This window comes from Oncorhynchus nerka, linkage group LG24, assembly GCF_034236695.1.
Source record: "Oncorhynchus nerka isolate Pitt River linkage group LG24, Oner_Uvic_2.0, whole genome shotgun sequence".
Lineage (NCBI taxonomy): Eukaryota > Metazoa > Chordata > Actinopteri > Salmoniformes > Salmonidae > Oncorhynchus > Oncorhynchus nerka.
In genome coordinates, this window is record NC_088419.1 from 37,823,119 (window position 1) to 37,967,297 (window position 144,179).

Genomic DNA, 144,179 nt, shown 5'->3' on the forward strand with positions numbered 1-144,179 from the left:
GGGAGGAATATGGCTTTTGAAGAAGAGGTGGGATGAAGCTATTAAGGATGACATCCTGCCTCTCCACATTGCCTAACTTGTCAGTATATGATTACAACTTTTCTTGTTTTGAAAGCCACCTATTTTGACTGAGTGTGTCCTGCTGGCTGCTTGCTTGGGTTGTCTAAGTAAACTCAGTTTATTTATTTATTTAATCATCAGGAATAGTTAGAAAGTGAAGAGAAGATATATATATATATATATTATTAAATTCAACAATTTTTTTGTTAAGGTTCAGAGGCTTGTTTGACGTTTTTAATTTATATCAAATGAATAAAGGTGCAAATACTGTTCAAGGTCGGCTCCTGGGTTGCTGGGAAGGTTAGAAGATGAAAAATAATTATTTATCAATTTTATTTGCGAGGAACTAAAATGCCCAAAGTCATCGTCACTGGTTATCCCATCTTCTATAAGGAACATTTAACCCCGCAACTCTGTTAGAGCCTGAATGGGCTGCTTTTGAAATATATCCCCAAGAGCCCACTGGTCAAAAAGTGGTTGCATCAACATTGTTTCCATGTCATTTCAACAACAAAAAATCTATGAGATGACATTGAAACAACATGGAAAACTGATTGGATTTGCAAAAAAGTCATATCAAAGTAAGGGGATTTTGTCATTTTTTTCAACCAAAGTTTAACATAAATCCAATGACATGGTGAAATGTTTTGTTGATTTCACGTTGAATTCCCATTAGTTGACTTCTCAACCAAATGTAAATAAAAAATAGACCTTGAAATGACATCTGTGCCAAGTGGGAAGCATTGAGGACTAATATCTCCCTCTAGGCCAAATATTACTTTTTCCTTAAGCTGAAATAAAGAGGGCAAGGTTCAGCGGTTATTTTTTCTCAGCAGTGGCTCAGCCACCATGTCCTTTGAAGTAGGAGAGAAAAATATAAAAATATATAAATATATTTGACATTTCTCACATTTCTCTCTCCATTATATACCCTTACAGTACAAAACTGAACATAACACAGTTTTCATTCCATCAATGTTTTATTCATCAAGTCGCTCCTGTCACACAGTATTGATCAAAACATCCCCCGCTCTGACAATAGACACACATGTTTGATCTTTTCCTCTGTATATAAGGTAAGAAAAGGTCAAATCTTACTCTGACTCAGAGTTAGCAAGCTATGAGCCTGTAGGCATCTATATGATCTAAGGTTCTGATCTCATGCTCTAAGATATAGACAGAGCTTGATATAGGTGTGAAATTGTGTTTGATAGGTTCACCTTTGTCTATATTCTCTGACTAAATCAAAAAGTTAGAAAATGCAAGATCTAGGGTCTGACTTGTAAAATAGATTTTTATATTCCAGTAAGAACTAACCTGGTACAACAACGGTCAAATAAAACAGCCCGCAGAATCAAGAAAGTGTTATTTGATTTGTTTGGACTGTGAGTGTTTTCCTACGTACAGAAAGATATTCTAAAGTCTGTTCTTCTAAAGACATTCAGGGAAGTGAACGAGGCTAACAAAGGCAAAAAAGGATGCATTTAATTCCACACAATATGGTCGCTGTGGTAAACATCTCTCTATTTCAATCCTGCTCCAATTTATAACTACGAGTAATTCCACACAGGATATGACATTTATCCCTATTAAACCATTAAGAAAGGTCCTTCATACTTACAGCAACAGACAGCCCTTCTTTGACAATCTGGGACATGCCTGTGAGATGGGGAGAGAGAGGGAGAAGAAGGGAGAGAGAGGGAGAATAAGGGAGAGAGGTGGATGTAGAGAAAGAGAGATGGATAGAGAGAGACAGACAAAGACAGACGGACGGACGGAGAGAGCGAGAGGAAGAGAGAGAGAGAGAGAGAGACAGAGAGGGAGCGGAAGATGGAGAGATAGATAGGTAGAGAGAGAGAGAGATAATCTCCTCATGACCGGACAGTATCAGTAGGCTCATCTCTGTGGTGAGAGTGAGATCCTCTTTACGACCTTCACACAATTCTTATCTCTGTTTCTTTTTGTGGGCGGCTAAAGCCTACAGTGTAGTATGTGCACGTTCACCTTGCCCTCTGTGCCGTCCTGTTAGCATCCTATTTATTTCTCTGCTAGCTAGCTCACCTCACACCTTCAGAGGCACATTTTTGTTAAAATGAGGAGGGGAGAGGCAAGATATCCGTCCTGAGATGTAAAGAGATGGATTCTGCTGTGACATTGACTCGATTGATCCATTTAGAAGGTCTTTAATGAAGGACATAATAGAAATACACACAGCCCAAATACTCTCTTTCTCCATCTCCTATGCATGGCAACAGTATTCAAGAGCTCTTAGAATGAGGAGAGACATATTAACATGCAAGCCCTGAAACTGATTAAATCGATTTGGCTTTATTAAATAATGATGAGCCAAATTGCATGCAGGCAATGAAACCTGCATTTAAAAAAAGCAATACTTGACAAATACTTGAATTGGTTGGGTTATCAGCAAGTGAAATTTGAAATGCCAAATAAGAACAATACCTTACTAAGAGCATTCTATTTTTGGAGAGCTCTTGCACATCAGCCACATCATCAACATCATATGTTGTGTCAGTCTCAGTATCTCTAAAATAACGCTAAAATATGATATCATAGGAAAACACCACCCTGACACGTTTTTTTTTGCTAAAAGTTAAGACTCAAACAGTTGATATTTATGCGAATTGGCCATGTTCCCAGCAGGCTTTGCGGTGCCAATGGGAAAAGATGAGCGTCATCAAATTAGGACAAGAAACGTGTCACATGGTTGATCCTTATGTCAATACATTACATTCAATGGCAGAAGATGAGTGTCACAGGGTTGACACTTACTTACATCAATACATTTTCAAGTTTGGGAAAAGATGAGCTTCACAGAGTTTATGCTTATGTCAATGCATTTGCAGTCAATGGGAGATGATGAGTGTCCAAAAATGTATCCTTATGTCAATTAATTCAAGTCATGGGGAAAAGATGAGTGTCAGTAGGTTGGTATTTATGTGAATATATTTGTAGTCAATGGGAAAAGGTGATTGTCAACCAATCTATGATTATGTCAATAACTTCCATGTAAAGGGAAAAGATGAGGGTCACAGAGCTAAAGCTCATGTCAATACATTGCATTCAATTGGAAAATATGAGATTCACCCAAATTATGATTGTCAATACTTTCCAGTCTATAGGAAAATATTATTATTACACATTGCATTCAATGCAAAAAGAAAAGTCTCATGGTTGAAGCTCATGTCAATCAATTTCAATCAATGTGAAAAGATGTACTTCACCTAATGATGCTCATGTCAATACATTTGCTTTTAATCAAATCAAATTTTATTGGTCACATACACGTGGTTAGCATGTTTTTGCAGGTATAGCGAAATGCTTGTGTTTCTAGCTCCGATAGTGCAGTAATATCTAACAAGTAATATCTAAAAAATACACAACATATTCCCAATACACACAAATCCAAGTTGGAATGAATTATATACACATGAATGAGTTATGTCAGAGCGGAACGGACTAAGATACAGTAGAATAGTATAGAAAAACAGTATATACATACGAAATGAGTAATGCAAGATATATAAGAATTGAGATATCGTAGAATAGTATAGAAAACAGTATATACTTATGAGATGAGTAATGCCAGAAGTAAACATTAAGTGACTAAGATACCGTAGAATAGTATAGAATACAATATATGAGATGAGTAATTCCAGATATGTAAACATTATTAAGTGACTAGTGTTCAATTCCTTAAAGTGGCCAGTAATTCCTAGTCTATGCCTATATGCAGCAGCCTCTAATGTGCTAGTGATGGCTGTTTAACAGTCTGATGGCCTTGAGATTGAAGCTGTTTTTCAGTCTCTCGGGCCCAGCTTTGATGCACCTGTACTGACCTCGCCTTCTGGATGATAGCGGGGTGAACAGTGGCTCGGGTGGTTGATGTCCTTGAGAATCTTTTTGGCCTTCCTGTGACATCGGGTGCTGTAGGTGTCCTGGAGGGCAGGTAGTTTGCCCTCAGTGATGCGTAATGTGTAGAGTAATGCTACAGACTTTGCGGTGCAACAGAAAGATCAGTTAGGTTTACCCCAAATCTAGCAGTAAGTTTCAATTGTGCATCTGTGGAGTTGAGTGGAGGTGATGTTTCCTACCTTCACCACCTGGGGGCGGCCCGTCAGGAAGTCAAGATTCCAGTTGAAAAGGGCGGGGTTCCGACCCAGGGCCTCGAACTTAATGATGAGCTTGAAGGGTACTATGGTGTTGAATGCTGAGCTATAGTTAATAAACAGAATTCTTACATAGGTTTCCTCTTGTCCAGATTGGATAGGGCAGTGTGTAGAGTGGTGGCAATTGCATCATCTGTGGATCTATTGGGGCAGAAAGGAAATTCATTTTAAATTTTCCCCCCACAAGTGACTCGTCTAAAGGTAACCCATACAAACAAAAGGAAGTATGGAGGTACTGTAGATTTGTGACTCAAATAATATGGGGTTAAACATGTATAACAAAAAGGTTAAAATATTTCCAGAGCTTTTATCTCCTAGATATAGGACACACACTTTAAAACCGTATTCCTTATGATACATGTTTTTACTGTCATTTTTTAAACCATTTAATAATGTGTTATTAAATATGTTTCTATTGGCTATAGTAGTAAAGGCCAAATTCAATATTCTATCAAAAAATGATTTACATTTTGGGGGGATACCTAAAGGGGTCCTGAAATTCAAAACCAAATAGCTAAATGATCCATGGTTAGATTTTTTGAGGTTAAGCTTTGTTAGTGTTAGGGTGGAGCCGGAAGTGGACGTGAAGGTGGGTTACGGTTAAGGTTAGGAATGTGGAATAGGGTTAGGGTCTCAACTTTAGACATAACCCTAACCTTAATCCAATTAAGAATGAATGAATCTGCCCCTCCCCCCACTACATGGTAGAAGGTACGCCTCACTTGAAGCCTGACCTAGAGTTAATGTGTTAATCTTCAGAACGGTTGAGGCTGGAAGCAAAATTCACATGTGATCATTCAACAGACGCTCCCGATGAACGCAAGCCTACAGCTGAACTCCTGAACACCTGAAGCCTACACCTCAACTTTTCACAGTAAAAACTTGGTCCCACAGAGAACAAGGTTTTTCTTTCATAAAAAAAAAACATTATCTGCAGCCCTCACATAACCATGACTCCCCCATGGACTGCAATTGAGCTAGCTAACCGTCCTTCCACACAACCCATCGTGATCTTGTAGGGATGCCCTGTGTTGAGGTTCAGCTTCCTGTGGCAACAGGAAGTGGCTTAATTCATTCTCAACAGGTATTTTATTCTCTCCCTGCAGTTACACAAAAACACTGTCTTCCATCCTCTGCAGAATGGTCAATTCCTAATGTAAAAACTTAACTCGGGGCATTGTTAAAGAGTGTCCCCAGGAAGCAATACATTTCAGCTTCCTGCAACTACAGAACGTGGCTTAATTGGAGGTCATAGGGGAGGTTTCCAAAGGGTTACAAAGGTTGAATCTTTCAAAATTGTACATATTTGACCCTGCATATGACATTTGAAGTCAATCAACCCAAAATAATTGTTGACCTCCATTGGACACAATGGTCTTGCAGTTCTAGAAACTAAGAGCCTTGTTAGAATTAATTCTGAAGAGGATATTGGTCAACAAAACAAAAATGTTTGATTTGAAACTTGTAACTGTCTGCCTGTCTGTCTGTGTGTCTGCCTGCCTGCATGTCTGCCTGTCTTTCTGTAAAATCATTTTTTATCATAATTGTAACATCAGTCAAAACACCTCAAAACAAGACATGGTATCAAGAACAGGATATAACTAGCTGAAACGAGCCACCTACGATTCCCCACATGACAGCTTCTTGATATTGTTGCTAGCTATCTGGTCATATATCACATAACACACTGCCTTCTGCCCTATTGAAGCGTGTGCATTGTTTTTGTGACGTTGTCAGCTAACCCCTCTATGTGTCATAGAGGAGGGAGAGGCAAAGAGAGAGAGATGAGAAGATAGGAAGGGAGTAGGGGGAGAGAGAGAAGGGAGAGAGAGTGAAGGTGGGAGGGGGAGAGATAGGAGAGAGTCAGACAGAGATGATAGAGAGGATGGAGAGAGAGATGTAAGGAGAAGGGAGAGAGAAGTAGAGAGTGAGGGAAGGAGGGGGATAGAGGAGAGAGATAAAGGGAGAGAGTGGGAAGAAAGAGGAGGGAGAAAGAGAGATAGGTGAGGGAGGGAGAGATGGAAGCAGAGCAAGAGAGAGAAGAGAAGGGGAGGGGATAAAGAGGAGGTAGAGAGAGAGAGATGTATGTCTGTCTGTGAGTTTATATGTCTGTTTGCCTGTTTGCCTGTCTGTCTGTCCGTCCGTCCGTCCGTCTGTCGGTCTGTCTGTTCCATGGCGGGAGACGCAAGCTATGAAGGAAGGACAGCGACAACATTTTTTGGGGGCAGCACATGGGGTGGGCGGCGGAGCTGAGGAGTGAGTCAGAGAACGTTGAGGAGTTATTGGATAAATTTGAGGAGAGTGAACGGAGGGGAGAGTTAGAGACCTTCGAGGAGTTGTTGGATAAATTGGAGGAGAGTGAAGTGAGAGAGCTGTTGGTTTGGAGTAGTATGCACGGCATTCGCCCTGAGGAGCGTGTTAGCCGTCCGATGCCACCTGAGTCAGCTCCCAGTACTCATCCTGAGAAGTGTGTTAAAGATCCGGTACAATTGATGCCGTTTCCAGTGCGCCTTCACAGCCCAGTACGTCCTGTGACAGCTCCTCGTACTTGTCGTGCGAAGTGTGTTAAAGTTCGGGTACAATTAATGCCGGCTATACGCACCAGGTCGCCAGTGTGCCTTCACAGCCCAGTATGTCCTGTGCCAGCTCCTCGCACTTACCAGGCGAGGTGTGTTAATCGAACTGGTACCATTAATGCCGGCTATATGCACCAGGTCTCCAGTCCGTCTCCACAGCCCGGTACATACTGTGCCTTCTCCTTTCACTCTCCCTGAAGTGCGTGTCCCCAGTCCACTACGTCCTGTGCCTGCTTCTCTCACTCTCCCTCAAGTGCCTGTTCGCAGTCAGGTACGTCCTGTGCCTGCTACTCGCACTCTCCCTGAAGTGCGTGTCCCCAGTCAGGTACGTCCTGTGCCTGCTCCCCGCACTCGCCCTGAAGTACGTGTCCCCAGTCCACTACGTCCTGTGCCTGCTACTCGCACTCTCCCTGAAGTACGTGTCCCCAGTCAGGTACGTCCTGTGCCTGCTCCCCGCACTCTCCCTGAAGTGCGTGTCCCCAGTCCACTACGTCCTGTGCCTGCTACTCGCACTCTCCCTGAAGTGCGTGTCCTCAGTCAGGTACGTCCTGTGCCTGCTACTCGCACTCTCCCTCAAGTGCGTGTTCGCAGTCAGGTACGTCCTGTGCCAACTCCCCGCACTCGCCCTGAAGTACGTGTCACTAGTCAGGTACGTCCTGTGCCAGCTCCCCGCACTCGCCCTGAAGTACGTGTCACTAGTCAGGTACGTCCGGTGCCAGCTCCCCGCACTCGCCCTGAAGTACGTGTCACTAGTCCGGTGCCACCTGTACCGGCCCCACGCATCAGAACTCCAGTGCGCCTCCCCAGTCCAGTACGTCCTGTGCCTCCTCCCTGCACTCGCCCTGAAGTGCATGTCACCAGCCCGGTACCACCAGTGCCGGCCCCACGCACCAGGCTTCCTGCGACGATCCCCAGTCCAGAGCTTCCGGCGATGGTTCCCAGTCCTGAGCTTCCGGCGACGGTTCCCAGTCCAGAGCTTCCGGCAACAGTTCCCAGTCCAGAGCTTCCGGCGACAGTTCCCAGTCCAGAGCTTCCGGCAACAGTTCCCAGTCCAGAGCTTCCGGCGACGTTTCACAGTCCGAAACCTCCAACGACGGTCCACAGTCCGGAACCGCCAACGACGGTCCACAGTTCGGAACCTCCTGAGATGGTCCACAGTCCGGGAACCTCCTGAGATGGTCCACAGTCCGGATCCTCCTGAGATGGTCCACAGTCCGGAACCTCCTGATACGGTCCACGGTCCGGAACCTCCTAAGACGGTCAACGGTTCGAAACCTCCAGCTCCATGGCTGGAGCATTCCCCTGCGCCGATGCCCAGTCTAAGCATGGCGTCCAGTCCAACTCTAAGGCCAGAGTCATCTTCTGCGTTGGTGCCCAGTCCAGGCACAGCGTCCAGGCACAGCGTCCAGTCCCGCTCCATGGCGGAAGCCTTCCCCTGCACCGGTGCCCAGTCCAGACAAAGTGTTCAGCCTGGGTCCATGGCTGGATCCGCAGGATGAGCGGGTACTTCGTCCCGCACTAGAGCCACCCCCGATGCTGGTGGATGAGCGGGTACTTCGTCCCGCACTAGAGCCACCCCCGATGCTGGTGGATGAGCGGGTACTTTGTCCCGCACTAGAGCCACCCCCGATGCTGGTGGATGAGCGGGTACTTTGTCCCGCACTAGAGCCACCCCTGATGCTGGTGGATGAGCGGGTACTTCGTCCCGCACTAGAGCCACCACCAATGCTGGTGGATGAGCGGGTACTTCGTCCCGCACTAGAGCCGCCCCCGATGCTGGTGGATGAGCGGGTACTTCGCCCCGCACTAGAGCCACCCCCGATGCTGGTGGATGAGCGGGTACTTCGTCCCGCACTAGAGCCGCCCCCGATGCTGGTGGATGAGCGGGTACTTCGTCCCGCACTAGAGCCGCCCCCGATGCTGGTGGATGAGCGGGTACTTCGTCCCACACTAGAGCCGCCACCGACACTAGACACCCCCCCTAACCCTCCCTTTTTTGTTCCAGGTTTTGCGGTCGGAGTCCACACCTTTAGGGGTGGGGGTACTGTCACGTCCTGACCATAGAAAGCCTGTATTTTCAATGGTAGAGTAGGTCAGGGCGTGACTAGGGGTGTTTAGTCTAGTTTATTATTTCTATGTGGGGTTCTAGGTTTATTTTTCTATGTTGGTGTTTGTGTATGATTCCCAATTAGAGGCAGCTGGTTATCGTTGTCTCTAATTGGGGATCATACTTAAGTTGCATTTTCCACCTGTGGGTTATGGGATATTGTTTATGTTTAGTTGCCTGATCGCACTGCATTGTCGTCATGGTTAGTTTATTCTTTTTTTATTTTTTTATTTACTTAAGTTTCACTTTATTCATTAAAAGTATGTGGAACTCAAAGAACGCTGCGCCTTGGTCCGACCATCATTATTACGAACGTTGTGACATATTAAATGCAGTGAATTGACAAAATCGAATGCTGTGACACATTTATTTCCCATTGTATGCAATGTATTGACGTAAGCATCAAGTGTTTGAAGCTCTTCTTTTCCTATTTGACTGCAATATATTGACATAATCATTCATTTGTTGACACTCATCTTTTCTCAATGAATGCAATTTATTGACATAAGAATCAATTCGTTGACTCATCCTCTCCCATTAACTTTAAATGTTTTGCCATAAGAGTCAATTGTTTAACACTCATATTTTCCCATTGAATGCAATGTATTGACATCAGACTGAACCCTGGGACACATTTCTTTTCCCATCGTATGCAATGTATTGACCTAAGCATCTATTTGTTGACGCTCATCTTCTCCCTTTGACTTGAACTGTTTCGGCACTCATCTTCTAATGATTGCAATGTGTTGTCCGAAGCAGCAATTTGTTGATTCTCACCTTTCCCTATTGTCCCCTCAAAGCCTGATGGGAGCATGACCAAATTGGCATAGGCTTCAACCCATTGAAGCTTATCTCTTAACTCATAAACATGACAGGATGAGGTTTCGAGGCTGATAATGGTCTCGACACTCAGGATTTTCCTCACTCATTTCAATGACAGCAATCGATCAGGCTAGATTGTTCCATGTCATATAAAACAAGCCATGAGAGTGCATTGGTAAAGTACTATTGAGTGGATATACTATTGAGTGCATGTCGGCTGCCAGTTCGGAAGTTTTTATAAAGGCTTATACAAGAGCATGTGAAAAATGTCACATTGAAACTGGTACTGACCTTGCATATAGCGTATATTCTCGTGTGCTCTTTATGGATGTTCTATTTCTTTACCTTTGATAGTGAATACTGCATTGTTAAGGAAATGCTTGCAAGTAAGTCTTTCACTGTACTGATTACATCCCGTGCACATGACAAATTCACTTGGATTTGGTTTATGAGCAGCTATTAACACCTATGTTGTGCGTTATAATTCCACTATACATAGCTCATGAGGTTTATATACAGCATGTGCTTATAATGCATTATGAAGAGGGTAGTCATCAATAAGTGTTACCGTAGTAACCGGTGGGTTTAGGAGTCATGTGAGGACAACCTGTATAGGTCTGTATGAAGGGGGGTGGACACAGGTTGTCGTGTGACTTCTGTGATTGTAATGAAGGTGGGAGTGCTTGAAATGATAGCTCTGTGTACTGGAGAGAGACAGAGCAGCTGTGAAAAGAGGGAACAGATTGAAAAGTGAGGGTTCTGCAGCCCCACTGCTTAGTTACAGAGGGGAAAGAAAGAAAGAATAGAAAAAAAATCCCATTTGCTTTTTCTATTGGGAAGCAAGCACAGCCGCCTTTGTTTCATGCACCTGCAGAGGCTGATTAATTTGAACCTTGAAATTCAAACAAGCCTAAACAACATAAAAACAAACAAGGCTCTTATAAAAGTACAGAGCAGATTTATTGGCCCAACAAAAAATTAATTGTGTTTGCTATATTGTTACAATTTAATTTGACAAACAATTTGCCCGGGGTTCCAATTTGGCAGCGCCAGACTAGGCAGGCGACATCATCATATTTTCCTTTCCATGACGTTGGAAGTCTGGCTTGAGCCCTTCTATACATGCATTTTAAAAAGGCTAGAGAGACAATTGTCAATAAGATTTCTTGAGGACAGTATTTTGGGAAGGAAAATGGTTGGCATTGTTTCTGTGTTGCCTATCAACCAGTTCATCACTTGTGGAATTGCATATTGCAAATGTATTTTGAATGAATAAAGAGAGTGAGAGAGACAATAGATATGTGTTGTCGATTCAGAACACTATACTACTTGTTGACAATGTGCAAATGTGGTGTGCCACATTCTGATCATGTCTTTTATCCCTCTTGCATTCTGTTTAACATATCTAACTTAATAGTACTGTATATAAGCATATGAATATGTATATATGAATAGTGTGTCAATAGTATTTTTGTTGTCTCTTGGTGTATTTCCAATATATAACTCTTATTTTATGTAATTTTTTGTATTTTGAACTTAATGGCATATCTTGTTTTCTTGTCTATAACTGTTCTGTACATTTTATGTGAACCTCAGGAAGAGTAGCTGCTGCATGTGCAGTAGCTAATGTGGATCCTATTAAAGTAAACTAAACTGTTATGGATTTAAGGATGTGTTCAGAACCAGCGCTGGAAAAAGTACTAAATTATTATACTTGAATTAAAGTAAAAATTTAAGTAAAAAGTCAAAGTAAAGATACCTTAAAAAAGTGCAAATGTTAGCTTAGTAAAACCCCTAGGTGGTTAAATGTAACAACAAAAAGCCATTTATATGGTTTTTGAACATTATAATTTGTTACATGCATGATTGCTGTACTTTTAGTTTATGGTTGACGCAGCTTGTTGGCCATTACACAATCAGTGTTTCTCAATGAGTTTAAAGCATTTGAATGCGTCCAACAGAGAGCCACATTAATTCACATAAATACTCATTATAAATGTTGATGGAAATTCAAGTGTTCTGCATGGAACTTTAGATACACTTCTCCTTAATGCAACCGCTGTGTTTCAAAAGACTTTACGGAAAAAGCATAATCTGAGAACAGCGCTCAGAGCCCAAACCAGCTAGAGAAATATCCGCCATGTTGGGTAGTCAACATTAGTCAGAAATAGCATTATAATTATTCCCTTACCTTTGATGATCTTCATCAGAATGCACTCCCAGGAATCACTGTTCCACAATAAATGCTTGTTTTGTTCGATTATGTCCAAATAGCTTCTTTTGTTAGGGCGTTTGGTAAACAAATCCAAAAGCGCGTTCAGGTCCAGTCGGACGAAAAGTTCAAAAAGTTATATTACAGGTCGAGGAAACTTGTCAAACTAAGTACAGAATCAATCTTTAGGATGCTTTTATCGTAAATATTCAGTAATGTTCCAACCAGAGAATTCCATTGCCTGTAGAAAAGCAATGGAACGAGAGATACCTCTCATGTGAAATGCACGTGACTAAGAACGAGGCTGCTGGCAGACCCCATAGTCAAACAGCTCCCATCCGGACCCCCTTCACACGAGCAGCCTGAAACAATGTTCTAAAGATGGTTGACATCTAGTGGAAGTGCATAAATAACCCATATCCCACTGTGAATTCGATAGGGGCTGAGTTCAAAAACTACAAACCTCAGATTTCCCACTTCCTGTTTGGATTTTTTCTCAGGTTTTTGCCTGCCATATGAGTTCTGTTATACTCACAGATATCATTCAAACAGTTTTCTATCCAATACTAATAATAATATTAATATATTAGTATCTGGGACTGAGTAGGAGGCAGTTCACTCTGGGCACGCTATTCATCCAAAAGTGAAAATGCTGCCCCCTATCCTAAAGAAGTTAACTGCCTTGTTCAGGGGCAAGATGACAGATTTTGACCTTGTCAGCTTGGATATTTGATCTTGCAACCTTTCGGTTACTAGTCCAACGCTCTAACCACTAGGCTAACTGCTGCCCCAAGTGAGCTGGACATGCTGAGAGATAAGTTTGGATTGGTCTACCATATAGCACACGTTTGTCTATTGGAGCTGGTCAGTATGTTAAGGTAATCGTGTCAAACACGGCAATTATTTAAATATTGTGTAGTAAAACTGCATAAACCTAATGTCAAGCTAAAGTGTAGCTAACGTTATGTGTATGCTCTCCACTTTCTGGAGGACCAAGTTTTGAAATCAGTGGAATTCAAGTATGATAGCTAAGGAGAACACCAGTCTGCATTACATCGTCAAACTAAGGAAACCATGCATGGCATCAGACAGGAGATGCATCCAACCATTAAGTATACAGTTAAGATCTTCAGATATTGCACATTTTTAATTTTGACAGATAGTGGTTTAATTTCAAGTGTGCTGTTAGCTAGCTAATGTTAGCTGGCTGAGTTGCTAGCTAACGTTATGTGTATGATCATATTCTTTGTATCTCAGACACATTTGCTTGACTAGTTATAGCCCGCACCTGCCCGCCGGTCCAGCCTCACTACTCTGGACGTTTCTGACTTAGAATATGTGGACAACTACAAATACCTAGGTGTATTAAACATCTCATTTCCAAAATTAAATCTAGAATTGGCTTCCTCTTTCGCAACAAAGCATCCTTCACTCATGCTGCCAAACATACCCTTGTAAAACTGACCACCCTTCCGATCCTCGACTTCGGCGATATCATTTACAAAATAGCCTCCACCACTCTACTCAACAAATTAGATGCAGTATATCACAGTGCCATCCGTTTTGTCACCAAAGCCCCATACACTACCCACCACTGCGACCTGTATGCTCTCGTAGGCTGGCCCGGGCTTCATACTCGTCGCCAAACACACCGGCTCCAGGTCATCTACAAGTCTCTGCTAGGTAAAGCCCCGCCTTATCTCAGCTCACTGGTCACCATAGCAGCACCCACCCATAGTACGTGCTCCAGCAGGTCTATCTCACTGGTCACCCCCAAAGCCAATTCTTCTTTTAGCCGACTCTTCCAGTTCTCTGCTGCCAATGACTGGAACGAACTGCAAAAATCTCTGAAGCTGGAGACTCTTACCTCCCCCACTAGCTTTAAGCACCAGCTGTCAGAGCAGCTCACAGATCACTGCACCTGTACATAGCTCATCTGTAAATAGCCCATCCAGTCTACCTCCTCATTTAAACGTGTTAACCCTCGCAAGGCTGCAGGCCCAGATGGCATCCCCAGCCACGTCCTCAGGGCATGCGCAGACCAGCTGGCTGGTGTATTTACGGACATATTCAATCAATCCTTATCCCAGTCTGCTGTTCCCACATGCTTCAACAGGGCCACCATTGTTCCTGTTCCCAAGAAAGCTAAGGTAACTGAGTTTTGAGAGACTAGTCAAGGACAATATCACCTGACACCCTAGACCCACTCCACTTTGCTTACCGACCCAAGAGGTCCACAGACGACGCAATCGCAACCACACTGCACACTGCCCTAACCCATCTGGACAAGAGGAATACATACGTGAGAATGCTGTTCATCGACAACAGCTCAGCATTTAACACCATAGTACCCTCCAAACTCATCATCAAGCTCGAGACCCTGGGTCTTAACCCTGGGTCTCGAACCCGCCCTGTGCAACTGGATATTGGACTTTCTGACGGGCCGCCCCCAGGTGGTAATGGTAGGTAACAACATCTCCATCCTGCTGATCCTCAACACTGGGTCCCACAAGGGTACGTTCTGAGCCCTCTCCTGTTCTCCCTGTTTACCCACAACTGCTTGGCCATGCACGTCTCCAACTCAATCATCAAGTTTGCAGACGACACAACAGTGGTAGGCTTGATTACCAACAATGACGAGACAGCCTACAGGGAGGAGGTGAGGGCCCTCGGAGTGTGGTGTCAAGAAAATAACCTCACATTCAACGTCAACAAAACAAAGGAGATGATCGTGAACTTCAGGAAACAGCAGAGGGAGCACCCCCCTATCCACATCGATGGGACAGTAGTGGAGAGGGTAGTGTGCTTTAAGTTCCTCGGCGTACACATCGCGGCCAAACTGAATTGGTCCACCCACACAGACAGCGTGATGAAGAAGGCGCAGCAGCGCCTCTTCAACCTCAGGAGGCTGAAGAAATTTGGCTTGTCACCAAAAGCACTCAAAAAACTTTTATAGATGCACAATCAAGAGCATCCTGACGGGCTGTATCACCGCCTGGTACAGCAACTGCTCCGCCCACAACTGTAAGGCTCTCCAGAGGGTAGTGAGGTCTGCACAATGCATCACCGGGGGCAAACTACCTGCCCTCCAGGACACCTACACCACCCGATGTCACAGGAAGGCCATAAAGATCATCAAGGACAACAACCGCCACTGCCTGTTCACCCCGCTATCATCCAGAAGGCGAGGTCGGTACAGGTGCATCAAAGCAGGGACCAAGAGACTGAAAAACAGCTTCTATCTCAAGGCCATCAGACTGTTAAACAGCCACCACTAACATTGAGTGGCTGCTGCCAACATACTGACTCAATTGGAAAAATGCATGTAAAAAATGTACATACCCTACATTACTCATCTCATATGCATACTGACTCAACTCCAACCACTTTAACCTGTTGCGACGAGCAATCCCGTACCCGGGATCCTATTTATAGCCTCAAGCTCATTACCATAACGCAACGTTAACTATTCATGAAAATCGCAAATGAAATGAAATAAATATATTAGCTCTCAAGCTTACCCTTTTGTTAACAACACTGTCATCTCAGAGTTTCAAAATATGCTTTTGAACCATAGCTAAACAAGCATTTGTGTAAGAGTATTGATAGCCTAGCATAATATTAAGCCTAGCATTCAGCATGCAACATTTTCACAAAAACAAGAAAAGCATTCAAATAAAATCATTTACCTTTGAAGAACTTCAGATGTTTTCAATGAGGAGACTCTCAATTAGATAGCAAATGTTCAGTTTTTCCAAAAAGATTATTTGTGTAGGACAAATCGCTCCGTTTTGTTCATCACGTTTGGGTAAGAAAAACCCCGAAAATTAAGTCATTACAACGCAAACTTTTTTCCAAATTAACTCCATAATATCGACAGAAACATGGCAAACGTTGTTTAGAATCAAGCCTCAAGGTGTTTTTCACATATCTATCGATGATAAATCATTCGTGGCAGTTTGGTTTCTCCTCTGAAGAAAATGGAACGCGCATGGACCTGGAGATTACGCAATAATTTCGACGGAGGACACCGGGCGGACACCTGGTAAATGTAGTCTCTTATGGTCAATCTTCCAATGATATGCCTACAAATACGTCACAATGCTGCAGACACCTTGGGGAAACGACAGAAAGTGCAGGCTCATTCCTGGCCCATTCACAGCCATATAAGGAGACATTGGAACACAGGGCATTCAAAATCTGGACCATTTCCTGTATGAAATTTCATCTTGGTTTCGCCTGTAGCATTAGTTCTGGGGCACTCACAGATAATATCTTTGCAGTTTTGGAAACGTCAGAGTTTTTTCTTTCCAAAGCTGTCAATTACATGCATAGTCGAGCATCTTTTTGTGACAAAATATCTTGTTTAAAACGGGAACGTTTTTTATCCAAAAATTAAAAGAGCGCCCCCTATCTCGAAGTTAATATTGGAAAAATTGATGTAAAAAATGTACATACCCTACATTACTCATCTCATATGTATATATATTGTACTCTGTTCCATCTACTGCATCTTGCCATCTTTATGTAATACATGTATCACTAGCCACTTTAAACAATGCCATTTTTATATGTTTACATACCCTACATTACTCATCTCATATGTATATACTGTACTCGATACCATCTACTGCATCTTGCCTATGTCGTTCTGTACCATCACTCATTCATGTATCTTTATGTACATATTCTTCCTCCCTTTACACTTGCGTGTATAACTTTTTATGGCTGCAGTGGCAGTATTGAGTAGCTTGGATGTAAATGGCCAGCTCCTCAGTCTTAGTTGCTAATATATGCATATTATTATTAGTATTGGATAGAAAACACTCTGAGGTTTCTAAAACTGCTTGAATTATGTCTGTGAGTATAACAGAACTCATATTGCAGGCAAAAACCTGAGAAATTCCACTTCCTGTTTGTACTTTTTCTGGGGGTGGCAGATTTTCAACCAAGCTCTCATTGAAATTACAGCGAGATATGGATGAGTTTTCACTTCCTACGCCTTCCACTAGATGTCAACAGTCAATAGAACTTTGTCTGATGACTCTAATGTGAAGGGGGGTCGAATGAGACAGGAAATAGTCACCACTGCCACAAGTTGACTATGCTTTCACCATGTGCGTTCACAGGGAAGGACCTGCTTTCCACCAGTCATCTGAAGTCATTCTAATTCTCCGGTTGGAATGTTATTCAAGATATATGTAAACAACATTCTAAAGATTGATTCAGTACATCGTTTGACATGTTTCTACTGACTGTTACAGAACTTTTGGACATTTCGTCACATTATAGTGGACGCGTTTTGTGACTTTGGAATTGTTTACCAAACGCGCTAACCAAAGTAGCTAATTGGACATAAATAACGGACATTTTCGAACAAATCAAGCATTTATTGTGGGACCTGGGATTCCTAGGACTGCATTCTGATGAAGTTCATCAAAGGTAAGGAAACATTTATCATGTATTTTCTGGTTTCTGTTGACTCAAACATGGCTGCTAATTTGGCTATTGTTCTGAGCTCCGTCTCAGATTATTGCATGGGTTGCTTTTTCCGTAAACCTTTTTTGAAATCTGACACAGCGGTTGCATTAAGGAGAGGTATATATATAATTCCATGTGTATCATCTACATTTATGATGAGTATTTCTGTTGAAACGATGTGGCTATGCAAAATCACTTGATGGTTTTGGAACTAGTGAATCTAATACGCCAATGTAAACTCAGATTTTTGTATATAAATTTGAACTTTATCAAACAAAACATGCATGTATTGTGTAACATGAAGTCCTATGAGTGTCATCTGATGAAGGGGCGATGCACAATTGGCCTAGCGTCGTCCGGGTTAGGGAGGGCTTGGCCGGTAGGGATATCCTTGTCTCATCGCGCACCAGCGACTCCTGTGGCGGGCCGGGCGCAGTGCGCCCTAACCAAGGTTGCCAGGTGCACGGTGTTTCCTCCGACACATTGGTGCAGCTGGCTTCTGGGTTGGATGCGCGCTGTGTTAAGAAGCAGTGCGGCTTGGTTGGGTTGTGTATCGGAGGACGCATGACTTTCAACCTTCGTCTCTCCCGAGCCCGTACGGGAGTTGTAAAGATGAGACAAATAGTAGCTACTAAGAACAATTGGATACCACGAAATTGGGGAGAAAAAGGGGTATAAAAAAAATGATATAAGACACATGTACAGTGGGACAAAAAGTATTTAGTCAGCCACCAATTGTGCAAGTTCTCCCACTTAAGAAGATGAGAGAGGCCTGTAATTTTCATCATAGGTACACTTCAACTATGACAGACAAAATGAGAAATAAATCCAGAAAATCACATTGTAGGATTTTTTATGAATTTATTTGCAAATTATGGTGGAAAATAAGTATTTTGTCACCTACAAACAAGCAAGACTTCTGGCTCACACAGACCTGTAACTGCTTCTTTAAGAGGCTCCTCTGTCCTCCACTCGTTACCTGTATTAATGGCACCTGTTTGAATTTGTTATCAGTATAAAAGACACCTGTCCACAACCTCAAACAGTCACACTCCAAAGTCCACTATGGCCAAGACCAAAGAGCTGTCAAAGGACACCAGAAACAAAATTGTAGACAGTATTGATAGCCTAGCATAGGATTATGCCTCTCTTTCACCATGCAACATTTTCCACAAAAACCAGAAAAGCATTCAAATTAAATCATTTACCTTTGAAGAACTTCGGATGTTTTCAATGAGGAGACTCTCAGATAGCAAATGTTCAGTTTTTCCTGAAAGATTATTTGTTTAGGACAAATCGCTCCGTTTTCTGCGCCACGTTTAGCTACGAAAAAAAAACTGTATCCAGGATTGTGTAAATCTATCCGCAAGCTCATTAGCATAACACAACGTTAACTATTCATGAAAATCGCAAAGGAAATGAAATTAATCTATTTGCTCTCAAGCTTAGCCTTTTGTTAACAACACTGTCATCTCAGATTTTCAAAATATGCTTTTGAACCATAGCTAAACAAGCATTTGTGTAACAGTATTGATATCCTAGCATAGGATTATGACTCTCTTTCACCATGCAACATTTTCCACAAAAAACAGAAAATAATTCAAATAAAATAATTTACCTTTGAAGAACTTCAGATGTTTTCAATGAGGAGACTCTGTTAGATAGCAAATGTTCCGTTTTTACAAAAAATATTATTTGTGTCGACTAATCGCTCCATTTTGTTCATCACGTTTGGGTAAGGAAAAAAAATATATACATATTAAGTCATTAAAACGCAAACTTTTTTCCAAATTAACTCCATAATATCGACAGAAACATGGCAAACCGATGTTTAGAATCAATCCTCAAGGTGTTTTTCACATATCTATCGACGATAAAATCCATCGTGGCAGTTTACTTTCTCTTCTGAAGAAATGGAATGCGCAGGGACCTACAGATTACGCAATAATTTCGACACAGGACACCGGGCGGGACACCAGGTAAATGTAGTCTCTTTATGGTCAATCTTCCAATGATATGCCTACAAACACGTCACAATGCTGCAGACACCTCGGGGAAACGACAGAAAGTGCAGGCTCATTCCTGGCGCATTCACAGCCATATAAGGAGACATTGGAACACAGTGCCTTCAGAATCTAGGGCATTTCCTGTATGAAACTTCATCTTGGTTTCGCCTGTAGCATTAGTTCTGGGGCACTCACAGATAATATCTTTGCAGTTTTGGAAACGTCAGAGTTTTGTCTTTCCAAGGCTGTCAATTCCATGCATAGTCGAGCATCTTTTCGTGACAAAATATTGCGCTTAAAACGGGCACATCTTTTTATCCAATAATGAAATAGCGCTCCCATAGGTTCAAGAGGTTAAAGTGTACCTATGATGAAAATTACAGGCCTCTCTCATCTTTTTAAGGGGGAGAACTTGCACAATTGGTGGCTGACTAAATACTTTTTTGCCCCACTGTATGTTTTAGGAATTGTAATTATGAGATTTCTGTGGTTTGAATTTGGCACCCTCTATTTTCACTGGTAGTTGTCATTTTGATCCTGTTAGCGGGATTGCAGCCAATACAGGAGAAGGTAGTTGTTGTGAAATTGTTAGGTTAGATTACTCGTTGGTTATTATTGCATTGTCGAAACTAGAAGCACAAGCATTTCGCTCCAGTGTGCTCTCTGAATGTGAAACCGGAGATAGAGTGATAGGGTGGGTAATGTTCAGTGAGCTGTTTTCTCTCTCTTAGATGTCTGGAAGTAGCTGGCAAGTTAGTACAGAACGGTTGGATCAACCCTTAAAGAGATGGGTGGGGCTAAGACTTAAGAGGGTGTGAACAATGCTGAATGGGTGTAGACGAAGAAGGGCTCTCCAATAGTAGTACCAAACCATTGAAAGACGTTTTTCTCAAAAGTGAGTTTACAAGTTGATCAACATTCAAAGCAGAATTACTTTCCCATTGTTTCCACAAACGCAGTGTGTGATTTTGTAGCTCTGATGCTCTACTTTTAGCCAATGTAAAAAACTGAAATGCAAATGTTGCTACATAAGACCAAATCCAGGTGGTGTCACATATTTAAGACTTTACAACTGGTAATCACCAACTTCCCAGTTGGTTATGAATGCAGTATAAGTCACCTATGTAGGAAAGTCCATTATATAAATTATGCCCAGTATGAGGGGAATCTCTTACACCTACAAAACCTCCGCTTGAGTGTAAAATGTACCAGCAAATTGTATAATAATATATAGCTAGATGACTCCTAACATAATTTTTGTCTTTATCTGTTGTTGTCTTGTACTGTATTTTTTTTCTAGTTTAAGTGATGCCTGTCCTACCAGTAGCCTTCATGGTGTGTGAACTGCTGACTGCTTTTAACGTGCAGATGATCGTTGTCACATCAACCAGGATTATGGTGCAGGGCAATTTGTGGCTGTTGTTGTTTTGGTAATCAGTGGCTATATTGGAGGGGGAGTGGTTTCTCCTCTCCTAGGCAATCAGCAATTAGTAACGGGAGGTGTGCTCTTCACCTTTGCAAGGCAATTAGCAATTAGTATTAGTACTACAGTCTCCCCTTTTCTCTCAGTGGCAGCTGTAAGTGGTGGTCTTGCCGCAGAACTAAGACCATAGCTGAAACAAAGACGATTCTGCAGAGTTGTTCTGCCGAGTTAAGAGAGGAAGGCTCCACACCACACTCTCACTTTAGTATTTTCCCTAATTATTTTCAGATGATCTCATATTGCTCTTTTGTAGGTTTGGCTACTACGGTATGTGTGTTTTCTATATCAGTTCGCTCCTCTCCCTGTAGGCTTTACAGACGATCCCCAACCCTTGGCTACAACCTTTCTAATTTAGCACACTCTGCGCGTACAACCCATGTGGAATTCCTGGTCTCTGGCAGTGTTTCGAAATGCAGATCTGCGTCAAGAATGCAGAGTTCATCTCAACCAATTCTGCCCTTCAGTCTATTGACTTTTTCGCCCTGATGGAGACATAGATCACCCCAGAGAACAATGCCGCTCTCTTCATCTAACTGTTTTCTCTCATAGTCCGAGAGCATCTGGTTGTCACGGTGGTGGCACATGGCTACTCGTTTCTTCTAATTGAATATTTTTTCTCACCTGTCCATCTCCTCATTTGAATTCCATTCGGTCACTTGTCCACTCAAGCTTAACATTGTTGTTATCTATCACCCACCAGGTGTCCTTCCTTAGAGGGTTCCTCTATGAGCTTGACACCTTGATAAGCTCATTTTCTGAACATGGCTCAACTCTCTTTGTAGTTGGCGACTTCAACTAATTTCTTTCCAACTCTCTCTTTCCCCTCCTTACCTCTTTTGACCTTTTCCCAGTCCCCTCCCACTCACAAGGCAGGCAACGCACTTTACCTTTACATTTACTAGAGGCTGTTGGCCTACTAACATCACTGCAACCTATGTCTCTCAACCCAAGTTTTCTGTGTCCCTTTACTCCCACCCTACAGCAACTCAATCCCTACCCAGATGTTAATGCACCAGCGCAATCTTCACTCTAACTCCCACAACTCTCTCCTATCATCTCTTCATTCTGCTAAATCCTTCTCCCCCCTGTATCCTGATTCTGCCTCTTCCACCTTACTCTCCTACCTTTCCGCATTCTATGTCCTCTTTCCTCCCGGCCGGCTCAGCCCTCCCCTCCTGCTCCGAGGCTGAGTGACTCATTGCGACCTGACAGAATAGGGCTGCAGGCATCTGAGATTGACGACATCCGCTCCTCATTCACTCAGCTTATTGAGTCAACTGGTCCCACTCACACATAACTACTATGCGCCTTTACCTCTTTCCCCCTCTCTCTCTACTGAAGATGAAATCCAGCTACTAGTGAGGTCCGGCCACCTGACAACCTGCCTGCTCAACCCCATCCCCTTCTCCTATCTCCAGACCATCTCTGGAGACCTTCTCCCATTCCTTACTTCCCTCATCCCTGACCACTGGCTCTGACTTCAAAATGGCTCTACTCAAGAAAGCAACATTCGTCTCCTCTGATGTCAAAAATTACAGACTTTTTTCTATTTTCTTTGCAAAACACTTGAGCGTGCGGTCTCTGACCCACTATCTCTCTCAGAACGATCTTCTTGACCCTAACCAGTCAAGCTTCAAGACCGGTCACTCAACCGAGACTGCTCTTCTCTGTCACGGAGACTCTCCGCACTGCCAAATCTGACTCTCTCTTCTGCTCTCATCCTCCTAGATCTATCCACTGCCTTTGAACCATCAGCTCCTCCTCTCCACCCTTTCAGGGCTGGGTGACTCAGACTCTGCTGCCTTGAATTGAATTGCATCCTACCTGGCAGGCTGCTCCTACCAGGTGTGGTGGAGAGGATCTGTGTCTGCACCAGATACTTTCACTACTGGTGTCCCCCAGGGGTTGGTTGAAGCTAGGACAGCAGAGTCTCTGCCCATCTTCCGAAAACATCTGAAACCCTACCTTTTTAAGAAGTATCGTAAATAATCCCACAGCACCCCTCCATGCGCCACCTCACACGACCAAAGGATACTTTCCTATACTAACTCACACTTGACTTTATTTTCCACCTTACTAGTTCTGACCTTGCTGATAGCTACTTTGAGGAAAAAAATGACTTACTGTGATAGTCGCTCTCGAGAAGTGTCTGCTAAATGACACAAATGTAAAAGATTGGGAGTAGGCTGACAAGATGGAAAGACTGACTCTCAGCCCTAGCCCACACACTTCCTACAGGTTCCATTCTAACTCGAGATGAACGCATCATCGGTGTCCATTTTTGTTACACCATTTTCTCAAGTTCCTCAATACTTGTGTTCCCTGATCCAGACCATACTGACATAGTTGTTCGCATTTCCTGTTTGGGATGTGTTTGCACAGGAGGATGGGAGAGACAGGAAAGACAAGACAAAGGAGGAGAGAGACAGCAGAGGTTCAGGATGCTCTGGAGGCTGTCACTTTTAAGCAGCTGATATGTAATTAAAGTGCTAGATCCGTTTCTTACGCATGGCGGCAGCAGAAGCGCTCAGCGGCGGTATATGCAACGTCGTAATTACAGTTTCCTGTCACCACACTCAACGGCATGGCCCGTTGGTCAGAGGGAGAAATTGAAAAAGCAATCATCCCTGTGTTTACGGTGTTACTGAGAGCTGCATCTTCAGACTGATGATTTAACAATTAACTTGAAGCCATGAGAGTGTTGTGTGTGTGAGTGTTTGTCACACCTTCACAGCCACTTCCACTTGGGTAACCTCTACAATTATCAGACACGTATGGGTTTGGTGTTGTCATCATTTTGCAGGTATGAACAACGTCAGTGTGAATACTGTTAGTTTATCCTTGTTTCTCTGTTTGGCTATTCCATATTTGTGAATCAATAGGGTAATTAGACAGAAATCTCCCTGATCTCACCATGCACAGTTCAATATTATACCACATTCATTTTCACATTCATGTATCAGCCCAATTCCATCCTCTTTCATAACCTTTTCGGAAAATTCCAAATGCAGGAACCGGGAGGGGAGTGGGGGGGGGGGGAGTATTGAATGTTCCAATTGGAAGTTGGAGAGGGGATGGGAGCATTTGCATTCCATTACATCACAATTAACATGGAGTCAGTTAATAATATTCTCTTTCATCTCTGAGTGGCCAGGCACCAGGATGTAGGGTTGAGCCTGGAGGAGAGGAAGACTGTCTCCTGTCTCCCCTGTGAGGATAAATGAAAGAGAGGTCTCCTGTCTGTTGTGTCACCGGCCATATGTGTCACACACAGGCATGCGCATGCACACACAGACGCCTGCACACACGAATACACACACACACACACACACACACACACACACACACACACACACACACACACACACACACATTTGTCACCTGGCTGTCACTGTGTCCTGCTGGGATGGCCATCTGCCAGTCTCTGTCCTGGGAGGTGAGAGAGACAGATGTTCTTCACTGAGTTTGCATTCCAAATAGAGACCTATTGCCTTGGTCGACATCCATGCACTATATAAGGAATAGGGTGACATTTTGGACACATACATACAGTATTAGATATACAGTAGCCTATATCCATGCACACCAATATATTTAAATTACATTCAAAGACATTTCGAAGTAGGTATATTTGGATATATTTTCTTTGAAAATACAAGTAGTTGAATATTGGAATGTATTTCAATGCACTCATACACCTGTGCAGTGCATACAGTACATATGCTATCTGTTAGTCTTCGTCTCTGACACACACACACACACACACACACACACACACACACACACACACACACACACACACACACACACACACACACACACTGTCAATGGCAAATAGAGACAATCCATATTTCATTTCCTGTTGGGTCTTGGAGGGCACATCCCCTGTGGTTTCAGCCTTGTCAAACTGTCACATCTCCAGCCCTCACAGGCACAATGAAAACCGGTGATGTTCACCAACCATTCTCTTTCTGCAAGACATCTTCTTTCTCGCCTTTCAGACTTCACTTGGTTGAAAGTGGTGAAATTGTCTGGACATTTCCACTGTTTTGGCAAAAAAGCAGGAGAGCCAAACTGACCGCTCATTTTTTTTTTCTCATTGTGAATTTGTTGTGAACAATGACGATGATTTTGATTGGCACATGTAGCAAACACTTTGGTATTCTCCATATAAACTGTAAATCACTTTAATTAGTTGGCAATGGCTTCATATCTTATTCATAAGGGTCTGATTGCAACTTTTATATTCTCTAAATATTCACATGTGAAAATGTCTGTTCTTATCTAATATATCTATTTGCATAACATTTCCTATGATCTATGAACCGCCTGCGAAGCACCGTAATGCATTATGAATTTAGTTCATTACACATAGTTTATTATACATAGCTTATCTCAACATACAGTAACTCCATGTGGAATCGATTAACGCTGAAATCTCACTATATACAGTATATATGTAGGTAATTTAACCTGAAATATATATGAACACAATGGACTGTGAAAAGGTCCACTGCAGCAATTAATTGGGGACTTGGGTCGGATAGCAATGTGAAAGGTCTGTGTGTGGGGTATGAAAGATGGATGACTGGAGCTGGAGATTGGAGGTCAGTGGGGAAACACAGTAATTAAGTTCTAACTGCTACGAAGAGAGAAGGGAGAGAGGTGAGAGAATGTGTGGGACAGGGAGAAAGAGACGGAGCTGTCTGTTTGGCAGGATAGAGCGGAGCCCCTCCAGGCATCAGATACGCATACACCATTTATGACATCACACAGTCAATTACATCACATGTCAATCCGTTTTTTTACAACAGCAAGGCCTTTTTGAATAATTTGAATTATAAATCAAGTAAGTCCAGACATTTTGTTTCAGGTCTAAGGGTAGACGTCTACTCACAGAGATTATAAAGAGAGTGGTTGATTGAGTTGCATACCCCTGTGTAGCATACACGGAAAACTAAATGAAACTTTGCCCCTGAAATGATTGAAATAACGAAACTATAAAAATAATGTGTAAATATGTTCACTTGGCTTGTTAAAACTTCTTATGGCTGGGGGCAGTATTGAGTAGCTTGGATGAATAAGGTGCCCAGAGTAAACTACCTGCTACTCAGTCCCAGAAGCTAAGATATTCTTTTACCTTTATTTTACTAGGCAAGTCAGTTAAGAACAAATTATTATTTTCAATGACGGCCTAGGAACAGTGGGTTAACTGCCTGTTCAGGGGCAGAAAGACAGATTTGGACCTTGTCAGCTCGGGGATTTGAACTTGCAACCTTTCGGTTACTAGTCCAATGCTCTAACCACTAGGCTACCCTTGGTATATTTGGATAGAAAACAATCATCTGAAGTTTCTAAAACTGTTTGTATGATGTCTGTGAGTATAACAGAACTCATATGGCAGGCAAAAACCTGAGAAAAAAATCCAACCAGGAAGTGGGAAATCTGAGGTTTGTTTTCAACTCTTGGCCTATTGAATACACAGTGGGATATTGCATTTACATTTACATTTAAGTCATTTAGCAGACGCTCTTATCCAGAGCGACTTACAAATTGGTGCATTCACCTTATGACATCCAGTGGAGCAGCCACTTTACAATAGTGCATCTAAATCTTTTAAGGGGGGGGTGAGAAGGATTACTTTATCCTATCCTAGGTATTCCTTAAAGAGGTGGGGTTTCAGGTGTCTCAGGAAGGTGGTGATTGACTCCGCTGTCCTGGCGTCGTGAGGGAGTTTGTTCCACCATTGGGGGGCCAGAGCAGCGAACAGTTTTGACTGGGCTGAGCGGGAACTGTACTTCCTCAGTGGTAGGGAGGCGAGCAGGCCAGAGGTGGATGAACGCAGTGCCCTTGTTTGGGTGTAGGGCCTGATCAGAGCCTGGAGGTACTGAGGTGCCGTTCCCCTCACAGCTCCGTAGGCAAGCACCATGGTCTTGTAGCGGATGCGAGCTTCAACTGGAAGCCAGTGGAGAGAGCGGAGGAGCAGGGTGACGTGAGAGAACTTGGGAAGGTTGAACACCAGACGGGCTGCGGCGTTCTGGATGAGTTGTAGGGTTTAATGGCACAGGCAGGGAGCCCAGCCAACAGCGAGTTGCAGTAATCCAGACGGGAGATGACAAGTGCCTGGATTAGGACCTGCGCCGCTTCCTGTGTGAGGCAGGGTCGTACTCTGTGGATGTTGTAGAGCATGAACCTACAGGAACGGGCCACCGCCTTGATGTTAGTTGAGAACGACAGGGTGTTGTCCAGGATCACGCCAAGGTTCTTAGCGCTCTGGGAGGAGGACACAGTGGAGTTGTCAACCGTGATGGCGAGATCATGGAACGGGCAGTCCTTCCCGGGAGGAAGAGCAGCTCCGTCTTGCCGAGGTTCAGCTTGAGGTGGTGATCCGTCATCCACACTGATATGTCTGCCAGACATGCAGAGATGCGATTCGCCACCTGGTCATCAGAAGGGGGAAAGGAGAAGATTAATTGTGTGTCGTCTGCATAGCAATGATAGGAGAGACCATGTGAGGTTATGACAGAGCCAAGTGACTTGGTGTATAGCGAGAATAGGAGAGGGCCTAGAACAGAGCCCTGGGGGACACCAGTGGTGAGAGCACGTGGTGAGGAGACGGATTCTCGCCACGCCACCTGGTAGGAGCGACCTGTCAGGTAGGACGCAATCCAAGCGTGGGCCGCGCCGGAGATGCCCAACTCGGAGAGGGTGGAGAGGAGGATCTGATGGTTCACAGTATCGAAGGCAGCCGATAGGTCTAGAAGGATGAGAGCAGAGGAGAGAGAGTTAGCTTTAGCAGTGCGGAGCGCCTCCGTGATACAGAGAAGAGCAGTCTCAGTTGAATGACTAGTCTTGAAACCTGACTGATTTGGATCAAGAAGGTCATTCTGAGAGAGATAGCGGGAGAGCTGGCCAAGGACGGCACGTTCAAGAGTTTTGGAGAGAAAAGAAAGAAGGGATACTGGTCTGTAGTTGTTGACATCGGAGGGATCGAGTGTAGGTTTTTTCAGAAGGGGTGCAACTCTCGCTCTCTTGAAGACGGAAGGGACGTAGCCAGCGGTCAGGGATGAGTTGATGAGCGAGGTGAGGTAAGGAGAAGGTCTCCGGAAATGGTCTGGAGAAGAGAGGAGGGGATAGGGTCAAGCGGGCAGGTTGTTGGGCGGCCGGCCGTCACAAGACGCGATATTTCATCTGGAGAGAGAGGGGAGAAAGAGGTCAGAGCACAGGGTAGGGCAGTGTGAGCAGAACCAGCGGTGTCGTTTGACTTAGCAAACGAGGATCGGATGTCGTCGACCTTCTTTTCAAAATGGTTGACGAAGTCATCTGCAGAGAGGGAGGAGGGGGGGGGAGGGGGAGGAGGATTCAGGAGGGAGGAGAAGGTGGCAAAGAGCTTCCTAGGGTTAGAGGCAGATGCTTGGAATTTAGAGTGGTAGAAAGTGGCTTTAGCAGCAGCGACAGAAGAGGAAAATGTAGAGAGGAGGGAGTGAAAGGATGCCAGGTCCGCAGGGAGGCGAGTTTTCCTCCATTTCCGCTCGGCTGCCCGGAGCCCATTGTACTTCCTAAGGCTTCCAATAGATGTCATCAGTCTTTAGAACCTTGTTTGATGTTTCTACTGTGAAGTGGGGACTCATAAGGGCTGTTTGAGCCAGGTGTCTGGCAGAGTGCCATGAGCTGACCACACTCGTTCACGTGAGAGCGAGCTCTGTTCCATTGCATTTCTACAGACAATGGAATTCTCCGGTTGGAACATTATTGAAGATTTATGTTAAAAACATCCTAAAGATTGATTCTATACTTCGTTTTACATGTTTCTACAAACTGTAATATAACTAGAATTAGGCTGCAGGCCCATTGCAGGCCCATTTTTTGCTAAAAAGATGGATTTCAGAGGGGTATCCTTCAAAGCAGGTTTGAGGAGTTAGCGAAGTAACTTTGGTGAACTCGGAGTTCAACTTCAGAACTAACAGCTATCTCCACTTACCCTGTGTCACGCCCTGACCTTAAAGAGCCTTTTTTATGTCTCTTTTTGGTTTGGTCAGGGTGTGATTTGGGTGGGCATTCTATGTCCTTTATTTCTATGATTTGTGTTTCTATGTGTTGGCTGGGTATGGTTCTCAATCAGGGACAGCTGTCTATCGTTGTCTCTGAGGGAAACATTAGGTAGCCCTTTTTCCCTCCTTTCAGTGTGGGTAGTTTTGTTTGTTGGTGGCACTTAGCCCTGTAAGCTTCACGGTTGTTTCTTTTGGCAACATTTTAAATAAAATGTAGGCTCACCACGCTGCACTTTGGTCAACTTCCAACGACGCCCGTGACACCCTGAATAAAATTACTGATCCGCAAGTTGGGGACCAAGGAAAACAGATTCCCATTACCATCCCCTTTATTTGACGAAGACGTCTTATTCAATATTTTCTTTGCGTAAAAAAATTGTAATGTTAAAATATACACTTAGTACAAAACATTAAGAATACCTGCTCTCTCCATGACATAGACTGACCAGATGAATCCAGGTGGAACTCTTTGTAGAGTACACGCCCCGACGAATTGAGGCTGTTCTGAGGGCAAAAGAGGGTGCAACTTAACTTATTAGGAAGGTGTTTTGTACACTCAGTGTATCACATTCTATGTTTAGTAATGACAGAATGCATTTTAAACTTCACGTAATGTAACACTTTTCTATGACTTAATAGATAACAAAATGTCGATAGGAGTGTGGAAAAAGGTGCTTGTGCATTCATAAGCACACCAAAGATGGCATTAATGATAATTAATCAAATAAAGACTGCACTTCTTAAAACCAATTTCCTGCTGAATTTGCAAGGTATCTATTCTTTCATTTTGATTTCAGCACAAATTAAAATGTGGGGACTGACTCGCCCATGGGTTGATGTTTCAGCATTGTCTAAATGAAGAGTTTGGCCATCGACTAGCCATGTGCGACATGCACACACTGTTACAAGCCTGCTAGAGCTAGCAGCAGGTGGATGAGCAATATCCACCGTCATAGTACGGATGAAGTCTGAGTTGGAATGTGAGGCTAATTGAAGCTGGTTAGCTTTCGAAAACCCTGGGTAGATCTAGCTGGCTTCGTGAGGCATCTTTTCTCCCAGATTCCACAACATTGATTAGTTCAGAGCCATTTTTCTATTTTATCTTTTGCATTTCTGTTTGTTTGACTTTTTTGTATGCTTTATTATCTGTTTCCTTGAAATTAGACCCCCATAGAATGGATTTGCTATTTGGACTGTTGGTTCTGACAACAGTTTCTGTTAAGTTTGTGGTTTATGCAAGTTTATTTCACCTGGTACATCTGGCTTCTAATGTACTTTTGGCAGGTAGCGTATAGCCTCCCTGTGCGACATAATACTACACCCTCTGCCAAGAGGTTTGGGCCTTTATTGCACAGGTGGTAGTGTAATCACCCTGAAACAGCAGGGTCGCTGCTCCTCCTTAGTCACTACACTAGTACAGTCATCTCATGCCAGAGATGGTAGTCACTATTATCCCTGGCCAAGTCCTGGGCTGCCACTATTGTCTGTACCCTGAGCCTTTGAATGTACACACACACTCCCATAGAATCCTCCCCTCATGCCCCTTTGCTCTGTATTCTTTTACTACATGGAACCAATTAAGCAGGAACAGAGGCTTCTCTTGCTGTGTGTGATTGTTTTTAATAACAGCACAGTCAAAAACAGAACCTCTCATTGCTCCTCACTCACATTCCCAATAAATATTAAATAATATTGAGGGCACGTAGTAGTAAATACCATATGTGCTACTTGTGTTTGTCCATATGGTTTCAACGGCCCCTGATGGTCTGCATTGTTTGTCGGCATAATTATTATTATCAAAAAATCATATGTATACCTAGTCACAGTCATGCAACCCGATATTCAGAATCATAAATCTCAAGTGTTCCTTGAAAGGACACTAGGATGCATCTGTGGCATTTGTGCCACGGCGGTCTAAATTAATGGGAGAGCTACAGTTTCTACTGAGTACGAAGTAATTACTGTCATTTTAGAAATGTTACCCTTCAACAATTAATTGAAGACCGCATTAACAGTGAGGGAGACAGGACAAGTGAATTAAAATGTGCATGCTAATAATTGCCAAACCGTCACATTTGAAAATGAATGCCGCCGTGTCTTCAGAGTTCAGAGTTCCATAAGAGTAATAAACATGTCGTCCCCCCACAAATTCTGCAGTGCCTCCCCCTCGGGCCAAGTAGGGCCAATTATTCAAACTTATGTTCAAGTCCAATGTTATTTGCCACATGCTTCGTAAACAACAGGTGTGGACCAACAGCAAAGTGCTTACTAACGGGCCCTTCTCAACAATTGAGAGAGAAAAATAGAAAAATAATAGAAAGATAATAATAAAATGTTCTTGGGATTAATGAGAGAGAGAGAAACAAACGATCAATTATATTTTCCCTTGCTGTTACTATAGCGACCCCTTGAAGTTTTGTTAATGCCGGATGTTGATGAAAAGAGATCATTCATCCAAGCTTCGTCAAACGCGGGCCAGTGGTGTCTGAAATATCGCTTGTGGCGTACGTACTCACATACAGTACGTCATCATGGGGAACAATGAAACGTTTCCTTGTTTTGCTGTGGCCTGATGCCAGGCACCCAGTCACGGTCCATGATACTGAAGATGTAATGTAAACACATCATGTGTAGGGGGAGAGGAGCAGTCTGCAGATGGAGTACACAGCTGTGTCAGGATACACAACTGTGTGTTATCCAACATTGCTGTATGTGCTTTGTGAATCATGAAGTTAGGCCATGTTTCAAAGCAGTTAATATATAGCATCTGCAAAGTATACTGGGTGTACAAAACATCATGAACATCTGCTTTTTCCATGACATGACCAGATGAAAGCTATGGTCCTTTACTGATGTCACTTATTAAATCCATTTCAATCTGTGTAGATGAAGGGGAGGAGACAGGTTAAAGAAGGATTTGTAACCCTTGATACAATTGAGAAATGGATTATGTATGTGTGCCATTCAGAGGGAGAACAGGCAAGACAAACGATTGAAGTGCTTTTGAACGGGGTGTGGTAGTAGGTGCAGGCGCATTTGTTTTGTGTCAGGAACTGCAATGCTGCTGTTTTTCTTCACTCTCAACAGTTTCTCGTGAGTATCAAGAATGGTCCACCAGCCAAAGGACATTCAGCCAACTTGATACAACTGTGGAAAGCATTGGAGTCAAAATGGGCCAGGGGGTGGGGGGGATGCAAGTCAATATTATGTACATTCAGTGTATGTCAAGATGACATGGTCAAGAAAGACTCCCAGCCCTATAAGCTTGGGTACTGTACTTGGTAATGCTTTGACTTTGTAACTTCTAGATAACACTTGCTTACTTCACGCAGCCACACTAAAGGTCCTTTCTCACCGAGTTCGGACAAAAATAAAGAAATACGAGAACATTGCTTGTGTACGGGAAAATAGTCTGTTGACCATTACAAAGTGTTCTCTGGGACACGTGTTCTACCACTGACAGGCCAGCCACACACGGGCCACAAGGTTCGTTTATTAAATTAATGAATTAATTAGTTTCTCTCTGTTTTGTATATTTGCAATGCAATCATGTGTACAAAACAACAAAATCTGACCGTGTTACATATAACTAACTACAAGGTGCTACTTCAATCAGAGCCACATGTAATAAATACCAGGGTTAATAAATAAGCTATGAACTGCTAACAGCAATTGTAACATGGCACCACCTGTCATTTTCATTTTTAAAATTTCTATATTCCGACCTGGCTCGAAGGCTATACCCAAATCATGTGTAATGTAAGACCAATGTAGTTCCATATTGTAATTATCATGTACCTACCCAGGAGCAAGCAATATAACATAAACTTAAAGGCACTTGGTTTGAATGTTTTTCTGGCGTCAAAATCGGAATCGATATTTTTCAGGAATTCAGACGATAAAAATGCAACGCTGTTTGTGAGAAAAGGTTTTAAATCTATCAAAAACTGGTTGATTCTAGAGATCAACTTTCTATCTCGCTGTGTAAACTTGCCTGTGCATTTTGGTTTATATTCAATCAACTGGTTAAGCATTCTAAGACAATATGGCGAAAAAACTGACATGCTAGAATTAAATAACAGAAGAGATATCCAGAGGCAGATTGGAGATGGCATTTTTTTTATCAGGGAGGCAGCAGCATATTCATTAAGAAGCCTTTGAGCCACGAGACACAATACCGCTGTCACCCGGCAGCTTGTAACAGGAAGACCGAAACGTAATCCGATTGCAAGTTTACACAAACATATTTTTAACCCCATCATTCTAGTTGAAACACTAGAAGGCTTGTCACGGAGACGGTCCCTGACAAGGCTAGTGACCAACCCAAAAGGGCTTTTGTGTTTGAGATACCCCTACCCGAGGCATAACAAAGCACAAACTTGTTTTTACATATTTTTAAGGTCTCCCATATATGAAATGGATGGTTGTCTAAAAATATTTTACTGCAAAAGTGGATAGATATTGTGACACACCCTCTTAACTCAAAAAGTGCTGAATAATGCCTGGCTGGAGGGGGTGGGCCACATTCTTTCATGTAACCCAAAATTGCAAGCTCTGATAATGCTAAAACATGTAATACAAGCAGTCAGTTCTCTGTCCTACATACATGAACAGCATTAGGATATCTTAAAGCATTTTGAGAATATAGACCTGTAAACAGACAGATACAATAGGCGGAAATACAAATATTTATGATTAGTAAACATATATTTTGGTAGCTGTTTAATAGACAACTTTCTAAGTCAAAATCGCTCTCACTCTGTGCTGTATGGTCCTGCCTGACAAAAATGCATACAGTTACATGTGTTTTGATGGCTATTTTAACTGGCTCGAAGGTAAGTGGTTTCAGACACTGAAACTGTCACTTTTTCTCAGTTTCCACTGTGGATTTGACATGTTAAGCACCAACTCTTACATTAGAGGGTCCCTCTAGACTTGACTCCGCATCCAATATGTCGTCCAATATCCAATATGGCTGCCACAATACCATTAAATGGTGATTTAATCACTTGCACATGTGCACGTTTGATATTTTGTTGTGTACCTGTACTGTATGGCCTGTACTCAACTTGTTTGTGTATTTCAACTATGTTAGGAATTCAATATGCCCACCATATACACACAAACACCTTTGTCTGGATATATATGAGGGGAACGGCACCTCAGTACCTCCAGGCTCTGATCAGGCCCTACACCCAAACAAGGGCACTGCGTTCATCCACCTCTGGCCTGCTCGCCTCCCTACCACTGAGGAAGTACAGTTCCCGCGCAGCCCAGTCAAAACTGTTCGCTGCTCTGGCCCCCCAATGGTGGAACAAACTCCCTCACGACGCCAGGACAGCGGAGTCAATCACCACCTTCCGGAGACACCTGAAACCCCACCTCTTTCAGGAATACCTAGGATAGGATAAAGTAATCCTTCTCACCCCCCTTAAAATATTTAGATGCACTATTGTAAAGTGGCTGTTCCACTGGATGTCATAAGGTGAACGCACCAATTTGTAAGTCGCTCTGGATAAGAGCGTCTGCTAAATGACTTAAATGTAAATGTATATAAAAAGGCAGCAGACTGCTTGGAATGGCAACACCAAGCATTTGAGCCTCGGAGGACCAATGAGACAACAACGAAAGGAAAGAATCCAACTCTGGACTCTCACACCCTCTCCCAAGCTCTACAACTTGCCCCCACTGTGGTATAACTTGCACCTCTGGGATTGGGCTCTTAAATCACATCATTTAGTCCAATACGTCTGCCTGAATCCAATATGACCTTCTGGTGACTCAGTGCATTTGTTATGTTCCGGTGCACTCTTATCCTGTTAGGATCTCCTCGTCAATGACAACAAACACTTCATGTTCCCACTCTTTCTAGGAGTAGTACTGTTGACCAATCAATGACAAACCATACATAAACTCTAGCTACCGAACTTCGGCATGACTCAAGAGAAAATGTGCACGATCAGCCGAAAACCCCCTGCCGAATACCAAAACTAAGAAAAACATCACAATTTATGCTTGAACTGTTTTGACTGGGAAGCATACAATAAGTTTTACTCATAGTTTATGACCTAACTAACCACTGCACAAGGTTGCGTAGTAACAGATGACATGTAATCCATTACATGTAAGGGATTACAAAAAACGGTAGCTGTAATCTGTGACATTACCAACTAAAATATTGTAATCAGATTACAGATACTTTCGAAAAACTTGAGGATTACCTTAAAATTCAGAAAGGATGTTTGCGAAAAAGAAAATCTTTGACACTTCTCTGAAAAAAGGTGTAAGTTCCACCTAAGCGAGTCTGACCACAAGTCAGAGACCACTATGATGACACACCAAATGTGTTTGATGGATCGTGGGAAGAGAGCAGGAACAGGATTTTGTAGGCTACAGCCAATGGAGCGACAGCTGTCAGCATCCAAAGATTATCCAATTTGAATAAACACTTGGAGGTAAGGATGACAGCAGTGGTGTAGTCTGCGGCGATAGGGATATCACTTATTATTGATATCTACATAGCAAATTGATGTGAATCACACTGCTGCTCTCTCGTTTAGCTGTTTGCGGCTTACGGATTGTGGTTGTTGTGGATGGCTGTTCACAAATCTAAATGTGTATTTCAACCCAATATTGGTTGAATTCAAGAAGTTTAAGCTGCCTATCAATCATTGTTTTTGGAACCAGTGGACAGCCAGTGAAAAATGTGCTCTTGCAACAGCTGCATTGTCACGCCCTGACCTCAGAGTTCCTTATTATTTTCTATGTTTGGTTAGGTCAGGGTGTGACTTGGGTGGGAAAGTCTATGCTTTCTATTTCTTTCTTTTTGGCTGTGTGTGTTTCCCATTCAGAGGCAGCTGTCTATCATTGTCTCTGATTGGGGATCATACATATGTTGTAATTTTCCTTTTGGGTTTTGTGGGATCTTGTTTTCTGCCTGACAGAACTGTGCGCTTTCACGTTTGTTATTTTGTTTGAGTGTTTTTGAAATAAAATAATCATGAACACTTTCCACACTGCGCTTTGGTCCACTCTTCCTTCTACCAACGAGAGTCGTAACATGAATAGTGCGGATCCAAGCCTATGGAATAAAAGTGGGGCTTTTATTGCTCATTCTAATTCATGCTGATAAAAAAAATCCATAGGCCTAATGGACACACGTTCACTTTTCAGTAGAGCTTAAAGCATGCCTTTCCATGAGCGCAGCATTTATTTTTCAACTCGAATCAATGAGCCCAATTAGTCCTCCATGACCACAAAATCATAAACAACGGAGTAGGGCCTAATAAGTCCTTATTTTCGGGGTCATGCTCAGGTTATACAATTTGGCTAATCTATACTTCAATATCAAGGGGTATAATATTTATTGGAATGACTGGAATTCTGACAGACTTTGGTTTTTAATGTAACAGTATAATTTAATCATATTATTATATGTAGTAGAAAGTGATGGGTTAGAAGAAGCCTACATAACCAACCCATAAAGTAAAACTGAACATCCATATATGGCCAGCTATGTAAACTTTAACATTGATTTATCCTGCAATAGATGTTGTTCAATTGTTGACATACATTTTTGTCTTCTTCTAATGGCTCTTAAGGGGAAAGTCATCTAAAAGTAACTGATTACAATTTTGTACAGGAAACTAGTAAATGTAACAGATTACATTTAGAAAGTAATGTACCCAACCCTGCGACCCTGAGGTCATCCTCACAGGCTCTGTCACTCTCCACATCTCCTGCTTGGGTGCTCCAGTATGTAATCAATACCAACCACCAGTTAATATCATCAAATTATCACCCTACCCGACTTCCAAAGGAATATAAAGAATATGTAGCCGCACAGCTAAATATCCCCATCCTTTGAAGTTTAAAATTAATTTGCACCAAACATTTAGTTTCCAAACAAATAATGACTCAACACATGGCTTTCATTTCAAATATCAAAGACTGTATATTCATTCTAAGTTGAGTGTACACTCAGATTTACATTTGTAGCGTCATTTTAATCTAACCATTGTTTATATGTTTTACCCTTTTTGCAGCTCTTTTCTGGTGCCTTGTCTGCAGGATGTTGGCCAGGCATGCTTGTTAGAGGGCTTGCTGCTGATTGGCACATCTTATTATCTTGAAATCGAGTGGCTTGGAGGGTGGTACCACCTCCATTCTGCTTTGTAGACCTCAGTTATACATTTATCTATGTTTGCATGAATTTACAGACCTTTAAGTACTCTTTTAAATGCACCTTGGATTTTGATTTCCTTTACTTTGTAAAAAAAAAATAAACCCCCTAATATTTGCACCCGTACTCAGTCTTCTCTCGTTGCCTGCTTGGTCATCCCTTACAATGACAGCGGGACTTTTTTCCACATCCGACACAAAAAACTCACAGGCCAATTAGGCTTCGGAAAGATCTAAAGGCAAGTCTGTTTGTGACAGCCCTTTCACAGATTTCCCTTCACAACCAGACAAGCAACCATTCCACTAATGGAGTATCCCCAGTATCATTCAGGCTGGGATAACCTTCCAGTTGGTCAATGGGTCTCATTGGACCTCTGAATGCTTGGCTATAAAAAGCCAACTGACATTTACTCCTGAGGTGTTGACCTGTTGTACCCTTTACAACCACTGTGATTATTATTTGAACCTGCTAGTCATCTATGAACGTTTGAACATCTTGAAGAACAATCTGGCCTTAATGGCACGCACATACTTTTATAATCTCCACATGGCACAGCCATCAGAGGACTGGCCACCCCTCAGAACCTGGTTCCTCTCTAGGGTTCTTCCCAGGTTCCTGCCTTTCTAGGGAGTTTTTCCTGGCCACCATGCTCCTACATCTGCATTGTTTGCTGTTTGGTGTTTTAGGCTGGGTTTCTGTATATCACTTTGTGACATCTGCTGATGTAAAAAGAGCTTGATAAATACATTTGATTGATTGATTTTCCATGCAAGCTGCATCTGCTGAATGCCAATACCAAACTATATAAATTGAAACTGATCACACCACAGGACACAGCCCCAATATCCCGCAGGGTCATACACATTACAAATGCCCATAATGTTCAGTTAGCTGTGCAAGCTGGTCAGGCCCCAGAACTACAACCACCACTGGCTACTTTGTCTCCTCACCCAGTTAGGGCACACTGATGTCCTGGTCACCTCAAAAACATTGAATCAACATTCCATACTTAGTTTTAGTGGGGAAAAGAGGGCTGTACATATACACTATTAGAGTAGCTGACCATATTATTACGGTTGCTTTCCTGTTACTTGGTTATGCTACTGTGTGCTTGTGTCGTGAAAGGCTTGTTTATTTTGTGGAATTGCCCATTGTTGATATGCTGTAAGTGTGAATGAGATTAAAACATAAACACACATTGAAAAACTAGTAGGCTATTCAAACACAACAGAGTCAAGGCAGTGCCGCTCAAAGTCGTAGCTATACCAAGAGCCTTATGAAACCCTTTTAAGAATAACATAATACAACATGAACAATGGCTACTTAGGTGGTGTTTGAGTGTAATCATGTTGGCCATATCTGATTCATAAAAAATAGATTTACACTAATAGTCTTTATAGTGTGTTGTACACAACTCTGAAAAATGCCTCTCATTTACAAAATTAATATTTACAGGTGATTTAACCTCCATGAAATGTTATTATGCCGCCATATTGGATTTTTGGACGCCAGCAAATTTGACTTGAACAGTTGTCTATTGATCAGCTATCAAAAAGTGAAGTTAACATTCATCATAAATATTCCTTTGTATCTGTTTGATAGCGGGTCTATATTTCCAGGATGCATGATGATATCTTAATGCTGTTGTGTTTGTGTATGTAGGGAAGACAACTGATTACTGAGCAGTACCAGAGCATACAATAGTGGGTTACATGTTGTTATGTGGCCCACCATCCTCCATAGAGCAGGTATCGATAGATGTGTTAGCTGACAACATCACAAAAATGATGAGTGCGATTCAATGGGGCAGAAGTCTGTGTGTTGTTGTGATTCCGGATGGCGAGAAACTGTAGCTAGCAGCAATGATAAGAACCTACCGTGTGGGGAATCATCAGTTTGATCTTATTCTTGATACCATGAGGTGTCTTGACTGATGTCATGTCTTTGCTAATACACTGCAAATTCTCGCAGTATCTCGCTGGAATTTGGGACTTCAGTCATTTTCTCATGCTGAAACCTGATTAGATAAATAAATGCCAAAATTGTATTTGTAATGTCTCTAAACAAAAAACAGCCACTACAATGTCAAAACTTGATTTTGTCATGAATTCATTACTATTTGCTTGATTTTACGGACACACGACTATGGTGTATCATCATTAGCTAGCCAACATTAGCATGCTAGTGACGGTAGCGTTAGCTATGAAGAAAATCTGTGCAAGCTAGGAATAAAATATGTTCAAGCTAGTTAGCCAGCGTTAGCTACCTAGCTAGCCTAGCAAGCTCTAGTCCAATCGAAACTGATTCAAGCCTGCTGGGGAATGTGGCTAGCTATATGACCAGTGGTGACAGTGAGGTCCCTATATCATGAGATCCAAGGCACTAATAAGTGCCATTGTGGAGAAATTGCAAAGAAAAAACAGTTAGCAATGTAAACCAGCTATCAAAGAGTATGCAAGCTAGCTTCGCATGCTTGGCAGGACCAGTGACAGTGTTGTCAAAGATGCCATTAGACCATCTCTGTTGTTGAGTCAACATTACAACCAGGAAGGATTTTCCTATGGGACGCAAAAACGCAGACACATATGCAGGTCTCATGCAATGATCTTTAGTTAATAACAATACACATTCATTCACATAGCTATGAGTGAGCATGTTGTCAATGGTAAAGTATCTAGATAGCTAGCTACTAACGTTAGCTAGATGTGTATCATCTTCATTCGCTATACATCTTGCTATCGCATGGAAAATGCAAAAGAAAAAATATCTCTCAATGCATTGCATATTAGTCCACAATATCTCTGACATTTGGCTCATAGTTCTTGCAGAGGAAAGAAGTGGAGACAGTTTTCAGGGACCAGATCACAACAAACAGTAAACAGCGAAGGGGAGATAAAAATCTGATGCATATTTGGACATCAACCATACCCACAGACCAGTACTTGATAGAGTCCACTAGCTTGCTGCACCGGTATAAAATGCCACTATTGCATATGATTTGTATATTAACATATCTTGGACATTTTGGATGTGTTAGACACATACATCAATTTATTTTCTCCGTATTTTCTCTTCACATTGCTGGGGTGAGGTGGGGCTTACTAAATGCGAAATGGCAATCCAGGACAAATGGATATACAGCATACTTTGTGTTATCAAATTCCTTCTTACACTTTAAGATGGGGGATGCAACCAAGCTCACATGAAATCATCAATGAAGACAAATGATCTGAAGTACGTTGCCCTTACCTGCTGAATATTAAAAAAGAAAGATAATTGTAGATACCCCAAAATAGATTTAATTAATGGGCTTGTCATTCACAATGTACTAATGAAAATTTGAATGCATTTCATCTAAATACCGGTTCATCCTCAGTCACTGGCTATCATAAATGTGTATGCCCACTACACAAGCCTGATGTTGGTTAAGTCCGCTTTCCAATGCAAAAAAACACAACCAGAGATTTTATACACTAGCCTGAAATGCAATGTTATATATTTTATGCAGGTATTTACTTTGCAACATGTATTGTCATTTAATAAAACAAAAGATGCATCTGTGTACCGGCTTTTTTTTTTACCCCTCTACTAACTAGCTAGATGGGTAAGTCCAGTCCCAGAGAGGCAGTCCGTTCTGTATCTCTTCTTGATTTCGATACGATGTGTCGTGATGCATTTGTGCATGCAAATTGGTAACTCATAGCTATCTAGCTAACTCATCAACCAGTATTTTATTAGCTATTTCTGCAAAAGTGGCATTCAGAGAATTGTCCCCGAAGCCACTTCTGCATTGTCTTGGCTGTGTGCTTAGGGTTGTTGTCCTATTGGAAGGTGAACTTACGTCCCAGTCTGAGGTTCTGAGCTCTCTGGAGCAGGTTTTCATCAAGGATATCTCTGTGCTTTTCTCTGTTCATCTTTCCCTCGATCCTGACTAGTCTTCCAGTCTGCCACTGAAAAACATCCCCACAGCATGATGCTGGCACCACCACTCTCCACCATGGTACCAGGTTTCTTCCAGACTTGACACTTGGCATTCAGGCCAAAGAGTTGAATCCTGGTTTCATTAAACCAGAGAATATTGTTTCTCATTCTGGAAAGTCTTTTTGGCAAACTCCAAGTAGGTTGTCATGTGACTTTAACTGAGGCGTGGCTTCTGTTTGGCCACTCTACCATAAAGGCCTGATTGGTAGAGTACTGAAGAGATGGTTGTCCTTCATAAAGGTTCTCCCATCTCCACAGAGTAACTCTGGAGCTCTGTCAGAGTGACCATCGGGTTCCTGGCCACCTCTGTGATCAAGGCCCTTCTCCCATGATTGCTCAGTTTGGCCTGGCGGCCAGCTCTAGGAAGAGTCTTGGTGGTTTCAAACTTCTTCCATTTAATAATGATTGGGTCCACTTTGTTCTTGGGGACCTTCAATGCTACAAAACATGTTTTGGTACCCTTCCCCAGATATGTGCCTCGACATAATCCTGTCTTGGAGCTCTACGGACCATTCCTTCGACCTCATGGTTTGGTTTTTGAGCTATACTCAGCCTTGTCTTAGGGTAGCAAGTTGGTGTTCTGTTGATATCCCTCTAGGTGTTTGGCAAAGTGTGTGGGGGTTATTTTCCTTCCGGGAAATAGTCTATGTGCAGGGGGGCTAGGGTCAGTCGGTCATATCTGGTAAATTCTCTTTTCTTATCTAGTGTCCTGTATGAACTTAAGTATGCTCCCTCTAATTCTCACATTTCTCTCTCTCTCTCTCCGTGGACCTGAGCCATAGGAACATGCCTCAGGATTACCTGGCCTGATGACTCCTTGCTGATCCAGTTTCTGCTGTTTTTCCCTTCGGCTATGGAACCCTGACCTGTTCACCAAATGTGCTGCTGCTCCAGTTTCAACTGTCCTGCCTGCGGCTAAGGAACCCTGACCTGTTCATCGGACATGCTACCTTGTCCTGGATCTGCTGTTTTCGACCCTCTTGCTCTCTCCCCCACTCTCGCTCTCTGAATGCTCGGCTATGACTTTTAAAACTGAGGTGCTGACCTGTTGCACCCTCTACAACCTTTGTGGTGGTATAATTTTAAAAAAAAGGTGTCATTGTTGATCTGAACCCACAAGTCATAGTTCAATTCTAATCTGTGCTTCAGAACCAAAAAGTTGCGCTTCTTAATTGTTGACCGATGCCCAGTCATCAGCATTGACGCAAAAAGAGGTGTGCATATCCACATTAGTGACCATAAATAACTAGTTTAATATCCTCCAGTTTTGCCTGGCAAAAACAGAGTAGGCCTACCTTTAAGAATGGTGCCGGAGGGGATGGCTGGCGTTTTAGAACCTCAGAACCAATTGTGCAATTTTGTGTTTTTTTCTCTCGCATTGCTTGTAACTTATTTTGTACATAATGTTGATGCTACCGTCTATTTTTTTTAAAAGAGCTTCTAGATATCAGAATAGCGATTACTCACCTCAAACTGGACAAAGATTTTTTTCTTTGATGAGTCTGACGCGAAGCATATAATGTTGCTCCCCAGACAAGGCCCAAATCCCCGTCACTCGCATTAAGAAAATAAGGAAATACAGGGGGAGTAGATTGAAGTGCCTTGTGAGAATTTGTCGGTGAGAGTGTAACCCGCCTCTTCCAACCGTTCTATTGGTCAATGTGCAATCACTGGAGAATAAACTGAATGAGCGCCGTTCGAGACTACCCTTAAAAACTGTAATATCTTATGTTTCATCGAGTGGTTGCTGAATGACGACACAGATAATATACTGTTGGCTGGGTTTTCCATGCATCGGCAGGAAAGAACAGCTACGTCCGGTAAGACGAGGGGTGAAGGTGTGTGTCTGTTCGTCAATAACAGCTGGTGCGCAATGTGTAATATTAAGGTAGCCTCGAGGTATTGCTTGCCTGAGGTAGAGTACCTCATGATAAGCTGTAGACCACACCATCTACCAAGAGAGTTTATCTATATTTTTCATAGCCATTTATTTACCACCACAAACAGACGCTGGCATAACGAGCTGTATAAGGCCATAAGCAAACAAGAAAATGCTCATCCAGAAGTGGCGCTCCTAGTGGCAGGGGACTTTAATGCAGGCAAACATAAATCTGTTTTGCCTCATGTCACATGTACACCACCTTTACTCCACACATAGAGGCACGTACAAAGTTCTCCCTCGCCCTCCATTTGGCATATCTACCAAAATTCTATCCCGATTCCTGCTTACAAGCCAAAACTAAAGCAGGAAGTACCAGTGACTCAATCAATACAGAAGTGGTCAGATGACGTGGATGCTATGCTACAGGACTGTTTTCCTAGCACAGACTGGAATACATTCCGAGATTCATCCAATGGCATTGAGGAGTATACCAAATCAGTCACCGCCTTCATCAAGAAGTGCATCGATGATGTCATCCCCACAGTGACCGTACGTACATATCCCAACCAGAAGCCATGGATTACAGACAACATCCGCACCGAGCTAAAGACTAGAGCTGCCGCTTTCAAGGTGCGGTACACTAATCCAGACGCTTATAAGAAGATTGAGTCCTACTACACTGGCTCTGACGCTCGTCGGTTGTGGCAGGGCTTGCAAACTATTACAGACTACTATGGAAACCCAGGGTGAGCTTCCCAGTGATGTGATCCTACCAGACAAACTAAATGCCTTTAATGCGGATCCTGGATCCTGGACTTCCTGATGGGCCGCCCCCAGTTGGTAGGGGTAGGCAACAACACATCTGCCAAGCTGATCCTCAACACGGGGTCCCCTTTGGGGTGCATACATAGTCCCCTCCGGTACTCCCTGTTCACCCACGACTGTGTGGCCAAGCACAACTCCAACACCATCATTAAGTTTGCTGATGACACAACGGTGGTAGGCCTGATCAACGACAACGATGACAGCCTATAGGGAGGAGATCAGAGACAGGACAACAACTTCTCCCTCATTATGAGCAAGACAAAGGAGATGATTGTGGACTATGAGAAAAGGAGGACAGAACACGCCCCCATTCACATCGACTGGGATGTAGTGGAGTTGGTCGAGAATTTCAAGTTCCGTGGTGTCCACATCAAAAACACCAAGAAAGTTGTGAAGAGGGCACGACAACGCCTTTTCCCAGATCCTCAAAAGTTCTACAACTGCACCATTGAGAGCATCCTGACCAGTTACATCATTGCCTGGTATGACAACTGCTCGGCATCCGACGATAAGGTGCTACAGAGGGTAGTGCGTACGGCCCAGTACATCACTGGGTAGAAGCTTCCAGGAAATATATACTGGGTGGTGTCAGAGGACGGCCCCAGAAATGATCAAAGACTCCAGTCATCGATTGTTCTCTCCTGTACCATATTGCTAGCGGTACAGGAGTGCAAGGTCTAGGTCCAAAAGGCTCCAGCTTCTACCTCCAGCAAGACTGCTGAACTATTAATCAAATGGCCACCCGGACTATTTGCATTGACCTCCCCCCTTTGATTTAACACTGCTGCAACTCACTGTTTATTATCATGCATAGTCACTTTACCACATGTACAAATTACATCGACTAACCTGTACCCATTCACATTGACTCCGTACCGGTACCCCTTGTATTTATGCACATTATTGTTATTTTATTGTGTTCATTTTATTGAAATGTTTTTACCTTCGTTAATTTAGTAAATATTTTCTTAACTTTAGTTTCTTAAAACTGCATTATTGGTTAAGGGCTTGTAAGCATTTCACTGTAAATTCTACACCTGTTATATTTGATTTGATTTATCATCCATGTAAAATATTGCTCTGCAATCGACTACCGGCCATCTTTGCCAGGACAATAGACTATCTGTCGATTTGATTGATCATTTCCATATTTCAGATAGGCCTACATTTTATATATATTTTCTTTAGCTTATTTGTTTATTTATATTCCCATTAGCATTTACAAACATATTATAATGTCAAATCAAGTCAACTTTTTTTGTCACGTGCGCCGAATACAACAAGTGTAGACTTTACCGTGAAATGCTTACTTACAAGCCCTCAACAAACAGTGCAGCTCAAGAAGAGTTGAGAAAATATTTACCAAGTAGACTCAAATAAAATGTAATAATAAAAAAGTAACACAATAAGAATAACAATAATGAGGGGCACCGGTATGTATACAGTGAGCACCGGTACTTAGTTAGTGTGTGGGGGTACAGGTTAGTTGAGGTCATTTGTGCATGTAGGTGCAGGTGACTATGCAGTGTGTGTTAAAGTGTGTCTGTGTGTGCGTATGTTTGTGTGTGTCTCCCCTCACAGTCCCTACTGTTCCATGAGGTGTTGTGTAATCTTTTTTTTGGGGGGGGGTGATTTTGCTGTTTGCTTGAGTAATTGGAGATTAATTTGCTTTGGACTTCGGAACTGTGAAGGGACCCTTTCTGACATGTCTCGTGGGATGTGTATGAGTGTCTGAGCTGAATGTTATTTGATTATACAGACAATCTGGAATTTTTCTTACAGTAATGCTTCTCAAAAACTATAAGAGAAGCAGTTCATCAACCCTCAACCAGGAAAGATTGCCATGCATGTTGTTGATGTTAGTTCTGGGCAAGAAGTGTTGCTTTGTTTCGATCCAGCTGCAGCTTTGCTAGGCCTTTCTTTGCTGCACTTGACCATATTACCGGACAGTAATCAAGATGGGACAAGATCAGAGCCTGAACAACTAGTTTGGGTGGCTACTGTCTATATGTCTAAAGATAAGCAGGTGTATCATCGTACTGCTTTCAATATTATGGGATGAGGATGTAACATATTCTGGGGAATGTATCACTTTATTTGTGACTAAGAACAGGGCTACCCAGCTGGCAGCGAGCAATGTACAGACAGGCTACCCTCGGTGCAGACAGAATATGCTTTCCATCTGATCCTGCAGTCTCTGCTACAAGTAGGCTGTATGATTTTGCTTGCTCTGGACTCCAGAGAAGTGTCGTTAAAATCCCTGTTAGTGAGCATTTCTCCTTTGCCAAGATAATCCATCCACCTGACAGGCGTGGCATATCAAGAAGCTGGGTAAACAGCATGATCATTACACAGGTGCACCTTCTGCTGGGGACAATAAAAGGCGCAGTTTTGGCACACAGCACAATGCCACAGATGTCTCGCGTGCCATTGGCATGCTGACTGTTTCTGATCCCGTTTTTGCCGTTAGGCTTGGGCCTGGGCAACCACGAGGAGGTTGGTTTTCAATTGGCTAACACTTATCATATGTGCAGACTGAAATATGGTGCGCAAGGTAACAAGAATTTGTTGTTGCATAACTGCAATTAACAAATGTTATTGGTCACATACACATACATAATTTAGCAGATGCTATTGCGGGTGTAGCGAAATGCTTGTGTTCCTGTGAATTATTCAACTTAATTACAATTCTTGTTACAGTGTAATAAGGATGATTTAAAATGAAGTGTTACCGATGGTTACATTGCACCCTGTCTTCTGTACGCATGTGGAGGGGAAGAGTTGGCGTATACGAGCAGCACAGCATTTGTGTTTGGAAGTTTTTCCTGTCATTATCAGAGAATCAAAGCTCAACACCAACCCTGATTGTCTGTAAGCCGATCAAAACACAACACAGCGTCAATCTACACCAGTCACATCAACCCACCCACTGTTAACTCGTCTCAGGATCAGCTTCATTCTATAGTTGGGATGGAAAAGATGGAGAGTAAAGGGCATCATTTCAACAATTTCACAGTATTATTCCAACCTCATAGTGTGGAAATACATAGAAAACATAGGAAATCATGTTTTTGACTGCACTGGGCCTTTAATAGAATTACAGTGGATATTATATATCACAGCAGCAAAAGAGAGAGAGAGGGGGGTTGAAATCCTGTGATTGGGGCCTTACACTTTCACCAAGTTGAGATGACAGTCTGTAATTTTATGGTTGAGAACGCCTGTGAGTAGTAGCGTGATAGCACAATTGATAGTAGGTTGATAAAATTACCATGGATATTCTGTCACAGCAGCAACAGAACGATGAGGGTAGAAATGAATCCTGTCGATCAGGCTCGCACCTTCGCCTGCAGCTCCTGTATCCCATTTCTACACGATTGTGAGATTATGTCATTCTCCTCCGCCATTGTAAATGTCAAGGACACAATAGCTCACGATACACACCCTGGGAAGGGAAATGCCCATTTAACCTTATACAGGAAACACAATCAGTCTAAAGGGCAACAAACCTGTCCCTGTCAATGATGGGATGGGAGTCCCACAGAAAGTGTTGAGTTCTTTAAAAAAAAACACCTTGAGAAAGACCATATAATATATATGTTAAAGGATGAATCTAGTAGAAATCTTAATCTTTAAATGTAGGATCTTTATTTTCCTGACTGTAGGACATTTGAAACGTGCAATGTATTTGAGGTTTAAAAAGGCTTCTTTAGTTTGTAATGCAAAAATGTGCCTCACTGTCATTCAGAAATGTATTTCAGTGTCAGCCTGCCCCTACCTCCGAAGGAAGCATAGTCTACTGTAGCTACTGATTTTACAGGTGTGATTCAGAGATTTGGGAGAGAGATTTTTCATTAGAGAACAATGATTTCACTTTTTCAATGCTAGTTAACCTGTTTGGGATAGGGGGCAGCATTTTCACGTTTGGATGAAAAGCGTGCCCAGAGTAAACTGCCTGCTACTCAGTCCCAGTTGCTAAAATATGCATAGTATTAGTAGATTTGGATAGAAAACACTCTGTAGTTTCTAAAATTGTTTGAATGATGTGTAGTTTCTAAAACTGTTTGAATGATGTCTGTGAGTATAACAGAACCCATATGGCAGGCAAAAACCTGAGAAAAATCCAACCAGGAAGTGGGAAATCTGAGTTTTGTAGTTTTTCAACTCTTGCCTATCGAATATACAGTGTCTATGCGGTCAAATTGCACTTCCTAAGGCTTCCACTATATGTCAACAGTCTTTAGAACCTTGTTTGAATGAGTCAGTGGTCTGTCAGAGTGGTATGAGCTGGTCATGCGCGTTCACGTGAGAGTTAGCTTGCGTTCCATTGCATTTCTGAAGACAAAGGAATACTCCGATTGGAACATTATTGAAGATTTATGATAAAAACATCCTAAATATTGATTCTATACATCATTTGACATGTTTCTGTGAACTGTAATATGACTTTTCTTCTGAACATTCGCCTGGACCTGCCCGCACGTCGTGAGTTTGGATTTATGAACTGAACGTGGTAACAAAAGGAGGTATTTGGACATAAATTGACTTTATCGAACTGGGATTCCATTCTGATGAAGATCATCAAAGGTAAGTGAATATTTATAACGCTATTTCTGACTTCTGTCGACTCCAACATGGATATCTGTATAGCTTGATTTGTTGTGAGCGCCGTACTCAGATTGTTGCATGGTTTGCTTTTTCCGTAAAGTTTTTTGAAATCTGACACAGTGGTTGCATTAAGGAGAAGGATAATTCTAATTCTGTGCATAACACTTGTATCTTCTAATAAAGTTTATGATGCTATTTCTGTAAATTGATGTGGCTCTCTGCAAAATCACCGGATGTTTTGGAAGCAAAAAATTACTGAACATAACGCGCCAATGTAAACTGAGATCTCTATTTCTGCTTTTTGTGACTCCTCTCTTTGGCTGGAAAATGGCTGTGTGTGTGTTTTTGAGACTAGGCTCTGACCTAACATAATGATATATTGTGCTTTCGCTTTAAAGCCTCTTTGAAATCGGACAGAATGGGTAGATTAACAAGAAGTTTATCTTCCATTTGGTGTATTGCACTTGTGAATGTAGGAAAGTTACATATTTCTCGCGCTGCCTTTTCAGCAGAATGTTGTCGAGGGGTTCCGCTAGCCATATTAACTGACTCACCTAGTTAAATAAAATGTAAAATGTTGGCTTAAGAACAAATTCTTAATTTACAATGATGACCTACCCTGGCCAAACCCAGATGATGCTGGGCCAATTGTGCGCCGCTCTATGGGACTCCCGGATCGAACCAGGGTCTGTAGTGATGCCTCTAGCACTGAGACGCAGTGCCTTAGACCGCTGCACCACTCGGGACTTCTGCACTACTCTCTGAAGTTCAAAGACATTCAAAGCTCCTCCATAGGTTTAATTATGCGGGCCAAATCCATTTAATGCATGTCAAGACAACAAGATGCCCAGCGCTTTATACCCAGCTCTCTCTTCACCCGCAACTTTTCAGTTATATCTTGCACCTTCCTCTACACTTCTATGTCCAATGCATGTACATAGCTTGCCTGCTCCATAGCAAGCTGCTCTATCCATTGGTGAAGTAATTTAATGTCAAGCTAGAGGTTTAAACAGCAACAGAAAGGAACGCTTTAAACCGTTTCTTTTTTGGAGTTCGAACTGGTTTAGAACTTTATTTTGCTGGCCGGGAACAAGGGAACGTAACAAAAAAAAGATACGCTTATTTTCAGAATGAAAGGATTGTAAAATTATTTTGACCCTCCTTTGAGATCCATGTTAAACCAGGTCTGGAATCAGATTTATGTCTCTTCCACCCAGGTTTCTCTTTCCTCTAATGCTGCTTCATTCAACAGCCTATTGGTGTTTCTGTCATGTTGCAGGGATCTATGGCGCAATATCAGTAGCCCGGAATGGGCTCGTCTATGTGTCAGGTCGTTCAGATCTATAACGCAATATGGACTGCAAGAAAAAGGAGGAGAAAGCAGTAAAATCATAACATGCTATCTCTATCCTGAGAGAGAATGTGTGACGAGAATGTGTGACAGGATTGGTCTGGTAATCAGATTCTGGCTGATAAATGTATTGTGCATACATTTAGTATATATAATAATAATTTCCTCATCTTATCTATGACACTGTGTGAAAAACACTTGATTGATATGTTGATGTATTCAAGTTTTTTGTACGTTATGTGAACATGACAAACCACAGTATTCTGAATAGCTACAGCTGTTGAAAACAGACTACATGTCTATGGTCAAGGTTTCCTGACAGACAATTACTTTTCTCTGGCAGTACATTGCGCTCTGATTTTTATCATTATAAGTCTACCAATTTTATTTTTACGATTTCATCAATAACGACTGTGAATTCTTGCATTGATAAATCAGAATGAATGTCGCTGTTAATAGCACAGTGAATATGTCATTACGGTCTTTTTCCGTTTGTTGTGCTTTTACTAATTATAATATCCACCTCTTTGTCAAACCTTTGTGAGGGCTTTCGTAAAGTGGACATTTATATAAAAAGGTTCAAATTAGAACACATGGAACTCAAGTCAAATTAATTAAATAGGAAATGCCCAAATTCACTCTGAAGCAGAAGGCACAACACTGAGGTAGTTCTTTAATTAAAGCTATAAGATTTAAAGTATATCTGGCACTAGACTCACCTGGCACCAGATTGACCAAATTAATGCTCTTGTTAGGCCCTCTTCTTGCTTCTCTCCTCACAGGTCTTTGTTGTGTCCTGAGAGGGGCTGAGGGGTGACCTGGTGACGTCCTGTGGGCATCCGGCGCACTATACCCCTTCCACCCAATCAAACATAATTTGGCGGTATCGTATCCATTGCATTCCTGCCTTTGGATCTGAAGGTGGGTCAGTGGACACTGGACAGCAGCGGCATGTTGTTAACCCTCATACTACCAACATATTTTACAGACATGGATTACCAACTGAGGGGAAACAATTGTAAAAAGCAACAATCATAGCAAAATATCAACTTAATTATTATCAAAACATCATTAGACTTGTAAATAATGTTATCTTAAAACAAAAAACTGGTAGTGGTTCCTAATATTTTATTTCTGAGGCTTCGTATCCGTGAGTACACAAATTCTAGTATCTACAGGAAATGGTAGTGTCTATTGCTATTTTGGCTGTTTGTTTTTTATTTAGTGACATTGTGAATGCCGTCTTTTAAACCATTTGTTTCATCCTCAGTCACTAGCTATCATAAATGTGCATCCCCCTTCACAAGCTTGATGTTGGGTCAATATTCTTAGGCAAAAAAAAACACAACTAGAGATGTGATGCCCTAGCATGCTTTGCAATGAGATATATTTTACGCAGGTATTTGCTTTGCAACATGTATTGTCATTGACTAGAACAAAACATAATGCATCTGTGTACCAGCATTTTTCCCCCCTCTACTAGTTGCTACAGTAAATGGGGCAGTCCAGTCCCAGAGAGGCAGTCTGTTCTGCTGCATGACTTCTTGACTTCGACACAATGTGTCGTTATACATGCACACACATGCTGACTGCAAGCCAGGCCTAATCCCACAACATCAGTGCCCAACCTCACTAATGCTCTTGTGGCTGAATGGGAACAAGTCCCCGCAGCAATGATAAGCCTTTCCAGGAGAGTATTTGGGTATTTTATTAAGATCCCCATTAGCTGTTGCAAAAGCAGGAGGCACTCTTCCTGGGGTCCACACAAAACATGAAACATAATATAGAACATCAATAGACAAGAACAGCTCAAAGACAGAACTGCATAAAAAAAGGCACACGTAGCCTACATATCAATGCATATACACAAACTATCTAGGTCAAATAGGGGAGAGGTGTGATGCAGCAAGGTGCTGCTTTATCTGTTTTTTGAAACCAGGTTTGCTGTTTATTTGAGCCATATGAGATGGAAGGAAGTTCCATGCAATTAGGGCTCTATATAATACTGTACGCTTTCTTTAATTTGTTCTGGATTTGGGGACTGTGAAAAGACCCCTGGTGGCATAAGTGTGTGTGTCAGAGCTGTGTGTAAATTGACTATGCAAACAATTTGAGATTTTCAACACATTAATGTTTCTTATAAAAAGAAGAAGTGATGCAGTCAGTCTCTCCTCAACTCTTAGCCAAGCGAGACTGGCATGCCTCCTCCCTAAGTTTGTCTTACTCACTGCTTTAGCACACTCTGCTAACCCTGATGTCCTTGCCGTGTCTGAATCCTGGCTCAGGAATGCCACCAAAAATTCAGAGATTTCCATACCCAACTATAACATCTTCCGTCAAGATAGAACTGCCAAAGGGGGCGGAGTTGCAGTCTACTGCAGAGATAGCCTGCAAAGTAATGTCATACTTTCCAGGCCCATACCCAAACAGTTCGAACTACTAATTTTGAAAATTACTCTCTCCAGAAATAAGTCTCTCACTGTTGCCGCCTGCTACCGACCACCCTCAGCTCCCAGCTGTGCCCTGGACACCATTTGTGAATTGATCGCCCCCCATCTAGCTTCAGAGTTTGTTCTGTTAGGTGACCTAAACTGGGATATGCTTAACACCCCGGCAGTCCTACAATGTAAGCTAGATGCCCTCAATCTCACTCAAATCATCAAGGAACCCACCAGGTACAACCCTAACTCTGTAAACAAGGGCACCCTCATAGACGTCATCCTGACCAACTGGCCCTCCAAATACACCTCCGCTGTCTTCAACCAGGATCTCAGCGATCACTGCCTCATTGCCTGTATCCGCCACGGAGCCGCAGTCAAACGACCACCCCTCATCACTGTCAAACGCTCCCTAAAACACTTCTGTGAGCAGGCCTTTCTAATCGACCTGGCCCAGGTATCCTGGAAGGACATTGACCTCATCCCGTCAGTTGAGGATGCCTGGTCATTCTTTAAAAGTAACTTCCTCACCATTTTAGATAAGCATGCTCCGTTCAAAAAATGCAGAACCAAGAACAGATACAGCCCTTGGTTCACTCCAGACCTGACTGCCCTCGACCAGCACAAAAACATCCTGTGGCGGACTGCAATAGCATCGAATAGCCCCCGTGATATGCAACTGTTCAGGGAAGTCAGGAACCAATACACGCAGTCAGTCAGGAAAGCTAAGGCCAGCTTCTTCAGGCAGAAGTTTGCATCCTGTAGCTCCAACTCCCAAAAGTTCTGGGACACTGTGATGTCCATGGAGAACAAGAGCACCTCCTCCCAGCTGCCCACTGCACTGAGGCTAGGTAACACGGTCTCCACCGATAAATCCATGATAATCGAAAACTTCAATAAGCACTTCTCAACGGCTGGCCATGCCTTCCGCCTGGCTACTCCAACCTCGACCAACAGCTCCGCCCCCCCCCCGCAGCTCCTCGCCCAAGCCTCTCCAGGTTCTCCTTTACCCAAATCCAGATAGCAGATGTTCTGAAAGAGCTGCAAAACCTGGACCCGTACAAATCAGCTGGGCTTGACAATCTGGACCCTCTATTTCTGAAACTATCTGCCGCCATTGTCGCAACCCCTATTACCAGCCTGTTCAACCTCTCTTTCATATCGTCTGAGATCCCCAAGGATTGGAAAGCTGCCGCAGTCATCCCCCTCTTCAAAGGGGGAGACACCCTGGACCCAAACTGCTATAGACCTATATCCATCCTGCCCTGCCTATCTAAGGTCTTCGAAAGCCAAGTCAACAAACAGGTCACTGACCATCTCGAATCCCACCATACCTTCTCCGCTGTGCAATCTGGTTTCCGAGCCGGTCACGGGTGCACCTCAGCCACACTCAAGGTACTAAACGATATCATAACCGCCATCGATAAAAGACAGTACTGTGCAGCCGTCTTCATCGACCTCGCCAAGGCTTTCGACTCTGTCAATCACCATATTCTTATCGGCAGACTCAATAGCCTCGGTTTTTCGGATGACTGCCTTGCCTGGTTCACCAATTACTTTGCAGACAGAGTTCAGTGTGTCAAATCGGAGGGCATGCTGTCCGGTCCTCTGGCAGTCTCTATGGGGGTGCCACAGGGTTCAATTCTCGGGCCGACTCTTTTCTCTGTATATATCAATGATGTTGCTCTTGCTGCGGGCGATTCCCTGATCCACCTCTACGCAGACGACACCATTCCATATACTTTCGGCCCGTCATTGGACACTGTGCTATCTAACCTCAAACGAGCTTCAATGCCATACAGCACTCCTTCCGTGGCCTCCAACTGCTCTTAAACGCGAGTAAAACCAAATGCATGCTTTTCAACCGATCGCTGCCTGCACCCGCATGCCCGACTAGCATCACCACCCTGGATGGTTCCGACCTTGAATATGTGGACATCTATAAGTACCTAGGTGTCTGGCTAGACTGCAAACTCTCCTTCCAGACTCACATCAAACATCTCCAATCGAAAATCAAATCAAGAGTCGGCTTTCTATTCCGCAACAAAGCCTCCTTCACTCACGCCGCCAAGCTTACCCTAGTAAAACTGACTATCCTACCGATCCTCGACTTCGGCGATGTCATCTACAAAATGGCTTCCAACACTCTACTCAGCAAACTGGATGCAGTCTATCACAGTGCCATCCGTTTTGTCACCAAAGCACCTTATACCACCCACCACTGCGACTTGTATGCTCTAGTCGGCTGGCCCTCGCTACATATTCGTCGCCAGACCCACTGGCTCAGGTCATCTACAAGTCCATACTAGGTAAAGCTCCGCCTTATCTCAGTTCACTGGTCACAATGGCAACACCCATCCGTAGCACGCGCTCCAGCAGGTGTATCTCACTGATCATCCCTAAAGCCAACACCTCATTTGGCCGCCTTTCGTTCCAGTACTCTGCTGCCTGTGACTGGAACGAACTGAAAAAATCGCTGAAGTTGGAGACTTTTATCTCCCTCACCAACTTCAAACATCAGCTATCCGAGCAGCTAACCGATCGCTGCAGCTGTACATAGTCTATTGGTAAATAGCCCACCCATTTTCACCTACCTCATTCCCATACTGTTTTTATACTTTTTTTAATTTATTTACTTTTCTGCTCTTTTGCACACCAATATCTCTACCTGTACATGACCATCTGATCATTTATCACTCCAGTGTTAATCTGCAAAATTGTATTATACGCCTACCTCCTCATGCCTTTTGCACACATTGTATATAGACTGCCCATTTTTTCTACTGTGTTATTGACTTGTTAATTGTTTACTCCATGTGTAACTCTGTGTTGTCTGTTCACACTGCTATGCTTTATCTTGGCCAGGTCGCAGTTGCAAATGAGAACTTGTTCTCAACTAGCCTACCTGGTTAAATAAAGGTGAAATAAAAAGCCCTCTGGTTTCAATTAAGAGCAAAATGTGTCGCTCTGTTTTGGGCCAGCTGCAGCTTAACTAGGTCTTTCCTTGCAGCACTGGACCACACGACTGGACAATAATCAAGATTAGACAGAACTAGAGTCTGCAGAACTTGCTTTTTGTACTGTGGTGTCCAAAAAGCAGAGTATCTCGTTATTATGGCCATACCTCTCCCCATTTTTTCAACCATTGAATCTATAAGTTTTGACCATGACAGTTTACAATCTAAAGTAACGCCAAGTAATTTAGTGTCCTCAACTAGTTCAACAGCTATACCTTTCATTACCAGATTCAGCTGAGGTCCAGAAATTGGGGAATGATTTGTACAAAATTCAATCGTCATAGTTTTAGAGATGTTCAGGACCAGTTTATTACTGGCCACCCATTTCCAAACAGACTGTAACTCCTTGTTAAGGGTTTCAGTGACCTCATTAGCGGTGGTTGCTGATGCGTACATGGTTGATTCATCAGCATACATAGACACATGCTTTGTTTAATGCCAGTGGCAGGTCATTGGTAAAAATAGAAAAGAGTAGAGGACCTAGAGAGCTGCCCTGCGGTACACCACACTTTACATGTTTGACATTAGAGAAGCTTCCATTAAAGAAAACCCTTTGAGTTCTATTAGATAGATAGCTCCGAATCCACGATATGACAGAGGTTGAAAAGCCATCAAAGGCTGCACTGAAATCTAACAGTACAGCTCCCACAATCTTCTTATTATCAATTTATTTCAGCCAATCATCAGTCATTTGTGTCATTGCAGTACATGTTGAGTGCCCTTCTCTATAAGCATGCTGAAAGTCTGTTCATTTGTTTACAGAGGAATAGCATTGTATTTGGTCAAACACAATGTTTTCCAACAGCAAGCTTATAGGTATGCTGTTAGAACCAGTAAAGGCCGCTTTACCGCTCTTGGGTAGCGGAATTACTTTGGCTTCCCTCCAGGTCTGAGGACAAAGACTTTCCTCTAGGCTCAGATTAAAAATATGACAGATAAATGGAAAGCTACTGAGGATGGTAACTGACTCTATAGCCACACCTAAGTTGTCAATGCCAGGAGGTTTGTCATTACTGATCGATAACAATAATTTTTCCACCTCTCCCACACTAATTTGATAAGATTCATGCTTTTCTTTCATTATTTGTTTTTTTTCTGCATGAATACAATTGCTCATTGTTGACATTTCCTGCCTAAGTTTGTCCACTTTGTCAATTAAAAAAACATGTAAATAATTGGCAACATCAAATGGTTTTGTGATGAATAAGCTGATTCGATGAAAGGTGGTGTTGAATTTGTCTTTCTGCCCATAATTTCATTTAAAGTACTCAAGTTTTTTCCATCATTCTTTATATCATTGATCTTGGCTTCATATTATAGTTTCTTCTTCTTTTTGTTGTCAAATCATTTCTCAATTTGCAGTAAGTAAGCCAATTGGACTCCTTTTGCACCATCACTTTCAACCATACAGTTTTTCAATTCCTCATCAATCCATGGAGCCTTAACAGTTAAAAATAAGTTTCTTAAAACGTCTTGCGACTAGGTGGCGCTATTAAAAATTGTGGATGAAAAACGTTCCCGTTTTAAACAAGATATTTTGTCACGAAAAGATGCTCGACTATGCATATAATTGACAGCTTTGGAAAGAAAACACTCTGACGTTTCCAAAACTGCAAAGATATTGTCTGTGAGTGCCACAGAACTGATGTTACAGGCGAAACCCAGATAAAAATCCAATCAGGAAGTGCCGCATTTTTTAAAACCGCCTCATGCCAATGACTCCTTATATGGCTATGAATGAGCTACGAATGAGCTGACGTTTTCCACGTATTCCCCAAGGTGTCTACAGCATTGTGTCGTCTTTTTAGGCATTTCCATTGAAGAATGGCTGTAAGGGACCATATATAGCAAGTGGTCACATGATGTCTCCCGGAGAAAATCTTGCGTAAAATACTGAGGTAGCCATTTTTCCTATCACTTCTTATGTGAAACCAATTGCATCGACGGATATATTATCGAATATATATGTTAAAAACACCTTGAGGATGGATCCTAAACAACGTTTGCCGTGTTTCTGTCGATATTATGTAGCTAATTTTGAAAAAAGTTTGGCGTTGTAGTAGTAGCATTTTCCGGTCGATTTCTCAGCCAAGGATGATGAAGAAACGGGAGCTTTTTCGCTGACAAAAATAATATTTTTGGAAAAAAGGAACATTTGCTATCTAACTGGGAGTCTCTGGAGTGAAAGCATCTGAAGTTCTTCAAAGGTAAATTATTTAATTTGGTTGCTTTTCTTATTTTCGTGAAAATGTTGCCTGCTGCCAGCAGAGCCTAGCATAGCATTATGCCATGATAAACTTACACAAATGCTTGTCTAGTGTTGGCTGTAATGCATATTTTGAAAATCTGAGATGACAGTGTTGTTAACTTCTTGCGTCGAGCCATGTCGGATCCGGGAGCGTAATCATAGCCTCAAGCTCAATACCATAACGCAACGTTAACTATTCATGAAAATCGCAAATGAAATGAAATTAATATGCTAGCTCTCAAGCTTAGCCTTTTGTTAACAACACTGTCATCTCAGATTTTCAAAAATATGCTTCTCAAGCATAGCAAACTAGCATTTGTGTAACAGTACTGATAGCTAGCGTAGCATTTAGCATCAGCAGGAAATATTTTCATAAAAACCAGCAAAAACATTCAAATAAATAATTTACCTTTGAAGAACTTCGGATGTTTTCAATGAGGAGACTCTCAGTTAGATAGCAAATGTTCAGTTTTTCCTTAAAGATTTTTGTGCAGGAGAAATCGGTCCGTTTGGTGCGTCACGTTTGGCTACCAAAAAAAAACGATAAATTCAGCCAAACTTTTTTCCAAATTAACTCCATAATATCGACTGAAACATGGCAAACGTTGTTTAGAACCAATCCTCAAGGTGTTTTTCACATATCTCTTCAATGATGTATCGTTCCTGGAAGTGTGCTTCTCCCTCTGTATCGCGTGGTAAAATGATTGCCACTGAGAATTACGCACCAACTTAGACAAAGGATACCGGACGGACCCCTGGCAAATGTAGTCTCTTATGGCCAATCTTCCAATGATATGCCTACAAATACGTCACAATGCTGCAGACATCTTGGACGAACGGCAGAGAGCATAAGCTCGTTCACAGCACATTCACAGCCATATAAGGAGACGATAGTAAAACAGAGCTTCAAAAATTCAGCTCATTTCCTGTTTGAGGTTACATCTTGGTTTCGCCTGTAGCATCATTTCTGGGGCACTCACAGATAATATCTTTGCAGTTTTGAAAACGTCAGAGTGTTTTCTTTCCAAAGCTGCTAATTATATGCATAGTCGAGCATCTTTTCGTGACAAAATATTGCGCTTAAAACGGGCACGTTTTTTTATCCAATAATGACATTAGCGCCCCCATAGGTTGACAAAATGCTAAGCTTGTGTTTGAATATATTTTATTCATTTCATTTGCGATTTTCATGAATAGGAAAAGTTTCTAGTGGTATTTATGTCCGCTGCGTTATGCTAATGCTTTTGAGGCTATGATTACGCTCCCGGATATGGAATTGCTAGTCGCAAAAGTTTTAAGAGGTGCATGTTTATCAATAATAAGAAGCTTCCTCTTGAGCAGACAGCTTGATGAAAACCAGTCAATATTCAGGTCCCCAAAAAGTAGACCTCGGTTTACATCACATACACTATCAAGCATTTCACTCATATTTTTTAGATACTGATTGTTAGCACATGGTGGCCTATAGCAACACCCCAAAAGAAAAGGCTTTTAACTTCTTGCGTCGAGCCATCCCGGATCCGGTATCGTGACTACAGCCTCAAGCTCATTACCATAACGCAACGTTAACTATTCATGAAAATCGCAAATGAAATGAAATGTATCTATTTGCTCTCAAGCTTAGCCTTTTGTTAACAACACTGTCATCTCAGATTTTAAAAAATATGCTTCTCAACCATTGCAAAACAAGCATTTGTGTAACAGTATTGATAGCTAACGTAGCATTTAGCGAAGCATTTAGCGTTAGCATTCAGCAGGCAACATTTTCACAAAAACCAGAAAAGCATTCAAATAAAATCATTTACCTTTGAAGAACTTTGGATGTTTTCAATGAGGAGACTCTCAGATAGCAAATGTTCAGTTTTTCCTGAAAGATTATTTGTTTAGGACAAATCGCTCCGTTTTCTGTGTCACGTTTAGCTACGAAAAAAAACCTGTATCCAGGATTGTGTAAATCTATCCGCAAGCTCATTAGCATAACACAACGTTAACTATTCATGAAAATCGCAAATTAAATTAAATTAATCTATTTGCTCTCAAGCTTAGCCTTTTGTTAACAACACTGTCATCTCAGATTTTCAAAATATGCTTTTGAACCATAGCTAAACAAGCATTTGTGTAATAGCCTAGCATAGGATTATGCCTCTCTTTCAGCATGCAACATTTTCACAAAAACCAAAAAAGGATTCAAATAAAATCATTTAACTTTGAAGAACTTCAGATGTTTTCAATGAGGAGACTCTCAGTTAGATAGCAAATGTTCCGTTTTTACAAAAAAATATTGTTTGTGTCGACTAATCGCTCCGTTTTGTTCATCACGTTTGGGTAAGGAAAAAAAAAAATAATAATATTAAGTGATTAAAACGAGATTTTTTTTCCAAATTAACTCCATAATATCGACAGAAACATGGCAAACCGATGTTTAGAATCAATCCTCAAGGTGTTTTTCACATATCTATCGACGATAAAATCCTTCGTGGCAGTTGACTTTCTCTTCTGAAGAAATGGAACGCGCATGGACCTACAGATTACGCAACAATTTCGACACAGGACGGGACACCAGGTAAATGTAGTCTCTTATGGTCAATCTTCCAATGATATGCCTACAAATACGTCACAATGCTGCAGACACCTTGGAGAAACGACAGAAAGGGCAGGCTCATTCCTGGCGCATTCACAGCCATATAAGGAGATTTTGGAACACAGTGCCTTCAGAATCTGGGGCATTTCCTGTATGAAACTTCATCTTGGTTTCGCCTGTAGCATTAGTTCTGGGGCACTCACAGATAATATCTTTGCAGTTTTGGAAACGTCAGAGTTTTGTCTTTCCAAGGCTGTCAATTCCATGCATAGTCGAGCATCTTTTCGTGACAAAATATTGCGCTTAAAACGGGCACGTCTTTTTATCCAATAATGACATAGCGCCCCCATAGGTTGAAGAGGTTAATGTGCTAAGTGAACCTGCAACCACAACACTTCAATAACATTTGACTTAAGAACTTCTCTAAGCATTACAAGGGATATGGCTCTGAATATGTACAGTAACACCTCCCCCATAAGAATTTCTGTCTCTTCTATAGATGCTATGTCTTTGTATTGCTACTGTTGTATCATCAAAGTAATTATCTAAGTGAGTCTCAGAAATGGCTAATATATGAATGTTTATTGATGTTAGCAAGTTTATTGATTTCATAAACGTTTCCGCCCGTTCCTGGGTAGCTTATCAGAGATAAACATAATACAGAAAAGAGCAAACAAAGCAAGAGAAAAAAATACATTCAGCAGTCTATTAATCAATAGCTGTGTGTGCTGCGGGGTTGAAGCTACAAATCCATAGGCTTCGCTCTCCCATCCCAGGCTTCTGGGTGGGAGGGTGGACAATGAGCCTGTCATATCGGATGTAAGCAATGTCCCCACGCGCTCTGGCAGCTTTCATGGCTGGGATCAGTTCTTTCCTCTTCTGGCGCACAGCTTCAGGACAGTCCTCATTGAGGAAGATATACGTTCCTCTCAAGAACAGCTACCTTGTCCTTGAACCTCAAGAACTTGACCACTATCACCTGGGCCGGTGGTGGGTTTTCCAGTCCTGTATGCGCGCTCCACCTCAATCTTCCTGTGGTCCATCTTCAATTTCTCCGAGATTTGCCTCACTTTGTCCTCAGGCTCCGTCCAGGTCTCATGTGGAGATTCTACAATTCCGTCCACAACCATGTTGTTCCGCCTTGATTGTCCCTCGAGATAGGTCATGGGGAAGATTGAAAACAACAAAGAGCAGGAATCTAGACAGCCAGAAACCTGGGACAATCTGCAGTACCAGCCACAACGGCTAAGAAAACCCTGCTATTTTGATATGCAGCTATCTAGCAGCTAGGCTTGCTAGCAGCATCGTCAAATAGCTCCTCAAACTCATCCTTGATCAGCAGGATCACTGGAAAGAGACAAGCAGTCCCGCCAACTGTCAGAAGGTGAGTGTAGCTGGTGCATGAAGTCAGGCACAGGAGAGCAAAATGAGTGAGCAACACACTTTACTCAAAAAATAAAGGCCCAAGGTAAACAAATACACCAAATACTAACGGTAAATATTGCACACGGGTGAACACAGCACCCGTCAATCGAACTGAACAGAAATAATCACGCACAACAAATATGGGGGAAACAGAGGGTTAAATACATGAACATGTAATTGGGTAGAAAATAAAGACAAAACCAATGGAAAATGAAAGATGGATCAGCGATGGCTAGAAGACCGGTGACGTCGACTGCCTAACGCCGCCCGAACAAGGAAGAGGGACCGACCTCGGCGGAAGTCTTGACAGCAACTGATGCCAACTGTGTTGCGGGATCCAAACTAAGACGCTAGCTAGCTACCAATAACTTTCCAAACAAGCAAAAGGAGGCTGTTATAGCAGCAAAGGGGGGAACAAATCCATATTAATGACCATGGTTTTGGAATGAGATGTTCGATGAGCCGTCCACATATTTTTGGTCACGTAGTGTAGGACATTGGAATTCTTGACACTTCGCCACTTGGCACATATTAATTTAATTCTTTGGTTAGCAACACATGTATGGAACTAACTCATGTACAGCCGTCAGTCAGATCACTGGCCCAAAACCATTAGACTGACTGATGCAGAAAGAGGCAGAGGGGGAGGCAATGATAACCTGGTATCATTGACTAAGCGTAACATAGTAAACGATCTGGGATACTCAAATTAGTGTGATGTTACTTGTACTGAAGATTACTTAACCCTTTGACGCGTAGGAGCACATGGTTGTAAGCACTGGTCCCTGCAGCATACGCTCAAACTGGTCTGATTGGAAAACTTCATTTAAACGTCTAGTTACAATTAACCCGGCCACCCTTTTTTTCAGAGAAACATTTTGCACAAACACAATCTTTACAACTTCATGTCCTTAAAGAGAGGAGATTATATTTGGATGCAATGTTCAGACATTCAAAGAAGTCTCAACAGCACAAAACAAGTCTCATCCAAATTGGAAAATGTAGGCTGTTAGTCCTAACACTAACTGAGAAAGAGTGAGCTAACAGAAGCAGTCATATTTAGGTAACTCTCACCTGACAGAAAACATAATATTCACCATTTACCACATGACGGGAGATCGAAACAATTGAGTAAAACACTTTCTAATATCGGTGGGTAGAGTTTGTGTGCGCTGCCATGTATCTTTTTCCACACCAACCAAATATAAGACAAGGTGACAAGACGAGTTGGGTTTGTTTGCGGTGTGCAAACAGTGTCATTTACCATCATTCACTTCCGGAAGCTTACTTGAAAGATGAGTGAACCAGTCCTTCACCTCGTTTTGTCATAACATCTTTGGTTTAAAGGATGTACGTGGCACCCAGAATGCATTTAATGATGTCAACCAACATTCACCTAACCTGCCATGTAAACAAACCATCTGTTGCAACAAATCTTCAGTACCACACCGGCAGCCAATAACATTACCCCTGACTCCTACTCAGATCCATTCAGTGTTGTTGTTTATAAATGTAGCTTGTGGGCTTTGCTGTAGCATTAGCAATTCCTTTAAAAAGGAGACAACTCACAAATGTGGAAATTATAGAGATTTTTGTGAATTCTGACACTTAGTCTGAGTATGAAAGTGAGGAGCTGCCTTCCAAACTTGTGGCCATTGAAAATATGAGTAACCCTTGCCCAACAACGAAGTCCCAGGTCTCACTAAAGAAGCAGGCGGTGATGGAGGCAGACCAACATTTGGTGAGGTGCAGGAGGACTGCAGTCACTGGAAGGCTTGCCAGCCATTTCACCCTTCTGGTCTTGCTGTTGGCTTTGGTGAGTCCCTGTCTGGAGTGCAAGCCTCTTGCCTCTTGCCATCTCTCTCTGAGGCAGAGTGCTTCAAGCGGTTTCAAACAGAGGAGCTGGTAGGAGACATAGTGGAGGAGACCAATTGCTGCGCCTTGGAGCTACAGGGAAGAGAGAGCCACAGGGAAGGTATACCACCTGGTGGGAGAGAGAAAGATCTAACCAGACTGTGCTTGACTATAATCGCAAAATGGGGACAGTGGATAAGGTGGACATAATAAACAGTTTTGTGGCATTTGCTCAGAAAACCACCAAGTGGTATAAAAATATATTTTTCCATCTGATCGACACTGCTGTCTTCAATGGCCACATAGTTCACTGCCAGCTAACAAGTGAGATGATAACTGAACAAGTTTTTTTGTAATTGGACATAAAGTTCACAGATAAACCACATACACTTCCATTATGAAATTATATTGACAATATCTTACCCATCTTCCCACACCCTCATCACCCTCTCCACTCCCTCATCCTCCCTACTCCCTCTCCCCCATAGGCAAGGTGATTACCTACCAAAAGTACTGAGAGAACCTCACAAGAGAGCTGCTGGAGGAGCACCACACCCCTTGGCGTCCTGGGGCTGTCATTCTGCAGACAATCCCCTGCAATGCATTTTCCCTATGAAGTAACCCAAAATGCTTCTCAAGGCAGCCGCACATTGGGGCACTGTCCAGCACCAGGAGAAGGAAGCAGAGGAGGCTGACAAAGTACATTGTGACACACCCCTGTGTGTTGCACCATGCTTTGGGGAGTACCATACAGTGGTTCTTCCTGTAAAAGTTGCGTCATTCTACAGCACACCTTGCGGGCTGCCGCAGAATTCTATGGTACATTATTTAATTGTCTGCCATTAATGCTAGATAGTGCTAGTTTGTCCACCAGAAGGCATCTTTGACAAGCATTTAACAGTCTTCAATATTGGCTGTACTAGAGAATTTAAAACCTTTTTTGTAAGAACATAGTATGTGGGATTAAGACATGTTGCTTAATTAATTTGATAAATATTATAGTGTTTCTATTCCAAGAAAAACTAAAAACTAAACCTTCAGGGTTTCTGTTAGGAAAATATGGGGCTGTACAATGTGACCTTTATTTAATAGGCAAGTCAGTTAAGACCAAATTCTTCTTTACAATGATCGCCTACACTGACCAAACCTGGCTGACTCTGCGAAAATTGTGCGCCGCCCAATGGGAATCCCAATCACGGCCGGTTGTGATACAGTCAACCTAACTAAGAAATACATTTGACGATACAATTCTACCCCTACCCTCCTTCTTGGCAAGAGTCTATTGTCCTGCTAATAATAATGGCGCTCTGCAATGTGACCGGTCGGGAGTAGGCTACAGTAAGAGCAAAATAATCCTAACATTTCCACACCCTAATTGTAGTCTAACCAATACCTAAAACAGAGATTCAGTGAAAATAAAAATCTCATTGATATATCAAGACCAGTCCCCATGCTTGTCACAGAGCAGCGCTGTCTTTACCTCTGAATGCTGTCTTTTCCCCCTTCCACTTGCCTCTTCCATTAATTTTGAAAGAGTATTTTCCAGTTAGCATAATCAGTGCTCTAAATCCCCCTTGCGCTGGTCTGGAGCAGTGACACAGTGATGCAGGGTACCGTACTAAACCCCAAATTACCTCTAAATCCCACAGCATAATCTCAAAACTTTTAGTTGAGCAACCACTAAAGCACGATTGAGCACATCTGCAGCAATTACTGACTGACTGATTGACCGATTGACTTGACAGGTGACCTACCATGATACTATGCCTTTACGGGTGGGGGTAGAAACTTCGTTTTTGTTGTTCAACCACTAGGGCGAGTGGGGTAAATTGAGCCCCTGTTCTTTCTCGAAAATCATACAGAAAATTAATAATTTGACCAAATATTTAGGAAGAGGTCACCATTTCATGGACTCTGAAGGAAAAAAACACGTGGAAAAGTGGTAAGGGAAAAAAACTGATTTCCACCAAGTCAAATGAATTTATATGTTTAGAGGTTTCATGATGCTTGTATCTAAACCAATCTACATAATCAGTTGGAATCTCTATAAGCTTTAATGTGAAGTCCTAACCCTAGCATGAGAGTGCATCCTTGTAGCTGTGGGTGAATATAGTCAAAATGTTTGCCTTGGAATAGGTTGAGCCGAAATGCAAGTTGAGCAAATGTAAGTGTTTTCTTCCCAAGTGTAATGCAAGGAGAGGTAACAACGTAAAAGTACAAAGTGTTTGGTAGGTGTTAAGGCTCTGTTAAAATATGCTTAAAATCATTCAAAGACAGTGATTGTGTTTAATTTTGTTTGGGAAATAAACATAGACGGGTAGTGGTAATATTTCAATGACTTAAATGTAAATGTAAATGTAATTTCATGTGACTTTGGCGAATACGAAAGTATTTTTTATACCTCATGGTTTGGACATGATGTGTCAATGTGTAGTTCATACGTGCATAATCTATGAGTAGAATTACTGTCTTACCTCAATTAGTCACAAAATCCATATTTTGAAAGCGACTGTTTTCTTGAAGCTGTGCTGCGCCATTTCCCCCCACAAGGGCCAGCCCCTAGCAATTTGAGTCCTAGCCATTGAGCTTCAGCCCCTCGTATTTGAGTGACAGCTAGTAAGAGGCCTTTCCCATTATCCATTGAGGTTGCAGGCTGGACCCAACGGCTCAGTGGACACAGTGGAGTGATGGCAATATATGTAATGTAGGACGCCATTTTCGGGGACCACTTTTGCCTCGTGATTGATAGTTTCAGAACTACTGTCTTAAAAGTATACTAAACCAAATCAAGAATCTCTTTAAATTACCCTGTTCAGTGGCTCAATTTATCCAGGGTAAGTTGTACCAGAGACCAAGCTATGTTTTCAAAACTGCAATGTTTACATGAATTCATATTATTTCCAGGGATACACAAAATCGCCACCTCGCAATCCATGCGACCCCAAACCTTTCACACCCCTCTTGTTGGCGGGGAGAAACTGTTGCAGTTTTAAAACTAATTTCCCCCAATTCTACACATTTTTCATAGGGCAGAGTTTTATTTTCTGTATTAAAGCAAATCTTTTGCACTTCTGTGTGTTTATATGATACCAGGGGTCGAAGTTCGATGGAGTAAAAAAAAGAAAGACTATTTTTATTTTTTAAATTTTATTTTGGGACCTGCAGTTGACCCCGTTCTTTGTCCGGATCCGGTCCACAGTCTGCTAGTTGAGTATGGAGCTTTTTATTTTTCCATTATCTTTGTGGACAATGAATAACAGGCTCTGTAATGTGTGCACAGTTTTGGAATGAGCCCTTAGTTCAAGTGTTGTCATATTTCAGTGCATTTCTTCAAGAGGAGCAAAGGTGAGTGTGTTGCATTGTTTTCCTTGTCCTTGCTTTCATATTTTTCACCTACAATAAATATTTATATTAAGCCGATTCTTCTCGCTGATCTCTTTCTCTGTATTGAATATCTTCAAAATCTCCTTTGCACTTTTTGTTTTCTCAATTACAGTTTCTTATTTTGTTGGAGTTCAACCAGGGGCACAACTTTGGTTTTAGAATTGGGGGGGGGGGGCATAACTTGGCGGGGGGTCTGGGGGAGGACTTTTTTGATATCTCAAGTTTTGAGGGGGCGTGCAATTGCAGGAATGTCCACCTGAGCTGTTGTCAGGTAATTCAATATTCATTTGTCTACCATAATCTGCCTCTAACGTCGTTTTAGAGAATTTGACAGTATGTCCAACCGGCTCACAACTGCAGACCACGTGTAACCACGCCAGCCCAGGACCTCCACATCTGGTTTCTTTACCAACGGGATCGTCTGAGGGAGGATAGGGTGCTGATGAGTATTTCTGTCCGTAATAAAGCCCCTTTGTGCACCGCTACCAAATCATGTGAAATCCGTATATTAGGGAATAATAATGAATTTATTTCTATTGACTTATTTCCTTTTATGATCTGTAACTCAACAAAATCTTTTGAATTGTTGCGTTTATATTTGTGTTCAGTATTAATACCATAGAACTAATAGTACTGTAGAGCTCTTTTTACTTGCACAGAATGTAGCTGGATCGCCCGGTCCTGTCCCTAGGGGTCCCCCGCCCTGCGGCGCCCCAACCCACTCAGCTTTAGGATCTTACTGAAACATTCATTATTGGTTTTGGGTGTGTTAGTTCAAGGCCAGAGTGACATATCACAGGACGGCAGACCCTCAGGGCCAGGACTGAGCAGCTGAGCAGCTAGGGATTGCCTAACTAGATATCTCCTCTGACGTGGGCATGTTTTCAATACCGACTCATTTCATCATACTGTATTCCATAGAAGGCATCCAGACCGTACAAAAGTTGCCCATTTTACCCTTATTCTTGTGATAAATCAAATCTAGTGATACATAACTTGACATGTCTGCCATCCATTTTGACACTGTGGGAGGATAACCAACCTTCCAATTAATGGCAATGCATTTCTTAGCCGCTATAAATACTTGGTTACAATGTTTCTTCTGATAACAGTCTCCAGTATCACCATTTCCAAACAAACAAAAACAGGGAGAACATACCCTTTGCTAGAACTTAGCCAGCCTTCACAAGAACATAACAAATGCAAATATGTCCCCTTTTGTGTTTAACACCTCAGAGGAATTATATTACTGAGTGCATGTAATTCAGTTTCATATAGTTTGTTCTATGGATGGTCTTAAAATGCAGTAATTTATGTCTGAGATTATATGAACATGACTGGGCATTCAAACATACAGTTATCTGTATCCATTCATCATCATCAATAGCTTTTACCAAGTCTTCCTCACATTTGTGTTTTACATGTCTTGAGTCATTGAGAAAAGCCTCTATCAACCCTTGATACAGTTTGGAAATCAACTCTGGAGGTTTTTCAGACGGCCTTTGAATAGTTTTAATCTTTGAAGCATCTGGCTTGTCCAATGTTTAATGCACAGAGAGAGTAAAGTGTTGTATCTGCAAAAATTCACCATCACAGACTGGTCTTCCCTGGCTGCATGACCCTGCTGAGACCCCTGTCACCATCTGATCCTCCTAAGATGAGTCACGACATTAGAAGTACCTTGGTGTACATTATAGAATCAATCGTTCAATAATTGAAATTACCATCATTCCCAGATCCCAGACTGTGGCTTTACGCTTAGCTGCTGTCATCTGGCTACTGTAGGTCTACCCATCAACTCAAGATGGAACTTTGTATCATTCACTGATATTGTTAATATGCTGCAAAAGTCACCTGAGACTGGTCTTCCCTGGCTATCTGAGCCTGCTGGGACATGATGAGCATAGTGTTGTGTACTGAATGTGCACCATGACAGTGAAGCCTGTAGAGCTCTATATTACTGTGTTAGTGTGAAAAGTAGGGAACTAGCTAGGGAAAATGACAGATCAAAAACTTTGCATTGCTATACTGATTAATAAAAACTAACTTTGCACTGAAAACACTTTAGAATATCGGTATTCAATTATTTGGTTGCTGGTTTTATGGCTTAATTCAGGTCTAGTGTGATTGAGGCAAAATTAATAGCTAACGTTAACTAACTTTTGGCCAGCTCACTCTATAACTATACGTCAATTGCCGAAAGCTAGCCAAGTTAATTTACTTCTGTTGAAACGAGACAAAACAACAACAAAGTATTTCCATACAAACAATAGCTGTTAGATAGTAATAATAGCCACCTCATATTGCTATCTGACAGATAGCTAGAGGCTAGAGCTGAACTGGCTGTTATAAGTTACCTACTAGCTAGCTAAATTGTTCACCTCAGTCGAGAGGGGATAAAACATTAGCTGATGTTGCATGTCAGTTACACAAGCTAATTGCTCAGCACTGGGAATAAACACTCGTTTATTTATTTTCTATTACGTTAAATAGCAGTTACCTTGCCAGCTATATCACTGATAATGATCAGTCATTAGTAAAAGTACAATTTCGGAATGTGAAGGGAACATGACCCCCCCATCCGCAGTGAAAGTTGCGTCCCTGAGTTCAATGCTAAGATTGCATACAATATTCATATTTTGCTTTCTGGCATCCTATCCGGTTCATTTCATAAAATGTTGTCTAATGGCTGAATAGTTGGACAACTGCTGTCAATTAGGCACGTGCACAGATAGGGCTCTACCTATGCAGAGCACATGCCCCTTTGTCCTTCCAGTCTCCAAAGTCCCCTTTTAGGTGGTGGTATAATATCCCCCAAAAATATTTTCTGGAACCCACTGCAAGTTATTGTGATGTGGTCAAGTGTGATGTCGCCACCTTCCACCCCGGGTTGGTTGCACCTGTTGATCTGCGCTGTAAGGAGCTTGCGCGTGCCGATTACACCTTTTTTCCAGTCTGCCCTGTACGGGGATTACACCTTTTTCCCAGTCTGCCCTGTACGGGGATTACACCTTTTTCCCAGTTTAAATATCAACAGTACTGCCACAGCAGCATAAGATTTGATTAACACTTGTTAAAGCTTGAGTTAGCCGACATTATAATCAATAATATTAATTCTGGTTGGCTGATACTCTGAGCAGAGAGAGGTAGAAAGACATAGAGAGGAGGTGCTGCATCAACGGCCCTCTGACTCAACTGCATCCCTTCTTCAGTCGGGAGTTACAGGTGTGTCAGGCAGCAGCAGCACAGGTAGTCCTATAAAAAAATAACACCTGCCCCTGTAAGGTCTGCTTTCGTCCCTTCTGTCATTTTAACAGAGTACCACGCAGTCCTATCATTGAATGTCCCATTTATTCAATTTGAGCACTGAGTGAGATTTTACCAAATCAATAGTCATCTTTACCCCCTAGCCTCAATACTAAACTCTGCAAAAAAAGAAACGTCCTCTCACTGTCATCTGTGTTTATTTTCAGCAAACTTAACATGTGTAAATATTTGTATGAACACAACAAGATTCAACCACTGAGACATAAATTGAACAAGTTCCACAGACATGTGACTAAGAGAAATTTAATTATGTGTCCCTGATCAAAGGGGGGGTCAAAATCAAAGGTAACAGTCAGTATCTGGTGTGGTCCCCAGCTGCATTAAGTACCTCAGTGCATCTCCTCCTCATGGACTGTATCAGATTTGCCAGATTTTGCTATGAGATGTTACCCCACTCTTCCACCAAGGCACCTGCAAGTTCCCGGACATTTCTGGGAGTAATTGCCCTAACCTTCCGATCCAACAGGTCCCAGACATGCTCAATGGGATTGAGATCCGGGCTCTTCGCTGGCCATGGCAGAACACTGACATTCCTGTCTTGAAGGAAATCATGAACAGTATGGCTGGTGGCATTGTCATGCTGGAGGGTCATATCAGGATGAACGTGCATGAAGGAGGAGGATGTCTTCCCTGTAACGCACAGCGTTGAAATTGCCTGCAATGACAACAAGCTCAGTCTGATGATGCTGTGACACACCATGACGGACCCTCTACCTCCAAATCGATCCCGCTCCAGAGTACAGGCCTCGGTGTAACGCCCCTTCCTTCGACGATAAACGCGAATCCCAGCATCACCTGGTGAGACAAAACCGTGACCCGTCAGTGAAGGGCACCTTTTGCCAGTCCTGTCTGGTCCAGCGACGGTGGGTTTGTGCCCATGGGCGACGTTGTTGCCAGTGATGTCTGGTAAGGACCTGCCTTACAACAGGCCTGCAAGCCCTCAGTCCAGCTTCTCTTAGCCTATTGTGGACAATCTGAGCACTGATGGAGGGATTGTGCATTCCTGGTGTAACTCAGGCAGTTGTTGTTGTCATCCTGTACCTGTCCAGCAGGTGTGATGTTCGGATGTACCGATCCTGTGCAGGTGTTGTTACACGTGGTCTGCCACTGCGAGGATGATCAGCTGTCCGTCCTGTCTCCCTGTAGCGCTGTCTGAGGCATTTTACTGTACGGACATTGGAATGTATAGGCCCTTGCCACATCTGCAGTCCTCATGCCTCCTTGCAGCATGCCTAAGGTACGTTCATGCAGATGAGCAGGGACCCTGGGCATCATTCTTTTGGTGTTTTTCAGAGTCAGTAGAAAGGCCTCTTTAGTGTCCTAAGTTTTCATAACTGTGACCTTAATTACCTACCGTCCGTAAGCTGTTAGTCTTAACGACTGTTCCAGAGGTGCATGTTCATTAATTGTTTATGGTTCATTGAACAAGCAATGAACAGTGCTTATACCCTTTACAACGAAGATCTGTGAAGGTACTTGGATTTTTAGGAATTACCTTTGAAAGACAGGGTCCTGAAAAAGGGACGTTTCTTCTTTTGCTGAGTTTATTTGTTTTAGGCATATAGCCAACACTACAGCTAAAGTATTGCCCAGATTCAACTAAAAAGAGTCCATTGTTTTTGAAGATGTTAAGAGCAGCTCGTAGGAATTAAGATCTGGGTGAGAACCCATATTGGCTCTATATTATTTCCTGTGGGGGAGGTATCAGTGTCTCAATGAACAGTCATCTCAATGAACACACACACACTGAGTGATGTGCTGCTGAGAGAAAACACATTCATTACTAATCTAATGGATCAGTTTGTGTTCAGTTCTGCCCACCAATTTATCAGCTAGGTTTGTCTATACGGCTGCAGTATCTACTGAGACAGAGGCAGAGCCATCGACACACGGCGAGGAGCCATCTCACACCGTGCACAGTTTAAGAGCTATGAGAATGTGGCCCGGAAGGCTATGTTATCGAATGCTATTTCATTTTGTTTTCCAAATACCTGATCAAAGCTAATGTAATTTGGGTTTTTATTTGGTGTATTGAAAGAAGAAATTATCAAAACGCTATCAATCTACAAAACATCATTGATACCATTATTTTGACATTTCTTAAATGTCAAGTTTCCAGCATCAGTTATATGGTTTCCATTTCTATATAATTTATTTCTTTATTATTCAGCAAACATACAGTATTTCCACATTACACATAATATCAATGCATGAACATCCACTAGACCCACCACTATACAATACATTCCCCACTCCATTTCCAGTCACTCTCCTCTCATTCCTCAGTGGTGTACAACTCTTATAAAGAAAGGTGCTATCTAGACAAAAAATGGTTCTTTGGCTGTCCCCTTAGGAGAACCCGGTCACAACATGCAGACTTGTTTACGTGTTGCTGTGCGTTTTGTTGCCAACCTTACTTTGCTACCTGACAACTTTACGGTTTTTACTTTTTAATTACCGTTTATATTTTAGTTTTTTCCCTCGCTCATTCAACTTTTTCACTCCGGACGCTTTATCTGGACATGGTTCGTCAGGACCTCCAACAGCCGAAGCTCAGTAGTAACATTAACATGATGCCTTCTAATTGCAGTCGCTGTACTCATAATATACAGGAGAACAATCGCCTTACGGCGAGGATAGCTGTGCTGCAAGCCCAGCTTCAGACGCAATCGTTAGGCAAGGGTAATTTCAGTGTAGGAAAGAATGAAACAGCATCTATGCCACCAGTAAGTACAGATAGTAATGTTAGTATAAATCCCCTCGCACGGTCCCCGCAGCCGGACAACTTTCTCATGGTTTCTGGAGGTAAATGCTGTAGGAATGCTCAACCGGTGTCGCTCATTCACCCGACAGAAACTTTCAACCGGTTTTCCCCATTAAGCAGCAAGTCGGAGTCTGAGGCCGAGCCTTCTCGTCTCTACTCCTCCCGTTATGGGGTCTGAGACTCCGAAGCTTCCCACCATTAGCTCTGACAAATTGAAAACCCTCGTCAATGGCGACTCCATTACCCGCAGTATTAGACTTAAAACAAATCATCCAGCGATCATACACTGTTTCCCAGGGTGCAGGGCTACCGAAGTTAAGGCTAATCTGAAGATGGTGCTGGCTAAAGCTGGCGAGTGTAGAGAGTACAGAGACATTGTCATCCACGTCGGCACCAACGATGTTAGGATGAAACAGTCAGAGGTCACCAAGCGCAACATAGCTTCAGCGTGGAAATCAGCTAGAAAGATGTGTCGGCATCGAGTGATTGTCGCTGGCCCCCTCCCAGTTAGGGGGTGATGAGCTCTACAGCAGAGTCTCACAACTCAACCGCTGGTTGAAAACTGTTTTTTTGCCCCTCCCAAATGATAGAATTTGTAGATAATTGTCCCTCTTTCTGGGACTCACCCACAAACAGGACCAAGCCTGGCCTGCTGAGGAGTGACGGACTCCATCCTAGCTGGAGGGGTGTTCTCATCTTATCTACCATCATAGACAGGGCTCTAACTCCTCTAGCTCCACAATGAAATAGGGTGCAGGCTGTTAGCCAGCCTGCCAGCTTAGTGGAGTCTGCCACTAGCACAGTCGGTGTAGCCAGCTCAGCTATCACCATTGAGACCGTGTCTGTGCCTCGACCTGGGTTGGGCAAAATTAAACATGGCGGTGTTCGCCTTTGCAATCTCACTAGGATAAAGACCTCCTCCATTCCTGTTATTATTGAAAGAGATTGTGATACCTCACTTCAAAGGCAATTATAGTCAATGAACTAATCACTGATCATAATCTTGATGTGATTGGCCTGACTGAAACATGTCTTAAGCCTGATGAATTTACTGTGTTAAATGAGGCCTCACCTCCTGGTTACACTAGTGACCATATCCCCCGTGCATCCCGCAAAGGCGGAGGTGTTGCTAACATTTACAATAGCAAATTTCAATTTACAAAAAACAAAATTATGTTTTCCTCTTTTGAGCTTCTAGTCACGAAATCTATGCGGCCTACTCAATCACTTTTTTATAGCTACTGTTTACAGGCCTCCTGGGCCATATACAGCATTCCTCATTGAGTTCCCTGAATTCCTATCAGACCTTGTAGTCATAGCAGATAATATTCAAATTTTTGGTGACTTTAATATTCACATGGAAAAGTCCACAGACCCACTCCAAAAGGCTTTCGGAGCCATCACCGACTCAGTCAGTTTTTTCCAACATGTCTCTGGACCTACTCGCTGTCACAGTCATACTCTGGTCCTAGTTTTGTCCCATGGAATAAATGTTGTGGATCTTAATGTTTTTCCTCATAATCCTGGACTATCGGACCACCATTTTATTACGTTTGCATTTGCAACAAATAATCTGCTCAAACCCCAACCAAGGAGCATCAAAAGTTGAGCTATAAATTCACAGACAACAGAAAGATTACTTGATGCCCTTCCAGACTCACTCTGTCTACCCAAGGACTTCAGAGGACAAAAAGTGAACCACCTAACTGAGGAACTCAATTTAACCTTGCGCAATACCCTAGATACAGTTGCACCTCTAAAAACTAAAAACATTTCTTATAAGAAACTAGCTCCCTGGTATACAGAAAATACCCGAGCTCTGAATGAAGCAAGCTTCCAGAAAATTGGAACGGAAATGGTGCCACACCAAACTGGAAGTCTTCCGACTAGCTTGGAAGGACAGTACCGTGCAGTATCGAAGAGCCCTTACTGCTGCTCGATCATCCTATTTTTCCAACTTAATTGAGGAAAATAAGAACAATCCTAAATTTCTTTGAGGAAAAGATCATGATTATTAGAAAGCAAATTATGGACTCTTTAAATCTGCGTATTCCTTCAAAGCTCAGTTGTCCTGAGTCTGCACAACTCCGCCAGGACCTAGGATCAAGAGAGACACTCAAGTGTTTTAGTACTATATCTCTTGACACAATTATTAAAATAATCATGGCCTCTAAACCTTCAAGCTGCATACTGGACCCTATTCCAACTAAACTACTGAAAGATCTGCTTCCTGTGCTTGGCCCTCCTATGTTGAACACAATAAACGGCTCTCTATCCACCAGATGTGTACCAAACTCACTAAAAGTGGCAGTAATAAAGCCTCTCTTGAAAAAGTCAAACCTTGACCCAGAAAATACAAAAAAACTATCGGCCTATATCGAATCTTCCATTCCTCTCAAACATTTTAGAAAAGGTTGTTGCTCAGCAAATCACTGCCTTCCTGAAGACAAACAATGTATACAAAATGCTTCAGTCTGGTTTTAGACCCCATCATAGTACTGAGACTGCACTTGTGAAGGTGGTAAATTACCTTTTAATGGCATCAGACCGAGGCTCTGCATCTGTCCTCGTGTTCCTAGACCTTAGCGCTGCTTTTGATACCATCGATCACCACATTCTTTTGGAGGGATTGGAAACCCAAATTGGTCTACACGGACAAGTTCTGGCCTGGTTTAGATCTTATTTCTCGGAAAGATATCAGTTTGTCTCTGTGAATGGTTTGTCCTCTGACAAATCAACTGTAAATGCCGGTGTTCCTCAAAGTTCCGTTTTAGGACCACTATTGTTTTCACTATATATTTTACCTCTTGGGGATGTCATTCGAAAACATAATGTTAACTTTCACTGCTATGCAGATGACACACAGCTGTACATTTCAATGAAACATGGTGAAGCCCCAAAATTGCCCTCGCTAGAAGCCTGTGTTTCAGACATAAGGAATTGGATGGCTGCAAACGTTCTACTTTTAAACTCGGACAAAACAGCGATGCTTGTTCTAGGTCCCAAGAAACAAAGATATCTTCTGTTGAATCTGACAATTAATCTTAATGGCTGTATAGTCGTCTCAAATAAAACTGTGAAGGACCTCGGCGTTACTCTGGACCCTGATCTCTCTTTTGACGAACATATCAAGACTGTTTCAAGGACAACTTTTTCCATCTACGTAACATTGCAAAAATCAGAAACTTTCTGTCCAAAAATGATGCAGAAAACTCCATGCTCCATAATCCATGCTTTTGTTACTTCTATGTTAGACTACTGCAATGCTCTACTTTCCGACTACCCAGATAAAGCACTAAATAAACTTCAGTTAGTGCTAAATACGGATGCTAGAATCCTGACTAGAACCAAAAAAATAGATCATATTACTCCAGTGCTAGCCTCCCTACACTGGCTTCCTGTCAAGGCAACGGCTGATTTCAAGGTTTTACTGCTAACCTACAAAGTATTACATGGGCTTGCTCCTACCTATCTCTCTGATTTGGTCCTGCCGTACATAAGACGCAGGCCTCCTAATTGTCCCTAGAATTTCTAAGCAAACAGCTGGAGGCAGAGCTTTCTCCTATAGAGCTAAATTTTTACGGAATGGTCTGCCTACCCATGTGGGAGACGCAATCTCGGTCTCAACCTTTAAGTCTTTACTGAAGACTCATCTCTTCAGTGGGTCATATGATTGAGTGTAGTCTGGCCCAGGAGTGTAAAGGTGAACGGAAAGGCTCTCGAGCAACGAACCGCCCTTGCTGTCTCTGCCTGGCCGGTTCCCCTCTTTCCACTGGGATTCTCTGCCTCTAACCCTATTACAGGGGCTGAGTCACTGGCTTACTGGTGCTCTTTCATGGCGTCCCTATGAGGGGTGCGTCACTTGAGTGGGTTGAGTCACTGATGTGATCTTCCTGTCTGGGTTGGCGCCCCCCCCCCTTGGGTTGTGCCATGGCGGAGATCTTTGTGGGCTATACTCGGCCTTGTCTCAGGATGGTAAGTTGGTGGTTGAAGATATCCCTCTAGTGGTGTGGGGGCTGTGCTTTGGCAAAGTGGGTGGGGTTATATCCTTCCTGTTTGGCCCTGTCCGGGGGTATCCTCAGATGGGGCCACAGTGTCTCCTGACCCCTCCTGTCTCAGCCTCCAGTATTTATGCTGCCCTAGTTTATGTGTCGGGGGCTAGGGTCAGTTTGTTATATCTGGAGTACTTATCCTGTCTTATCCAGTGTTGTGTGTATTTAAGTATGCTCTCTCTAATTCTCTCTTTCTTTCTCTCTCTCTCTCGGAGGAGGACCTGAGCCCTAGGACCATGCCTCAGGACTACCTGGCATGATGACTCCTTGCTGTCCCCAGTTCACCTGGCCGTGCTGCTGCTCCAGTTTCAACTGTTCTGCCTGCGGCTATGGAATCCTGACCTGTTCACCGGACGTGCTACCTATCCAGACCTGCTGTTTTCAACTCTCTAGAGACAGCAGGAGTGGTAGAGATACTCTTAATGATCGGCTATGAAAAGCCAACTGACATTTACTCCTGAGGTGCTGACTTGCTGCACCCTTGACAACTACTGTGATTATTATTATTTGACCATGCTGGTCATTTATGAACATTTGAACATCTTGGCCATGTTCTGTTATAATCTCCGACCGGCACAGCCAGAAGAGGACTGTCACCCCTCATAGCCTGGTTCCTCTCTAGGTTTCTTCCTAGGTTTTGGCCTCTCTAGGGAGTTTTTCCTAGCCACTGTGCTTCTACACCTGCATTGCTTGCTGTTTGGGGTTTTAGGCTGGGTTTGTGTACAGCACTTTGAGATATCAGCTGATGTACGAAGGGCTATATAAATGCATTTGATTAAACCCCTTTTAGTTCCCATGTATAACCCTTTCCACAGAGGGTTCTACCTGGAACTAAAAATGGTTCTCCTATGGGGACAGCCGCAGAACCCTTTTGGAACCTTTTTCCAGAGTGTATAGGCTATCTATGGCCTTTATTTCCCCAAGGAGCTGGAGATGTGGCACGATGCCCAAAGACTCCGAGCTACATTCCAATAGCCGCTAATTGTGAACCTGCATGTCATGCAGGCCATGATTGATGGCATAATTAATGACGGGCCTGTTTGATGGAGATGCCTGGCGTGGGGCTAATTCCTGTCTGTCAGCCCATTGTGTGGATAAGAGGCGAAGGAGGAGGCAGAGGGTCCCTGGAGATCTGTTCAATTGCTAACCTTGTCTCTGTTACAGAGACAGCGAGGTGTGCTATAGCCTACTGCTATACTGCCGCACACACCCGGCATAGCTCTCTCTGCCTCTCTCACTCTGTTTTCACAATGAGCCACTGCTCGCTCCAAGCCGAACGAGGGGGAGACTGATTAAATTAAACTGCCTCACAGGTAATCATGCCAAGGTTAAAGGGATGCCGAGCAAACTGCTTTTGGCACCAACTTTCTCCTCTCTCTCCATGCAAGGCAAGGCGGCCGGTCGGTTGTCTGCAGATATGTGCGGTTTGGACTGAGGGGACGCCGCTCCGTACAGGGGCCTGGAATGTGGAAAATTGAGTTGTCACTATCAATTTGACTGTGTGCATATCGGGAGAAAATGAACTTCTAACAACGCAGGGAGTGATATGAGGTCCTAGTCTGAGCTTGTATGACACAGAGCCCCTATAGGGTTTGGATGTTGGTTCACTGGCCTCATGGTCAAGGAAAACAACCTCGGTCTGAGAGGTAGTGATACCACTGTTGAGAAAGTAGGTGTACTGTTGGAGCACAGCGGAACATGACCCATGTATATTTGAGGTAGTTGTATAAAGTCTCTTGATTTGCAAAGACTGCAGGGCATTTTTTAAACCCGATGTTTGACACAAGCCAAAATTAACATTAACATTGAATTAACATTTGTTCATATGAAACTTTTCAAATAACGGGTTACAGAGTTAAAGCAAAACAGTGATGGGAGAAAAATACATTTTGCGTCACTAAATCTAAGATAAGCACTGGGTTAAAGTGCTTACAGTAAGAAGAGGGAAGGGGCCTGGATGAATGAGAGAGAGAGAGAGAGAGAGAGAGAGAGAGAGAGAGAGAGAGAGAGAGAGAGAGAGAGAGAGAGAGAGAGAGAGAGAGGGGAGAGAGAGGTTTTGAATGAGTGGCGTCCAATCAGTGGGCCTCTTTTTTTCTTAAGTGGTTTCAAGGGATGTCTGTGGTTAATGACTCACCATTGGAGCGTCTCCACGTCTCATGGAGGGAGTCAGATCCATGCGCCAAGCTCAATCGCTATCAGATGGTCCTATCTGAAACACGAGTAGCGTCTGCAGCATATGCCTAATTGGCAGTTTGAGCCTCTTGCTTCGCTGTCCGTGTTCCAACTCATTAACATGTAATGTGCACTCTGGACCAGAAGTCTACCAACGAGCGTGCATGTCGTTACATTTAAGCAGCCGTGAGACCATGGGTTTTCCCCAGCTGTGAGACAAGAGTCTGGGTTTTGTATGAGGAGGAGTGGACTCTTTTTTTCCCCGCTGTGATCTAACGCCACCTTTCCACCTCAAGCCATGTTCTTGTAGTTTTCTCATGGGATAGTGTTCACACTAGGCTGGTTTTTGTCTCAGCTACTTCTAGTGCTAACAGTGAGAGAGAAAGAGAGAGAAATACAGAGAGTGTGATTGAGAGACAAATATATATAGAGAGAGAGATGATAACAGCTTGTTAAATGTGAATGTTCAATCCAAAGCCCTTCCGCACTGCTCTAATGTAACATTAATCTCCTCTAAAGCAAATGTACTTCATATTATTTTAAGGGATAGATACACCAATACACGGTAGTTCCGTTGTATTTCCCAGTCTTCTCAGTACAGTGCAATCATCAGGGGCTCCAATTTGGATCAAGATTGTTTTTGACTGGTTGTTTTTTTTTTTTTAGCTTGTTGGCCTGTAGTCTCTAAGGAATGTTTTCTTGTGAAAAATCAAATGAGAGAAAAGGTAGTTTTATGAGGGGGAGATGGACATTTTCAAAGCTGTTGCAGAAAAAGTCCGACAGGACCCATTCATTTCCATGGTGTTTCTAGCAGTTTGTTGTTTCTCTGTAACAATGCTGAAAAGTACAGTATAGTTTAATTTTGATGATTAATTGATCTGGCACTCACTGTAAACAAACTGTTCTTTTTAGAACATTAAAACAAGAGCAACGTTTTAGAGTTCACCTCCTGGTTTGTCGTTCTGAAAGCGATGAGAGACCTTTCGCCTCTTACTAATCATCAACGTCTTCCTTCATTACGGGTTTTCCCAAATGGTGCGTCAAGGTCACAGCTGCTCTGTCCCACCTGGAATTGTGACCCCCCTTGACCCTGTAGCCCAGCGCATATGGAGTTCCTACCATGCTCCATGCTGTCCCGGGGAAAAAGAGAGTTAAAAGTTTAATCTAGGAGTCTGTCAGGGAATTTGCTCTAAGTTTATCCTGGCAGGTGGTGTTTTAATTATTTATTTAAATGTTTGGTACACATTTAGCAGTCCATTACTTTTTTGCAGCCTTAAATGTAAATGTGTTTATTGCAGAGGCAATTTGGGCATTTGAATTTCCTTATTTCCAGTGTGCTTCATTTTGGCTCTGCATGCATAAAGCTTCCCGGAAATGAGCATCTTCTGCTGTTGCATTTCAGTAGTGTATTCCATTGAAAACTCAAGAGGCAGTTGACATTAATGTTTTTTTCTCTCCCTCAACACATACGGAACGACAGTCAAATGGAACATTTACACAACACACTCCAATCATTCTCCTATTCTATTATTGTATTATATTTATCATCTTGTTCTATTCTATTATATCAATGCATTTGATTCATTCTTCTGTTCCATATAGTTCATTATTAACGGGGTGTCACATGTGCTCCCTTTCCGGCCTCGAGGTCACCAGGCTGCTAGTTATGGCTCACACCTGTCACCAACGTTGCGCGCACCTGCGCGTCATCAGACTCACCTGGACTCCATCACTTCCCTGATTACCTTCCCTATATATGTTACTCCCGTTGGTTCCTTACCAAGGCGTTCTTGTTTCTGTTTCAGTGTTATGTCTGTGTGTTGTTCGTGTTTCTTGTTTTGTATTATGTTGCGTTTATTTATTAAAACATTCACTCCCTGAACTTGCTTCCCGACTCTCAGTGCACATCGTTACACTGGGTGGTTCGAGCCTTGAATACTGATTGGCTGAAAGCCGTGGTATATCAGACCGTATACCATGGGTATGACAAAACATGTATTTTTTACTGCTCTAATTACATTGGCAACCAGTTTATAATAGCAGTAAAGGCACCTCGGGGGTTTGTGGTATATGGCCAATATACAACGACTAAGGGCTGTTCTTGTTTACCAACTGTGTTATTCAATTATTTAGCACAGAGGTAAATTAACATAACTTGAGACCTATTTTAGCAGCACTGGAAAAATATGTAACTCAGGGACTCTGAGACATACAGTATTCTGACGATTGATCTAGAGACATACATAATAGTGAGGTTTGATCTAGTTCAAGACAGGCATAACATGAATTTAGGCCAGTGCTTTTTAATGTTCTCTTATAATCCACTTCTGGATTCCAAAAGGGACAATTCTACATTTTCTACCGCAACCAAAAACATCATAGTAAAATTGTTGATTTTAGTGGGGTAAAGACAGCCGTTCATGAGATGGGGAGTATGGATGGAGCAAGGCAGCCCGTGGTTGTTATTGGGAGTGTAGGGACTGGAGAGACATCCATGAGATGTTGACAGCCTCAGCACTGCCATAGCTGGGTCTCTGGGGAACTACTGCTTGGAGCAGATTTTCGACGGTTATTTTATTCAGAAAAACATTTTGTCGCCAATTAGGTCCGGGAGTAGCTGGGATGCGTCTGCTTGTGGAAGTTCTGAGAGGCAAAACAGGATGTATTTTGAGGACGGTATGTTTGGAAAAGTAGGGAAGAGATTTTTACTGGGTTCTGAAAGCAAGTCTCTTTGGTGGCTGTAAACCTGTCATGTTTTCACACGAGTGTTCCTTTCTGGTAAATAGGGTATATTATTCGGTAATCTCCATCGGGTTACATTGCTCATATTTTCAAGCCAGTTGTAGAAACCTTGGAAGGAACGGTCTGTATACATTTGTTTACTAGTACCTCACATCTCAAAGCATAAGGTTGCATAAAGATGTGTACACTTCAGAAATAGGTAGCCTTGGGATTTCAATGGAATCCAATGTTTTGGCCATGAAGGTAAAGTTTGTGGTTACAGCTACCAGCATCTTATTTTGTGCAGAGCAAGCTTTTAGGAAAACCAGTACAAAATAAAGTAAAACTCCATGTTCCTATCAACCCCTGGGCCAAAACATTTTACTCACTAAGCGGTAGCCTACTTACAAATGTCTCCACTCATTTGTGTTTTCATATGATTTCACCCAGAACGGGATGCCAAGGCAATGATCTTCAGTGGATTTGCTCTCTCCCTGTACCTAATGATGATGACCCTCTTCAGTGGAAGCAGACGGGCAGAATTTCAGTGACCCATTGTGACTCAAATTAACCCTACAGAACAGGAACAGAGGGCAAGGTCTCACCTCCACGCAGGCTGTAATTAAAGCCTATTGAAGGGGATGGAATCAGGGGAATTGAGTCAGAATTAGTGCTTTTGGCAGGCAAACTGCTCAAGTGGAATCCCAGTTGACTACACTTACTGGACATCAATGTTACATTTAATGAGTCCATTGACTGGTTCAACTATTTCCAGTTTGCTGTTACGAGTAATTTTAAGGGCTTGGGAGATATACAGTTGAAGTCGGAAGTTTACATACACTTAGGTTGGAGTCATTAAAACTCATTTTTCACCCACTCCACAAATTTCTTGTTAACAAACTATAGTTTTGGCAAGTTGGTTAGGACATCTACTTTGTGCATGACACAAGTAATATTTCCAACAATTGTTTACAGGCAGATTATTTCACTTATAATTCACTGTTTCACAATTCCTGTGGGTCTGAAGTTTACATACACTGAGTTGACTGTGCCTTTAAACAGCTTGGAAAATTCCAGAAAATGATGTCATGGCTTTAGAAGCTTCTGATTGGCTAATTGACATAATCTGAGGCAATTGGAGGTGTACCTGTGGATGTATTTCAAGGCCTACATTCAAACTCAGTGCCTCTTTGTTTGACATCATGGGAAATTCAAAAGAAATCAGCCAAGACCTCAGAAAAAAAAACATTGTAGACCTCCACAAGTCTGGTTCATCCTTGGGAGAAATTTCCAAACGCCTGAAGGTACCACGTAAGTATAAACACCATGGGACCACGCAGCCGTTATACCGCTCAGGAAGGAGGTACGTTCTGTCTCCTAGAGATGAATGTACTTTAGTGCGAAAAGTGCAAATCCATCCCAGAACAACAACAAAGGACCTTGTGAAGATGCTGGAGGAAACCAGTACAAAAGTATCTTCATCCACAGTAAAAAAGAGTCCTATATCGGCATAGCCTGAAAGGCCGCTAAGTAAGGAAGAAACCACTGCTCCAAAACCCCCATTAAATAAAACAGACTATGGTTTGCAACTGCACATGGGGACAAGATAGTGCTCTGGTCTGATGAAACAAAAGTAGAACTGCTTAGACCTAATGACCATCGTTGTGTTTGGAGGAAAAAGGGAGAGGCTTGCAAGCCAAAGAACACCATCCCAACCGTGAATCACGGGGATGGCAGCATCATGTTGTGACAACAAAGTCAAGGTATTGGAGTGGCCATCACAAAGCCCTGACCTCAATCCTATAGAAAATGTGTGTGCAGAACTGAAAAAGCATGTGCGTGCAAGGAGGCCTACTAACCAGCTCTGTCAGGAGGAATGGGATAAAATTCACCCAACTTATTGTGGGAAGCTTGTAGAAGACAACCCGAAAAGTTTGACCCAAGTTAAACAATTTAAAGGCAATGCTACCATATACTAATTGAGTGTGTGAACTTCCATGTGAACTTCTGACCCACTGGGAATGTGATGAAAGAAATAAAAACTTAAATAAATCATTCTCTCTACTGTTACTCTGACATTTCACATCCTTAAAATAAAATGGTGATCGTAATTGACCTTAAACAGGGAATTATTACGAGGATTAAATGTCAGGAATTGTGAAAAACTGAGTGTAAACGTATTTGGCTAAGGTGTCGGTAAACTTCCGACTTCAAGTGTATACTGATTAATATGTAATATGTAATGTAATCTGAGGTGACATGTACTGTAACTACAATGGTTAAATGTCATTTTTTACATTATTCTAGACCATGTTACCATCAATCATGAGGAGTGATACAGACCAGAACAAAATTTAATTTTTCTGATTGGAAGAATATGAGAATACATATGTTCCCTTAATGATTCAGAATGCCGGATGTATATTTCATGAGATCTAGGCCTATCGAACGTGGTGTCCATTGCCAGCACATTGTCTGCTAATTCAGTGATATTACGGATATCCGAGTCATTAGCAATAACGTTTGGTGTGTGTGGTTAATTGTCAGAGTGAATTAAGATGAGGCTAATGTGTTGTAAAGGCATTGTGGAGAAGTGGGCAGGAATGTTAGATTTCTGTTGAGAAAAAAAACATTACATTGTGGATAGGAATATAGCATTTAAATAGGCATGCACTTGTGTTGAACAGTACTGTGTTCAACTGAAAGCTAAGCAGTATACTGTGACGTGTGATGGATAACTATTGGTAACACACTGTAGGAATAAGTGGATGGAAAGGTCAAATAAGAATAAGTATATATCTCTGTAGATAGGTAAAAAGGCCCAGTGTTTGACCCAGAACACACACACACACAGCCCCATGCAGGATAACAAGGTCAGTGGTACAAGTCCAGGAAAAGTACCTCTTCAGTACATCGATTGACATCTAAAATACACTCTTCTCCCTATTTATTTCGACTTTTGAAGATTTGTTATTTTTTTGCTTTATACTCCAGCATTTTGGATTTGAAATCAAATGTTTCATATGAGGCGACAGTAGATGATGTCACCTTTTAATTTGAGGGTATTTTCATAAACATATGTTAACTAGGCAAGTCAGTTAAGAATAAATTCTTATTTTCAACGGCAGCCTACTACGGAACAGTGGGTTAACAGCCTTGTTCAGGAGCAGAACGGCAGATTTTTACCTTGTCAGCCAGGGGATTCAATCAAGCAACCTTTCGGTTACGGGCACAACGCTGTAGCCCCTAGGCTACCTGCCAGCCCATATCTAAAACCCCCATTTGAAGAAATCATAAATATTTGGACAAATTCACTTATAGTGTATTAAAGTAGTAAAAAGTGTAGTATTTGTTCCCATATTTATAGCACGCAATGACTACATCACGCTTGTGACTCTACAACCTTGTTGGATACATTTATATCTTGTTTTGGTTGATCCGGATTATATTTTGTTCAATAGAAACTGATTGGTGATTGATGACTGGAGTACTGTAAATAGGATTTTTCTGAACTCTAAATTAGTCCTGACAATGCCATGACTAAGAAAAATCGTGAATAATGATGAGTGAGAAAGTTACAGAGGTTACAACAAAACACGCTAACCTCTCACCATTACCAATAACATGGGATGTTAGCATTTTTTGGGGAGTATGATCTTTGCGACCCAACACGTTTGTAGTCACAAGCTTGATGTAGCCATTGTGTACTCGGAATATGCGACTACAATACTAAACTGTTGACTACTTTAATACACCGTAAGTCAATTTGTCCAAATACATAAAGTGTGTTCTTTTCTAAATGGTAAAGCAGATATTTATGAAAATACCCTCAAACAAAAGGTAATACTGTCACATTAAGTACAGAGCCAAACAAATAAAAATGCTTCACTGTCCAAATAAATATGGAGGGGAGTGTTAATGATATGTTTCAATGGGCCTATAATCTTCTGACGGAAATGACAATGAATGATATCAAATCACATATCACATAATGGCTCTTTTATTTGCAAAAAGCTTAACTTCTATATTTACATTTTGTGCAAAAACATTTAAAGGTTTCAAGGACTTTACATCGTAAGTTAACCTCAAGGCACATACATGGGACAACAACAATATTTTATCATGAGAAAAGAAATGTAACTTTGGTTCCTAAGTAGCATATTAGTTTATGTTGTTAAAGTCAAAACAACTCAATGTCGAAATGAAAAGCCATAATAGCCGAGAAGCCCAAGCCAAATGACATGCATTGTTCATTTTCAGCATACTTTCTTCTGTCAAATGATACATGAACAAATAACCTGTCGTTGTTCATATTATTTCCATTAATTCGACCCAGCAGCTGTAAGAGAAAATGTAATTACCTCAAACACCCATGAATTGTTTGCTGAAGACTTCTAGTTTTCTGAAGACTTTTATGTTGGTCTACAAGGTGTAAAGACAACTTCAAATGTATTCAATTTGATTCACTTGGGTGCTTATTTTGATTTGACCTCTGTGATTTAACATAATTATTCCAATGAGAATGAATGAGCTTAAAGGAAGTTACTATCAAAGCCTGAAACAGTAACAAACAGAGGTTGCAGTCTCTCTTTTTTTCTCCCTCTTTCTCCCTCTTTCTCTAATGTGTTCGGTCTAATTCCATTGGTCACGCCATTGCGTTTGTGTACTTTCTTCAAATGAGGGAGGGAATTTAGAGTAATGTACTGCCACAAACAAACAACAAGGCTTCTCAGTCACTTTGTATCATTACCCAGCACCACTCGAGGGCGTCGTTACGAATGAACAGGCTTTCATTAATTATGTGTTGGGTCTATTGCTGTCTGTCACTCGTAGTTTTTTTCACCAATATGAAAATATGTGCTTTCCATACAGTAACTATTCAATTACTGTCATTGTCTCTTTCACAGTTTATAAATTGCTTCTTCTCTGGAAAAAGTCCTTGAACAAACTAAGTGCAGTTAGCCGGTACAGTACTGCATAAAAGTAAGGCAATAAATGGACCTCTATCACTTCTTGGAACATTCTTTAATTTGGGGAAAAGTGTTGCAACAGGTTGGCCTGAAAGACTAACATTACATTTAAATCCTAATCACTAATGAAAATAAAGATACTTTGCTGTATGGGATTATTGTCAGACAGGCCGACTTTGCCACAGGCAGGTAGGATGAAGTGTTCAGTGGATACACAACCTGTTAAAGCACTACGGCCATGTAGCAGTGTGACCTTAGGTCAGTACATGTTGGTGGGATGTTTTACATAACTTGCCATGTAGCAGTGTCAAACTGACCTTAGGTTAGTTTACGCCAGTGGGGTTTATTGGACGTAACTTCTAATGTGTATCAAACTGACTTCAGGTCAGCTTCCGCTGGTGGGGCTTTAACACAGGCTGATAAACAGATATGTGTACGTTCGTAGACAAAGTGGAGACACTTTGATAACCACAGAAGAGCAACTGTTATTTCTAAATGACACAAATGTATTTCTGATGTATGAATATAAATTTGACTCAAAACCCTATGAAAGCACACATGAAAGCTTAAGCATCAACGTGAATAATGGCATTATAGTGTCTATTGCGTCATAAGTTCCCCACCTACTATTTCTGGATCTACTAAAGGAGTTATTACTAACGACAGATGTGCACTGGCATGGCAATTCTTCAAAGAGAGACAACCCTTCCACCCTTAAAATGGTGTTTCCTATTGATACTTTCAAATTCTAGCCAAACCAATGCAATGTCGTGGTTTTACGCTGTATTTAATCCATTGACTTGGTGCCCTGTGAATGGTTAACTCTTGTCACTTGACCTTCCCCTCTCTCTCTCTCTCGCACTCTTCTCCCTCTCCCAGCTTGTGATTCGAACGGCCAAGTGAAAAATAATGTCTGCATATTTTCTCCCTTTTTCGGATGAGGATTATGAGCGGGGCAGAGGGGGGGAGTGGATTCTTTGAACTCGGTCTGCAAAATAAAATCTTGTCAAAGCAAATAAAGTCTGAGTAAGAAGTGCATAACAAAGACTCCTCGGTGGCACCAGGCATTCCTAACTGGGAGCCAACATTGTTTGGAATTGATGATGAATGTGTAGCTCGAACCAATCAATCAATTAATCAATAGAGTAGTCAATCCCATGTAGACAATAAAACACATCACATGCTACAGTAGGAAAGTCCTATCAACACATTGTAAAGCAGATAAACAGATAAACGCCTTGATTGTTTATTCTGATTCACTCAATTTTCATTTGAGTACTTAACAATAAAGGACTTAAGAAAGGCAGAGGAATGTATAACTGTGAGTGTATCTCCTCCACATTCATCATCACGGCAGACACCACCCGGCAAAGACAAGACACGCAACACAACCTCATGGACCTCCGCCATGATAATATCTGTATCATTTAGCCGCTGAACAACAGAGCTGAGCACTGTTCATTTTAAATGATTCCATAAGCAGCTCCGCGACCATTAATACTCTAAACAATGCCATTTGAGAATGAGTAATGTAATGCATCTGAGGTAATGGACTCATGGGATGCTGGAGGTAAGGGATCTCTTAGACTACCTATACCTCGCTCTACTCTACACTGACTGAGTAAACATGCCCCCTAGTGGCCACAACTGGAGAGAAAAAACTCCTGTATCATTGGAGGCAAATCTATATCCAACAGCGACGGCATTATCCCTCTCATCCCTACCACATTGAAAAGTGTTCACTTAGTCCTGTTAAGGTAGTCTCCCTCTCATCCCTACCACATTGAAAAGTGTTCACTTAGTCCTGTTAAGGTAGTCTCCCTCTCATCCCTACCTCATTGAAAAGTGTTCACTTAGTCCTGTTAAGGTAGTCTTCCTCTCATCCCTACCACATTGAAAAGTGTTCACTTAGTCCTGTTAAGGTAGTCTCCCTCTCATCCCTACCACATTGAAAAGTGTTCACTTAGTCCTGTTAAGGTAGTCTTCCTCCCATCCCTACCACATTGAAACGTGTTCACTTAGTCCTGTTAAGGTAGTCTCCCTCTCATCCCTACCACATTGAAACGTGTTCACGTAGTCTTCCTCTCATCCCTACCACATTGAAACGTGTTCACTTAGTCCTGTTAAGGTGGTCTTCCTCTCATCCCTACCACATTGAAAAGTGTTCACTTAGTCCTGTTAAGGTAGTCTTCCTCCCATCCCTTCCACATTCAAATGTGTTCACTTAGTCTTGTGAGGGCAAAAGGGGGTGTTGAAAAGTGTGCCCATTCCTCTGATGGGATTTCCACAAAAAGCTCATTTGAATGGCTGCTTACACTCTCTGTTGCATTAGGAAGTGCACTTTGATTCTTAAAAAAAATACCACCAGTGCTTATTTTCCACTGCAGTCTAATCAGCAGTGTTAGTTTTCCCAGACCACTGTGTTATCTTACCTAGTGTTTCTGTGAGGGGGTGGCTCTGCACAAAGGCCATATTTTTGCTTCTGTGGTTAGCAAAGAATCCCAGCCCTCATAGCGCCCAACAACCCAAAAACCTGACAGACAGGACACCATTCGTCAGAACCAACCCAGCGTGCCATATTGTACAAATTTCTATGTACAGACAATACTTGAGCAAAAACCACTTACTGTATTTAAATCCCGCTGATTAAAAAAAACATATGTATTCCTTTTTTTTTTTACTAAGAATAAAAAAGATTGCAGATAGAATTCCACATTATTGTCCACAGTATAAATTACATCGTAGACAGAACTTGGAAATATATATGGTACAGTATATTTAATTACTTTGTTGTTTCTTTCTGTCAGACAACCAGTGTGGGAATATCCTGTGAGAAGCATCACGTGTGGCAGAACTCGGTGCTGGGAACATTGCTGCTCTTGCAGTAGGCTAAGCTATTGTCACTGAGGTGGCAGTCTCTGAAGCCGATGCCTCCGTTGGGTGTGTAGATGGGCTGAATCCTGAAATCCCCTTTCAAAAGTTGCTCATTGTTCAGCGAGACTATCTGAAAGCTGGTCTCAGTCATTTCCAGTATAGAGTTATCCTTTTTGGTACCTGCCTCGCAGTAGTCGTCTTTTCTCCTGCCCCGGTTGTATTTCCACTTGGACGACTCCGAGCGGCTCTTCTTGTGCATGTGCCAACAAAACAGGCTCAGCAGTATTACCAGGACGACCAGGACGGCCCCACCGATCACCCCGGCCAAAAGGAGGGTGGAGTGGGCGTCCTGTTGGGCTTGCTCTGACCCTGTGGCCTTGTTGTTATTGGAGTTGGATGAGGCCGACTTGGTCCTGGCCTCTGAGCATATTGTATCCTCACCTGGGCGGTAGGAGTTGAGGGTGTCCAGTACATACACACAGATCCGGTACACTGACTTGGGCTCCAGGTTGGTCAAGCTTAGCTTCCGCCTGTCCCCACTCAGCGTCCTCTCGCGGCTGACGTCGCTCATTAGGTTCTTGCCCATCTTGACCCAGGTCACCTTGTAGGCCGTAACGGTGAAGTAGGAAGCCCAGCTCACATCAATGCAGGAGGCGTTGACCACGTGGAAGGATATCTGTAGGGGATCCTCGTAAGGGGGCAGGGGTCCAGCGGGGTGGGGAGGCAGGGCAGGGGGAAGGGAGGGCGATGTGAGGTAAGAGGAGGATGTGGAGATGGGGATGGAAGTGGTCATGGCAGTGGTAAGGAAGGTGGTGGAGGCGGTGGTGGGGAGTTGGGGGTGTGGGGGCGTAGAGCGCAGGGTGGGCCAGAGGTCAGGCTGGAGGTCTGTCCCGCCTGAGCACTGGATAGCATCCAGGGTGAGTTCTCTGATTGCCATGCCGCGCACCCTCTCGGGGCTCTGGCACATGAACCCGCGCACGTTGATGGCGCCTGGCAGTGACTTGAGCCACACCACCACCCATTTGACAGTGCAGTCACAGCGCCACGGGTTGTTCCGAACGGTGAGCTGTCTGAGGCTGATGAGGCCGTCAAAGACCCCCTGTGTCAGTGTCTGCAACTGGTTGTTGGATATATCCAGTCTCTCGAGCCTCTGAAGGTCGGAGAAAGCCATCACTGGAATATGGTCCATCTGATTATCCTGCAGGCTGAGCTTGATCAGGGACTGGGTCGGGAGGAGGGGTGGGGGGAACGTCAGAGAGTTACGAGCCAGCGCCAGCTCCCGGAGGGTGGACAGCTCCTGGAACGTCCCCGGGGCCACGCCCTCGTCCGTCAACAAGTTCCCATCCAGCAATAGGCGTTGGAGCCGCGTCACGTTCTGAAACGCTTCCTCAGCTATGATGGCGATGCGGTTCTCGTCCAATCGCAGCTCCTTGAGGTCCTCCGGAAGACCAATGGGGACACTGCTCAGGTGGTTCTTGGTGAGGAAGAGCAGCTTGAGGCTGACGGCCTCCCGGAACGCCCCCTCCTCCACCCCCACGGTAGAGATGGAGTTATCATCCAGGTGGAGTTCCTCTAGGCGGGGAAGCTGGGCCAAGGCAGCCCTGGAGATGGTCTGGATGTTGTTCTCTTGCAGGTGGAGCACCCGGATGTTCTTGGGCAGGTTGAGAGGAAACTCATCCAGCTGGTTGCCGTAGAGAAACACCGTCTCCACGGAGGCCACATTGTGTAGTTCCCATGGGAACCCAGCGTTGTTGATCTGGTTGTTGTGGAGGTAGAGGATCTTGTAGCCCTCTGTCACCCCCAGAGGTACCGATGTCAGGCTCCGCTCGTTGCAGTAAACAAATGTTTTGTCGCAGCGGCACTCCTCCGGGCACGAGGCTGCGGGGCGGCTGAAGTGCAAGTTGAGGCTCAGGAGGACTGTCAACCAGAAACGCAGAAATGAACCCCAATTTTTATTCCACAGCCTGACCTGAAACTCCATAGTGGAAAAACAGAAGGAGGGGAATGGCCTCAAAAAGCAACACACAATAAAATGTATTAAAAAGGGAAAAGGATTGAAGGCGATGAAGTAAATCCCCCAAAATAGTAGACAAAAATGAAAGTCCTCTAAAATAGTTTGATAATGCTCAGTTCACTTCTTCGCGGGGTGGTAGAACAGGAAGCCATAGGGTTAGGCTTAATCCCCCTGTAATTGGTTAGTCCTCAGCTTTAAGAAGAAAGAGTGTCGCATTAGGAAGAGCAGGTCCTCTGACTGAAGCTGACTCTGACTCCATCCATGCTGATATATTAGACCATGGCAGGGCTCCACAATCTCAGCTCCTCCTCAAAGCACAGGGCCAAGCCTGGGCCAATTTAATGCCAAGTCGCAGCTGAGAGCTACCGTGTCCGGGGCCTCCTTCTCTCCTCTCCTCGCCACACACCCGTCAACGTCACACACTGCTGGTCCCCGCCCGGGGCAGCGTCCAGGTGGTGTGACATTTGGATCCAGAGACCTGTTCCACAAGACAAAAGAAAGGTGAGATAAATGGGGGGTTCGGGTCAGGGGTGGTCTGTTTCTCTCCGTGAGAAAAAAAGAGCTGTCTATAACTCACGTGCACACAAAGGCTGAAAAAAATGACTGTTTCACATACATATTCAGACCCATAAACACATAGATCGTAGACACACACTCTCACACACACAATCATACTTAACCCGCACACAGATCCACACACACTGACACCTTTGAAATTTATGCACAGGCTATTTCTTTCAAAATGTCAAACCATCTGATAAAAATGCAGGAGCGCTCTAGCACATCCGGTTTAGCAGACATAAAGGGGCTTTCATTCCTTCCTCTCAGTCATAGAGGAGAGAATATAATAGCTGCTAGAACAGCATGGACATTCTGCGCTTTCTACAACAACAAGTCAATGCCTCAGTGCTGAACTACACGCTAATACACACATTGCAATTATTTTGAACTGTCTGAAACATAAATTAGACATAACGGAGACATAAAATGAGAAAAAGCAACAGAAAGGAGATAAAAATACTGCCCGAAAGCAGAAAAATACTGCCTGAAAGACTTATTGGGCAGCCCTTTGACTTGTGTGAAAATAGTCTCTTCTTTTTCTCTGCCTTTGTTAGAGCAGACAGTGCTTTGAAGTTAGAGCTGATAAACACATTGTGCTTACAGTAGACAGAGAGAGAGGTGTTGTTTTGCCTCTTAAGGTGCACCATGCACATTACATAAGTAGGCCAGACAAACCACCAACCATCTCCAGCACATATACATGATATAAGGCACCGTAGAAATGAAATGAAAGGGGAGTGTGTGGGGTGGGGGATGTATAGTGGGACTTTATACCAATCCCAGAGTGACAAACACAGCCTGTCAAATGGAATGGGATTGGAAAATAATTTAGCTCCTCCACCTGCGATAAATGATCAATACTGGACTATTTCTCAAAATGGTTTAGAGGTTTAGCGTGGGCACAAGGCCACCCAGTTACAGTAAGGCCTCAGCTCCCCACATCCCAGTATTCGAGTTGCCCATCACACATGTTCTATCCAGAAGATTGAAAGATACTGCTTGTCACCAGTGCTTTTAACTTAACAGGAACACTGCACATGTCAATGCTCAAGAGGCCCATACATTTAATAAATAATGGGTTTGATGGTCTGAATTTTATATAGAGGTCATATAGGATAGGAGGTATGGGCATAGGGGGAGATTAAGGTTATCTGCAATTATAGGTTGCTCTGTAGCCTGATGAGTGGTGAGATGTGGCACCACTGCTACTTATAATGATGAAGCAAAACAATATGAAATACATCTGTGATCTACTTTTCTAAATTGAAAAGAGCTACATTTAATCAAATAAGCTTCAGGGGAAATAAGGAGATACCACAAGCTGCAATAAATGTGCTGCCACGGCAAAAACATCTCAAATGATTAAAGCTGCATAAATAAAGACTGTGGACATTGGAATGAATTGTGGAGTAAAAATACATCTCAGCAAGGCTAAACAAAATTATCCTATGGACACAATAAAGTTGGTCTTGCATGTATCCAAATCCAAAAACGACACGGACAGAGAGCAAGGTGTATGTGTGAACAGATAAAATAACGTTTTTCGGTTGAGGCCAGGTTCAATCCGATTAGGACTGGATTAAACGACAGAAACGCAATTAAAACTTTTTAAAAGGATAGGCTATTTAAAAGGCGATAAGAAGCGGATCATGTGTAGGCTACTTCAAAGGCAGCCCAGCGAGTGGTGTTCAATTGAATGAATTATTACAAAAGGGATTGAGAGCCGTGCTGAGCATTGAGATTGCATTTGCAAACGGAGGCTTTGCTTTTCTCTGAAGAAAAACAAAAATCTAAAGCAATGCGCTTTGTAGCTAAGCATTGATCTTTGACATCTAATAATGGATTGATAAATAAACGATAGAAAACGAACTGAGAATTTACAAATTGACCATATTTCCTTTAGAGATAGCAGAGGGTTGTGAGGAGAATAGAATATATTATGCAGCAGTTTGGCTGGGAATAAAATTAGCACCATAGCTCTTAACAATGGCAGTGCATCTATGTATATATATCCATAATAAATCACATCTAGTTCAATCTACTCATACAGCCTAGAACTCTATATAAACTATTTAAATAAGTTGTAGTATAGTTGTTTATATAGCCTTTATGCTGCTATTAAACATTTGGGCTACTGTAGCCTACCTTAGACGAGGCTTTATCCATATTCATTGTATGCCCTTTTACCATGTTCAACTCTTTTCTTTATCCTTCATGCAATCCTAGAATATGACCGTGCGCAATGATCCAGCGCCATTCGGTATTGTTTGTGCGAATCGCTTCCAAGCGCCATGCCACCCGTGGGTCTACCGGACAGCATGCTGCCTGAGTCGGGGAACAATCTTCTGCTCTGTCCGCACTTTTCTGCAATTCCGGGGCATGCAGCTCAACCTATGACTACACTCACAGCTCAGCCCGCCTCAAAACCTTGGGCAATGCATTCGAGCGGGAGAGTGGGACTATATGGACCAGAGGCAGCACCGACTTCTCTCGAAACAGTGAACACGCACTTGCCAAGGTATCCGGGTTGTTTTGGGGACGATAAACTTGCCTTCTATGCTCGGAATCCCAGAGAGATGTTTGCTAAAATGAATTCCGTTGATAGTGATGTGTGTGCAGTGCACCGCTCACCTCTGTCTTGCGCTCTCTCTCTCTCTCTCTCGCTCTCTTCTCTCCCTCTCCCATCGTAGCTCAGGTCCCTCCTACCCTACCCTTCCCTGAATAAAGAATGCGTCTCCCGGTGCAGCTCGGAGAGAGATGGCTAGGAGCCACGTACTGCTCCTCCCAACACTGCTGCCCTCATACTTCCTCTGTTATCAGGGAATTTCAACTTTCTTGTTTTTCTGGAGAACTTTATATTCAGCCTACGCATTTGTCACTATATATTTTTCCTATACACAATAGTTTATTAGCAATGGTCCAAAACGCAACGACTAGACTGACCTGGATAAAGTAGCCTACATTTCCATGCTCACTTCACATTTATTTTCGGTTTTCAGGACGGCAGACCTCTATGCTTAATTCTGTCTACATTTACAGTCAAAAGTTTGAACACAACTTTTGGGTTTTTCTTTATTTTGCCTATGTTCTACATTGTACATTAATAGTGAAGACATCAAAACTATGAAACAACAAATATGGAATCATGTAGTAACCAAAATAGTGTTATTTAAATCAACATACATTTTAGATTATTCAAAGTAGCCACCCTTTCCCTTGATGACAGCTTTGCACACCCTTTCATGCTCATTTTAAAGTTATCAAGTGTGGCCTACAGTTTGCGATTCATATATTTTATATATATTTTTTTTTATTGAAAGTGAATTATGCTGGTAAACACATTCTAAACCGCTCTGGTGACAAACACTTTTTGCCTCATCTCCATTCATCCACATGGCTGTTGGATGCCCAAAAACCTATTCAAGTCAATAAATGCATTTTTAAATGTTAAAAAACGATGTATTGCTAGCTCACTAGCCAACTAGATTGCTGGCTACAGTGGGCCACTTTGTAGGCTAACTCAACTGAGCAGCTATTTAGCTAACTAGGTAGCTGACTTTACACCTGTTTAGCTAGAGTTTTTGATGAATGATTGTAAATTAAAAACAAAAATTGCAGCTCTGGCTGTCAGTAAAGGGAAAGTGTAGGCTACTGGATTGGGCAAGTCATTTTGTGAGAGGACATTATGAAAAAATGTAAATGGACCGGGTGTCCATTTGATTAATTGTTCAGCAGTCTTATGGCTTGGGAGTAGGAGCCTTTTGGTCCTATACTTGGCGCCCTGGTACCACTTTCTATGCAGTAACAAAGAGAACAGTCTATGACTACGACAATGTTTTGGGCCTTCCTCTGACACAGCCTATTATATAGGCTCTGGATGGTGGGAAGCTTGGCCCCAGTGATGTACTGGGCCGTATGCACTACCCTCTGTAGCGCCTTATGGTTGGATCCTATATGCCATGGGTTATATGTGTAGGTTTAGCCGTGTTAGCAAACATTGCATACAAACATATGGTTAAACATCACAAAAAATGTATAAATCTATTACAATTGGAGCAGGCCTGCTGTAGATCTGCTGGGTGTGCAGGGTTCTGTTTCAACCCAGCAATAACACACCTGATTCAACTTATCAAATTTAATGAGTTGATGCTCGGCTGGAATAGAAGTTTGGCCACCGCTGTTGTGGAGTTTTATTTTTCCACCTGAAAAGATGCTTCAGTAATAATTGCTTACTTGTTACTACTCAATTATCTATTGTTGTTTAGACTAAGATATCTAATCTTTACATATGAGTTATCTTTTTTTGTACATTTTGAAGTATCGATTCTTTAAATATGAAGTGTTTAAACTTGTTTTATTTCTTAAGCTATTATTCAAAATGAACTAGTGTCAGTGTTGATTAATCACTAATCACAACCCTGCAATAAAAGGGGTTCTGTCGCTGTGTTGTTTTCTCAAATTAACATTTTATTTTTGTCTAGCTGTAAGATGTCCAATCATTTTATTTTATTTTAACGCTCTCTCAGTATATATATTTTTTCATCTAAACTCTTACTGACAGTTGTGGCTGCTTTACTTGATGTATTGTTGTCTCTACCTTCTTGCACTTCGTGCTGTTGTCTGTGCCCAATAATATTTGTGCCATGTTTTGTGCTGTTGTGTTGCTGCCATGCTATGTTGTTACTGGCCTATGGGCACCTGTCAGCTGAGGCAGAGAATAGCTAAACTCACACATTTACATGTAGAGAATTTACATGTTCTTAATGTAAAATGATACCAGTAGACAATGTATGTAAGGCAAACCTTACACCAGATTTTGTACATGCTTTTAAAGTGCTGACATATACAATCGTTTAGTGAAAATCCAACCTTGTAATTTAGTTTGAAAATAAAAAATGAGGTTAATTTTATTTTATTTCAATAATATTTGCAATGTTGCTTGCAAAAAGGTTGCAGTTGTTCTCATAGGTAGACAGTATATCATTTCTCTATGTGTCACTGACCTTGGATAAGCTAGCACAACTAACCTTTCAGGTCAATAATATGCTGTTTTTATTTTTTTTTAAATTGTTGGCTTTAGAATTGTGAGAGAAATTGAACTAGCTAGTAGCTAGCTGGTTATACCTAGCAGCATACAAAGTTAGCAGACATTTCTCAAAACAAACCTCTTTGCGGCTAGCTACTTCTTGTCCCTCATGCTAGCCTTACAGCCAAATATCACTTCTGAAATGTAAAAATAAAAAATAAAAAATATTGATATGGCCATTCATGTATACCATTTCTATGCCCTTGCAGCAGATTTAGCTAGTCTCGATATAGCAGAGAAATGCAATGAAAACCAGAATGCTGCTGTGTTTTGTCACCAGTGCTTGCTGACATTTTAAGTCCTAACGAAATGTTGCGCCTACAGCACTAATACGATGTGCACCTTTGGAGCTCCGCCCAAGCAAGAAGAGTCAACTCGAAGCCAGCAGATGGCGATTCCAGTGGTTTTCTGTATTAACGACTCTCCATGAGACAATTTTGTGAGATTCATTCTGCCTTTCATGTTTCATTTTGTCAGCAACATCCCAAAGATGGACTGCTTTGCCATGTCCTGTCCACAAAATGTTATTTATCCATAAATCACACAACTGTACACAGCATGAATTATATATTAGACATGAAGAATGCAGGGGAAAATAGACCATTTTAATTTGCATGTTTTGCAGCATAATTCCAGTGGATGGAATTTGGCATGATGGAGTTGTAAAATATTTCTCTAAAGTCAAGAAAAGTTGTTTGATATAATGTTTAATGTATGTTTGTGTATGCCAGTGTTAAAACCAGTTTACTTTTAGCTACTTTTGAGCTACCATGCCCATCTGTGTGTATTAAGGCGTGGATCAGCTTTAATATTGCAAATAGATTTTGGCCTCTATCAATGTCATTGTCTGCATCATTTCCAATCCCCCATATATATATATTTAAAATAATATATATATATACACACTACCGTGTACTGCTCCCTTAATAGAACAGCGCAAACTGGCCTAACCAGAATAGAAAGAGGAGTGGGAGACCATGGTGCACAGCTGAGCAAGAGGACAAGTACATTAGAGTGACTAGTTTGAGAAACAGATGCCACACAAGTCCTCAACTGGCAGCTTCATTAAATAGTACCCGCAAAACACCAGTCTCAACATCAACAGTGAATAGGCGACTCCGGGATGCTGGCCTTCTAGGCAGAGTTCCTCTGTCCAGTGTCTGTGTTATTTTGCCCATCTTAATCTTTTCTTTTTCTTGGCCAGTCTGAGAAGGTTTTTTCTTTGCAAGTCTGTCTAGATCTAGAAGGCCAGCATACAGGAGTCGCCTCTTCACTGTTGACGTTGAGACTGGTGGTTTGCGGGTACTTTTTAATGAAGCTGCCAGTTGAAGACTTGTGAGGCGTCTGTTTCTCAAACTAGACACTCTAATGTACTTGTCTTCTTGCTCAGTTGTGCTCCGGGCCCTCCCAATCCTCTCTCTATTCTGGATAGAGCCAGTTTGCGCCTTTCTGTGAAGGGAGTAGTACACAGCGTTGTACGAGATCTTCAGTTTCTTGGCAATTTCTCGCATGGAATAGCCTTCATTTCTCAAGAAAGTTATTTGTTTCTGGCCATTTTGATTCTGTAATCGAACCCACAAATGCTGATGCTCCAGATACTCAACTAATCAAAAGAAGGCCAGTTTTATTGCTTCTTTAATCAGCCCAAATGTTTTCAGCTGTGCTAACATAATTGCAAAATGGTTTCATAATGATCAATTTGCCTTTAAAAATTGATAAATATGGATTAGCTAACACAATGTGCCATTTGAACACAGGAGTGATGGTTGCTGATAATGGGCCTCTGTAGATATTTCATGAAAAATCAGCCGTTTCCAGCTACAACAGTCATTTACAACATTAACAATGTCTGATGAATTTGATGTTATGTTCAGGGACAAAATATAGAATTTCTTTCAAAAACAAGGTCATTTCTAAGTGGACCCAAACGTTTAAACAGTAGTGTATGTATGTATATTTTTTCCTCTAACCCTACCATCCCTACCCTAATTGGAGTAAACTAATGGACACAAGCACTTACAGTAGGTTTCTACTTCAATCTTATACATACTATATACATTTTATGGACACAGTATATTTTACATTAGTTAACTTATATGTTTGTTTTTAGTCCGGTCCTTCAGCTATCCTCAACCCCTCCCATCTATCTCTGAAGACCATCCAGTTGTGATTTCTATTTGCCATATATTTTTCACTGTGCTGTGATGTTTCACAAAAGTTTTGAATCTTTCTATTCTCATAGGCTTTACAGATTATAAATGAAAGATGAACATTTTTGCTAAGAGTATTATTACAGTATATTATTGATTGATTGACTTTTTAGATCACCCAGCAGTGCTATTTGCAGAGTTAACTCCATTTGAATGTTGCAATTTTTCAGCCATTCCTGAACCTGCGACCAAAAACAAGCTACACATGGACAGTAGCAAAACAAATGATCTAATGATTCTGTCTCTTTTAAGCAACATCTGCAGAGTTGGGATGGTTGTATCCCCCATATATATTTATTGTTTTGTTATTGGTTGCAAGAGTTTTGTATGATCACTTAAATTGAAAAACTTGAAGTTTTGAATCCGGAGTCATTTTGTGTGTCAGTTCATAAGCCATGTGCCATGGAATAGGTACATCGTAAATCTCTTCCCAACTATTTTGCAATCTGTATGGCACAGCTGTCAATTTTTGGTCCTTAATTAAACTGGCAAACTTTTTTATTTATCACAATTTTCTTTAACCAATTTTGGTATTTTTTTGCAGAGCTGACAGTGTCACGAATACCACCGAAGGTGGCTCCCCTTCCTGTTCGGGTGGCGCTCGGCGGTCGTCGTCGCCGGTCTGCTAGCTGCCACTGATCCCTCTTTTCCTTTTCGTTTGTTTTTGTCAAATTGTTTTCACCTGTTCCTTGTTGGGGTTTTGGGGTGGGTGTTATTTAAGTTCGTTTAGCCCGCTGGTGTTTGTGCGGGCTTGTTGTTATAGTTACGTTTGTGGTTATCATTGTCTTTTGGGTTTTTGCTGTCCGGGTTTTGTAACTAAGGTTTTGGTTTTGTTTTGCACCTGTGTTTAGGGCTTCACCCATGTTTGGACCTGTTACTTTGTAGAGGACATTAAAGCATTTTTCCCTGTTTACTTTTGCTCTCTGCGTCTGACTCCACACCCATCCCTCACCCACCGTTACAGACAGATTTGTTTCTTACTTTCTCCCCCTTACACTTACCTCTTCCATTTTTGCTGCAATTCGTTTTTTTGTCATTTTGGATAGAGCAGACATTTCAGTATATTTTTGTTAGCTGCATGTGCAACATAACTCCTCCAGTCCTATTTATGATATAGTTTACAAAAGATTATACCGTAATCTTATATTTGACTTTAACCATAATATTTGAAGTAATGTTTGTTCTGTCTTTTCTGGAGGAATAAACTGAAATTGCAAGCAACTTTCTAAAAATACAGATGTTTCGGAGATTATTGGCCATTCTTGAACACGGGGTGATCCATTCTTGCTAATCTGCTAGAAAACCCGTTTGGATTTGACTATAGCTTTTGTATGACTGAAGACTTTACTGAGAGTTCTAATGCATTAACCTCTTAATAGTTAAGAATTTCTTCCCTCTGAATTCATATAAATAGGCCTGTTTAATTTGTGTGGGTTTGATGAGTAGGATTTATTGGTGTAGTGTGGTGGTCCAATCATTATTACTTTCAAAGTTGAATTTTTGACAAATCGTAATTTCAATTTCCAATGCAACACAGTACCCTTCACAGGGAGAAAACATCTCTAATCTGGGGAAATCTCCTAAACCTAAAATATTTCCATTCCTCTTGGCAGCTTTTAGTTCTTGAAGACAGATGGAGGAGGTCCAGTGAACCCCCACACACATCCTTTTATTGTTCTTTATAGGCTAATCATCATTGACTACCTGAACCTGCTTAACCTGCTGATATTGTGTTTAACTTTGATACTTTCAATTCCGTCACTCTGTGTACCAGACTGGTACCCTTACACAGGTACTAATATCAAGTTGCGCGTCCACAGAACCTAACAGCAAACTTCCTGATATTCGACTGAAGGTTTCTGTTCCATTTGAAATGCAGAAGATTTAAGACAAACAATGCAGCAGATGGAGAATATTTACCATAATAGGCAGAAAAACTAACTTTGTGACAAAACTTCATCCCCCTCAGGTCTCCTCCTTCATCTTTACACACTCCTCTCTGGAATTGTCTTCAATACCTCTGTGCATCTCTCAGTGACAGAATAGCATAGAGCCTAACTGGGTTGTGGGTCATGTTGACCACACGTTATAATCTCAACACTGGGAGAAACGCCGAACACTGTTTCTAAGCTTACAGTTGATGAATTACATGTTTTCTTAATCATTTTTATGCATGTCAATTAAAAATCTACCATTGTTACATTTTTACGGCACAACTCCCACCAAAGAAAAAGCCCAATTTTCAACAGTCAACCGCCATATCAGTTGTTGACTGTGTTTCCGTCGATGTACTGCAGGTGTTATATAGGCGCTCCATTAAATGAAATAAAGAGAAACCTGTAAAGCTTACAGTTCCTTTTAAGAGAATAAAGCTGCTTGTCAAACTGTTGGGCGGGAGGAAGGAGGAGGCAGGGCTCAAACAACCTGGCAGTCAATTCATCAGGAGCTCAGCTCTCACATGGACATGATGTGAATTATGGGGGAGTATAAATGGTAGCCATAGACCCTTATTGAAGGCTTCCCTGTGATAATGTCACACCGGAGAAACAGACTGACTGATAACAAGCTGGTCCCTGTAGTAGCCTACTGCAGAGAGAGGGGAAAGAGAGAGGGCAGAAAGGGAGGGAGAGTGGGGGGTAGACAGACAGACAGACAGACAGAGGAGAGAGAGAGAGAGAGAGAGAGAGAGAGTGAAACGGAACGACAGGGAGAGAAATATATATTCTCTAGAGATAGAGAATAAACAGATTGACAGAGAGAATGATATAGAAAGAAAGATGAAGAGAGAGAAAGAGCGATGCCAGGAACAGGTCTTTGGGTCACGCAAAGGATGGGCCTTATCCCACCTCCAATCCCTCCGGATTTCTTTCTGTTTGAAGTCACATCTGGGGTGAATTTCCCCTCCTGAGCTGAATGGAGAGGAAGTCTTAGTCTAGCTGTTCATAGCCTGGATGTGGATTTGAGCTAGCGCCTACCTCCCAGGCTATAGCTCTCTCTCTGAGTCTCTGCCTGCCTGCTGTTGTCCAGACCTCACCTCTCAGTATGTCTGCATGATGGACACATGGCTGGCTACTACTGCCTGAAAGATCTGCTGACATCATATGGCTCAGCTCTCATAGGGCCAGGAGTTGTTCCTGTCTTTGTGCAACAAGCTCTCTCAGTCTCACTGCAGAATTAGACGTTCAGCCACATTCTCCAAATGTCAAATTTTGAAGTGTTTTTGACACCCTGAGTTGACTTTTGCCACTTTGAATCATTCCATTTCTACAAAGGTCAACTTTTGCCACTCCTTCCGAATGGTTAAGGTAAGGGTTATGGTTTGGGATAGGGTTAAAATAAATGTGTCCACGACTGGGATTGAACACGCAACCTTCTGATCCTCAGCCATGGGATTCCAACTATCCTGCATCCCCGTCCTTAGTGCCCTATCAAAACCCAAGCCTACTTGATAGGAATCGCACTCACTGTTTCCCCTAGTATAATTTCGACATCAACCTTGAACAATCTCCCTGCTTTGTGATCTGACCATAAAAAAAACTCTGGGCCCAAAAAGCCAGTTGCCCTGGCATGGTCAAATAAGATAGGCTATAGTCTGGAAATAGAACGCATCTTTGACAAATAGTGTTTATTTTAGGATTGCCTTACCTGTCCAAAGATGTATTCACTAATTCCCAACCCAGAGTTTAGCTCTATATTAATACATTTCCCCATCAGACCTGTGTTCAAACTATTTCAATGATTTTATTTACTTTCACTTCACATAGATTTCAAAGTAAGTATTTGGATATATAGAAAACAAATTACATTACTTCAATATTGTAAATTATTTGGAAATACCCTATGAAAGTATTTAAAGGTATTTTAAAATATGCAGACAGGTATATTTTAATGTCCAAATATTCAAATATTTAAACACTCCCATGCATTTAGAAACAAGTACAAGTCAAAAAGTAGGCTATTTATAGGAAATTATTTGGAAATGCATTCAAATACTTCAAATAATTTTTTTTGATTCGGCACCACATCATTTGAAGATATTGAATAGACAAATACTTAAATACTCATGTATTTGAACCCAGGTCTGTTCTCCATATTTAGATTTCAATGTGTTTGCATTCTCGTGATGAGTTGATTCATTATTGCATTGACTCCTAATTAGGGAGGGTGGAGAAAGACCCTGTGACATCAATTAAACTAGTGATTTAATTTGTATGGCCAAAATCACTGCATGCTTATCTCCCGAGAGTATCCCCAGAGGATGTCTGTAGCATGGAGTGTGTGCGTGTGTGTGTGCACATCCTAATTATAGTTCTAGTCTTCTGTGTCTTGGGTTTTCTACTCAGCATGACCCAGTAACAGTGGATTAGTTGCCCAATTTTTAATGTGCTAATTCGCTTGTGTAGGGTTGCAACTGTTCTAAGACTGATTGAAAAGATAAAGTACATTTCTCAGGATACATTGTGGGGCTTCTTATTGTTCTTCACAATCTAAATCGTCCCTCCAACAATACAGGACTTAGCCCTCTCCTGCAGTCAAATGACCTATTGCCCTCATGGGTGGAATATTAATAATATTTGTCATAATTTCATAATGAATTAACAATTTAAATAAAGACGCTGAAAGTCCAGTGTTTCGTTATGTATATAAAGTGTAATATTGGGATGCAAATTCTTTTTTGCAGATTACATATTTTCTTTTGATTAGAACAGTGGGATTTCAGTATTTACATCTTGGTGGTGAAAACAATGTATAATAATAATAATACAAAAATGTATGCATTCCAGCAAAGCCACTACACAACACTTATCAATACATTAATTGCACTGTAACGGTGACCACAAACTGTTAGGGCCTACATAAAGCTGTCCCAACACTTTACCACTGCTACACCTGGCTATCAGCAGAGTCTTGTCTGGCAGCGAAACAGTTCATTCCGCCTCATTTACTACCTTTAAAAAAAATCATAGCTGATATGGCTGACTTGTTGAAACAAATGTGATTTCTACTGACAATTGACATAAGGGGACGACGAGCGCATAAGAGGCAATCCGTAATTTTGATTAAGACATTAATGAGCGAGCTAGGACGGACGTTGTCAATATAACTATTTGTTCAGCAGTTTTGAAATGTACAGTGACAGTATTCTCCCTGTACACCAAATCAGAACCGTAGGATAAATAACAGGGTCATATGAGCAGACAATGAAAGCTCTTACAATATTCGATGATTACATTTCTCTAAAACAGGCTATAGGCTACATGTGCATGTGCACCACCAAGTCAGAAGAGTAGAAAAAATTAAGAGCGGTAAAATGGACCAAATTATTAGCGTGAGGCATGTGGTCTACTAACATCTTACTACCAAACATACACTTCGTATTACTTTCTTAGCTGCAGTACACATATCTCCCTGGCATATTGCACCATTTATGCAGCAGGATTCAATACATTTTTGAACTCACCTTGTTGTGCTGTGCTCACTTCCTTCCAAACCACTCATTGTTGAATTTGCGATTTTCAAATTGTTGTGTAATGTTTATGTCCAATGGCCGATGAGCACCAATACAATTTATCAATAATTTCTCTTCATATGACAAAGATTTGCTAGTGACTTGATTCAAAATGATGAGTGCTAGCTGAGATTTTGAAAGTATGATGTTCTAATGAACACTTCTAATGAATCGCTATGTCAGCACCCGAAGAGCTTGAATTTTTGAAGTCTCCCCTTAGACTTCGCGGTGACGTAGTTTCCCCATGAGTGACAGAACACTGAGCCATTCACGGCCAAAGGTCTGTATTTTCTGCTGGCTTGCTGCACCACCACAGAAAGCACTGAGCTGGCTTACTCAAGAAAACATCAAAGAGATCATGTTTGTATGCGGCTTTATTAACTCAATGACACATATTTTTTTTTACATTGTTTGCAAACTGATATTTAACACGTAACATAACAACATAACAAGTAAAACAGGCAAGCCTCCACAACATTTATTTATTGTTTATTTATTTATTATTTTTTTCTAAAAATGTGGGGCATTGGATGAGAATATATTTTTTAAATCTCATAGTGCGGGATTTTGATACAACACAAACGTAATCCACAGTATTTGTGAAATTAGGATAGTTATATTCTATACGTTTATCTCCCTAGAACTTGTTTAGTAGCTGGTATTTCCTAGATGAGTTAATGATATGTAATATCTAATTCTTTGTCCGCGAGACCTTTACCGCCTTCTCCCAACTCCCTACTGAACAAGATTACCGAGATGTGCAAATAAAATATTTACCCCATATAGCTTTCGCTAAGGAAATAGCCCTCACATACCAATCTGTACCCTCTGGTCACTGTGGTTTACGCATTTACCATTTTCTACCCCTTAGCTTTCACTTACTGCCACAGTGAGAGTCTTCCCATTTGAAAATAGTCTCGCAAACATCCTCAGGCGGTCTCCTATGGATCTCTAACATCAGAAGATTAGAAGCACTACACTACCCAGTTGCTGTTGGGACGAGGCTGGTGAATCACACAGCGCCTTCAGAACATGTGCTGCCCTCTTCCAGGTTTATATTAGGTAACACTTTTCGGGGGGATAGTAGATTTTGGGATAGTCGATATCCTACAGACTAGCTACAGACAATCAGTAACATTTCAACTAACTATCTACTAACCTTAGCTCTAGCCCTAACCCTTTATCCTAACCCTAAAATGAACCCATTCCCTAAAACATATTCTAAACATAACCTCAGCTGCTTATCAGCAGATAGTGTGAATCCGGACTATCCAAATAAAGTGTGACCTTCTGTTATTATATTTCTGTATTAGTGTACTCTTTCCAGGGGGAAAGAGGGAGAGGAAGAGGGCAGAGTGAGAGATGGAGAGTAACTGAAGAGGAGTAGGGAGAGAAGGAGGGAATGGGGTTTGTGTGAGTGATTATGTAAGATCTATCGATTAAAAGGATCCCCTTTCGTCCCTCATCCTTCACAGGGCTGCCGTGCCCCAAAAGATAACTCTTTTAACTCTCTTTCTCTCTACACCCACCTCTCTCTTTCTCTCATCTCCCATTTCTCATCTCACTCTCTTTCTCTCATCCCTCTCTCGCAGGTGGAACAGGGCCCAACCCTGGCGCCTGCCACCCTGCGCAGATTAATTGAAGCATAGCGCTGTAAATTAATCACATATGGCTAATATCTCTCCTCTCAGCTTTGCAGGGAGCGGGCCAGAATCCCCTCGCTCTATTCGTCCGGGAGTCAGTCAGCGGTGACTCTCAGGCCACTCCAAAAAAAATGACAAAATAAATTAAAAATGGTATTGTAGCAAAGTTCAGTAGCTGGAGTCCCGCTATATAATTCAGGACTTCATTTTGTATTACTCGGGACCTCCGGTCCATTCTCTCTCTCGCCGTTCATAATGCAAAACTCCAGATTCATTTCCTTGTTCCAGGTAAGTAAAAAACAGTGGGGAAACCTGTCCGATTGCATTAAGATAAATTGAGTGATCATAGTTTTAGTTTCATGAGTTATTTTTAAGGGCCACTGCCCAAAAACAACACTTTACTGAGGAAGTGGAAGACGGCTGGACAACTGGTCATCATTAAGGGTTAATGGAAAGTGAAATATGTTCATGAAAGTGCAATAAGAGATGATCGAAGACTAAGCAACACAAGGAACGTTGCAATGCAGTGGCAGCAATGATAATACCATTAGTAAGTTGTTACAGTTGTGTAGGGTTAAGGTAAACACAAAGCAACAATGTACTGATTTTCCTCTCAGATACTCAATGTAATCTTGTCAATGATACGGACTGTCAACTCTTTGGAGGTTTAAACTCTCTCCCTTTTTTTCTTCCAGTCATGGGTTTGATTTGTTGCTCCTAGATTAAATTGCAGAGATTTGCGATAGGACAATATTCCTATAACTAAGGTCTGATATCAACAGTCTTATAACTCATAAGAACATTGCTTTCATACAAAGTTCCAGTGCACTGTTGGTTCCCCTTATCGTCTGGCTGATCAACAGTATTCATTGACTTGCCAAAGGCCCTGATTGCATGGTTAGAAATTCATGTGGTAGATGTATTGGCTTTGATATGAATGTTATGTGGTTTTGCCCATGAGGGCAGTTCCATTAGTTAGATTTTCCATTTGTCTGAAGCAACTGAACTCTTTAGCTTTGTCACATTTCATTTTCTTTGCGAACTTAAAGATGCAACATGTAACTTTTTGGACAACAAGACCAAATTCACATAGAACTTTGAATTCTATATCGGTCATTCTCATTGAAAGCAAGTCTAAGAAGCGAGAGATTTGTTCGCTATTTCTATGCTTCCCGTTCTTCCGTTTTGTACACCAGCTTCAAACGTGTTTTAGGTTATACAATGATTCTCTACACGTCTCCTTGTTTTGTCACAAACTGAAATTAGGCAAACTATTCGAATTTTAGCAAACAGGAAATTGTAGAGCAATTTCTGCATATTGACATTTGTCAAGGAATTTCTTACTTTCTAAACCGATGTTTCTAGTTTGTGCCTTGAAATGCTTTCCCTATTGAATCCTATATCTAGGAGTACGATGCTAAGAAAATTAATGCATCAATTCCATGTTCTTGTACACCAAAAGGAGCGGAGACTATGTTGTGTTATATTTAGATGCAGCAGCATCCTTGTTCTGCATGGTGTATTTACTGCTAGTACTGTGTACTATTGTGATCTGTCAAAAAGAAGAAAAAAAACGTTCTTAGAACCCTGAGAACAGAATCAGATTTTGTTGTATGGACGTGCCATTCAGCCCACGTGTTCATTGCAATGTTTCGCCACATACAGCAAGCAAGCCTGGTTCTGATTAAACACAATCTTGATGTGTGTAGTGCATATACTAAGCGCCATGTCCTCCTTGCTGTGCGTGTGCACACACTGCCCACACACACATTTGTCATGCCGAACTACTTGTTGAGACTGTTGTTGTGATTAATGTGGTGGTTTAGGGTGGCTTTAGCGTGATCACTGCACTGTCAAAGCAGTGTGTGTAATTTCGCTGTGCATGCCACAGTTTTGCTGAACCACATTCACATTAACAGCAGGCACGAGGAAAACAAACTGAAAAAAAGGGCAAAGACAAACTCATTTAAACAGCAGGTCGGTAGGTTTGCGTCGGCGAAACGGTGAAGTGGTATTCCCACAAACAGTGAACCCCTTTGTTCTCCCCACGACCTTAGATCCGACACTTCTATTTGACATCGAGGTCTGTCCTGCCCGACAACTGTTGTTAAAGCATCTAAAGTCCCCTTAACACACGGATATGTCTGCAGTGTGAGATTATGACTGTAATAAAACAACCTTGGCTCTGTTTCCCTGAGAAATCGAAAACAATAGTCAACAGGTGTGAGGCATGTCAAAAATTCCCCCGGCGTTATTCGAATCTGTTATGGCAGGTAGGAGTGTTGGGCCAGGAACTGAAAGGTTGCTGGATCGAATCAATCCCTGAGTTGACAAGGTACAAATCTGTCGTTCTGCCCTGAGCGAGGCAGTTAACCCACTGAAGACACATGTCAGTTGAATATATCCCCCTTTCCCCAATTAAAGTGAGCAGGTATTTCTCATGAGTATCTGTTTTCTCCTGGGCGTCCAGTGACTTTGAGGTGAAAAGCCTGGGATTGGTAGTCAGAACAGGGGAATGCTCTAGATGTGCACATGGAAGTGTTTTAGAGATATTTTGTGGGGGAGGCAGTTTGCCAGAGAGATGTAGGATCAAACAATGTCCTCTTAAATGTATCTTTTGGAAGGAGAGTCTTAGCACATTCCTCTCTAGCTATCTGTGCATGTCTGGACTTTGTTGGGGGAACGGTAACTGTCGTGTGGCACAGGGGTTGTGTTAGAAAACCCATCTCAGGACTTGAGCGTTGGCTTCGGTCCAGTTCAACTGATTGGCTAACAAGAATAGCTTATAAATGGAGCCCTTTATGCTGTCTTCACATACATATGCATGCAAGAATGTAACGCCCCATTCACATCCCAAATTTGCAGTCCGTTTGCGTACAACATTGGATGTTAAGCCAATTATATTATATGTAGCCTCACGTTTTAATTCTGAAAAGTTTCTTGTGATGGTCATGACATTTGTTTATGAGGTGTAGCTACACCATCTTCAACCTAGCCTAGCTTTTAATTAGTTAGCTATCATTAGCTGCTCTTTGTGAACTAGCTTGACTTGCTAGAAACTAAGAGAAAGAAGTTGAGGGAAAAGTAACTCAATTAAACCTGTTTTATTATCACCTGAAACATTGTTTCAGGTGAGTGCTCTCTCTGACAAGAGACAGGCTCTCTTCCATCTTGCGTTATGAAACCCTATGCTCATCCGACCAGTAGAGGAACGAGATTACGTGAAAGGGAAGTATGGCCAACTGAATTGTGTCAGTTTGGGTATGGGTCTCATTCACATGCATGCACGCGTACAGACACAGATGAGTGCTAAGACACACACACACACACACACACACACACACACACACACACACACACACACACACACACACACACACACACACACACCACTGCCTACAGGTGTCAGAGAAAGTAGCGCTTTCAACTCCCCAGCATTCATCAGAGCACTTCAGTAACACAGTCAGAAAGTCATTGTTATTACCTTTACAGAGAGGAATCCAAGCTGAACTATGCCAAGAATAGGGAGAGGTGGGGGGAGAGAGAGATCACAATGGTGATAGGGAGGAGGAGAGACCTGTCACTTCTCTTGCTGGAGTTTTTCTTGGCTTCTACACTGGATACAAGACAGGGTGAGGTAGAGCAAACAGAACCGCCACTGAGCGTGCCCAGTTGAGCCTACTAATCTCACAACGCACTCCGACCTATCCGGCTCACTGACAGCATTTAATTACAAACAGCCTAGTGTCAGGCACACACACACACACCGAGTGTCAGGTAATTCCTTGCTCTCCCTCTCTCACACTTCCCCTTCCCAGGCAGCAATTACACCCTTTCGCTCTTGTCAATGCAGCAGCGTTTTCTTTTCCTGCTCTGCGTAGCCAAACATCTACCCCTACCCTCCCTCCCTCCTCTGTCACCCCCCCCCCCAAGTAGAACAAAGGCCAACTGCTCCATTACTCACTTGTTCAGTTTAACTCAACAATGAGAGCCTATAGTATTGGCTCTGTTGAAGCTAACATAATACAGTAATTCTACACCGAGAAGTTGATAGATCTAGGATCAGGTTCCCTTTCACAAGTAGTTCATTGGTCTATTAAGGTTTAAAGCACATAATTGACCTTCTGTGTCACGAGCTGATCAGTGTCTCAAGGCATGTTGATTGAGAATACGCTCTTTTGCGAAAAACGCCCTCGGGAAGACCATGAAATCATCTACTGGATTAGTATCAGGTGAACGGGAATTCATTTAACTGAGATCAATCAGCAGTGTTTTCTCTGGTTTCAGAGAAGATACATTCTGAATACAAACAACACCTGCTTTCTTACCAGATAAATAAGTTGTAAAAAAACAACAACTATAAAGCCTAGATTAATAAAAGCATTTCCTGTCACTAGACAATCAGCTCTTAAAACAACACAACAATTAGTTTGATATAGCTGTCATTCAGCCGTTTACAGTAAATTGCACAGTAAAGTATGGCTTCAGTCGAGGATACACAGTAGGCCTATAGAATAGTGCCATAGCATAGGGCCTGATGAATGAAAATATACATTTCAACAGGGATCCTTTCTGTGGTCATTAAAGGATTTTATAAAAGCTACTTGTCACCTCCTTAATACTCACAGTACTTACTGGGGAAAAAAGCCTGACTTGATTCTTCCCTCGCGTTGTTTACCGAGCCAGCCAGAGCCGATAAATACCAAAGAATAACTTCACCCTCAAACTCTCCCTCTTTACCCACAGTCAATTTCCTCCAATGGAGGCGATTCTTTTTGCTGGGCTCTTATTGAGGCGGATGCCACTCTGGCTTTTACACTGTGGAGTGAAAATGAGGGATTTCTAATGACTGATAGTCTTCCAAAGGAACAGGGTCAAAGGCCGCTCACTCCGGAGCTCTAAACTCAGCACAACTCATCAACAGCCACATAACTCTCCCTACTCTCCACCAGGCCATAGTAGAATGCCGGAGAATGGAAGGAAAACCGAGCTGCTCGCTGTACTCTACGAGTGTTAGCAGATGGAGAGAGTTAAATGCGAGTCTGTAACAGAAAAATACGTGGCGTACTCGGCCAAAACCCTAAAGCTTATTATATCTCATTATGGAGATTTCTGTTGTGACAGCAGGAGAATGTTCAGGTTGTTGATATGGCTTCTTCTTCTTTTTTTGGGGGCCGTGAACATCTGCAGAGAAAAACCGTGGTGGTGTTGGATGCATCGGAGAAGAAAAACACACTACCATGCATACTCCAGTGTACTGGTGCATTTTTTTCATGCTAACCTAAAGCACGAGTAATGAGCACTTAAATGTGTAGTGTCAAAAACGCTAATGATTTTAATCGATGGAGGTAATTAGCGGTGTGTTTGTTGAATCAACGTCCAAACCTCATAATCTGTTTCTTGTTCAAGGATTTAAAAAAGAACACCTTTGTCCTTAGTTAAGGGCTAGACAGTTTTGTAAAGGCTTTTTGTTGTTGTTGTATTTCCTTAGTTATAAGGGAAATGTCAACTATATTTGTTTCAGTCTAATTTGGATTCAGACGTCTCTCTGTGTAGTGTTCCTACTAGATTGCTTAACTCCTTTTATTGTTTATTAATCAAGTACATTAATGTACAGGCAGCTACTGTATATCTACAGTAAAATGTTCCAATCATCCTAATACTTTTACAATTCTAGAGATACTGTTTTTTTTTATATAAGGGAATTTAAAAAATGACAAAGGGGGATGGTCAAAGGCAAATGTTTTGATAATTTAATGATATATACTCATTGATTCTTGAAGAATATCGACTAAAAATGCCTTATACATTTATTCAACGGGCGTTTCAAGCTTCATCGTTTTCTAATCTGGTTCCAGTGACAGGTTTGGTATTGTAGCCTATATAGACAGTAGACACTGGGGGACTATTTTCTCAGGGCCAACACTTCGTCTCCTCTCCCTGAGTGAGTGTTTGCTCTGTGTAAAAGGAGAACACTTGACCCCTATTGTCTCCATGTATAGACATATTCCCCTGCGTAATGGGCTTTCACATATAGATGTCAATACACACACACACTGGCATGCCTGCACACACACACACACACACACACACACACACACACACACACACACACACACACACACACACACACACATACGCGGGAGTGCATCCACAAATCCAAGCCATATTACAGAGATGCGCGCGCACACACACACACACACACACACACACACACACACACACACACACACACACACACACACAAAGTCACATTTCTTTTCATTGACGTACCACACCCAGGATGAGCGTGTTTTAAAGGCAGTCTTTTCCATGGCATTTGACTTGCAACATTCAAGTGAAGCAAAACAAATTCCACTCATGAGTGCATTTGAAATAGCGCGGCACAAAACAGACTCGCCCAGGAATGTCATGTCGACTTGCAAAGACCTACCGGCGAGAAATCTTGAATTGATACAGTCCTATGTTCTGAAAATAGCTACAGCAGAAGTAGTGTTGAAATTCACAGCCTATGTGGTTGTATGGAGATGAGAGAAGGGTTTAGTAGATCATGATGTGGCTTTACACAGTAAGAGGACAACTTTAAGTTTTAATCCAGTAGGAATTCACTGGTTTTGCTCGAAATGTTCTTAGTAAAAACTGCTTCTGTTTCTTGCCTTTTTGTATCGTTTTTTTTCTGCAGTTTAGTGCACTTTTCCTGTAGGCTAGTGTCGGTCTGTATTTTTTCAGCAGTGCCACTGGACTTATTTTTCCCTCTGTCTGTCTTTCCTCTTGCTTCAATGGGCCATATGCTTCAACAACATGTGGGAGGCAGGGAGACATCTTGGGTGGAAAATTGATTCTAACTGGCTGATCCAGGGCATACGTGTAATGGTGGCCGCGACTGCCTCAGTCCCACAGTGCAATGTCACCACAAGCTATCAGCCTTAGCGCTCTGGGCTTTGATGCTGCTCAGTGCATATTCTGAGCCGGTAAGCCTATATGCCCCAGGAGACCAGGTCAACCAATGGGCCCACAGCCATCTCCTCTTCTTTGATATTGTTATGGAAAAGTGGCAACAGACAGATTTTTTTAGGGGCTTGATGTTGCAACAGCTAGAGCTCAGCAGAAACAAAAAAGGGTGACTCTTCTAGCTACGCTGAGTGTGAAGGAGATGTAACTGACCGCCGTTGTTTTAGTGCCAACACAAACTCACTCACTTCTTGGAATCTTTTAATGTGCCATAATAAATTGCAGTAGAAGGCAATTGCTGGGCGATATGCTGAGGGGTTTGAAATTTAATCCTGTATCATGTGGGGACGACGAGGCACCCTCAAAGAGAAACGCCGGGGTCCCTGGGGGATTCTGGGAAGGCCATCCGATCCCACCTCGAATGAGCTGAATTAATGGACACGATACAGATTTCAGAACTACAGGTCTCTGTACTGTCTGACTGAACATACACACAGACGTACACACACACACACACACACACACACACACACACACACACACACACACACACACACACACACACACACACACGAAACCTTGACATGTGTAGTCTAACTACTTCATCACGCGATGCAGCAAAAAAAAACTCCCAGGAACAAGAACATTCCAGCAAATGACAGCCCTGATCTGCTGTACCCTCCAAGAGAGATGCGAGCAAGCCCATTAAATATGTCTCTATAACTCTCACTGGCTAAAATCACCCTGGTCAGCCCAAGGCTGAGACACTCCCTCTGATTGGTTGGCTGCAGTTTGTTTGAGTTTAAACGGTGGGTTGTTGCCGTGGCGTTGGAGCCCCGCTGTGTGGCAGTCAGCCCTGTTTGCTCTAACTCCAGGTGGCATTAGCGATATGCATTAGGAGCCCTCTGCCCTCATAATGGCAGAATAAAAGTGAGCCCCAGCGCTGTTGGGCTCAGATGTAACTGGATAAAGGCTGTCAGAGGCTTGTCTGCACCGCAAGTGGAAACACAGACAGAATCTAATAAGGAGGTCCAACCCGCAGCGATTCAGACAGAATCAAAACAAAGGGGCTCTGAATATGGGCCCTAAGAGTCAATTGGGCCCTTCTGGGCCTAAACCAGTGTGGGTCCCTAAGAGCGATTTGGATTGGGAGCGCCTTCTGCGAATAGGCCCCTTCTGCGTATAGGCCCCCTCTGCGTATTGGCCCCTCCCTCTAAATCTGGACCCCCTCTGCATATAGCAGAGCACTGCTGACATGGGATAACTGAGTGACTGACATAACAAATGGAAAACTGCTGATGCACCAGAGATTTTTGTTTCATTGAGTCCAACTAGCCAATTCAGGATGGTAGCCTACTTTAGGAATATAGACAACCACAGTCAGTCAATGTCTTGTTTATCTGTATTCAGACAGAAGGAGGTTTTTTCTTCTTCTCTTCTATCAGGGATAACATTATGGGAATAGAAACCACCAAAAAAGGATTGGGGAGGGGAGAGAGGCAGAGCTGGGTCAGCGTGAGGTATCTGATAGCTCTCTGTGTGTGTGCGTGTGGGCGTGCGTTTCTGAGTGCGTTCATGCGTGTGTTTCTTAAAAATAAAAAAATCCCAGTACAATGTGTGGGAAGACAGACACTGGTCTAAAAGACCCATTCATCCTGAGTCATGTTTCACTAGGGCTGCAGTGTCAGGCTGAGAGAGAAAAATAACAGAGCCTAATATCCTCCATATGTCCTAGCTGCCCAATGCAGGAAAACAACATCCTGGTCCTGGCTGCCTCTCCTACTGCCTGATCAAAACAATACCTCTTCCTGTCATCGCTGCTCCTGTCCTGCTTACTGGTGTTGGATGGGAATAACTAGGAAAATATATGCGTAACCCTCCCCTGACATAGCGCCTCGTTTGATGTGGATTATTGAAACACATGCACTTTCTCTCCGTTCTCGGAGCAAAAACACATCTGACTCATTAAGTTTGAACAGCTCTGACAGAATATGAATGAGGCCAGCCAGTCAACCAGTTTTGTGGACCTGATTTTTAAGCCTGAGATAAGTTGGCTTGTCAAAAGCTTTCTCTCAGATGTTTAGCTGTAGGACTGTCAATTTTTTTGACAATCAAAAATAAGGTGTGTCGTGGGATATGATAGTTTAGCCTTGCTTTGCTCCAGGCCAGGTCTGTGGGTCATGTGAAAATGTGAGTGGCTTGGCTGGTATTACTGGCTGCTGGAAGATAGGCAGGGAGAGGGGAGAGTACTTTCTCCCTCTGGCTGATAAAAGGCAGAGAGGTGATCACACTGCTGCCCAGGCCTACAGCCCTCTGTTGGGCTACTGCCAAACCAATACATACACACACACACACACACACACACACACACACACACACACACACACACACACACACACACACACACACACACACACACACACACTCCACCCCCACATCATGGGCCACATGGATAAGAGATCTGCCTGCCAGGCTTGCACAAGGTCCACAAAGTTTATCTTGGATATGTGCTAATGTATTTGTTGACTAAACCTCAATGAATTCAGACTATATCCGCGATGAATGATATGGAATGGAATAGATGTTGCAACAGCAACATGAATAATGACTGATGGTTTAGTGTCTGATTGAGAGTGGAAGAGGCACTAAGGCATGAAGGGGGAGTCGGTGGGCAGTGGTCAGAGACGTGATGCCTGTTAAATGAGTCCACTGTGACGGTGGCTGGACAGAGGAGAAAATAGAGAGACTGTGAGCGAGAGCGAGCGAAAGAGAGAGAGAGCGAGCGAGAAGCAGAGAGAGAGACAGAGAGAGAGAGCGCGAGAGAGAGAGCGAGCGACAGAGAGAGAGGCAGAGAGAGAGAGAGAGCGAGCGAGAGAGAGAGAGCGAGCGAGAGAGACACAGAGAGAGAGACAGAGAGAGAGACAGAGAGAGAGAGAGCGAGTGAGAGCGAGAGAGAGAGCGAGTGAGAGAGAGCGAGAGCGAGAGAGACTGCGCGGGAAGCCTTGGATGCTGGCAGCTCGGAGCTCCAGAGTGCTCTCTTGGCCGCATTCTGAACGTTCCAAAACAAACAACAATGGCCCTTCCAGACTTGCTGCTCACAGCCAATAAAATGACTCTCAGAATTCAGTCAGTCACAAACTACTTTGCTCTCTGGATATCCATGCTCCAGCCAAGAGAGGACGCGCACAGCGCAGTTATCACGAGAAGGCTAAACCATTTTAAGTGATTAATCTGAAAGTGGGTTAGAATCAGATAAAATAATGTTTTTGTGTTATAGATTCATCTTTATTTTTTTTTAATAATCATATCAATAAATAAAAATCATTGACGTATAAATATACAAAATTCATATTTTTTTTATCTGGTATTTGGGCTCAATTTTGAAACAACCCAGTGGGCAAAAACTGGTGGAATCAAAGATGCTAATGTGTCTATGTCATTCCAAACAAAAAAATGCAATGTAATGATATTAAATCAATGTGGATAACCGATTGGATTTGAAGAAAGTCATCAACATATGGGAGTTGTCTTTTTTTCACCCAACTTTGAACCTAAATCCAATGACACGTGACATTTTTTGTTTATTTCATGTTGAATTCACATTAATTGACAACTCAACCAAATGTAAATCAAAACTAGCTATTGAATTGATGTCTGTGCCCAGTGGGAACTAATTAAATGTGGCTGATGGTGAAAATGTAAATAATCAAACTATTTGATATATCGTACTATGCTTATGCACTATTTTAGGATAATACTTTTTCAATTATTCAGACACACAACATTTGTATTTTATTTACATTAATCTGTCATCAAGTTCCAAGGAAAAGTTAGCTCACAAATTCTAGTCCAGTATATTTTTCCACATATAGACTTTTTAGGTCAATTACACATGATCCATTCCTTTAGCACTAATGACATTACCCACTGGTATTTGGTTCTATTTTTCTATCGTCTGCGGGAGGCCATTTCTCTCTCCCCCTTTTTCTGATGCCCAGAAGAAGGTGAGTGTTGAAGGCAGTAGGTTATAACTCAGTACAGTTCCTTATGCCAGGCTCTCAGTTTGCCATGTATGCTCTGCTCTTCCTGGCCTCCCTACCCGCATTTCTGGGCTGTGCCCTGAGTCCAAGTTGCTGCTCTACACGATGCTTGATTCATGACTGAGTTTCCCGACAGTCATATGACTCAAGACACTGATGGAGATTTAGGTCATGCACTACCGAGGCACCTAAAGCGAGGGTTGGTATGACGTATTCTATGTGGAGACCTGTAACTGTTCTTTGTAGTGGTATCAAACCTGCTACCAAACCTGATGCTCCTATCACGTAGCAAGTAGCAATATGTTGTTCTGATGTCATAGTTACATCATGATTAAATAGTATGTGAATAGAGTTCTGGTTTCTGAAGAAATGTGTTATTTGAATGGAGGGATAATACAATTTTACATGGTAGTATTACAAAAATATTGTGGGGGTTTGATCAATAATTGTTCAATAATCAAACTGCAGTTTTGGCAAGGGCCTTATGAGTTCCTGCTTTTTCACTGAAATTAAAACTGTATGAGAACCCCCAGTGCAAACAAAGTGTGAAAAGAAGGTATCTACAATCAAATCATATCCTCTTTTTTATCCTTTTTTAATTAATTCACAACCAGAGCTCTTCCACGGTTGGGCTAATGCGTCTAAATGTTTTTCTTGATAATTTTGATTTTAACGTAAGAGTATACAGCAGTCAGATAAAAGCCCATTAAATGAACAACACCTCTCACTGATAAGTAGCAGTGAATTATTGCTACGCCTCACCAAATATTTTATAATATTAATTTGGAAAGTGATTCAAAAATATTTAAACAAGATATCAAAAGTGTGTACCAGCTTTTACGATGTACCATTATCTTCACAATTTCCAGGCTACTCCTAAGAGCCTGTCTTTCTCAGCTTCCCAGAATAATATCCTACTTTATCAGGCTATAAAAATACCACAAGTCATTCTAGGTTTGCTCTGTCTGAACGCATTACAATCTTTCTGAAACGTTTCACAAGGGAATGATCGTAGTAAACACTACACAAACAAGGTTCACTGGCCAAAAATACATAGCTCAAATTGTACAACAGTCAATGAACTGGATTTTTTTCTCTCCAATGCCTTAAAAATGCATAGACTACTGTATCTAATAGCACCATTTACATTTTAGAAATAGCTTCCTTGTATTCAGATCCAGTGGCTCCCTTTCGGGAGTACTTTCTTCCTTCGCTCAAACTCTCCCTCTTTATGCAGACGCACTGATTGGTTTAATTATGATTGCACCGATTAAGTGTGTCTTCTCTGCTCTCCCAGCTATCTCAGCCTGAATCACAAAGATCCAGGGAGTTTGAGTTTGGAGCTTTGCTTTAAGTGCTGTGGGGTGTTGTTAGTCTCTCACGCTCTCTCTCTCTCTCTCTCTCTCACTTTCTCTCACATGTTGTCAGACACTCATTAGAAGAGGGGCTCTTACCGTTTTGGAGGCAGCTGGTGGTCAAATCAGGGTCAGAGAGAGAGCGGCGACCTCCCGGAGTTACACACGCATCCCAGGACAGCTCCCGGACGGCAGGGTAGTGAGGGCTCGTTATCTTAAAAGAGCGCAGTGGCTGTCGGGCAGCATGTAGCAAGCGGCAGGCGTGTGTCTGGAGGAAACTACGGGCACCAGTCAGAGAGGAGAGAAAGAGCTGAAAGAGAGAGAGACAGAGCAGGACGCCGGCAGTCGTTTCGCTTCCTCCTCTTGTGTGAGGAGTGTATGTAACTTAACCCCTGAGCAGCCTGAACCTTCACACACGCAACCAGTTCGAACCCGTCCAACAATGGTTGTCTTTTTTTGTTATGTTGTTTAAATCCTGAGAGTGGCGATGAGCTCACTGTGGTCTCGTGTTTCAGGGCTGGGGTGTCTTGGAGGAATGTGAGAGCAGGCTCACAGAGAGGCAGAGGCGATGGAGAGGTCAGAGGGCACCAGAGGGCACCTGGGGGAGTTATCAGGGGAATGATGGGGGGGAGTTCCAAGAGATTCACTGAGAAAAAAAAGAGGAGTTAGGGACTGTTTGACATTTCTGGAACTGGGACCTGGAGAAAAATGGGGGAGGGCCATGTTTTTCCAATTTCAGTCAGGGGAAGGGTTTAGTATTTTTTTGATCTAGTCTAGTAGAGGGTCATGTAATTTGTAATCGATTACATTTCTAAATTGCCCAATTCTGCCCCTCATCCCTGATTCTCTGCTGGCTGCGAAAAATCAGGTGCACGCTGTGCCTGTGGCCTCAATAAAATGAAAGAATGCCTATAGTTATACTATACAAAGTGCATGCTCAGATAATTTTTACAATGCAGAAATCGCTCAGTTCTGCCTCCGGGACGAGATTCATCCCAATAGTCGTCAACCTGCTCATGTAAAATTACATCGAATTGCATGAATCGTATATTTTTTCTCCTACAAAGAAGATCTCTCCCCTCCGCTCTTGTCCGAGGCGGTTGTCGAAACCCACATCCTACTAGCCCACAGCCATGTGCACAATCAAAATTGCTACGTTGCCATGTAATGCTGACATGAAGAAGAACAGCTTCTGAAAGTGCATACCTAAGGCTCTGGTCTGTACAAGAAGAGAGTGTAAATGGTAGACATGTTATTGGCTTTTTTTTGCGTGTGCAGGGAGGGTTGGGTAAAATATATATTTCACTGAAGGGAGGGCCATCCATAATGTACAGTTCAGGAGGGTCAGGAGTCAGACATGACGCAGGGCTAGAGGAGCGCCCAGGTGGATTGAGAGCTGTAGGCTATGAACATGAGGACAGAGCGCATTTAGCAAGCACATTTAGCACTCAAACCCACTGTCGATTTACCACTCGCTCAGAAACTGCACAGGCTCTGTGCTTTGAACAGAGACAGCAGCCGAGGTGTGTGTTTTACTGTCTAATGCTCGAGGGGGGAAATGACAGGCGCCTGCTTTGTTGGAACTGGGGCCTCTCCTGTCTAACTAGATGATTTCTATAGTTCTTTTATGTTCCTCCGTTCCACCTGAGGAGAGAGGACAGAGGTGTGAGATTGTTGGTGTTAGTCATATTTTCTTCAGGCTAAATCCATACAAAACTTGCCAATTAGGAAAGGAACAAACTGGTTTCTGTTAAAACTTAAATGAACTAACTCATCATCCCATATCAGTTCCAAAACAACCATAACTTACTGGGCTGGTAACAGGGGGTTGGAGCATTTATTTGTTTCTTTTTCAGGGCTTTGTTTACTCTCCCTGCCTGCTGTTGCTGTTTCAGCTTCGAACTGCCAGATCAGCGTTGCTTCAGAGCCTCTGGGAACTTCACAGGAAGTGTGTGAATGAACACTGCAGGCCCCACATCCCACATCTCAGGAATCTTGATCCCTTTTTCTCTTGTGGCTGATTCAAGAGCGGGACTGGCTAATCGCTCGCACAGATAGCCTCCTTTCTGAGGCCTTTTGGGACTGTAAACTCCCACCTCATTACGGGATGGAAGTGTGTGTGTGTGTGGCGTGCAGTGTGTATGTGTATGTTTGTGCGGGATGGGCACACCCTGGTGGATCCAATCCCATGGGAATGCGGTGATAGCGAACAGCTTGTTTTTGTGTTCTTTGGCGATGCTGCTGCTCCTGGAATTCTGATAGGCACAGGGGAGGTCTAACATTTAAAAACAGTGCCAGGCATAAAAAAAGATTCAAACAAGTTATGAAAAATTATTTTTTCCACTTAAAGTTTCTTCTTACTTTTCAAGCCATGTTTTGTCTAATTGCTGCCATATTTGAACTGTATGTTTCTCAGAATATAGTTTTGATGCTAAAAACCTTTGTTTGAGTGTCAACTTAGTCTTGAGTCCGTTTTCAGTACCTAGCTGTTTGTTGATCTAATGTAGTTTGTACTCTATGTTAATTCCTTGTCACAGCCTGACAGGTTGAACTTGAGGTTGAGTTTAATCCTCTGGTGAATCACCTGATCTGTCTCAGCCAAATGAGTCAGGTCAGTGTTACACGTCCCGACACGCCCAGCTTACTAACACTTGGCTCTGGTCATGTCCCCTAGGCATCCGCACTACATAAACAGGAAAATAACTTTTAAAATGTCCCCCCCCCCCCCCCTAAATAATAACATCCCTGTATATTTACTCTCAGGTCATTAGCATATAAGTAATTGGAGACCTATCTCCTTCCTGAATCTTGATTAGAAGGGTGAGAGAGAGGGAGCTTTCAAACTAACTAAGATTAGACATGGCAGGTTTCTATGGTGAGAAGTCGTAAACATGTTGTGGGCCTGATTCCCGTTTAAATTGCTTACACTAAAGGTGTTTCAAATTATAATTATTAAAATGGGATGAAAACAAAAGTGTTTTGTCTTGGTTTATAGGAAGCAGCAAAGGTTTGATGTTGGGTAAACAAACACATTCCCTATCTCTGTCCAAAAACTAGAAACAAACCCCACTGCACACATCAAAGGAAATTCCATAACCTCAAATTATCAAACGTTTGTTTTATACACTGCCCCCCAGCTCTCTTATACGTTACAAACATAAGCCACCAGCTAAAACCGCAGTGGAAGGGCTCAAAATGAAATGAAAGTGTACGTTTATTGTGCAAACTACTACCTCTCTTTATGGTGTTTTGAGTCTTAAGTGAAAACATATTCCTGGAAATCCCCGACAGTGGCCTCTCGCCGGGAGCTCACAACCTTTAAGTGAAGAGAGAGTGTGTGTGTGCGCATGTGCATGCGTGTGTGTGCGCACCTCTCCACCAATGCAAGCAGGGTTGAGGCTGCTGCTACCCTGCCCGGGACGCCTGGCAAATTACATCATTTTGGAGATAGCATGAAAGCACTTTAAAAGCAAGAGCAAATTAAAATCTTTATTACTTGCGGAAATGCCAATTAAAAGACAACACCTGGACACATGGCCGCTAACATGGCCACCGTCTCCCTGCTATGCTGAGGCATTTGGTCTTCGTACGAACCCCAAAGGGGCCCACCGCCATCTCGATTCTCTCCTGACAGGCCGAGGAGGCATATGGTCTTCGTACGAAAGCCAACGGGGCCCCCTGAGAATGTTTTTCTTTCTATCTTTTTTTTACTCCCTCTTTTATTTGTTAAACGTCACCAACAATGTCAACAACCTCTCACAGTCTCACTGCAGAATTAGACGACCACATGTCAAATTTGAAGGTTAAGGGTAAAGGGTTTAAAACATGACGTTTAGGCACTCATTCCGAATGTTTAAGGTAAGCGTGAAGGTTTGGGATAGGGTTAAAATAATATATATATATTTTAAAAAAGGAGTGTCTACCACTGGGATTGAACACACAACCTTCTGAATCAGATTCAAGGAATTATGCTTATCCGCCACACCCATCCACAAAGCCCCAGCAAAACCCAAGGCTACTTGATGGTAATTAGCGCCGACTGTTGCCCCTAGCGGCTCAGAAGATAGGCAGACGTCCAATTTCGAAGCAATCCTTGAGCGATCTGCCTGGACAATGTACCTTCACATTCGCTCCCATTGGCCCATAAGTCACTCTTTGACGTGCTCTTAACGGTATTAATAAAGGCTGTTTCCTGGACGAACCATATGGAATGGATACGTCGTAAACTTGTTTGTGGCACGCTACTGAAAAAGAAAACCCTCCTGATTCTCTAGTCAGCACGCAACACCCATGCCTAAGCCCTATCCCTCATCAATTTAACACTACCCCCCACCTTAGTCTGAATACACACACGCAACACACATACATAGCCGCGGGAAGATCTTTGGGGTTGGGGGTAATGGGAATGGGGGGGTGGGGATTTCCTCCCGCACTGCAGACGTCTGTATCGGTCCCCTAATACAGGAGTAGTAAAGGCCCAGTGAACTACTTTTGTGAAGCAGATAAATATTTCCCGTGCTGCAGAGGCATATATTGGTCTGCTAACACAGGCATCACTCGTTAGGCAGGATTAGGCGACCGCCTACGGTGGTAGATTGATCATGGTGCCATTTTTCGGAGCTAAACTGACCAAGACGCATCTCCAACCACACAGAAAATCTCCCAGAATTCTGCTGAAAAACGATGACAATTTCTCTGATGCCGCCCTGTGATAAGCAGTGCCCTCGTTGTAAAAGGCAAGGGCGCAAAATATTTTCGCTTGTCCATTCCCAGCGGACAAGCTGTGGGAGAGACGCAATCGCTGCCACACTCCACCAACCTTCCGTCCAAAAAATTGATCTATCATAAATCATGTTGCAGATATAGTATATGGAAGAAAGAGCATGTCGCTTCTTCTGTAGCCTACAGCCTGGAGAAATGGATGACAATGCAATGAGACGGTCAGACACTTTTTCATCGCGCAGGTTTCTCTGGTCAAAAAGCCTCATATAAATGCCGCACAATCAAGTGCAAAATGTGCTGACCTTTTTAACAAACAATATATTCTAAAAACAGGACAGGCCGATGTAAAATGGACAATATGGAAAGCAAAATCAGGCTACTCACAACTGCAGTCCTGATCAGTGGTTTCAAGTTTGTATCTGTATATTTTTGATGAGCTGATCATACCAAAAAAATATATATAATAATTATCATGCATTTCCCAGTGTGTAAACACATTTCAAATAGGCTCTGGATAACTCCTGATAAAGTTGGTTAGCTGGTATTTAAATCTTAAATAGCCAAATTGATTACAGGAATTAGGGCTAATAAAGCCAAAGCAACAGCCTGTTTAACAAATGGTAGGCCTAACACAGATGTGCATTCATAAAATTCCATTATAGGCTACACCCAATTAAACATGCACGGACCGACGGTGCATGTCTTTTGGATGTCTTTTCTTGGTGCTGTCCAGACCAGCCTCCATTTCCATTTCCATGTCCACGGATGTTGGTTTTTGGGCTGGTCTTTCATTCAGAACCCGAAAATGAACCTGATTTCAACGTCCGGAAAACACGTCTTTTCACCTTTTACTCAGAACCTAAATTGAACCCAACTTACACGTCTAGGAAATACATATTTTAGACATGTTTTCAACATAAGTTTACTTACTGGAACTATTCTAGTTTTATTCTAGTTATTTTCTGTCTCAGAATGGCCCGGACCAGCCCTGAATACAGGGGTAGGAAAGGCACAGTGTGCTACTTTTGTGATAGAAAATGGTTTTCCCAGCTATATCGGTCTGCAGCAGGAGTTGTAAAGGCCCAGTGTACTACTTTATATATAAATAAATAAAAATTGTGATTTTTTTTAAAGAGTTGCTGCAGCACCCTCAGCACCCCTACTTCCCGTGGCTATGCACAGAGTATACACACACAAACTAGCATACTGGGTCCAGACGTTTCCTCATCAGGCCTCATCATGTTCAACAGTAGCACACTGACACGTCGTTCGCCGCGTCACACCGTTTTCATTGCTGTGTCGAAGCTGCAGAAGAGATTAGAATACACCGCGGTGCCGTGGCGACACTGAGGATGACTACTGTACGTTGACAGGCGGTGCCATGTTGACAACGGTCCTACTACACACACATTGCGGTGTCAACCAGAGCCACATTTACTTTAGAAATGTCTTTACCAGCAGTGGTGAGAGGTTTTTATGAGTTATTACACTAACGGCAGACAGACAGTACATGCTCCCTGGAAATTCAGCAGGACCGCAAGGCATATACTGTATGCGTCTGGAATGTCACTCATATTAGTTTTCGCGTTGCAGTGTCTTTGTGTGTGTGAGCGAGCCAGTGTGATAAAACGTGGTGAATTCTCTGAGAAAAGACGCTATTTTCATGAGAAGGGAGATGAGGATGTCTTAGAAGTACGAGTAGTGCTGCATTGTCAACTCTGTTGTGTCACTGTAGTTAAGAACCATGAACAGATTCAGCGTCCTCCGCCAAGAATAATGGACCTCTCATATCCAAATAATTGACGCTGCGCTTTTGTACGACCTCGAGTTTAAGGTCTGGGCTACAGTTTACAAAGTGTAGTTTTCCCGTTTGCCTAAAATTAAGGAAACTATTATCAAATAAAGTATCACATTCCCTCCTTGTGTATTTCTCTATTGCAAAAAGTGTGAAACTGCCTGTACTGTAAAGGCTTTAGGGCCAATCCTGTTCTAGATGTGTTCCTCCGTGTGAGCGAGGCCAGAGAATAATCTGATACATAGCCATTGTGTTATGTTAATATGGACAGCATTCCTGGGTTCAAATAGTATTTAAGGACTCAAATACTGTTTGAACCCTGAAGCAAGGCCTGGCCATTGTGTACTGGTTCTTGCTTATGCCCCACCTGTGGTGTTACTGCCTGTACCAGGTCCACTCAGTCAGATATGATATCCATTTGACTCACTAAAATATTCATAGATGCACCCGGGGCAGCCGGAGGTTATGTGTGTGGGTGTGTGTGCGTGTCTGTGACAGGGTGGGAGTGTGTGTGTGTATTCATGTGTGTTCATGTGTGTGCGTGCGTGTCTCACAAAAGGGATGTGACAGCGCTGCTCTTTACCCCCCCCCCCCCCCCCCCCCCTAGAAAAACCAGACATATAACAGAAAAAAAATCCATCTATTTGAAAAAAGAAACTTACTGGAGGAGCATGTGCATAATCAATGCAAGGTATTATTAAAGTGGAACATATTCATTTCTTGTTTTGGGATGCAACAGAAAACAACCTAAAAGGAGTTGCAGTCGTGCTCATTCCAGAATTCGATCTTACACTTTGATTAAATGAGTTCCATGATTGAGTGAGTGAGTGAGTAAATGCTGACTTGGCTCTCGTTCCCTGAGCTCAATCTTTGACCCTTTTCTTCCAATCAGCAGGGAGTCTAATATATATATGGAGGATATGACTGAATGCGTCCCTTTTAAAGTGGCAATCAGCAGTTGAAACAATAAAGCATACTACGGAGATGAGCTTACAGGAAGGTCCTGATAATAGACATTATACAACAGCCCTGCCCTGACAGTAACCAGTAAACAATAAACGTGTATTTGCAATTTAATCTGAGGGCTACTCTACACGTCATTACTATGGGAAATCTTAAATGATATGCGAGTGGCTGGAATAGATTTAATACATAAGCTTTTGAGATTGTCTGTAGTCTGCAGACCAGAGAGAGACGAAGTGAGAGAGAGAGAAGGAAAAAATAGAAATATGAAAAGATGGAGGCCTGAGATATAAATAACCATCACCTCTGTCTCCCTCTCTGTCTATCTCTATTCCTCTCTCTCTTTCTGTTTTCCCCTGTTCACCCCATCTCTCTCCCTCACACCAATCTGTTTCTATTTCCCTCTCTCCTTCTCATCTCTCTCTCTCTCTCTCTCTCTCACTGAGTTGAATGCTAGCTGGCAGTGATACAGAGGTTGTCCCCACTGTTCCTGTTCAGAAGCACCCTGGGTGATTTACTTCCATTTGACAAATATTTTCCATAGCCACACCTTCATGAGGCATGCACATACTTTATAACTTACATAGTATCTACAACCTCACTTGTTGAAATTGGGCATCTTGCATACAGCTGCTGAAGAGCATTGCTAGAGAGGTGATTGAGTTGCAATGGAGAAGTGAAAGTTTTGAGATTGTTTTAAGGCCGAAAATGTTATCGACCTCGTGTCCTGTGTGAACTTATGCATGCTCCCTCTAATTCTCACATCTCTCTCTCTCTCTCGCTCTGCATCGCTCTTTCTCTTTCACCCATTTCCTTAATTCTGTGTCCATAAACACTAGAAACAGACAGAGACAGGCATATTTTTCAGCTACCTGACACCACCCTGGCTAATCCTATGTAAACACAACTGGGTTCTGTTTTCCAAAAGCATCTGAAGGCTAAGCTCACTGTTAGACCCTTTGTAGGAACATTGTTAAATCTCTGAGCTTTTTCCCAAAACCATCATTAGTAAAGTTGCACTTGAAAACACTCGTTATTTACAGACTGCCTCACACGCGCAGAACAGCTGAGTGTGATGTTAGATGTGTTTTTTGATTGCCCTGCATGTCACTTTATACACAGAAGATATCTGCTAAACGTAGAAACAATATGTTTATCTGTCTCCCTGTAACCTCTGATAACTTAAGAACGAAGTTGACTACCGATGCAAAGTTGGCAATAAAAAAACGATGCTTCAAATCGAGATGACTGCATTAAATAATAATAAAACAGTCTAGGCATTTCTATTTCAATCATATTGAAATCAAGGGATATCAACCAGATTCCTTTTTCTATGGCTAACGTGTCAACAGTCTTTAGACATAGTTTCAGGCTTTTATTTTGAAAAATGAGCGTGAAAGATCACATTGCGTAAGTGGGATCGATGGGGGCTCTCAGAGTGAGTTTTGCGCTACAGAGTACAGCGGCAGATGTTATTGAAAAACCTACACACTCGGTTGATATATTATCGAATATATATTTTAAAAACAACCTGAGGAATGACTATAAAAAAACGTTTGACATGTTTCTGTGGACACTATGGAGAATATTTGGAATTTCCGTCTGCGTTGTCGTGACCGCTCTTTCCTGTGGATTTCTGAACATAACGCGACAAACAAACGGAGGTATTTTGGATATAAAAATAATCTTTATGGAACAAAAGGAACATTTGTTGTGTAACTGGGAGTCTCGTGAGTGAAAACATCCGAAGATCATCAAGGGTAAATGGTTAATTTGATTGCTTTTCTGATTTTTGTGACCAAGCTTCCTGATGCTAAGTGTACATAATGCTATGCTGGCTATCGATAAACTTACACAAACGCTTGGATTGCTTTCGCTGTAAAGCATAATTTCGAAATCTGAGACGACAGGTGGATTAACAAAAGGCTAAACTGTGTTTTGCAATATTACACTTGTGATTTCATGAATATGAATATTTTTTTGTAATATTATTTGACTGTGGCGCTATGCTATTCAGCGGTTGCTGACGAAAATGATCCCGCGACAGGGATGGGTAGCGTCAAGAAGTTAAACAAAACCCAAGAAAATGCAACCGAAATAATCCCGCACAAAACCCAGAGGAAATGGCGAGATTTAAATACACCCCCTAATAAACCAGGTGAAACACAAAACAGACAAAACCAAAAGAAAATGAAAAAGGATCAGTGGCAGCTAGTAGACTGGCGACGACGAGCACCGCCGAACAGGGAGAGGAGCCACCTTCGGTGGTAGTCGTGACATACAGACAGATTATTTCACTTATAATTCCAGTGGGTCAGAAGTTTACATACGCTAAATTAACTGTGCCTTTAACCTCTTAAGTCGACCCTCTACTTTTTCGAACATTCTGTTAAAAATCGCGCAACATTTCAGCGCCCTGCTACTCATGCCAGGAATATAGTATATGCATATGATTAGTATGTGTGGATAGAAAACACTCAGACGTTTATAAAACTGGTTAAATCACGGCTGTGACTATAACAGAACGTGCGTTTCATCGAAAAGTGCAGGAAAATCTGATCACTGAAAATGGAAAAATATATCCATGCGCCACTTCAACCCATTGATAAAGGTGAACCACATTAAATGGGGCCGAGGTTGCAATACCTACAGCTTCCACACGATGTCAACAGTCTTGTCATTTGCCTACGATTTGTTTCTTGGTCAAACGGACGCAAGGCAGCGCCTTTCTTCCGGTCTCCGACCGGATATTTTGGTTGAGATTTACCCGGACATTATTTCCAGACGTACAGCTATAGAATATACATCGCCTCATGATCAATTTGATCGCTTATTAACGTTTACTAATACCTAAAGTTGCATTACAAAAGTATTTCGAAGTGTTTTGTGAAAGTTTATCGTCAACTTTTTTAATAAAAAAAAATGACGTTACGTTATAAAACGCTATTTTATTCCTTGATCACACAGTCTTCATAGATCGATATCTAGGCTATATATGGACCAATTTAATCGAAAAAAAGACCCAATAGTGATGTTTATGGGACATCTAGAAGTGCCAACAAAGAAGATGGTCAAAGGTAATGAATGTTTTATATTTTATTTGTGCAGCGCCGACTATGCTAATTATTTTGTTTATGTCCCCTGCGGGTCTTTTGGGGTGTTACATGCTATCAGATAATAGCTTCTCATGCTTTCGCCGAAAAGCATTTTAAAAATCTGACTTGTTGCCTGGATTCACAACGAGTGTAGCTTTAATTCAGTACCCTGCATGTGTATTTTAATGAACGTTTGAGTTTTAACGAGTACTATTAGCATTAGGTGCCCAGAGTAAACTGCCTGATACTCAGTCCAATTGCTAATATATGCATATTATTAGCATATTTAGATCTAAAATGGTTTGAATGATGTCTTTGAGTATAACAGAAGAAATATGGCAGGCAAAAACCTGAGGTTGGTCGTTTTTCAACTCATTCCCTATTGAAGATACAGTGGGATATTGGTCATGTTCCTAAGGCTTCCACTAGATGTCAACAGTCTTTAGAACCTAGTTTGATGCTTCTACTGTAAAGTGGGGGCGAATGAGAGGGGAATGAGTCAGAGGTCTGGCAGAATGCTTTGAGCTCGTGACGCTCGTTCACGTGAGAGGTAGCACACGTTCCATTGCTTTTCTACAGAAAAAGGAATTCGGTTGGAACATTATTTATGTTAAAAACATCCTAAAGATTGATTATATACATCGTTTGACATGTTTCTACGGACTGTAACGGAACTGTTTACCATTTCGTCTGCTCCTAGTGAACGCGCTTCGTGACTTCGGATTTGTTTACAAAACGCGCTAACAAAAGTAGCTATTTGTACATAAATGATGGACATTATCGAACAAAACAAACATTTATTGTGGAACTGGGATTCCTGGGAGTGCATTTTGATGAAGATCATCAAAGGTAAGTGAATATGTATAATGCTCTTTCTGGCTAATGTTAACTGCACAATATGGCGGATATCTTTATGGCTTTTTTGGTCTCCAAGCGCCATACTCAGATTATAGCATGGTTTGCTTTTTCTGTAAAGCTTTTTTGAAATCTGACACAGCGGTTGCATTAAGGAGAAGTGTATCTAAAGTTCCATGCAAAACACTTGTATTTTCATCAACATTTATAATATGTATAATAATAGAGTATTTCCATAAAATTGATGTGGCTCTCTGCAAAATCACTGCAAGTTTTTGGAACTACTGAACATAACGCGCCAATGTACACTGAGATGTTTTGATATAAATATGAACTTTATTGAACAAAACATATGTATTGCGTAACATGAAGTCCTATAAGTGTCTTCTGATGAAGGTGATAAATTTTATCTTTATTTCTCATTTTTGTGACTCCTCTCTTTGGCTGGAAAAATGGCTGTGTTTTTCTGTGACTTGGCTCTGACCTAACATAATCGTTTGTAGTGCTTTCGCCGTAAAGCCTATTTGAAATCGGACACTGTGGTGGGATTAACAAGAAGTGTGTCTTTAAAATGGTGTGAAATACTTCTATGTTTGAGGAATTTTAATTATGGGATTTCTGTTGTTTTTAAATTTGGCGTCCTGCACTTTCACTGGCTGTTGTCATATCGATCCCGTTAGCGGGATCTCAGCCCTAAACAGCTTGGAAAATTCCAGAAAACTATGCCATGGCTTTGGAAGCTTCTGATAGGCTAATTGACATCATTTTATTCTATTGGAGGTATACCTGTGGATGTATTTCAAGACCTACTTTCAAACCCAGTGCCTTTTTGCTTGACATCATTGGAAAATTAAATCAGCCAAGACCTTGTAGACCTCCAGAATCTGGTTCATTCCTGGGAGCAATTTCCAAATGCCTGAGAGTACCACTTTCATCTGTACAAACAATAGTACCCAAGTAAAAACACCATTGGACCATGCAGCAGTCATACTGCTCAGGCAGGAGACGCGTTCTGTCTCCTAGAGTTGAACGTACTTTGGTGCAAAAAGTGCAAATCAATCACAGAACAACAGCAAAGGACCTTGTGAAGATGCTGGAGGAAACAGGTACAAATGTATCCACATCCACAGCAAAACGAGTCCTATATCGACATAACCTGAAAGGCTGCTCAGCAAGGAAGAAGCCACTGCTCTTAAACTGCCATAAAAAGCAAGACTATGGTTTGCAACTGCACATAGGGCCAAATATCATACTTTTTGGAGAAATGTTCTCTGATCTGATGAAACAAAAATAGAACTGTTTGGCCATAATGACCATTGTTATATTTGGAGGAAAAAGGGGGATACTTGCAAGCCGAAGAATACCATCCCAACCCTGAAGCACGGGAGTGGCAGCATCATGTTGTGGGGGTGCTTTGCTGCAGGAGGGATTGGTGCACTTCACAAACTAGATGGCGTCTCAAGGGAGGAACTTTTTTATGTGGATGTATTGAAGAAACATCTCGAGACGTCAGTCAGGAAGTTAAAGCTTGATTGCAAATTAGTCTTCCAAATGTACAATGACCCCAAGCATACTTCCAAAGTTGTAGCAAAATGGCTTAAGGACAACAAAGTCAAGGTATTGGAGTGGCCATCACAAAGCCTTGACCTCAATCCCATGGAAGATTTATGGGCACAACTGAAAAAGCGTGTGCGAGCAGGGTGGCCTACAAACCTGACTCAGTTACACCAGCTCGGTCGGGAGGAATGGGCCAAAATTCACCCAACTTATTGTGGGAATGTTGTGGAATGCTACCCAAAACATTTGAACCAACTTAAACAATTTAAAGGCATTGCTACCAAATACTAATTGATTATGTGTCACGATCGTCGTCCTCCTCGTCTGAGGAGGAGTAGTTGGAAGGATCGGAGGACCAAAATGAATCGTGGTATGTGCTCATCGTGAATTTAATGAACAAAGAACACTTGAACAAACTATACCAAACAATAAACGAATAACGACCGTGAAGCTATAATAAGAACTGTGCTGACACAAGCAACTAACATAGACAATCACCCACAACCCACAATGACAAAACAGGCTACCTAAATATGGTTCCCAATCAGAGACAACGACTAACACCTGCCTTTGATTGAGAACCATATCAGGCCAAACACAGAAACAAACAAACTAGACATCCAGCATAGAATGCCCACTGAGATCACCCTGACCAAACAAAACATACAAAGCAAACTATGGTCAGGGCGTTACAGATCCCCAACCTGAACCTATAGGGGAGGGTCCGGATGGGGATCTGTCCGCGGTGGCGGCTCTGGCGCTGGACGTGGCCCCCACTCCACCATAGTCTTAGTCCACCTTAGTAGCGTCCTTTGAGAGGCGACCCTGAGGACTGAGGGGCAGCTCCGGACGGAGGACTGGCTTCGGACTGAGGGGCGGCTCAGGACTGACTGCCGGCTCCTGGCTGGCTGGTGGCTCCTAGCTGGCTTAGAGCTCTGGCGGCTCCTGGCTGACTAGCGGCTCTGGCAGCTCCTGGCTGACTGGCGGCTCAGGACAGACTGGCGGCTCTGGACAGACTGGCGGCTCTGGACAGACTGGCGGCTCTGGACAGACTGGCGGCTCCGGCGGCTCAGGACAGACTGGCGGCTCCGGCGGCTCAGGACAGACTGGCGGCTCCGGCGGCTCAGGACAGACTGGCGGCTCCGGCGGCTCAGGACAGACTGGCGGCTCTGGCGGCTCAGGACAGACGGGAGACTCTGGCGGCTCGGGACAGACGGGAGACTCTTGCGGCTCTGGTCAGACGGGAGACTCTGGCAGCTCTGGAGAGACGGGAGACTCTGGCGGCGCTGGAGAGGAGGAAGGCTCTAGCAGCGCTGGACAGGCAGGGGCATCTGTAGGCCAAAGACGGAGAGACAGCCTGGTGTGGGAGGCTGCCACCGGAGGGCTGGTGCGTGGAGGTGGCACTGGATAGACCGGACCGTGAAGGCGCACTAGAGATCTTGAGAGCAGGGCTGGCTGGATCTTCACCCTAGCCCGGCAGATGTGGGAAGCTGGGATGTAGTGCACCGGGCTAAGCATGCGTACTGGGGACACCGTGCGTTCCACCGCATAACACAGTGCCTGACCAGTACAACGCCCGCCACGGTTAGCACGGCTAGGAGTGCTGTAGAGCTGAGCTGGCACAGGACGTGCAGGGCTAGGGAAGTGCACAGGAGGCCTGGTGCGTGAGGCTTGCACAGTCTTCACCAGACGACTAGCACGCACCTCAGGACGAGTATGGAGTGCTGACCCAGGTGACATCAACTCCCCGACAGGCCAACACTGCACCTCCCTCATAACTTTCTCCTCCAATTTCCCCATTAACTCCTTCACTGTCTCTGCTTCGCTCACCTCCAACACCGCCCTGACCAGCTCTGGTTCCATCCTTGGCTCCTTACGGTAAACAGAGGGAGTTGGCTCAGGTCTGACTCCTGACTCTGCCACACCTCCCTGTGCCACCCCCCCATTACATTTTTGGGGCTTTCTCTCGGGCTTCCAGCCGCGCTGCCGTGCTAGCTCCTCGTAATGCGGCCTCACTGCTTTCGCTGCCTCCAGCTCTGCTTTGGGGCGGCGATATTCCCTTGGCAGCTCCCAGGGTCCTTTGCCGTCCAAAATCTCCTCCCATGGCCAGGAGTCTTGTGATGCTGGACGCTGCTGCTGCTTCTGCTGCTGCCCGTTACCACGCCGCTTGGTCCTTGGTTGGTGGGTGATTCTGTCCGATCGTCGTCGTTGGAAGGATCGGAGGACCAAAATGCTCATTGTGAATTTAATGAACAGAGAACACTTGAACAAACTATACAAAGCAAACTATGGTCAGGGCGTGACAGGATGTGTATGTAAACTTCTGACCCCACTGGGAATGTGATGAAAGAAATAATAGCTGAAATAATTCTGACATTTCACATTCTTAAAATAAAGTGATGATCCTAACTGACCTAAAACAGGGCAGTTTTACTTGGATTAAATGTTAGGAATTATGAAAAACTGAGTTTAAATGTATTTGGCTAAGGTGTATGTAAACTTCCGACTTCAACTGTGTCTCTCTAGGAGCTGATCCTTCGTCAGTATTGTGAAATAATTCTAATGCTAAGGTAAGAATTGAATATATATAGCTGATCCGACTATCTGTGTGGTTCAGCCGTTGTTAGAACGATGCGTCTTTAAAACACTCGTAAGACTTTGTTCCATCACTTTTGGGAAAATGGGCCCAGAACAAAGCAAAAAAGGGGTTTGCGTCCACCATTCACTGGTTTTCACATTTCTTGTTTTTAGAGCAGTTCATGTATCAAAACCACAAGTGGTGCATTGTCTCAGCATGTCCACACCTGGCCAGCAATGACAGTATGCTGTGAACGCCGGCCAAATTCTTTCTCAGTTTTCCAAAACATTAAGCACATGGGTATAGCGCGCAACTATTCTCAGGGCTTCCAGGAGCCTATTCTACACGAAGGGTGAATGATGGCAGGTATCTATTCATGTACTGTATGTGAAAAGAGAGAGAGAGAGGGAGAGGGAGAGGAAGATTGAGTCCATGTTCCTTCCTCAACATTGTTTTCCCATTTGGCTGCTTGCCTACAGTCAGACATGTGCCATGTCCTGTGTTTCCAAAGACAGTTCCCCCTCTCCTCCTCCCCCTCTCCTCCTCATCCACCTCTACCAGACCTGGGCTCGGCAGCACCAGCTGTTGAATGCATCACTCTTAAAATGGATCCTCAGCTGCTGTGATGGCGGCCGGAGGAAAGGCAAGGCAAGGATGACTGCATGGGCAGCTGGGGGACCATGGCTGCATACTACCAGACCTGGGTGTAAATACTATTTGAAATCTTTACAAATCATTTGAGTGTTTGCTTTTACCTGCCTGGAGTGCCAGATGGAAGCATTTGTATTGGTGCCATCGATTGGTGCCATTGAAACGGGCAAGCTTAATCAAGCATAGCTAAGGCATTTGAAATCATTTCAAATAGTATTTGAAACCAGGTCTTCCATTTCAGTTTACACACATATGCCTGCCCTATGGCAACAGGAATCTGTTTTGGTCTCATCAACAGCTACGTGCCACCAACCCCATGTTAGAGGGAGTTGCCATATAATAAGCCAATCAATGGTGTCAGTTTGGCTATTCTATGAAGTCATTTAATGTAATTTGTCCATTGTTCTCTTAGCCGAGGATATGAAGGACAATAAGCTATAAAGGGTCTCCGGTTACCCAGTGATAGAGGATTGATCCCAATTATCAATGTATCCAAAAAGATCCCTCGCTATTCTTCATGGTGTTTAGAACTATGGATATATTCTGTACATGTTGGGTTTGTTTCCCAGCTGATATCATTTGGCCATTGATCTCAAAGATTGAAATCTAAAGAAGATATGAATATAAAAATACATTGTCTATTCAGTGAAAATATGGTTAAATAGCCATGTGAAAAGAAAGACCACACATGTTCCATTCATTCATTTATTTATTTGGATTCCCTTACGCTCCTTTGGTAATGTAATGGATTTCTTTGTGGAAATTGCAAGCTTCAGAAGCCTTTTTAAACCTTAAGTACAGTTCCTGCAACAGGGTGATCAAAATAAGATCCTACATAATATATGTGTGTTTTTGTTTATAAGGTCCAAGGGTTAAATGATAACTTTATTGGCTATTGTACAGTGTTTCATACTGGGGCCTGCTGACTGTGTTTCGTTGTTTCGCTGTTAAGAAAAAGCGGCCATTTTAATAGCAGTGAGAGTTAAAGCTGTCAAAGACTCGGCCTTAGGCGAGTTCACCTCTTGAACAAAATAATAATAATATATGCCATTTAACAGACGCTTTTATCCAAAGCAACTTACAGTCAGAGATGTCAGTCTGATTGTGTAAACTCCTGAAATACAACAAAGGCAGCTTTGTGAACACATATCTACTGTAATTAACTCTGGATTAACAGATAGGCCTTTTAACATCCCAAAGGTTGGGATTTCTTAGATATGAATATCTGTGGAAGTACTGTGCAAATTAAAGATGTATATTTATTAGGATTTGCGACTATAACATGTAATGTGTGTTTGCAGGGAAAACCACATACATTTACATTTACATTTAAGTCATTTAGCAGACGCTCTTATCCAGAGCGACTTACAAATTGGTGCATTCACCTTATGACCTCCAGTGGAACAGTAGTGCATCTAAATCTTTTCAGGGAGGGGGTGAGAGGGATTACTTTATCCTATCCTAGGTATTCCTTAAAGAGGTGGGGTTTCAGGTGTCTCCGGAAGGTGGTGATTGACTCCGCTGTCCTGGCGTCGTGAGGGAGTTTGTTCCACCATTGGGGGGCCAGAGCAGCGAACAGTTTTGACTGGGCTGAGCGGGAACTGTACTTCCTCAGTGGTAGGGAGGCGAGCTATTAGGTAGGGACACATGCTATTCAGTTTGATTGGAGAGCATCCATCGAGGGAATAGGTTGAGAGTTCATGTTGCGTTCGGGATGATTTGATACACTTTCATTGATTTTCAGGTGAGTAGATTAAGTATATCGCTCAGGTGTGCAAGTTGTCAGCAGTATGTGAAATCTTTCTGCCCGTTTTATATCTAGAGAGCAGAGAGAGGGGGGGGACGTTTGATTTGAACATGTATTTCAGTTTATATTATACTTTGTCTTGATGTTAGCTTGGGATTTAAGGAAGGAGACAAATATATCAGGTCTATTTCAGGTATGACAAGTCTATACCCCTTCTCACCTGCCTGCCTCAGTCATAGCAACACTAGTCTGGGGAGCATTAGAACTGCCCTGCAGGTTTTCCTGTCTGCACATTCCTACACTCGCACGCACTCACACACACACACACACACACACACACACACACACACACACACACACACACACACACACACACACACACACACACACACACACACACACACACACAACATAATATCTCTGATTTTGTGTATCACCAAGGACTACAGTAGCTATAAATGTTGTTCTATAAACATTTGATGAAATATGAATTCAAAACATTATCCTAAACTATGTGCATCTTAATCAAGATAATCAGGAAATTCGTTTGGGGGTTACAGAAATGTAAAATGAATCCTAGGTAATGATCTATCATTTTGTTTATCGACTGGGTACATTAGTGTTCCCAAAGCTGCTTATTTTGCTTTTTGTCAAGCTTGGGTTTGCTTTCTCCACACTTTAATATTGGGTTTAATTTCTGCACACTGTAAAATGAGTCATGCTTCATTGGCTTATCATGTATCTTCTCAAATGATATAAAATATTTGTGCTTTTTCACTTGGACAAACAATTTAGAAAGCACTGATCTGCCACACTGAGACAAAATTGCATGCAGAGAATGAGCGAGAGAGAGAGCGTGAGAGAGAGAGAGAGAGAGAGAGAGCGAGTAAGCGAGAGAGGTGTGGGCGCTGTCTCAAATAGAACCAATTACATTCCTCTGTAGTACACACATTTTTCTAAAAACATATTGATTCGGGCTGGATTTTATGCCATTATATCACCACGTAGAGCCAGCCACCTGTTGAAAATGTTATGCACTTTTCCTAGAATGTGAACCATGCAAATACCGCAAGCCATGTGGCAGAAAGGATAGGGGAACTAAAATGCTCTCAGGTTTGACATAACTAACAGGCTAAAATATGTGAGATGCCAACATACCTATATACTCTATGAAATATTCGACCTGATATAAAAAACATTTTCAGGATATAAAGATAATGTAAATTTAGAGTGGGAACATTGACTATCACACACAAAAGACCCAGTCAGTCCTCCCATGAATTGTTTGTTTTCAGTATAAAATCAATTGAAATCTCATGACGTTTTCTACAATTTTTCGGCTCAAATGGAGAGAGAGAGAGAGAGAGAGAGATTCTGCAGAATTGATCTTACATGCATAATATGCTTCCTATGAAAGTAGAGTTTAACAGCTACATGAGTACATCTTAAGTGTAAGCCATAGGAGATAAGCCACAGAAGATGTAGGATATGTGAGCCAACGATGCACATTTAAAGAATAATATCACATATGATTCTCTTCAAACAAATGGTACAGATACATTATGGTTTTATCTAGACTAAACCCTATGGAAGTGAGTATTTACAGTGCACTCTGAAAGTATTCAGACACTTTGACCTTTTCCACATTTTGTTACATTACAGCCTTATACTAAAATAGATTAAATAGTTTTTTCTTCTCATCAATCTACACACAATACCCCTTAATTACAAAGCAAAAACAGTTCTGTAGAAATGTTTCCAAATGTATTAAAAATAAAAAACAGATATCACAAGTATTCAGACCCTTTACTCAGTACTTTGTTGATGTACTTTCGCCAGCGATTACATCCTTGAGTCTTGGGTATTACGCTACAAGCTTGGCAGACCTGTATTTGGGGAGTTTCTCCCATTTTTCTCTGCAGATCCTCTCAAGCCTGCCAGGTTGGATGGGGAGCGTTGCTGCCCAGCTATTTTCCGGTCCCTCCAGAGATGTTTGATCAGGTTCAAGTCTGGGTGTTGGCTGGGCCACTCAACGACATTTAGAGATTTGTCCCAAAGCTACTCCTGCGATGTCTGGGCTGTGTACTTAGGGTCATTGTCCATCCCAGTCTGAGTTCCCGAGGGCTTGGGAGCAGGTTTTCCTCGAGGATCTCTATGTAATTTGCTCTGTTCATCTTTCCCTTGATCCTGACAAGTCTCATAGTCCATGTCTCTGAAACACATCCCCTCAACATGATGCTGCCACCACCACCCTTCACTGTAGGGATGAAGCCAGGTTTCCTCCAGATGTGAGGCTTGACGTTCAGGCCAAAGAGTTCAATCTTGGTTTCATCAGACCAGATAATCTTGTTTATAATGGTCTGAGAGCCCTTTAGGTGCCTTTTGGCAAATTCCAAGCTCGCTGTCATGTGCCTTTTACTGAGGAGTGGCTTCCGTCTGGCCACTCTACCATAAAGGCCTGATTGGTGGAGTGCTGCAGAGATGGCTGTCCTTCTGGAAGGTTCTCCCAGCTCCACAGAGTACCTCTCCCAGCTCCAGAGAGTACCTCTGGAGCTCTGTCAGAGTGACCATCAGGTTCTTGGTCACCTCCCTGAACAAGGCCCTTCTCCCCCAATTGCTCAATTTGGCCAGGCGGCCAGCTCTAGGAAGAGTCTTAGTGGTTCCAAACTTCTTCCATTTAAGAATGATGGAGGCCACTGTGTCCTTGGGGACCTCCAATGCTGCAGAAATGCTTTGGTACCCTTCCCCACATCTGTGCCTCGACACAATCCTGTCTCGGAGCTCTATGGACAATTCCGTCGACCTCAGGACTCAGGAGTTTTAGTTCTGACATGCACTGTCATCTGTAGGACCTTATATAGACAGGTGTGTGCTTTTCCAAATCATGTCCAATCAATTGAATTTACTACAGGCGGACTCCATTCAAGTTGTACAAACGAAACAGGATGCACCTGAGCTCAATTTCGAGTCTCATAGGAAAGGGTCCGATTACTTATGTAAATAAGGTATTTCTGTTTTCATTATTGAACATTTGCAAAAATATCGAAAAACATGTTTCCACTTTTTCATTTTGGGGTATTTTGTGAAGTCTGATGAGGATTGTTTTGTATTTAATCCATTTTAGAATAAGGCTGTAACGTAACAACATGTGGAAAAGTGAAAGGGTCTGAATACTTTCCGAATGCACTGTAGCATTGAATGCATGTCATTCAGGAATATCACCTGAAGCTCAGCTCATGCTAGGTCAATGACCTGTTTTATAAACTGTGAAGGCTATTTAGCAGAGCTTTAAAAAAATCTATATAGCACTATGCTGTCCTATAACACAGCAAGGAGCCTATGCAGAGAGAGAGAGCGAGAGAGATGAACTCATCCCTCACTAAATGAAGAGGTAAATGCGAGCTATAGTGTGAACCTCTCATTGTATACTGTTGAGGGACGTTCCCTCTGGGAGACCTTGTGCTAAAACAACAGTTTCTATTGCATGGCTTCTTCCTCCGCAGTGATACACAATTGAAGAGTACATCTAGTTCAAATCAAATCACATGCGCCGAATACAGTTAAATGCTTATTTACGAGCACCTAACCGACAGTGCAGTTTAAAAAAAATACGGATAGGAATAAGAGATAAAAGTAACAAGTAATTAAAGAGCAGCAGTAAAAAATAGCAATATATACAGGGGGGTGCCGGTACAGAGTCAATTTGCGGGGACACCGGTTAGTTGATGTTGTATGGACATGTAGGTAGAGTTAATTAAAGTGACTATGCATAGATGACAACAGAGTGTGGTAGTGGTGTGGAGAGGGGAAGGGGGGGGGGGGGCAACGCGAGTAGTCTGGGTAGCCATTTGACTTGATGTTCAGGAGTCTTATGGCTTGGGGGTAGAAGCTGTTTAAAAGCCTCTTGAACCTATGCTTGGCGCTCCGGTACCACTTGCTGTGTGGTAGCAGAGAGAACAGTCTATGACTAATGTGGTTGGAGTCTTTGACAATTTTTAGGGCCTTCCTCTGACACCACCTGGTACAGAGGTCCTGGATGGCAGGAAGCTTGGACCCTCTGTAGTGCCTTGCGGTCGGAGGCCGAGCAATTGCCGTACCAGGCAGCGATGCAACCAGTCAGGTTGCATCGATGTTCTCGATGGTGCAGCTGTATAACCTTTTGAGGATCTGAGGACCCATGCCAAATATTTTCAGTCTCCAGAGGGGGAATAGGCTTTGTCGTGCCCACTTCACGGCTGTCATGGTGTGCTTGGACCATGTTAGTTTGTTGGTGATGTGGACACCAAGGAACTTGAAGCTTTCAAACTACTCCACTGCAGAATGGGGGCATGCTCGGTCTTCTTCTTCCACAATCATCAGTTTTGTGTTGAGGGAGAGGTTGCTGTTCTGGCACAACATGGCCAGGTCTCTGACCTCCTCCCTATAGGCTGTCTCGTTGTTGTCGGTGATCAGGCCTACCACTGTTGTGTCATCTGCAAATTTAATGATGGTGTTGGATTTGTGCCTGGCCATGCAGTCATGCCTGGCCATGCAGTCATGAACAGGGAGTATAAGAGGAGGCTGAGCACGCACTCCTGATGGGCCCCTGTGTTGAGGGTCAGCTCAGCGGATGTGTTGTTACCTACCCTTACCACCTGGGGGCGGCACGTCAGGAAGTCCAGGATCCAGTTGCGGAGGGAGGCGTTTAGTCCCAGGGTCCTTAGCTTCTTGATGAGCTTTGAGGGCACTGTGGTGTTGAACGATGAGCTGTAGTCAATGAATAGCATTCTCACATAGGTGTTCCTTTTGTCCAGGTGGGAAAGGGCAGTGTGTTAGTTAGCTTACACTGATCTTGAAGAGAGAGCCGTTGACCTGGGGAGGAACAGAGAGACTGGGCCTAAAATAGTGTATAAAGATTGTGCTATGTGAATGAATGATGTTACAAATATTTATTGGTCTAATGTGATTAATAAGGAGCATCCATTCGCTGCACTTGATGAATTTATGAAATTGTTTCTTCTAACTATTTATAAACATGTACCTGCTAAGAAACGGTCTGTTAGAACTGTTAAGGCTCCATGGATTGATGAGAAATGTAAAAACTCTATGGTTGAAAGAGATGGGACGAAAGGAGTGGCTAATAAATCTGGCTGCACATCTGACTGGCTGGCTTACTGCAAATTGAGAAATGATGTGACTAAACTCAACAAAAAGAGGAAAATAATAATGAACCAAGATCAATGATTTCAAGAATGATGGAAACAATTACTTTGGAGTACTTGAAATGAAATTATGGGCAGAAAGACAAATTCAACTCCATCTTTCATCAAATCAGATGGCTTATTCATCACTAACCCATTTGATGTTGCCAAATATTTTAATGATTACTTCATTGGCAAAGTGGACAAACGTAGGCAGGAAATGCCAACAATGAACAGTGAGACATAATTTTCATAATAATTCCAAATTATAATGAAAGAAAAACATTGTAATTATGAATTTAGTAGTTAGTGTGTGAGGTGGAACAAGTATTGTTGTCGATCAATAATGACAATCCTCCTGGTATTGACAACTTAGATGGAAAGATACTGAGGATGTGGCCACTCCTATGTGTCATAAAGAATGGTTCATCTTAGTCTGGAGGAAGTTGCTTGTCCTCAGGCCTGGAGGGAAATCAAAGCCATTCCGCTACCCAAGAGAGGTAAAGTGTCCTTTACTGGTTCTAACAGCTGACCAATCAGCTTACTGACAGTTCTTAGCAAACTGTTGGAAAAAATAGTGTTTGACCAAATACAATGCTATTTCTCTGTAAACAAATTGACAACAGACTTTCAGCATGCTTATAGAGAAGGGCACTCAACACAAATGACTGATTATTGGATGAAATACATTGATAATATGAAGATTGTGGGAGCTGTACTGTTAGATTTCAGTGCAGCCTTTGATATTATTGACCATGACCTGTTGTTGAGAAAATGTATGTTTTATGGCTTTTTAACCTCTGCCATATCGTGGATTCAGAGCTATCTATCTAACAGAATTCAGAGAGTTTTCTATAACGGAAGCCTCTGTAATGTCGAACATGTAGGGTGTGGTGTACCGCAGGGCAGCTCTCTAGGCCCTCAAATATTTTCTATTTTTACCAATGACAGGTATTAAACAAAGCCTGTCTGTCCATGTATGCTAATGACTCAACCATATACGTGTCAGCAACCACAGCTAATGATGTCACTGAAAACCTTAACAAGGAGTTGGAGTCAGTTTTGGGATAGGTGGCCAGTAATAAATGAGTTGTTAAACAAGTTGAGGAGACTAAATGACTTGGTGTTACCTTAGATTGTAAACTGATTAAATGGTTGCAAAGATTGGGAGAGGTATATCCATAATAAAGAGATGCTCTGATTTCTTGACAACACACTCCAAAAAGAAAGTCCAGAGGTTCGAGTTTTGTCTAGTCTTGATTATTCTCAAGGGCTGCAAAGAAAGACCTAGTCATTAAGCTGCAGCTGGCCCGGAAAAAAGTGGCACGTCTTGCTCTTCATTGTAAACAGAGGGCTAATATAAATACTATTCATGCCAGTTTCTCTTGGCTAAGTGTTGAGCAGAGACTGACTGCATCACTTATTTGTATAAGAAACCTTAATTTGTTGAAAATTCCAGATCGTTTGCATAGTCAACTTACACACAGCTCTGACACACACACTTACCCCACTAGACATGCCGCACGTCCACAAACCTTTGGACACACCTACTCATTCAAGGATTCTTTATTTGTACTATTTTATACATTGTAGAATAATAGTGAAGACATCAAAACTATGAAATAAGATGTAGTAAACAAACAAGTGTTAAACAAATCAAAATGATTTTTATATTTGATCATTCTTCAAAGTAGCCACCCTTTGCCTTGATGACAGCTTTGCACACTCTTGACATTCTCTCAACCAGCGCCATGAGCTAGTCACCTGGAAAACGTGAAAAATGTCAAGAACTTTGAAAGTTTCTTCAGGTGCAGTCGCAAAAAACATCACGTTCTATGAAGAAACTGGCTCTCATGAGGACTGCCACAGGAAAGGAACACCCATAGTTATCTCTGCTGCAGAGGATAAGTTCATTATAGAGTTACCATCCTCAGAAATTTCAGCACAAATAAATGCTTCACAGAGTTACAGACACATCTCAACATCAACTGTTCACAGGAGACTGCGTGAAACAGGCCTTCATGTT

General features: G+C 42.4%; 1 protein-coding gene across 6 annotated transcripts; it reads right to left on the reverse strand.

The window, feature by feature from the left end:
• Positions 1 to 3,317: 3,317 nt before the first annotated feature.
• Positions 3,318 to 119,427, reverse strand: LOC115107946 (leucine-rich repeat transmembrane protein FLRT2-like). Of its 6 annotated transcripts, XR_010460890.1 has the most exons (4): positions 119,110 to 119,427; positions 24,316 to 24,363; positions 4,173 to 4,388; positions 3,318 to 4,073 (listed from the first exon to the last, which is right to left on the reverse strand). XR_010460890.1 is itself a non-coding variant. In XM_029631751.2 (2 exons), the coding sequence occupies exon 2, from the start codon at positions 91,620 to 91,622 to the stop codon at positions 89,607 to 89,609; it is 2,016 nt and encodes a 671-aa protein (XP_029487611.1). In that variant the 5' UTR covers positions 91,623 to 92,133; positions 119,110 to 119,425; the 3' UTR covers positions 85,782 to 89,606. The 6 variants fall into 6 exon arrangements, 3 of the variants coding, with proteins under 3 accessions (XP_029487611.1, XP_029487612.1, XP_029487610.1); XR_010460888.1 differs by having other exon boundaries at positions 3,318 to 4,388; XR_010460889.1 differs by lacking the exon at positions 24,316 to 24,363 and having other exon boundaries at positions 3,318 to 4,388.
• Between the last annotated feature and the right edge of the window lie 24,752 nt (positions 119,428 to 144,179).

Coding starts and splice junctions, on each gene's coding strand:
- LOC115107946 (XM_029631751.2), bottom strand. CDS start 91,622: ATGGAGTTTCAGGTCAGGCTGTGGAATAAAAATTGGGGTTCATTTCTG.